This window comes from Salvia splendens, chromosome 20, assembly GCF_004379255.2.
Source record: "Salvia splendens isolate huo1 chromosome 20, SspV2, whole genome shotgun sequence".
NCBI lineage: Eukaryota > Viridiplantae > Streptophyta > Magnoliopsida > Lamiales > Lamiaceae > Salvia > Salvia splendens.
Genome location: NC_056051.1, coordinates 8,852,819 through 8,996,997, shown reverse-complemented (window position 1 = coordinate 8,996,997; position 144,179 = coordinate 8,852,819).

Genomic DNA, 144,179 nt, shown 5'->3' with positions numbered 1-144,179 from the left:
TGGCAGGGTCCACTCGGATTCCCTCTGCTGACACAACGTGACCAAGGAAGTTCACTTCCTTAAGCCAAAACTCGCACTTGCTGATTTTGACAAACAGTTTCTCACTCCTCAACGTCTCCAATGTTATTCGCAGGTGTTCCTCATGTTCCTTCTCGTCCTTCGAGTAGACAAGTACATCATCTATGAACACCAAAACGAATTTATCGAAATATGGATGGAACACTTGATTCATCAAATCCATGAATACGGCAGGTGCATTTGTCAATCCAAACGGCATTACCACAAACTCATAGTGACCATATCTCGTGCGAAAAGCAGTCTTTGGTATGTCTTCTCGTCGGACTCTCAACTGATGGTATCTGGACCTTAAGTCCATCTTTGAGAACACACCAGCTCCCCGAAGTTGATCGAATAAGTCATCTATTCTCGGCAGTGGATATTTGTTCTTGAGAGTCATCTTGTTCAATTCTCTATAATCGATGCACATTCTCATCGATCCATCTTTCTTCTTCACAAAAAGCACAGGCGCGCCCCACGATGACACACTGGGTCTAATGAAACCTAAATCCATTAGCTCTTGAAGTTGTATCTTGAGTTCCTCTAACTCTTTAGGTGCCATTCGGTATGGAGCCTTAGACACTGGTGCCGACCCTGGCTCTAGGTCGATTGTAAACTCCAATTGTCGATCTGGCGGTGGACCAGACAACGCTTCAGGAAAGACATCTGGAAATTCTCGTACCACAGCAACATCCTCCACTTTCCTTTCTTTCTTCTCATCTCCTTGTAGATAGACTAGATAGGCAGGACGCCCTTTTCTCAGCATCGTTGTGGCTTGGAGTGCGGAGATGATGGATGTTTTTCTGTTCATCGAGATTCCATGGTACACGATTGGTTCCTTTCCAGGGGCTTGTAATGTTATTTGCCTCTCCTTACATCGGATTGTAGCAAAATTCGCAGCCAACCAATCCATTCCTAAGATTACGTCGACATCCTTCATGGCCATAACTCGTAAGTTGTGAGCGACTAGCCTAAGTTCTCCCATGGAAATTTCTACATTCGAGCATGTCCGTGAAATCTCTATTACCCCTCCCACTGGTGAGGTCACCATCATCTTATGTTCAGATTTATAAGCAGGAAAACTTAATGTGTCCACACATAGTTCTGATATGAAAGAATGCGATGCACCCGTATCAAACAACACAACAATAGGTGTATCGAGGAGTTCACCCATACCTGCCAAATTTCCACTCTCGTGATTCCCTTGTTCAGTCTTGGGTTGTCTATAACTCAGCGCATATGCTCTAGCCTGGGAGGGTAGTCTCGGACGGTGAGGTTGTTGTTGTCGCGGAGGTTGATCATGATTCGTCCTTGGTGGTGCTGGTGGTGCCCTCGTTAGCGGACGAAATCCTTGGTTGTTCGGCCTTGAGCCCATCCCCACGTTCTTGCTCGGGCACTCTCTAGAGAAGTGACCATTTCCACCACAGTTGAAGCACTTGGTGGTGTTCTGCATCCTACACTCTCTGAAATGGTACTTGGAGCACACATTGCATTGGGGTGGTCTGGGTCGGAAGTCACCCCTTTGGCTAGCGAAATTCTGTCTGCCTCCATACTGTGGTCGGTTTTGAGTAGGTTGGTACCTCTTGTTGTCATAGTGGGTCCTGTTCCCATCCCACTTCCTCTTCTCCTGGGAATGATGTGATGGAGTTAAAGCCAACGTAGTGTTCTCCGTCACCCTCTCCTTAGGCATAGCTGCCTCAACATCTAGCGCGAGGGCCAACGCCTCCGCGTATGTAAGTCTTCCACGGCTAGCCAAAGCCATCTTTATCTCATGCCTTAAACCCTCACGGAATTTTTCTGCCAGTTTCTCATCCGTGTCAACTTGTTCGGGTGCATACTGGGTCATATCACAGAGTGCGCGATCATATTCAGTCACTGACATGCGCCCTTGAGTTAAGTTGTAAAACTCAGCCGCCTTCGCCTTTCGATAGCTCTTTGGCACGTACTTGTTATATATCGCCTCCTTGAAATTCTCCCAGGTCATTCCATTCACTTGATCTCGTGGCGTGGTCTTCATCTTGGTATCCCACCAGAAGTCAGCTGACCCAGTCAACTGATAGGTCACACAAGCCATTCGCTCGGCATCATTGCACATTAGAATTGTAAAAATGCGCTTCAATGCGCGTATCCAACTCTCAGCCTTTTCCGGCTCTCCCATTCCATCGAAGACGGGTGGTTTCTGTTTCAAAAACAACTTCACAATTTCTCGGTCCACTTGAGGTGGAGGTGGTGGTGGTGGAGGTTGTGGGGTTGGTTGTGCCACACTCTCGACTTCCGTCGCCTGAGGTGTAGGCACCCGGTTCGCATTCCTTTCATTACGTCTTGGCGGCATTCTGATTTATTACCAATCAAACGGGGTTATTATCGCACTTATTCAAATCGATCAATAGTCATGTTGTAAAGTTGAAAAGGTCATGCAATATGTCACAAGTGGGGATCAAGGGACAATTGTATAACAAGACAAAATATACTTGTATCATGGATAGAGTAAGACCATTGTACCATGGAGAAGCAAAAGATGTTCGCGCAACAGAATAGCAAAAGAAATTTGCACGATAGTATAAGGAGGAGCAATTGTATCATGAATTAGCAAAAGAGGTTCGCACAATAGGATAACAAAAGACGTTTGCACGATAGAAAAGAGCGAAACAATTGTACCATGGATTAACAAAATACATTTGCATAATAAGTTGGCACAAGGTAGTCGCACAATGGGATAGAGAAAGACGATTGTTCCATGGTTAGTAATAGGTGTTTGCACAACAGAATAATAAAGGACGATTTCAAAATCGAATAGCAAGATCAATTGCACAATAGCATGTCAAAAGACAATGGCCCAACAAGGTAGCAAAAATATAATTTCCATAGCCGTCAAAATGTTGCCTCCAAGAGGTCTTAGCATCAATCACAACAAACGAAGTAGGAAAATAGAATGTGGAGATAAAATAATAAATAGTCTTAGCAAAAAAAATGGTATTAAAACAAAAGGGAAACTAAAATGAAACAAACTAAACCATGACTATCAATCCCGAATTTCTCCTTCCTCCCACTCCTCCTCCTCGGCCTCACCATCAGTCTCCATATGCGAGTTCTCTTCCACCTCGAGGGGTTCCTCCTCTTTCTCCTCGTCTTCTCCTTCAATGCGAACTGGGGAAGGAACTGTCGTGATCATGTTCTCGACCTCCCTCTCTATTCTTAAAGGGGCCGAAGTGCGCATCCCGAGCCTTGTTTTTCGGGGCACACGTGAGACATGTGGCTCACTATTAGATCGAAACTTCCTTGCATGTGCTTGCTCCAGCGGATAAATCTGTGGTGGTGGAGAACGTGGTGGTCCGTCAGCTGCCCTTATTAAGGCCGGAAGTAGTACTTCCAGAAGACCGGGCAAGTCCCCACGCGGTGTGTATTCGGGCAGGCTATACCACGTAAACGATTCTGTCGCTTGAGCTACCCACTGACTCCAGAGGAGCGGTAGAGTGTGAATAAGCTTTGTGATTCCAGCATGGTGGGTGGCTCCCCCAAACGCATAGGCGTCCATCCAAAGATTCCAAAATTCAGTGACGTAACTCATGAGGTCAGTCCTTCCATCCCATTCATAATCCCTATATCTCTCCACGGGGAAATTTCTATTTTTGGCGTATCTATTACGCATCTGGGCAAAATATGATCCAGCCATCTACATAGAAGGAAAATCTCAACATCAGCTCAAGATAGGAGAGAACAAAGAAGATATATGGCTTTGAATGATGTTGAGAGTATGGAATGGGTACATATAGATGTGTATACAAGATGAGGGTATGATGATCGCATCATGCCAAAAATAAACTTGGGTGCTCAAGATGGATGGTTCACTCATTCTGTTTGATTTCGCATTTCGTCATGTCACAGGTACGTATGGTTACACGCAAGAAGTTAATCGTCATATGCATTATATTTCGTATTTCTATCTTAGTATCTATCAAAATCAATATTTCGTACTCGACGTTTAATGACTCTCAAAACCACATAGAAGTCCACCACACTTAGGTAAGATACGAGTTAAATTCTTCCAACACTCGTGAAAGTTCAACATTTAATCACATATTTTCCTCATTTAAATATATATTATTTCTCATGCTTAAGGGTATTCATGGTACTTAGCAAAATCACGCTTCACAATCAAATAGTAACATCCTTATATATATATCATACTACATTTTTGAAGTATATGCAATTTTTCCAAAACTAACGTATTGACTTCCATCACCAAAATCAAAATTTTCCATTGCACCTCTCAATATTCAATAATCCAATCCCATAGTCACCAAAATACTTTTACCTCTTTTTCCGCGGTTGGGCGTGACGAGTCGTGGTGTTGAGCCTTCAATGTTCATACCTTAGTCAATTAATACAAGAATAGATTTTTGACTCAAAAAGACTCTTGGGTCCAGAGCGGAAAGAAACTGAGGCTCTGATACCAAACTGTCACGACCGCCCTTTAGGGTTAATAAATACGGCCGATCGTGATTAAAAGAATTTAATAAACAGACAAAAAAGATTAGGGTTTCAACACAAGTTGGACCAACTATTAATATCCAATTAAATAACCAAGAGTAATATTATCCAACAAGAAGTTCGGAATATCCATTATCCTAACAATTAAAGTTGTCGGCCCAAATAAAACATGAATAAACGAAAAGTCACAGCGGAAACGACCAAGAGAAAGAGTGACGCCATGTGTGAGGACACAACGACACTTAAGGTTCAGAGACAATAATAATATCTTAAATTCACTTGCTCAACACCACCACATCCTCGTCGCCGCTCAACCTGCACATAGGGAAAACACATGCAGGGCTGAGTACTATAAGAATACTCAGTGGCTCATGCCGAAAACATTTTCAATAAAGTGTAATTTATCATGCCATTCACAAGTAACCATCGGGGTTTAGCTTTAGAAATGCCCGAGGCACTCAAAATCATTTCCATTTCAAACATCGACTGATCAGTCATTTTCCCATAGACGTTAGCCATATCTGCTCATACATGACTTGGAATGTGGCCACAAACCAAGCAACTAGACCGGCCAGCCCATACGCTAGCACAAGATCTACCATAGGTGTACACTAGCCCAAGTAGGGTTTGCGGCCCTACGAGGACCCGAATTCGATTTATATAACAATGGCGCATAGCCACATCAGATAGGCACGTTAAAAAATCAAATCACGGCATGATAAATACAGTTTCATTTCCATCGATAATAATATTTAGGACGTTGTCCTTATTTAAAAGAGAGCCCACCTCAATTGCTAAATTCTCTACACCTCCTTCTCTTTGGTATCTCAATTCCCTTGCGAAGTCTCACCTTTAGATTTTAAATAATACATATATCAACACACATTCCAATTAGATAAGTAAAAATCCATGCATCCTAAGCGAAGTTATTTATCTCGGTTTTCGATTATTCGGCGGCCGCTTATACCCCGAATTCCTCCGTTAGCTCCTCGTATATTTCTCAACGATATCGAATTAGATCCCAAGATTTTATTAAGCACATGAATTAATCTTCGAAAGTATCTTCCCTTGCAATTTATTTATTTTGAAACTTAGGGAAAATTATTTGTACATCGAATTATTCCGAGAATTAACTAAATAATTCCCTACAAGAAATTAAATTTTTACTCAAAGATTTAATTAGTTATTAGCCCAAAGATTTAATTAAAAGCCCAAGATTTATTAATTTCCTCCACCTTATATCTTCAACTACAAATTAAAGCCCAACAATTAGATGGAGCCCATCTTTAATAATTTACCCATGTCAACTACTGAAGCCCAACTACCCAAAAAATCTCATTTAATTTATTAGGCCCATTTTTATTGTTTGGAGCCCAACCTATACTCCATCTCTCACGTCTTTCTCTTTCTCTCTCCCTATCTCCCTTTCCAATTCACTCTCTCGTCGACAAATTTAGACACTTCTCCATCCGTCGCCTTCCACCGATTCACCATTGCCTTCCACCGTCGCCGGCCGCTGCTCACCGAAATTGCGTCGCTGCTGCTCCGTCGTCGCCGCTGCTGCGCAGTCACCGCCGCTGCTGTCGTCGTTCGATCCAGCCGGGAGATGCCGCCGCCGGTGGTCGTGCATCCGAGCTGCTCGCACAGGCCGACGTGTTCGGCAGCCACCGTTTCTCATCGCTTCAACCCCAAACAACTCCGAACAGCCTCGGAACAACCCCGATTCAGCCGAAAAGATAAGTTCTCATTCAAAAAGTGTTTCTTTTCATTCTTAGTTTTCGATTCGCAGCAAGGGGGGTTCCAATTTGTAAAGCTCGATTGGTTTTGAATGCTTGATTGCTATTGATTAGTTCTTTGTTTGGGAGATTGATGCTGAGTATGTGGTAAATGGTGCAGAATGCGATAATTTATGTTCAAAATTGGGTAGGAATTTTACCTCTGTGAATTGAATTTGATTGTGGAGTTCACAAAGCTGAAAAGGGAGATTCTTTGAACGCGAGAGTTCCGATTTCTGTTGATAGCAATCTGAAGTTAGATTCTGAAATATGAGTAATTTAGGTACAATCGATGGAAGATTTTTTTACCTTGAATTGAAATTGATTAGAATGGTCTTGGTTTTTTCTTGCATGCAGAGAACGTGTAGAATAGAAAAAAAATAAACTAAATTGGAGTTTTAAAATAGAGGGATGGGTGGTTTGGATGTGAGAGAGATTTGGGGAGAGAGGGGAACGGTTTTTTATATATATATGTTGGATAAATTTGAATTTATTTAATATTTATTTGCAGATCACGGAGGATGAATATCTCATCACGGAGGAGGATAATCTCCGTAGAATATTTAATTAAAGATATTTTATTTTAATTAGTTTAGTATAATTCACAGCCCATTGTATTTTATATTAAATTGTGCAGTCCGCAATTTATTTATCACGGACTGGATTTTTATAGTATTTATTTAATTTATCGGATCCAACATGGAATTGAGTCCAATAGATATTCCTCACGGAAAGGAAATTATTTATATTCGCGGTGTAATTTATTTCATTATTTCTAGCTCTCATAACAATTAATCGATTATCCAAAAACCTTTAATTTATCCCCGTATTCAATTATTCGAGCAGCCACGTCGCATATTCAACGCTGTTGACCCAGTCAAAATTCCAACTCAAAATTAGGTCACGAAAGGTATTCAACAATTTTACTCGATAATTAATTACTCAAAATTAGGTCACGAAACTATTAAATACATGTACTTTAGGGTTCGAAAATTAGGGTTCAAAAAGTGGGGCGTTACAGTTAGGGCCACTCAGCAACTTGGCATAGTCTTCAACCAAAGCAAATTGCACAAGAACATGTTTTAGCATTTATATACTTCCAAGAGAACTCCCCCCTAAACCGCATACCCATAAAAGCTTTCTGAATGTGTAAGGAGGAAGGTATAGAGTGGGAGAATTTACCCACTATCGCATAACCTAACTTCCCAGCCAGGTACGATGTCTCTGCACTGGAAAATTGGATTGAAGGAAGCCCCCAACTTTTCCCCGTCACACCCATCTTTCTAACCTTTCCAGATTCAAAACTCTCCGGTTTGTTCCCCTCCGAGGATCCCCCATAAGCCAAGGAAGCCTTGTAATTCCTCCCTCCAGCCCAATTTTGTACCTACTTATTCATCCCCACTTTAACCTTATCTTTCCCCTGCTGCTCCGCCCCCCTTGGTACCTCCCTTTCCCCCCACTCCCCTGTTCATCTCCTTCTCCCTCGCCGCTTTCAGATTGTTTACACTCAGCGGGGGAAATTCATCCAAATCACTCATTTGTTCCGGGTTGTTAGCACCACTTCCACTTTCCTTATCCTCCATTCCATGGGACTCCAGCATTAGAATATTCTGCTCAGGCGATTTTCCAAGGTCTCCAACGAAAGCCATGTTAAGCAGAGGCTACCCAGAAATAAGATACATGGCCAAATCAGCCGAGTTCCCCACCGGTATCAACTTCGATTGGGCCTCAAAATCCAACTCCGAGTTCCCCTTAGCCTCCGCACCCACATTCACCACCATTTCCTTATCACCTCCCCCAGAGCCCCCGTCCCAGGAAAAACCTCCCCTACCTCCGCTTCTACAGCCAAGTCCTCCTTGTTTTCCACCCCTTCTGCAATCGATTCCATCACCTGAATCCGCTTCCCCCCTGACCTCTTAGATCCTTTCACCAAAGTTAGATCGGTACCCTCCAAACCCTTCCTCCCTGAATGACGCAGTTCCCTACCCCGCAAACCCCCTTTCCTCATCTCCGCCATTCTCAACAACGGAGACTTCGGTCTCGCCTTACCTTGGCGACCTCGAGTCAGAATTGTGCTAGGCCCTTTGGATCTCTCTGATCGTCTAACTTCCGACACCGGAGCATCACCAAATTCAATCAAAAACTCTTGACCCTTGCCATACTAAACAGGATCTCCCACCTCCACGCCCTCCGAACCCCCACCGTCACCCATCCCAGACGAACCCCAACAAACACTCCAAAACCCGAAAGAAATCCACCAAGCTACCTCAACAAACAAACAAACAACAGAAATTAAAAGGAGCACGAACGATTCAATGGAACAGTCGCCAACAATCAAAATCACAATAGATTCCCAACTATCGCATTACTCAGCGTGAGGACACTGTGTGAAAATCGCACACACTAAGTGTGAAAGTCATGACCAGTGATTCGATTCGGTTTGAAATGGTGTGGTTGTTGTCCAAGTAAACACAAATTTAAATAGTTATGCTTTAAATGAACTTCCACGATACTCTATTGACCAAAATGATCTTGTATTCGATGCCATTGTATTACAGACGTCTCACATTGTATGTGTGTAGGCAATTTCGATTTAACACGTTTGCTTATTGGTCAAGAAAATGCATATATAAGAGTTTTACTTCAAATAAGCTTTTGAAATATGACAATTACTGTGATGTTTTATAGTGTAAATTGATCATATCTTGATGCTATGTTTTTAACGAATATCCACAAGATAACAATGATTATGATGCTCTATTGACCAAAATGATCTTTTCTTCGATGCCATTACATTACAGACATCACACATTGTATGTGTGTGGGCAATTTCAATTCAAAACGTTTGCTTGTTGACCAAGTAAACACATATATAATAGTTATGCTTCGAATATGCTTTTAAAATTTGACAATAAACCTAAACGATCCTGTATTGATGCTTAGCAAAATGAAAGTTTGTGTTTGGATTGAAATGGTTTGCTTATTGGCCAAGTAAACCCAAATTTAAATAGTTATGCTTTAAATGAACTTCCACGATTCTCTATTGACCAAAATGATCTTGTATTCGATACCATTTCATTACAGACGTCTCACACTGTATGTTTGTAGGCAATTTCGATTTAACACGTTTGCTTATTGGTCACGAAAATGCATATATAAGAGTTTTACTTCGAATAAGCTTTTAAAATATGACAATTACCGTGATGTTGTATAGAGTAAATTGATCAAATCTTCATGCTATCATGTAATAGATATCATAAATGAGTGTTTGTGGGTTATTTGGTTCAATAAGGCTTTCTTGTTCGCAAAGTAAACCCAAATATTAAGAGTTAAGTTTTAAATGAATTTCCACAAAAAAACAATGCTTATGATGATCTACTAACAAAAATGATCTTTTCTTCGATGCCATTACATTACAGACATCACACACTATATGTGTGTGGGCAATTTCAATTCAAAACGTTGGCTTGTTGACCAAGTAAACACATATATAAGAGTTATACTTCGAATATGCTTTTAAAATTTGACAATAAACCTAAACGATCCTGTATTGATGCTTACCAAAATGAAAGTTTGTGTTTGGATTGAAATGGTTTGCTCATTGGTCAAGTAAACCCAAATTTAAATAGTTAAGCTTTAAATGAATTTCCACGAGATAAGAATGGTTATAGTACTTTATTGACCAAAATGATCTTATCTTCGATGTCAATACATTAAAGACATCTCACATTGTATGTGTGTGGGCAATTTCGATTCAAAACGTTTGCTTATTGGTTAAGAAAATGCATATATAGGAGTTTTACTTCGAATAAGCTATTGAAATATGACAATTACTGTGATGTTTTATAGTGTAAATTGATCATATCTTGATGTTATGTTTTAAACGAATATCCACATGATAACAATGATTATGATGCTCTATTGACCAAAATGATCTTTTATTCGATGCCATTACATTACAGACATCACACATTGTATGTGTGTGGGCAATTTCAATTCAAAACGTTTGCTTGTTGACCAAGTAAACACATATATAATAGTTATGCTTCGAATATGCTTTTAAAATTTGACAATAAACCTAAACGATCCTGTATTGATGCTTAGCAAAATGAAAGTTTGTGTTTGGATTGAAATGGTTTGCTTATTGGCCAAGTAAACCCAAATTTAAATAGTTATGCTTTAAATGAACTTCCACGATTCTCTATTGACCAAAATGATCTTGTATTCGATACCATTTCATTACAGACGTCTCACACTGTATGTTTGAAGGCAATTTCGATTTAACACGTTTGCTTATTGGTCACGAAAATGCATATATAAGAGTTTTACTTCGAATAAGCTTTTAAAATATGACAATTACCGTGATGTTGTATAGAGTAAATTGATCAAATCTTCCTGCTATCACGTAATAGATATCATAAATGAGTGTTTGTGGGTTATTTGGTTCAATAAGGCTTGCTTGTTCCCAAAGTAAACCCAAATATTAAGAGTTAAGTTTTAAATGAATTTCCACAAAAAAACAATGCTTATGATGATCTACTAACAAAAATGATCTTTTCTTCGATGCCATTACATTACAGACATCACACACTATATGTGTGTGGGCAATTTCAATTCAAAACGTTGGCTTGTTGACCAAGTAAACACATATATAAGAGTTATACTTCGAATATGCTTTTAAAATTTGACAATAAACCTAAACGATCCTGTATTGATGCTTACCAAAATGAAAGTTTGTGTTTGGATTGAAATGGTTTGCTCATTGGTCAAGTAAACCCAAATTTAAATAGTTAAGCTTTAAATGAATTTCCACGAGACAAGAATGGTTATAGTACTTTATTGACCAAAATGATCTTATCTTCGATGTCAATACATTAAAGACATCTCACATTGTATGTGTGTGGGCAATTTCGATTCAAAACGTTTGCTTGTTGACCAAGTAAACACACATGTGTACGAGTTATAATTCGAATATGCTTTTAAAATTTGACAATAACTTTTATGTTACATCGACCTAAACTATCCTAACTTGATGTTTATCAAAAGGAAAGTTTGTGTTTGGATTGAAATGATTTGCTTATTGGCCAAGTAAACCCAAATTTAAATAGTTAAGCTTTAAATGAATTTCCACGAGACAAGAGTGGTTATAATACTCTATTGACCAAAATTATCTTGTCTTCGATGGCATTACATTAATGACATCTGACATTGTACGTGTGTGGGCAATTTCGATTCAAAATGTTTGCTTGTTGACCAAATAAACACATATATATATATATATATATAAGAGTTATAATTCGAATATGCTTTTAAAATTTGACAATAACTTTTGGATTGAAATTTTGTGGTTGTTGGCCAAGTAAACACAAATTTAAATAGTTACGCTTTAAATAAACTTCCACGATACTCTATTGACCAAAATAATCTTGTATTCGATGCCATTGTATTACAAACGTCTCACATTGTATGTGTGTGGCAATTTCGATTTAACACGTTTGCTTATTGGTTAAGAAAATGCATATATAGGAGTTTTACTTCGAATAAGCTTTTGAAATATGACAATTACTGTGATGTTATATAGAGTAAATTGATCATATCTTGATGCTATCACCTAATAGATATCGTAAATGAGAGTTTGTGGGTTATTTGGTTTAAAAAGGCTTGTTTGTTCGCCATATAAACCCAAATATAAAGAGTTATGTTTTAAACGAATATGCACAAGACAACAATGATTATGATGCTCTATTGACCAAAATGATCTTTTCTTTGATGCCATTACATTACAGACATCACACATTGTATGTGTGTGGGCAATTTCAATTCAAAACGTTTGCTTGTTGACCAAGTAAACACATATATAAGAGTTATACTTCGAATATGCTTTTAAAATTTGACAATAAACCTAAACGATCCTGTATTGATGCTTACCAAAATGAAAGTTTGTGTTTGGATTGAAATGGTTTGCTCATTCGTCAAGTCAACCCAAATTTAAATAGTTAAGCTTTAAATGAATTTCCACGAGACAAGATTGGTTATAGTACTTTATTGACCAAAATGATCTTATCTTCGATGCCTATACATTAGAGACATCTCACATTGTATGTGTGTCACGACCGCCCATACTAGGGGTACCACAAACGCGGCGATCGTGACCGACATGCATGGATAACGTTTTTAAAAGAAAATCATAATTAACTTAAAGGAAGAAAGACATTTTAGTTTAAAGAAGTTTAAGGTTAAAATTTTACTATCACTTAGAAAAGGCTTATAATAAATACTTTTAAAAGAAAAAAAACGGAGAAAATAACTTAAAGAAAACCAATTAACTTCTAAAGTAGACCATTTAATTTAATTCACGAGAACACCATTTTCAAAAGATAACGTAGTTACTTGGTGAAAACCTAACACAACCTTACATGTTCAACCACAGTACGAAAAGATTAAAGTCTTGAGACATAGTTTAAAATATAGCAGCGGAAAATAAGGTTTAAAGAGAGTCAAGGATCACGCCTATGTATGAAGACACAACGCATCCTAAGGCTAGCTCAACATCCTTCGCAACATCCTGCTCAACCTGCAAAATTTTAAAAGAAATTGCAGGGCTGAGTACTTGTTGTACTCAATGGGCTCATGCCGAAAACATTTTATATAGTTATGTCATCCATACCAGTGATCTCGAGTTTTTATATGAGATTAAGAAATTACCACGAGAACACAAAAACATTTCATAGACTGGCCAGTCAAATAATCTCCCCACTTTCTCAACAATCCATCAATCACAATCATCATTCCATGTGCGACGAAAGTGTGGCCACACTATTCGCCCACGAGACCGGCCGACTAGCAAGGACAGCTCACGATGCCACCAGTGTACACAGCCTGATAGGGTTTGCGGCCCTACTTAGACCCGAATTCGTTTCACAACACAGCCATATAGCCTAACGGAGTAAACTCAGACGAACTAGGCATCAGGCACACAATCTCAATCAAAACAAACCATGGTATGACATAACAAGTTAAACCACCCTTATAACGCCACATAGTATTTTCGGAAAAATAAAGAGATTTGAAAAGAAAGCCCACCTCGTTCGCTTAACAATTCACAATCCAACTTATGGCAACTCTCGTTCCTCGAGTTCACGAATACACAATCACCCTTGTCAACGACAACACAAGTCACCCTTCCACAAAAATCATACTACTATGCATGTCCTATCGTTTCTCTCTCATCGTTTTTCTCAATTAACCCAACCCAAAGTTCGTCACAAAGACGGAAAAACACACCGTAGTATATTTCAACTTATCACCCGTGATCACATCATTAGGCACGTTCCTTGGACATACATACATCATATAATACTTTTAAACTTGAAAATAAGTGTCATTTTATCAAGGCAGAAAACTGGCAGAACTGCGCGACCGTTTTGTAAAAATCACCATAAATTCACCCGACCTCAAAAGATGATAAATTTTGGTCACAAAACAGAGGACACATTCAAGTTCATCCATGAAAATTTTCACACTGAAATCACGTCATTTATTCAGTCATATCATATATTGAACTATCTGGTCGGAACATACAATTTCTGACAGTATTGCGCAGTTCATTTGAAAAATTCACCATAAATTCATACAATGCCCAAAAAGGCTGAAAATTTAACACAACACAGAAGACACTTCAAGTTTTCATATAGTTCAAGAATCACATCGATCGGAGGTCATTTTGTCAGTCAAACAGAAAACGAAACATTCATGGCGAGAACTCACGTTTCTGGCAGATTTGCGCAGTCAACTTCAAAAATTTATTAAAAATTCATTTTTCGATAAAACGGCCTGAAATTCACACGAGACACAGAAAACACCTTGCAGTTTACTCAGTAAAAGTTTCGTAGCAAAATTCGTTCGTTTGATGGGTTGAATACAGATCATAAGTCACTGGTCGTGCATCACAGATTTCTGGTTCAAATTCGAAAATAGGGTTTTTAAAACTTCCACAACACAACCACCGATTTTCCATGCTCGAAAACACCAAATCATGCTTACACGTTCCTCATACACAATTTGCATACAACTCATATTATTCACCAATTAATTCAAATTCAACTTCACATGAATTCAATAAAAAAAAACACATAACTATCAAAGTTCTTATGAAATCACACTTTCCCACCGATTAAATTTTCGATCTATCAATGCTACACCCTCTATATGCATGTAGGATTCAAGAATGAAGTTTCAATGAAGAAGATGAGAAGAAAGACTTAGTTATACTTTCTTGAATCAAGAAAACAAACGGTAGAAACAAACGTTGACACGATTCACCGGAAATTTTTGAAAAATCCACTCCAATTGAAGCAAGAACAATGGTGGAGGAAGTTTTTGGAGAGGATGTGGAGAGGGGGAGGAGAGGCACGAAATTTTATGAGGGAGGTGGGGGCTAGGGTTTAGTTTAGGTGATTATATAGTCCTAGGTTTAATCCCATTAATTAATTAATTGTGGAGGAATAAAATAGAGGCCAATAAAATAAAATCCCACAATTAAAAGGAAGACAAGTATTTCGAAAATTATGGATAGAAATTCAATAAGGAAATTATTTAGTATTTACTTGGAGATAAATAGATTCACAATTTAGGAAATAAAACGATGTATATTCCATAAACAAGGGAACAAAATAAATTAAATCTCCAAGTAGGAAATAAAAGGAGGGGGCGAAAATTAGAAGGGTGCACAAGGAAATTATTTAAATCCTCAATTAAATAATAATAGGGTTTCAATTTGGTAATTTCTTTATAGGAAAATACTCCCATAAAATAGGTAACAATTAAATAAATTTCCACAAGGAAATTATTCAACTCTTAATTTAATTGGGGTGAGGGAATAAAATGTGGCAAGATTTAATTGGATTTAATTTGGATAAATATCCCAAAATAATTAATAAAATCCAAGAAAGAGAATATAGTTTCCAATAATTGGAGGGGGCCGAAAATAGCCACTTTATTTGGCTAGAACAAAATGCATGATTTACTTAATTAATCACCCACATTGAATAATATATATAACACTTTATTCCAAATCACTCATGACAATTTATTCCACATAGTCAACTCAATCAAGTAGGAACAATTAAATTTCATAAATGAAATTTCCAATCGACATATTAAAATAAAAGTAATTTTTTTTTTTTGGGATGTTACAATGTGTGTGGGCAGTTTCGATTCAAAACGTTTGCTTGTTGACCAAGTAAACACACATGTATAAGAGTTATAATTCGAATATGCTTTTAAAATTTGACAATAACTTTGATGTTACATCGACCTAAACTATCCTAACTTGATGTTTATCAAAAGGAAAGTTTATGTTTGGATTGAAATGATTTGCTTATTGGCCAAGTAAACTCAAATTTAAATAGTTAAGCTTTAAATGAATTTCCACGAGACAAGAGTGGTTATAATACTCTATTGACCAAAATTATCGTGTCTTCGATGCCATTACATTAAAGACATCTCACATTGTACGTGTGTGGGCAATTTCGATTCAAAAAGTTTGCTTGTTGACCAAGTAAACACATATATATAAGAGTTATAATTCGAATATGCTTTTAAAATTCGACAATAACTTTGATGTTAAATATACCTAAACGATCCTGTATTGATGCTTACCAAAATGAAAGTTTGTGTTTGGATTGAAATGGTTTGCTCATTGGTCAAGTAAACCCAAATTTAAATAGTTAAGCTTTAAATGAATTTCCACGAGACAAGAATGGTTATAGTACTTTATTGACCAAAATGATCTTATCTTCGATTTCAATACATTAAAGACATCTCACATTGTATGTGTGTGGGCAATTTCGATTCAAAACGTTTGCTTGTTGACCAAGTAAACACACATGTATACGAGTTATAATTCGAATATGCTTTTAAAATTTGACAATAACTTTTATGTTACATCGACCTAAACTATCCTAACTTGATGTTTATCAAAAGGAAAGTTTGTGTTTGGATTGAAATGATTTGCTTATTGGCCAAGTAAACCCAAATTTAAATAGTTAAGCTTTAAATGAATTTCCACGAGACAAGAGTGGTTATAATACTCTATTGACCAAAATTATCTTGTCTTCGATGCCATTACATTAATGACATCTGACATTGTACGTGTGTGGGCAATTTCGATTCAAAATGTTTGCTTGTTGACCAAATAAACACATATATATATATAAGAGTTATAATTCAAATATGCTTTTAAAATTTGACAATAACTTTTGGATTGAAATTTTGTGGTTGTTGGCCAAGTAAACACAAATTTAAATAGTTATGCTTTAAATAAACTTCCACGATACTCTATTGACCAAAATAATCTTGTATTCGATGCCATTGTATTACAAACGTCTCACATTGTATGTGTGTGGCAATTTCGATTTAACACGTTTGCTTATTGGTTAAGAAAATGCATATATAGGAGTTTTACTTCGAATAAGCTTTTGAAATATGACAATTACTGTGATGTTATATAGAGTAAATTGATCATATCTTGATGCTATCACCTAATAGATATCGTAAATGAGAGTTTGTGGGTTATTTGGTTTAAAAAGGCTTGTTTGTTCGCCATATAAACCCAAATATAAAGAGTTATGTTTTAAACGAATATGCACAAGACAACAATGATTATGATGCTCTATTGACCAAAATGATCTTTTCTTTGATGCCATTACATTACAGACATCACACATTGTATGTGTGTGGGCAATTTCAATTCAAAACGTTTGCTTGTTGACCAAGTAAATACATATATAAGAGTTATACTTCGAATATGCTTTTAAAATTTGACAATAAACCTAAACGATCCTGTATTGATGCTTACCAAAATGAAAGTTTGTGTTTGGATTGAAATGGTTTGCTCATTCGTCAAGTCAACCCAAATTTAAATAGTTAAGCTTTAAATGAATTTCCACGAGACAAGATTGGTTATAGTACTTTATTGACCAAAATGATCTTATCTTCGATGCCTATACATTAGAGACATCTCACATTGTATGTGTGTCACGACCGCCCATACTAGGGGTACCACAAACGCGGCGATCGTGACCGACATGCATGGATAACGTTTTTAAAAGAAAATCATAATTAACTTAAAGGAAGAAAGACATTTTAGTTTAAAGAAGTTTAAGGTTAAAATTTTACTATCACTTAGAAAAGGCTTATAATAAATACTTTTAAAAGAAAAAAAACGGAGAAAATAACTTAAAGAAAACCAATTAACTTCTAAAGTAGACCATTTAATTTAATTCACGAGAACACCATTTTCAAAAGATAACGTAGTTACTTGGTGAAAACCTAACACAACCTTACATGTTCAACCACAGTACGAAAAGATTAAAGTCTTGAGACATAGTTTAAAATATAGCAGCGGAAAATAAGGTTTAAAGAGAGTCAAGGATCACGCCTATGTATGAAGACACAACGCATCCTAAGGCTAGCTCAACATCCTTCGCAACATCCTGCTCAACCTGCAAAATTTTAAAAGAAATTGCAGGGCTGAGTACTTGTTGTACTCAATGGGCTCATGCCGAAAACATTTTATATAGTTATGTCATCCATACCAGTGATCTCGAGTTTTTATATGAGATTAAGAAATTACCACGAGAACACAAAAACATTTCATAGACTGGCCAGTCAAATAATCTCCCCACTTTCTCAACAATCCATCAATCACAATCATCATTCCATGTGCGACGAAAGTGTGGCCACACTATTCGCCCACGAGACCGGCCGACTAGCAAGGACGGCTCACGATGCCACCAGTGTACACAGCCTGATAGGGTTTGCGGCCCTACTCAGACCCGAATTCGTTTCACAACACAGCCATATAGCCTAACGGAGTAAACTCAGACGAACTAGGCATCAGGCACACAATCTCAATCAAAACAAACCATGGTATGACATAACAAGTTAAACCACCCTTATAACGCCACATAGTATTTTCGGAAAAATAAAGAGATTTGAAAAGAAAGCCCACCTCGTTCGCTTAACAATTCACAATCCAACTTATGGCAACTCTCGTTCCTCGAGTTCACGAATACACAATCACCCTTGTCAACGACAACACAAGTCACCCTTCCACAAAAATCATACTACTATGCATGTCCTATCGTTTCTCTCTCATCGTTTTTCTCAATTAACCCAACCCAAAGTTCGTCACAAAGACGGAAAAACACACCGTAGTATATTTCAACTTATCACCCGTGATCACATCATTAGGCACGTTCCTTGGACATACATACATCATATAATACTTTTAAACTTGAAAATAAGTGTCATTTTATCAAGGCAGAAAACTGGCAGAACTGCGCGACCGTTTTGTAAAAATCACCATAAATTCACCCGACCTCAAAAGATGATAAATTTTGGTCACAAAACAGAGGACACATTCAAGTTCATCCATGAAAATTTTCACACTGAAATCACGTCATTTATTCAGTCATATCATATATTGAACTATCTGGTCGGAACATACAATTTCTGACAGTATTGCGCAGTTCATTTGAAAAATTCACCATAAATTCATACAATGCCCAAAAAGGCTGATAATTTAACACAACACAGAAGACACTTCAAGTTTTCATATAGTTCAAGAATCACATCGATCGGAGGTCATTTTGTCAGTCAAACAGAAAACGAAACATTCATGGCGAGAACTCACGTTTCTGGCAGATTTGCGCAGTCAACTTCAAAAATTTATTAAAAATTCATTTTTCGATAAAACGGCCTGAAATTCACACGAGACACAGAAAACACCTTGCAGTTTACTCAGTAAAAGTTTCGTAGCAAAATTCGTTCGTTTGATGGGTTGAATACAGATCATAAGTCACTGGTCGTGCATCACAGATTTCTGGTTCAAATTCGAAAATAGGGTTTTTAAAACTTCCACAACACAACCACCGATTTTCCATGCTCGAAAACACCAAATCATGCTTACACGTTCCTCATACACAATTTGCATACAACTCATATTATTCACCAATTAATTCAAATTCAACTTCACATGAATTCAATAAAAAAAAACACATAACTATCAAAGTTCTTATGAAATCACACTTTCCCACCGATTAAATTTTCGATCTATCAATGCTACACCCTCTATATGCATGTAGGATTCAAGAATGAAGTTTCAATGAAGAAGATGAGAAGAAAGACTTAGTTATACCTTCTTGAATCAAGAAAACAAACGGTAGAAACAAACGTTGACACGATTCACCGGAAATTTTTGAAAAATCCACTCCAATTGAAGCAAGAACAATGGTGGAGGAAGTTTTTGGAGAGGATGTGGAGAGGGGGAGGAGAGGCACGAAATTTTATGAGGGAGGTGGGGGCTAGGGTTTAGTTTAGGTGATTATATAGTCCTAGGTTTAATCCCATTAATTAATTAATTGTGGAGGAATAAAATAGAGGCCAATAAAATAAAATCCCACAATTAAAAGGAAGACAAGTATTTCGAAAATTATGGATAGAAATTCAATAAGGAAATTATTTAGTATTTACTTGGAGATAAATAGATTCACAATTTAGGAAATAAAACGATGTATATTCCATAAACAAGGGAACAAAATAAATTAAATCTCCAAGTAGGAAATAAAAGGAGGGGGCGAAAATTAGAAGGGTGCACAAGGAAATTATTTAAATCCTCAATTAAATAATAATAGGGTTTCAATTTGGTAATTTCTTTATAGGAAAATACTCCCATAAAATAGGTAACAATTAAATAAATTTCCACAAGGAAATTATTCAACTCTTAATTTAATTGGGGTGAGGGAATAAAATGTGGCAAGATTTAATTGGATTTAATTTGGATAAATATCCCAAAATAATTAATAAAATCCAAGAAAGAGAATATAGTTTCCAATAATTGGAGGGGGCCGAAAATAGCCACTTTATTTGGCTAGAACAAAATGCATGATTTACTTAATTAATCACCCACATTGAATAATATAAATAACACTTTATTCCAAATCACTCATGACAATTTATTCCACATAGTCAACTCAATCAAGTAGGAACAATTAAATTTCATAAATGAAATTTCCAATCGACATATTAAAATAAAAGTAAATTTTTTTTTTTTGGGATGTTACAATGTGTGTGGGCAGTTTCGATTCAAAACGTTTGCTTGTTGACCAAGTAAACACACATGTATAAGAGTTATAATTCGAATATGCTTTTAAAATTTGACAATAACTTTGATGTTACATCGACCTAAACTATCCTAACTTGATGTTTATCAAAAGGAAAGTTTATGTTTGGATTGAAATGATTTGCTTATTGGCCAAGTAAACTCAAATTTAAATAGTTAAGCTTTAAATGAATTTCCACGAGACAAGAGTGGTTATAATACTCTATTGACCAAAATTATCGTGTCTTCGATGCCATTACATTAAAGACATCTCACATTGTACGTGTGTGGGCAATTTCGATTCAAAAAGTTTGCTTGTTGACCAAGTAAACACATATATATAAGAGTTATAATTCGAATATGCTTTTAAAATTCGACAATAACTTTGATGTTAAATATACCTAAACGATCCTGTATTGATGCTTACCAAAATGAAAGTTTGTGTTTGGATTGAAATGGTTTGCTTATTGGCCAAGTAAACCCAAATTTAAATAGTTATGCTTTAAATGAACTTCCACGATTCTCTATTGACCAAAATGATCTTGTATTAGATACCATTTCATTACAGACGTCTCACACTGTATGTTTGTAGGCAATTTCGATTTAACACGTTTGCTTATTGGTCACGAAAATGCATATATAAGAGTTTTACTTCGAATAAGCTTTTGAAATATGACAATTACCGTGATGTTGTATAGAGTAAATTGATCAAATCTTCATGCTATCACGTAATAGATATCATAAATGAGTGTTTGTGGGTTATTTGGTTCAATAAGGCTTGCTTGTTCGCAAAGTAAACCCAAATATTAAGAGTTAAGTTTTAAATGAATTTCCACAAAAAAACAATGCTTATGATGATCTACTAACAAAAATGATATTTTCTTCGATGCCATTACATTACAGATATCACACACTATATGTGTGTGGGCAATTTCAATTCAAAACGTTGGCTTGTTGACCAAGTAAACACATATATAAGAGTTATACTTCGAATATACTTTTAAAATTTGACAATAAACCTAAACGATCCTGTATTGATGCTTACCAAAATGAAAGTTTGTGTTTGGATTGAAATGGTTTGCTCATTGGTCAAGTAAACCCAAATTTAAATAGTTAAGCTTTAAATGAATTTCCACGAGACAAGAATGGTTATAGTACTTTATTGACCAAAATGATCTTATCTTCGATGTCAATACATTAAAGACATCTCACATTGTATGTGTGTGGGCAATTTCGATTCAAAACGTTTGCTTGTTGACCAAGTAAACACACATGTATACGAGTTATAATTCGAATATGCTTTTAAAATTTGACAATAACTTTGATGTTACATCGACCTAAACTATCCTAACTTGATGTTTATCAAAAGGAAAGTTTGTGTTTGGATTGAAATGATTTGCTTATTGGCCAAGTAAACCCAAATTTAAATAGTTAAGCTTTAAATGAATTTCCACGAGACAAGAGTGGTTATAATACTCTATTGACCAAAATTATCTTGTCTTCGATGCCATTACATTAATGACATCTGACATTGTACGTGTGTGGGCAATTTCGATTCAAAATGTTTGCTTGTTGACCAAATAAACACACATATATATATATATATATATATAAGAGTTATAATTCGAATATGCTTTTAAAATTTGACAATAACTTTTGGATTGAAATTTTGTGGTTGTTGGCCAAGTAAACACAAATTTAAATAGTTATGCTTTAAATAAACTTCCACGATACTCTATTGACCAAAATGATCATGTATTCGATGCCATTGTATTACAAACGTCTCACATTGTATGTGTGTGGCAATTTCGATTTAACACGTTTGCTTATTGGTTAAGAAAATGCATATATAGGAGTTTTACTTCGAATAAGCTTTTGAAATATGACAATTACTGTGATGTTTTATAATGTAAATTGATCATATCTTGATGTTATGTTTTAAACGAATATCCACAAGATAACAATGATTATGATGCTCTATTGACCAAAATGATCTTTTCTTTGATGCCATTACATTACAGACATCACACATTGTATGTGTGTGGGCAATTTCAATTCAAAACGTTTGCTTGTTGACCAAGTAAACACATATATAATAGTTATGCTTCGAATATGCTTTTAAAATTTGACAATAAACCTAAACGATCCTGTATTGATGCTTAGCAAAATGAAAGTTTGTGTTTGGATTGAAATGGTTTGCTTATTGGCCAAGTAAACCCAAATTTAAATAGTTATGCTTTAAATGAACTTCCACGATTCTCTATTGACCAAAATGATCTTGTATTCGATACCATTTCATTACAGACGTCTCACACTGTATGTTTGTAGGCAATTTCGATTTAACACGTTTGCTTATTGGTCACGAAAATGCATATATAAGAGTTTTACTTCGAATAAGCTTTTAAAATATGACAATTACCGTGATGTTGTATAGAGTAAATTGATCAAATCTTCCTGCTATCACGTAATAGATATCATAAATGAGTGTTTGTGGGTTATTTGGTTCAATAAGGCTTGCTTGTTCGCAAAGTAAACCCAAATATTAAGAGTTAAGTTTTAAATGAATTTCCACAAAAAAACAATGCTTATGATGATCTACTAACAAAAATGATCTTTTCTTCGATGCCATTACATTACAGACATCACACACTATATGTGTGTGGGCAATTTCAATTCAAAACGTTGGCTTGTTGACCAAGTAAACACATATATAAGAGTTATACTTCGAATATGCTTTTAAAATTTGACAATAAACCTAAACGATCCTGTATTGATGCTTACCAAAATGAAAGTTTGTGTTTGGATTGAAATGGTTTGCTCATTGGTCAAGTAAACCCAAATTTAAATAGTTAAGCTTTAAATGAATTTCCACGAGACAAGAATGGTTATAGTACTTTATTGACCAAAATGATCTTATCTTCGATGTCAATACATTAAAGACATCTCACATTGTATGTGTGTGGGCAATTTCGATTCAAAACGGTTGCTTGTTGACCAAGTAAACACACATGTATACGAGTTATAATTCGAATATGCTTTTAAAATTTGACAATAACTTTGATGTTACATCGACCTAAACTATCCTAACTTGATGTTTATCAAAAGGAAAGTTTGTGTTTGGATTGAAATGATTTGCTTATTGGCCAAGTAAACCCAAATTTAAATAGTTAAGCTTTAAATGAATTTCCACGAGACAAGAGTGGTTATAATACTCTATTGACCAAAATTATCTTGTCTTCGATGCCATTACATTAATGACATCTGACATTGTACGTGTGTGGGCAATTTCGATTCAAAATGTTTGCTTGTTGACCAAATAAACACATATATATATATAAGAGTTATAATTCGAATATGCTTTTAAAATTTGACAATAACTTTTGGATTGAAATTTTGTGGTTGTTGGCCAAGTAAACACAAATTTAAATAGTTATGCTTTAAATAAACTTCCACGATACTCTATTGACCAAAATAATCTTGTATTCGATGCCATTGTATTACAAACGTCTCACATTGTATGTGTGTGGCAATTTCGATTTAACATGTTTGCTTATTGTTAAGAAAATGCATATATAGGAGTTTTACTTCGAATAAGCTTTTGAAATATGACAATTACTGTGATGTTATATAGAGTAAATTGATCATATCTTGATGCTATCACCTAATAGATATCGTAAATGAGAGTTTGTGGGTTATTTGGTTTAAAAAGGCTTGTTTGTTCGCCATATAAACCCAAATATAAAGAGTTATGTTTTAAACGAATATGCACAAGACAACAATGATTATGATGCTCTATTGACCAAAATGATCTTTTCTTCGATGCCATTACATTACAGACATCACACATTGTATGTGTGTGGGCAATTTCAATTCAAAACGTTTGCTTGTTGACCAAGTAAACACATATATAAGAGTTATACTTCGAATATGCTTTTAAAATTTGACAATAAACCTAAACGATCCTGTATTGATGCTTACCAAAATGAAAGTTTGTGTTTGGATTGAAATGGTTTGCTCATTCGTCAAGTCAACCCAAATTTAAATAGTTAAGCTTTAAATGAATTTCCACGAGACAAGATTGGTTATAGTACTTTATTGACCAAAATGATCTTATCTTCGATGCCAATACATTAGAGACATCTCACATTGTATGTGTGTCGGCAGTTTCGATTCAAAACGTGTTGACCAAGTAAACACACATGTATAAGAGTTATAATTCGAATATGCTTTTAAAATTTGACAATAACTTTGATGTTACATCGACCTAAACTATCCTAACTTGATGTTTATCAAAAGGAAAGTTTATGTTTGGATTGAAATGATTTGCTTATTGGCCAAGTAAACCCAAATTTAAATAGTTAAGCTTCAAATGAATTTCCACGAGGCAAAAGTGGTTATAATACTCTATTGACCAAAATTATCTTGTCTTCGATGCCATTACATTAAAGACATCTCACATTGTACGTGTGTGGGCAATTTCGATTCAAAAAGTTTGCTTGTTGACCAAGTAAACACATATATATATAAGAGTTATAATCCGAATATGCTTTTAAAATTTGACAATAACTTTGATGTTAAATATACCTAAACGATCCTGTATTGATGCTTACCAAAATGAAAGTTTGTGTTTTGATTGAAATAGTTTGCTTATTGGCCAAGTAAACCCAAATTTAAATAGTTATGCTTTAAATGAACTTCCACGATACTCTATTGACCAAAATGATCTTGTATTCGATGCCATTTCATTACAGACGTCTCACATTGTATGTTTGTAGGCAATTTCGATTTAACACGTTTGCTTATTGGTCACGAAAATGCATATATAAGAGTTTTACTTCGAATAAGCTTTTAAAATATGACAATTACTGTGATGTTGTATAGAGTAAATTGATCATATCTTCATGCTATCGTCTAATAGATATCATAAATGAGAGTTTGTGGGTTATTTGGTTTAAAAAGGCTTGCTTGTTCGCAAAGTAAACCCAAATATAAAGAGTTAAGTTTTAAATGAATTTCCACAAAAAAACATTGCTTATGAAGCTCTACTAACAAAAATGATATTTTCTTCGATGCCATTACATTACAGACATCACACACTGTATGTGTGTGGGCAATTTCAATTCAAAACGTTGGCTTGTTGACCAAGTAAACACATATATAAGAGTTATACTTCGAATATGCTTTTAAAATTTTACAATAAACCTAAACGATCCTGTATTGAAGCTTACCAAAATGAAAGTTTGTGTTTGGATTGAAATAGTTTGCTCATTGGTCAAGTAAACCCAAATTAAAATAGTTAAGCTTTAAATGAATTTCCACGAGACAAGATTGGTTATAGTACTTTATTGACCAAAAAGATCTTATCTTCGATGTCAATACATTCAAGACATCTTACATTGTATGTGTGTGGGCAATTTCGATTCAAAACGTTTGCTTGTTGACCAAGTAAACACACATGTATACGAGTTATAATTCGAATATGCTTTTAAAATTTGACAATAACTTTGATGTTACGTCGACCTAAACTATCCTAACTTGATGTTTATCAAAAGGAAAGTTTGTGTTTGGATTGAAATGATTTGCTTATTGGCCAAGTAAACCCAAATTTAAATAGTTAAGCTTTAAATGAATTTCCACGAGACAAGAGTGGTTATAATACTCTATTGACCAAAATTATCTTGTCTTCGATGCCATTACATTAATGACATCTGACATTGTACGTGTGTGGGCAATTTCGATTCAAAATGTTTGCTTGTTGACCAAATAAACACACACATATATATATATATATATATATATATATATATATATATATATATATATATATATATATATAAGAGTTATAATTCGAATATGCTTTTAAAATTTGACAATAACTTTTGGATTGAAATTTTGTGGTTGTTGGCCAAGTAAACACAAATTTAAATAGTTATGCTTTAAATAAACTTCCACGATACTCTATTGACCAAAATAATCTTGTATTCGATGCCATTGTATTACAAACGTCTCACATTGTATGTGTGTGGCAATTTCGATTTAACACGTTTGCTTATTGGTTAAGAAAATGCATATATAGGAGTTTTACTTCGAATAAGCTTTTGAAATATGACAATTACTGTGATGTTATATAGAGTAAATTGATCATATCTTGATGCTATCACGTAATAGATATCGTAAATGAGAGTTTGTGGGTTATTTGGTTTAAAAAGGCTTGTTTGTTCGCCATATAAACCCAAATATAAAGAGTTATGTTTTAAACGAATATGCACAAGACAACAATGATTATGATGCTCTATTGACCAAAATGATCTTTTCTTCGATGCCATTACATTACAGACATCACACATTGTATGTGTGTGGGCAATTTCAATTCAAAACGTTTGCTTGTTGACCAAGTAAACACATATATAAGAGTTATACTTCGAATATGCTTTTAAAATTTGACAATAAACCTAAACCATCCTGTATTGATGCTTACCAAAATGAAAGTTTGTGTTTGGATTGAAATGGTTTGCTCATTCGTCAAGTCAACCCAAATTTAAATAGTTAAGCTTTAAATGAATTTCCACGAGACTAGATTGGTTATAGTACTTTATTGACCAAAATGATCTTATCTTCGATGCCAATACATTAGAGACATCTCACATTGTATGTGTGTGGGCAGTTTCGATTCAAAACGTTTGCTTGTTGACCAAGTAAACACACATGTATAAGAGTTATAATTCGAATATGCTTTTAAAATTTGACAATAACTTTGATGTTACATCGACCTAAACTATCCTAACTTGATGTTTATCAAAAGGAAAGTTTATGTTTGGATTGAAATGATTTGCTTATTGGCCAAGAATTTAAATAGTTAAGCTTTAAATGAATTTCCACGAGACAAGAGTGGTTATAATACTCTATTGACCAAAATTATCTTGTCTTCGATGCCATTACATTAAAGACATCTCACATTGTACGTGTGTGGGCAATTTCGATTCAAAAAGTTTGCTTGTTGACCAAGTAAACACATATATATAAGAGTTATAATTCGAATATGCTTTTAAAATTTGACAATAACTTTGATGTTAAATATACCTAAACGATCCTGTATTGATGCTTACCAAAATGAAAGTTTGTGTTTTGATTGAAATAGTTTGCTTATTGGCCAAGTAAACCCAAATTTAAATAGTTATGCTTTAAATGAACTTCCACGATACTCTATTGACCAAAATGATCTTGTATTCGATGCCATTTCATTACAGACGTCTCACATTGTATGTTTGTAGGCAATTTCGATTTAACACGTTTGCTTATTGGTCACGAAAAATGCATATATAAGAGTTTTACTTCGAATAAGCTTTTAAAATATGACAATTACTGTGATGTTGTATAGAGTAAATTGATCATATCTTCATGCTATCATCTAATAGATATCATAAATGAGAGTTTGTGGGTTATTTGGTTTAAAAAGGCTTGCTTGTGCGCAAAGTAAACCCAAATATAAAGAGTTAAGTTTTAAATGAATTTCCACAAAAAAACAATGCTTATGATGCTCTACTAACAAAAATGATATTTTCTTCGATGCCATTACATTACAGACATCACACACTGTATGTGTGTGGGCAATTTCAATTCAAAACGTTGGCTTGTTGACCAAGTAAACACATATGTAAGAGTTATACTTCGAATATGCTTTTAAAATTTGACAATAAACCTAAACGATCCTGTATTGATGCTTACCAAAATGAAAGTTTGTGTTTGGATTGAAATGGTTTGCTCATTGGTCAAGTAAACCCAAATTTAAATAGTTAAGCTTTAAATGAATTTCCACGAGACAAGAATGGTTATAGTACTTTATTGACCAAAATGATCTTATCTTCGATGTCAATACATTAGAGACATATCTCATTGTATGTGTGTGGGCAATTTCAATTCAAAACGTTTGCTTGTTGACCAAGTAAACACACATGTATAAGAGTTATAATTCGAATATGCTTTTAAAATTTAACTATAACTTTGATGTTACATCGACCTAAACTATCCTAACTTGATGTTTATTAAAAGGAAAGTTTGTGTTTGGATTGAAATGATTTGCTTTTTTTTTATCGAACACCTTCACGGTGGAGGGTTGAGTAGGACCCTCATCCCCTATATATCATCAAAACGAAGAGTTTAAACAACAACCATCCCAAAAGTGGACGATCATGCAAAAGCCACAACCAACAAAACTATTACAAAAGGAAATTCAACTAAAAGACCATCAAAACTAAACTAACAAAAAACCATCTGCTCCATTGCATCGTTCCAATCACCGAGCCAGCACCAGCTTTCCAGCACCTCAGTCCCCAGCGCCACCCCCGGACCAGCACCGCGCCTCCTTCACCAACCTCCCTGCAAGATATTAGAACGCCTGCAACATCAACGAACCTCAGAACCGGAAATTCGTCCATCCCATCAGATCGAGCCTGCATAACACTTTTACCCGAGAAGGCACCGAATCCCTTGTATACATTAGTCTCGAGCCTGCCTGCAAACTCATACCTGCAAGGAAATCTGCAGCCTTGTTTCCTTCTCTAAAAATATGGGAGATTTTCCAGTTACTTCCCTCCAGCTCTCTCCTAACTTTGGCCAACTCAACACATACCTCCGACGGCCCCAGCTGACCCGTGTCAAGCCATCGAACCACTGATTCCGCATCAGATTCAATCCAAATGTTCCTGCCATATTGCTTTGCCAGGGCCACGCCAACCAAAACAGCTGCCACCTCAGCTCCCAAACCTGATCTTACTTCAAAACCTGCAGCAAATGCAGAAAGTATCTCTCCCTCACAATCTCTTACCACACCCCCTCCATCGGCCTATGTGTATTAGGCGAAAAAGCACCATCCACATTGATTTTCACCCAACCCATATCTGGCGGCCGCCACTGCACCCTCTCAACTCTCCCCCTCCGTCCCACACTCGTCACACCAACCATCACATCCAATTGTGGGCAGCAGCCCCTCCACTGATCTGGGCCTATCAACTTTGCCAAGACCAAGTATCTCAACTCAGTATTTACTTTCTTTATCACATTCCCAACCTCAAACACCTTCTCCCTATGCACACTTTCATTTCTTTCTGTCCAGATAAACCACAAAATGAGGCAAGGAATAATGGTACTAATATGCTGACCTGAACGTACATTCAGCTGTCTTTGCCACCACCTAAATCGTAGTTCCAGATTCTCACCGACCTCCCCAAACTCCGAAGCTTGGGGAACCATCTCGAGAAATGCTGCTAAATTCTCCTAGTTGCCTCCCCATTTACAAATAAATGCAGCCTCGATTCCACCTGGGGTTTTTGACAACATCTACACATGGATGCCAAGGAAACTCCCCTCCATTGCAACTTAGTGTCCTCAGGAATTCTGTTGGCAAGAAGGCGCCATAGGAATATGGAGGTAGAAAGTCTAATACCTTTACCCCAAATCATTTCAAAGATGAGCCTCTTCCCAGCTTTACTTCTCACCAATTCCCAAGCTGAGGCAACACAAAACTCCCCATTTCCAGTTAATTTCCATCTACCCCTATCCCTAACCCTCCTATCAAAAGGAATTTACAAAATCTGCACAACAACATCCTCCAGAGTTCCATTTCATTCCACTGTTCCCCCGTCCACAAATCACTGACTTTCAAAGAAGGAAGCAACGGACTGGAGTTGTACCTGCTTGCTAGCGGGTATTCTTTCACCCAGGAATCATACCAAAAGTTAATGTTTCCATCCCCCACCACCCACCTGACCTGCTCCCTGCATAATTCCCCAACCTTGAACAATCTCCTCCACATCGGGCTAAATCGGTTAGATCTATAAATCACCAAAGGAAAAGAAATTGAACAATACTTCTGCATCATATAACGAGCCAACGGAGATTCCTGCCCTCTAAACCGCCACCACATCTTTATGCTAAAAGCCTCCACAGTATCAGCCAAGCTTCGAATGCCCAAACCTCCTTCATCTGAGGGCAAACACACTCCCTGCCACTTAATCCAATGTGTCTTTTTTTGAAGTATTACAAGAACCCCACAAGAACCGAGCCATCACTTGCTCAATCTGTCTCATCGCCCCCTTTGTAGGCTCAAGCACCTGAATAATATGTATTGGAAGAGCTCCCAGGACGCTCTTTATCAGAGTTAGCCGACCCCCAAATAACAAATGCCTGTGACTCCAACTATGTACTCTGGCTGGGATTTTTTCTCGGATAAAGAGGAAAAGACTTGTTTTTTTCCGACCCTTAAAGACTGGAGCTCCGAGGTAAAAGAAAGGAAGACTCCCCTGTTGGAACCCGCTAACCTCCCTCACTTCTCTTGCCCAAGCAATATGCTTTTTATCCAAGTAGAAACAGCTCTTACTCACATTCACTTTCTGGCCCGATACCTCCATGTAGTGTTTTAAACACTCCGTTATCTGCAAAATAGAAGAACTTTTGGCCTGCAAGAAGATCATTATATCATCTGCATATGCTAAATGCGAGATCCCCATAGTGTATCTTGCCGTGCGATATAACATTTCCTTTCGATCCAAAATAAGACGGTCAAGCAACCTCGACAGGTAATCAGCTGCAAGTATAAATAGCGAGGGAAGATCCCATCTTTCCTAGAACTTTGAGTAAAAATGACCATTGGACACGATCATAAGCTTTCTCCATATCAAGCTTTAACACCATATTTGGAGACGGCACACCTTTCCAGATTTCATGAAACAACTCCTTAGCCAAAAGTACATTGTCACTAAGTAGCCGTCCTTTAACAAAGCCGCTTTGATTTGGAATTGTGAGAAAAGGTAGCAGCGGGGCCATCCTTGAGGCAAGAAGCTTGGAAATAGTTTTATTCATTACATTACACAAGCTGATCAGCCTGAACTCTGCCCATCTTGTCGGATTCTTCTTCTTTGGTACAAGAACAATTAGAGTCGCTGCAATACCTCTTGGAATCTGGGAGCCACCAAAGAAGTCCAAAACAGCCTCGGTCACATCTCCACCAATAATGTCCCAGCAACTTTGAAAGAACAATGCAGAGTACCCATCTGGCCCTACAGCACTATCCGCATTCATGCTGAAAATAATCTGCCTAACTTCCTCTGCCACAGGAGTCTTCTCCAGCAAATCCATGTCCACATGCGGGGGTAGAGAAGAAAGAATATCCAGATCTGGATCTACTAGCGGTCCTACATCCTCCGTCAGCAACCCCTTAAAGAAATTCTCTGCTGATTTACGGATGTCCTCCTCTTCAGTAAGCACCTGCTCTCCCTCCTCAATCATAAGGATTCTCGAATTAACCCTTTTCTGCTTCACCCATCCTTGAAAAAATCTTGTGTTCCTTTCCTCCTCGGCCACCCATTTAAGAGCCGCCTTCTGTCGCCAAAAATCTTCCTCCATTTTAAGTTTTAAAAGAAAAACCGTCGCGGTTCTGTTCATTTCTGACCGAAGATCAGGGCAAGGGTTCTGTTCATACTTCTCTGCAGCCTCCTTAGCCCCATCTCAGCTTCTTTTAGCCTTTCAAAAATATTGCCAAAGACCACTCGATTCCAGATCCTCAAGCTACGTTTAAGCCGGCTCAATTTGATTTGCACATTAATCATGCCCTTAGTTCCCGTTTCCTCCCTCCAACACCTTTCCACTTCCTTTAGAAACAAATGATGACGAACCCACATATTTTGAAACCGAAAGGTTGGTTTAACCCGAGGCCACGGAACTCGGCAGACAACCAAAAGAGGACTATGATCAGAGAGCACCCTAGATAAATTGGTTACCCTAGTCGTCTCAAAGACATTTGCCCACCCCTCACCAAGGAGCACTCTATCTAACTTTCAAACGTCTCCCCTCTTGCCCATGTGAATTTGAGTTCGTCCGCACCCACATCTAGCAATTGACAGTCACTAATTGTCTCCGCAAAATCCATCATCTCCCTGATTTTCCTACCTTGCCTCCTCATACTTCCCTGTCTCTCCTCCTGTGAAACAAATATGTTGAAATTACCTCCTACCAACCAAGGACATCCATCTAACCTTGCTGCCAACTCTCTCAGCTTAGTCCACATTTCCACTATTCCCTCCCTCGAGCACTTCCCATAGGCCACTGAAATAAAGATCGGGGCAGATAATGTTGGGAGGCTTTATCTACCATGAAAAATTTGTTCCGAGTCATCCCACCCATCCACCTCAATTCCTTCCGCAACGAACACCCAAATCTGTCCATTAATGTTCGATCCCTTAAATCTCAGACCAAAAACCCTACTGAAGAAGATAGGCTTAGGCCTGATAAGCGGCTCAATGATTGCCAAAATTGAGATCTTATTATCCTTCACCAATCTCTTGATGACGTTCTGAGTGTTTACATTAGCCACACCCCGGGCATTCCAAATCAGAATATTAAGCGACATGGGAAACTATCGCCGAGGCAACCCCTCACTCAATCTTCCCTTTTTTACAAAGTTTTACTCCACCGTCCTTTCCAATTCTAAGTCAGCCCCCCTCTTATCCACCGATTGCTCCAACATGGTCTCATTCTCCCTATCCTCCTCATCCTCCCACTAGGACTCATCTTTAAATATTGCATCTTCGTCTTAGCCTCCCTTGCTCGCTGTCCAAAGGAGATGTCCTCTGACTCCAAGGATAAAGTACTCAAAACCGAAAATCTGTTCCCAGATGCATGGCCAGATCCTCCTCTTTCTGCCCGAACCAACTCTCCCCCTACCTGCTCCCTTACACCGCCTTGTCTCCCATCCTGACCACCAGGCCAAGCAGAAAAGGCCGAGGCTCCAGGAACCCCTATCCTACTCCCTCTCCCTCTATCCTCGAGACCACCCCGATGAACCCCTTCCCCAGGAATCTCCCCCTTCAGGCCCGAGGCTCCCCCACCTCCCTTCCCCTTCCTTCTCCCACGCCTCTTTCCTTGTTGCAGAAACTCCCCACCCCCCTGCTCCTCCCCCCCCCTCTAACCTAGCCCCTCACTCCACTCTTCTCCATACATTCCCGAGCCATTCCCTTCCTCCCTTCCCTCCTGATGCTCTTCGTTCTCATCCGACCTCTTGAACTCCCTTCGCATGGGCTTCTCCCTATTACCATTTGCGTAGCACACCTCACTAGAAAGTTCATTCCCGAGCCAAATGAACTTTCACGATACTCTATTGACCAAACAGATCTTGTATTCAATGCCATTGTATTACAGACGTCTCACATTGTATGTGTGTAGGCAATTTCGATTTAACACGTTTGCTTATTGGTTAAGAAAATGCATATGTAAGAGTTTTACTTCGAATAAGCTTTTGAAATATGACAATTACTGTAATGTTTTATAGAGTAAATTGATCTTATCTTCATGCTATCACCAAATAGATATCGTAAATGAGAGTTTGTGGGTTATTTGGTTTAAAAAGGCTTGTTTGTTCGCCAAATAAACTCAAATATAAAGAGTTATGTTTTAAACGAATATCCACAAGATAACAATGATTATGATGCTCTATTGACCAAAATGATCTTTTCTTCGATGCCATTACATTACAGACATCACACATTGTATGTGTGTGGGCAATTTCAATTCAAAACGTTTGCTTGTTGACCAAGTAAACACATATATAATAGTTATGCTTCGAATATGCTTTTAAAATTTGACAATAAACCTAAACGATCCTGTATTAATGCTTACCAAAATGAAAGTTTGTGTTTGGATTGAAATAGTTTGCTTATTGGCCAAGTAAAACCAAATTTAAATAGTTATGCTTTAAATGAACTTGCACGATACTCTATTGACCAAAATGATCTTGTATCCGATGCCATTTCATTACAGACGTCTCACATTGTATGTTTGTAGGCAATTTCAATTTAACACGTTTGCTTATTGGTCACGAAAATGCATATATAAGAGTTTTACTTCGAATAAGCTTTTAAAATATGACAATTACTGTGATGTTGTATAGAGTAAATTGATCATATCTTCATGCTATCATCTAATAGATATCATAAATGAGAGTTTGTGGGTTATTTGGTTTAAAAAGGCTTGCTTGTTTGCAAAGTAAACCCAAATATAAAGAGTTAAGTTTTAAATGAATTTCCACAAAAAAACAATGCTTATGATGCTCTACTAACAAAAATGATATTTTCTTCGATGCCATTACATTACAGACATTACACACTATATGTGTGTGGGCAATTTCAATTCAAAACGTTGGCTTGTTGACCAAGTAAACACATATATAAGAGTTATACTTCGAATATGCTTTTAAAATTTGACAATAAACCTAAACGATCCTGTATTGATGCTTACCAAAATGAAAGTTTGTGTTTGGATTGAAATGGTTTGCTCATTGGTCAAGTAAACCCAAATTTAAATAGTTAAGCTTAAATGAATTTCCACGAGACAAGAATGGTTGTAGTACTTTATTAACCAAAATGATCTTATCTTCGATGTCAATACATTAGAGACATCTCACATTGTATGTGTGTGGGCAATTTCGATTCAAAACGTTTGCTTGTTGACCAAGTAAACACACATGCATAAGTGTTATAATTCGAATATGCTTTTAAAATTTGACAATAACTTTGATGTTACATCGACCTAAACTATCCTAACTTGATGTTTATTAAACGGAAAGTTTGTGTTTGGATTGAAATGATTTGCTTTTTTTTTTATCGAACACCTTCACGGTGGAGGGTTGAGTAGGACCCTCATCCCCTATATATCATCAAAACGAATAGTTTAAACAACAACCATCCCAAAAGTGGACGATCATGCAAAAGACACAACCAACAAAACTATTACAAAAGGAAATTCAACTAAAAGACCATCAACACTAAACTAACAAAAAACCATCTGCTCCATCGCATCGTTCCAATCACCGAGCCAGCACCAGCTTTCCAGCACCTCAGTCCCCAGCGCCACCCCCGGACCAGCACGACGCCTCCTTCACCAACCTCCCTGCAAGATATTAGAACCCCTGCAACATCAACGAACCTCAGAACCGGAAATTCGGCCATCCCATCTGATCGAGCCTGCATAACACTTTTACCCGAGAAGGCACCGAATCCCTTGTATACAATGAAGCTAAATTTTGGTCACAATACAGAATACACATTCAAGTTCATCCTGACAAATTTTCACACTGAAATCACGTCGTTTAGTCAGTCAAATCAATAATTAAACTCTCTGGTCGGAACATAAAATTTCTAACAGCACTGCGCAGTTTATTTGAAAACTTTACCATAAATTCATCCAATGCCTAAAAAGGCTGAAAACTTTACACGACTTAGAAGACACTTCAAAGTTTCATATAGTTCAAGAATCTCATCAATCGGAGGTCATTTGGTTAGTCAAAAAGAAAACGAAACATTCTTGGCGAGAACACAGGTTTCTGGCTGATTTGCGCAGTCAACTTAAAAAATTTATTAAATATTCATTTTTCGATAAAAAGGGCTGAAATTCACACGAGACACGGAAAACACCCAGAAGTTTATACAGTAAAAATTGCATGTCAAAATTCGTTCGTTTGATAGGTCAATTACACATCAGAAACCGTTGTTCGAACGTCACAGATTTCAGGCTTACAAATTCGAATTTAGGGTTTCTTCTTCATTCATCCAAATACAAATTTTTCATGCTAATATTACACAGTCATCCTTAAAAAGGTTCTCATAACCATGTTTGCACATAAACTCACATCATTCACCAAAGATTCAAATCAAACTTCACATGAACTCATTCAAAATCGCATATTCATCAGAGTTCTCATGCAAACCCAAATTCCCACCGATTAATTTTGCGATCTATGATTCCTACACTCACTATATGCATGTAGGGAGTCGAAAGAATGTTTCGATGGAGAGGAATGAAGAATAGAGGTTTGATTGTACCTTTCTTGAACGAAACAATCGGTAGAAACGAATATAACTCTTGATTCTTCAACAAACTCTTGGTGAATCGAAAGGATCTTGAGTAGAGTAGAAAAACAAGTGTGGGAGAAGATGGAGCAAGGGGAGGGGCGTGTGATTTGAGAGGGAGGCGTGTGAGATGGGTTTAGGGTTAGGTTTTTGGTTATATTTATAGAGTTAGGAAATAATATATCCCACAATTAATTGAAGATTTGGGAGAATAAATCAAATAAAGATTTGAGAGATTTTTTTTTTGGGGGGGGGAGGCGTGAATTATGGGGAGAAATAAGGGGAGGATTTTTAAAAATCATAGCTATTTAATTAGCTTATGATTTAATTTGGTATTTCACGGATAGATACGGAGTAGAAAAATTTGTAAAATCCTCCAAAAATAATGAGAAGTAGGCGTGTGGTTTAAGGTTCCTCCCACAAGAAAAATTTCCAAATCTTTAATAGAATAAAGTAAGGCAAGATTGGCTAGAATATTCCAATTCATTCATGGAAAGAAATACGTAAGAAATCAATTATAGAATACTTAATTTATCCTCTCCCAAAAATAGGAGATTTCGAAAATCATGGAAAAATAAATAAGAATATTTTGGTTTTGGATTTAATTTGGATAAATATCCTAAAATAATTAAATAAATCCAAGAAAGAAGATATTACTTCCAATAAATAGAAATGCCGAAAAGAATTTGAATAAGGTAACTGGCACAAATATGCATGATCCTATTTAATTAAATCCCGCCCATTGGAAAACATATCATATTATTCCACATAACTCTCAACCATTAATTTCACATCGTTAACACAACCTCATAGAAATCAATTTCAAAAAATGCATTTCCAAATCAACATCCACATTAATAAAACGAAAATAAGCCATCAAATAAAAAAAGTGAAAAATTTTCCGGGGTGCTATATCCTTCCCCTCTTAACAGAAATTTCGTCTCGAAATTTTAGTCGTCTTCCATAAACTATTCGGGGTACTTCTCTTTCATCCCATCAATCCATGTCGGTTTGCTGTTCCTGCCCTTCATTTCCTTTCAGCGCGTACGCTCTTGCTTGCTGTGGGGCCACCTGTCGAATGGGTTGTGGTTGTTGCTGTTGTTCCCCATGTCCCTGCCTATTCCACATTCCTCCTTTGTTGTTATTCGGGCACTCTCGAGACATATGTCCATTTCCACCACAAGTGAAGCACCGGATGCCTCCAGCTCTACACTCGCCAAAGTGGTACTTGGAACACCGGTTGCAGTGGGGTGCCTTCTGTTGATTCCCTCTCGGCTATGGCATGGCTTGCCGGTCATAGTCTTGCGTCTGGCGGAAAGTAGAACGGTGTCGCTTGTTGTCATAAGGAGCTCGGATGTCTTCCCACTTCCTCTTGTCTCGATAGTTCGGTTGAGGTGTTGGTGGTGTAGGATTCACCGTCGTCTCGTCCTTTGGTAGTGCTTCTTCCACATCTAAAGCGCAACTCAAAATTTCGGAGTACGAGATTCCTCTGCGGCTGGCCACGGCTACCCTTATCTCGTGTCTAAGGCCAGAACAGAATTTTGCGGCCATCTTCTCATCGGTGTCCACTAACTCGGGCGCATATCAGGTCATTTCACAAAGAGCACGGTCGTACTCCGTCACCGTCATGTTTCCCTGTTTCAGGGTGTGGAACTCCACTATCTTCGCCCGTCTATATCTCATGGGAATGTACTTGTCGTACACCTCTTCCTTGAATTCTTCCCATGTGAGCGCCTCGTGGCGGGCAGGGTTCATAGTTCGTCGTTTAGTTTCCCACAAAAAATCGGCAGGTCCAGTCAGTTGATACGTCACGCAAGCTAGACGTTCCCTATCGGTGCATCCCATGAAGTCAAAAATACCCTCGAGGTCGCGTATCCAAGCCTCTGCCTTCGGGGGCTCTCCCAGTCCGTCAAACTTTGGAGGGTTTTCCTTTCGGAAGGCCTTAATGTATTCTCTCTCTTGAGGTTGAGGTGGGGGTGGTGGTGGAGGAGGGGGTTGATTCCCGACACTTCCCTCTGATTGTTCCTCCATGTCGTTCTCCACTTGTGGGCCACGTCTGCATCTTGGTGGCATTCTGGTCCAAAAGACAAGTTAGCATCGTTGTTATCAAAATTGTAACTTCCTTGCATTCGTCGCACTCTGACGTTATATTGGGCGCCCTTATATGCGGGTTGTTTTATCCGTGCCATTTACGCGAAGACGAAGGTTTTCCAACATATATTCTATCTCGTTATTTGTGATAAATCTAGGGTTCGTCACGCATCACCAAATTTGAGGCCGCCCTAAGGCTTCCTATGTTCACATGCTTACGTCGTAGTACTTTCACACATAACACATACTTAAGTCATCATACCAATCTTGCTCATGTCTCACATAATCATACCATAACAATATTATATTCGCACACACAACACGTGCTTAGATCATCTTGCCAATCATGTTCATATTCCACATAATCACACTATCACAATATCATTTTCACACATATAACACGGGTTTAGATTATCATGCCAATCATGCTCATGTCCCCCATAATCATATCACTACATTATCATCTTCGCACATAACGTTTATTCACATGCGTACACTTGCCAAAACATCCTCATCATAACATCATCAATTTCATACATCAATCTCGCATTCTTTCAACAACTTAAACATACCTCACTTTCTTTGGTTGAGCGTGATGCTTCGGATGTTCAGCCTTCGTGACACTTCTAGTCTAGGGGTACTGATCTAGACTTAGACTGAAAGAAGACTCTCGGACCAGAGCGAAAGAACGAAGCTCTGATACCACTTTGTCACGACCGCCCTCACTAAGGATAGTAAAGACGGGGAAATCGTGACTAGGGAAGGGATGAAGGAGCAGGGGAGAAAAAGGGGAAAGCAATGAAAGACAACATCTTAAACAAAGCTTCAAAAGAAGAGTTTTAATCGATTAAACAATTAAGGAGCGGGTTAATATCTAAAGGTAAATAATGTTAAAAAGTAGTGTAGGGCAAAACGAAAGACTTTAACAAGAACGATACGAAACACGGTAGCGGAAAAACAAGTATCAGAGGAGAGTCATAGGATGACGCCCATGTTTGAAGACACGACGCATCCGGGAATTCCTAAAGCTCACTCAACATCCGCCGCAACATCACCCCTCAACCTGCACATAAAGAAAAAGGATATGCAGGGCTGAGTACTTGTTGTACTCAATGGGCTCATGCCGAAAACATTTTATAACAGTTATGTCATCCATACCATAGTGAACTCGAGTTTTAATATTTTAGAAAAGAATATCATCGAGTATCACAAAACATTTTCGTAGACTGGTCAGTCAAAACAATCTCACCACTTTCTCCACAATCAATCAATCACATCCTCTTACCATAGTGCGACGAAAGTGTGGCCACACTATTCGCCCACGAGACCGACCGACTAGCAAGGACAGCTCCCGATCCTACCTGTGTACACAGCCTGATAGGGTTTGCGGCCCTACTTAGACCTGAATTCGTTTCACACATAGCTCTATAGCCTAACGGAGCAAGCTCAAACGAACTAGACATCAGGCAACACTCTCAACATCAAAACAATCATGGCATAACATAACACTTTAAACCACCCTTATAACACCACATCATATTTTCGGAAAAATAAAGAGGTTTGAAAAGAAAGACCACCTCGTCCGCTTAACAATTCACAATCCAACTTATGGCAACTCTCGTTCCTTGAGTTAACGAATACACAATCACCCTTGTCAACGACAACACAAGTCAGCCTTCCACAAAAACATATTACCATGCATGTCCTATCGTTTCTTTCACCGTTCTCTCAAAATTACCCAACCCAACGTTCGTCACAAAGATGGAAAAACACACCATAGTATATTTCAACGTATCTCACGCGATCACATCATCAAACACGTTCCTTGGATATACATGCATCATATAATACTTTTAAACTTGAAAATAAATATCCTTTTATCAAAGCAGAAAACTGGCAGAACTGCGTGACCGTTTTATAAAAATCACTAAATATTCACCCGACCTCATATGAAGCTAAATTTTGGTCACAATACAGAATACACATTCAAGTTCATCCTGACAAATTTTCACACTGAAATCACGTCGTTTAGTCAGTCAAATCAATAATTAAACTCTCTGGTCGGAACATAAAATTTCTAACAGCACTGCGCAGTTTATTTGAAAACTTTACCATAAATTCATCCAATGCCTAAAAAGGCTGAAAACTTTACACGACTTAGAAGACACTTCAAAGTTTCATATAGTTCAAGAATCACATCAATCGGAGGTCATTTGGTTAGTCAAAAAGAAAACGAAACATTCTTGGCGAGAACACAGGTTTCTGGCTGATTTGCGCAGTCAACTTAAAAAATTTATTAAAAATTTATTTTTCGATAAAAAGGGCTGAAATTCACACGAGACACGGAAAACACCTAGAAGTTTATTCAGTAAAAATTGCATGTCAAAATTCGTTCGTTTGATAGGTCAATTACACATCAGAAACCGTTGTTCGAACGTCACAGATTTCAGGCTTACAAATTCGAATTTAGGGTTTATTCTTCATTCATCCAAATACAAATTTTTCATGCTTATAATACACAATCATGCTTAAAAAGGTTCTCATAACCATGTTTGCATATAAACTCACATCGTTCACCAAAGATTCAAATCAAACTTCACATGAACTCATTCAAAATCGCATATTCATCAAAGTTCTCATGCAAACACAAATTCCCACCGATTAATTTTGCGATCTATGATTCCTACACTCACTATATGCATGTAGGGAGTCGAAAGAATGTTTGGATGAAGAGGAATGAAGAATAGAGGTTTGATTGTACCTTTCTTGAACGAAACAATCGGTAGAAACGAATATAACTCTTGATTCTTCAACAAACTCTTGGCGAATCGAAAGGATCTTGAGTAGAGTAGAAAAACAAGTGTGGGAGAAGATGGAGCAAGGGGAGGGGCGTGTGATTTGAGAAGGAGGCGTGTGAGATGGGTTTAGGGTTAGGTTTTTGGTTTTATTTATAGAGTTAGGAAATAATATATCCCACAATTAATTGAAGATTTGGGAGAATAAATCAAATAAAGATTTGAGAGATTTTTTTTGGGGGGGGGGAGGCGTGAATTATGGGGAGAAATAAGGGGAGGATTTTTTAAAATCATAGCTATTTAATTAGCTTATGATTTAATTTGGTATTTCACGGAGTAGATACGGAGTAGAGAAATTTGTAAAATCCTCCAAAAATAATGAGAAGTAGGCGTGTGGTTTAAGGTTCCTCCCACCAGAAAAATTTCCAAATCTATAATAGAATAAAGTAAGGCAAGATTGGCTAGAATATTCCAATTCATTCATGGAAAGAAATAAGTAAGAAATCAATTATAGAATACTTAATTTCTCCTCTCCAAAAAATAGGAGATTTCAAAAATCATGGAAAAATAAATAAGAATATTTTGGTTTTGGATTTAATTTGGATAAATATCCCAAAATAATTAAATAAATCCAAGAAAGAAGATATTACTTCCAATAAATAGAAATGCCGAAAAGAATTTGAATAAGGTAACTGGCACAAATATGCATGATCCTATTTAATTAAATCCCGCCCATTGGAAAACATATCATATTATTCCACATAACTCTCAACCATTAATTTCACATCGTTAACACAACCTCATAGAAATCAATTTCCAAAAATGCATTTCCAAATCAACATCCACATTAATAAAACGAAAATAAGCCATCAAATAAAAAAAGTCAAAAATTTTCCGGGGTGCTACATCAACTTTCGAACTCTCTCTCTCTAGAGGGGGACGAAAATTTTGATAGAAAAAGTGTATTTTCTGTCTCCTTTATTCTCCTATTTATATAAGTCACATATTGGGCCCAGTCAGGGATCTAAGGATGAATTTGGATCATGCCTTTCCCAATTAGCTTTTTACTAATTAAATTGAACCCACAATTTAATATAAGCTTATATTGGAATATTACAAGCAGCCACTACAGAAGTAATATTGCACTGCCTTCCAAATTCGAAATTACAAGTATTCCGGGTTTCCTTTAATTGCATTTAATTAATTTCCCGCGCTTAAGATAGAAACATCCATTAATTAATTATTGTCTGCTATTGACTTAATTAATTAACATATTTTAATCTCCTAGAGTGGACTTAGCAAGAAACTTTTATTTATTATTCATAGAGTAATTAAACTCTAACTAGCTAGGTTCTGAATAATAAAACCTTGTTTCGAGCTCCTCTTGTGGATGTTATCAAACGAGACTCTCCTCGCGCACGATTCAATGTAATAGCAATCCTAGCACCGCTAGATAATGATCACCACTACCCAATATACCTGGATCGTTGTGTGACGAAAAACCCGCACCTTTGGTAAGTCAAAGTAGTAGATACTCAATATCGTATGCTCAATGATAACGTACATTGATTAAGAAATTAATTATCAAGACCTCGTCTTTCAGTAGATAGCATAAAGACTCGTCTTGCTGTTAGATCAATTCAGTGCTATACCACTCCAACGTTATATTATTTCAATAAGGCTTAGAAATAATCAGACTGACATTGCAACCTTTCGCGATAGGTAGTCTAGGGCTATCTAGGTTGTGAAATTCTTATTTTTCTTTGTTTAGAACTGACCGTGTTACCTTAAATTGGACGACGCCCACAACCGGTCTACTAAAACAAAGACTTAGACTTTGTTACGTTTGCTTATACATTTAAATATGTAATAAACAACCATTAAATGTAAAATATAACAATTAGTTATGCTTCGAATATGCTTTTAAAATTTGACAATAAACCTAAACGATCCTGTATTGATATTTACCAAAATGAAAGTTTGTGTTTGGATTGAAATGGTTTGCTTATTGGCCAAGTAAACCCAAATTTAAATAGTTATGCTTTAAATGAACTTCCATGATACTCTATTGACCAAAATGATCTTGTATTCGATGCCATTTCATTACCGAAGTCTCACACTGTACGTTTGTAGGCAATTTCGATTTAACACGTTTGCTTATTGGTCAAGAAAACGCATATATAAGAGTTTTACTTTGAATAAGCTTTTAAAATATGACAATTACTGTGATGTTGTATAGAGTAAATTGATCATATCTTCATGCTATCACATAATAGATATCATAAATTAGGGTTTGTGGGTTATTTGGTTTAAAAAGCCTTGCTTGTTCGCCAAGTAAACCCAAATATAAAGAGTTAAGTTTTAAATGAATTTCCACAAGAAAACAATGCTTATGATGCTCTACTGACAAAAATGATCTTTTCTTCGATGCCATTACATTACAGACATCACACATTGTATGTGTGTGGGTAATTTCAATTCAAAACGTTGGCTTGTTGACCAAGTAAACACATATATAAGACTGGTACGTGCGGTTCTCACTTGTGTGTGCTTTTATGCTAGGTCAAGCTTCTCAAACCAGAGAATCCGCTAGATCACAAGGTCTAGGAACTCGGAGGATCTCAGAAGTCTCAGTCATTGGACACACAAATTCCGCATTAAAAAAACCCTCAACCCGCTATACTATGAATTAGTACAGGGAAGCCGGGGTCGATCCCACGAAGATGGACGCGTAAGAAAGTATTTAGAAGACTCTAGAAGGGTGAATGGCTGCTGCCACGCAAATTTTGGGTTGAGGTATAACTACTACTAGACCTAAGAACGAGTTAAACACTGGACCTAGGAAACTGAAAACATCATGCTAACACCGAACATCCTCATACATACGAGATATTAAACTAACTTCCTAGACCGGGCGAACAACTTCCTAATATAGCTAGACAGAAAGCGAGTAAACAGTGGGGACCATGTTCTAGAAATAGCAAGTATGGAATAAAAGCTGCAAATAACAAACTAAGAATTTAACTAACAACGGCGAGCATCTCATTACCTGAATCAAACGCGAACATGAAGAAAACAGAGCACATATTCAGATTCAAACAGAATGTAAAAGTTCGGACGTCGGAAACTTGCAAATAGCCGGAAATAAAATAGATCTACATATACTAGACGGAATGTAATGAAAACACGAAAATTAGGCATCAATCATGATCAACTCTGTTTCAGATCCAGACGTCGGATGCTTAATCCACTCCGGATCCAAGCAATCCGAACCCAACAACAACCAAAATCAACTCCCTGAACTCCGATTCTTTTCAGATCCACCACAATCCTTAACGATTTTACTTCAAATCAACAACCAAATGCGAAAAGCATCCAATCGGGTAAACAACCACAAACGCAGAAATAAAAACATCATTCATGCTCGAAATCAACATTGCCATATCTGAAAATAGAAATTGCATAAAGTCACGAGAAATCAACAAGAAACAAAGCCGAGCTTCAAACGACCTTCTCTTTTTCCTGGACCTGGCAAACTTTCTATACACCTGGCTTAAACAGGTGTGTTAGACCCCGTAAATGTATGAATTCAACCCCTTAATCAATGCATGAAATTAGCCTTATCAAACTGCTCACACTTAAACTATACTTGTCCTCAAGTATGAAAGACAATAAAAAAAAGAAATAAAGCGAATTTCAATGCATGATTATCCTATGACCGACTCTACAAACAAAACACAAACTCCTAGACCTAAACATACTACAGACTCACAAAAAGAAAATAAACACTTAAAGAAAAATACAAAGGCATGAACTAGCTTCAACTTTTGGGCAGTCGTCCCCACAAGCTAAAGGTCTATCCGATTTGTCTACAGTCTCCAAATCTTCCCCTTTCCTTCTTCCACCTAATCGGTCTGTCGGTTCGTCAAGATAGTCTATTGACTTCCCAATTGTTGGATTCACTCGATCACTCATTCCTCACCAGGGATGTTAGGATCGAATTACTCGTAAGTCAATGTTACACCACCGATGCGTCGGGTTATGAGAGTTTCTCCTTCCTATATTCCTCATTTTCACTTCCTGGGTCAGGTTACTCCTGCTTCCTGCCCTTAGGAATTTCTCTTTTGCCACCATATTTTCCTGGACTTCGTCCAGCTTATACCTCCGAAAATTTTATTTTATTCATTTCCTGGACTTCGTCCAGCTTATACCTCATTTCCTGGACTTCGTACAGCATATACCTCCTTAACCCATTTTTTTTTATATATTTTCTCTCCTTCTGACTCTACTCCCTAAGCATCAAGTGGCGGCCCCTTTTTATACAAGTTAGCTCACAAAGTTTCGGCTTATAACTCACTCTTATAGAAGGGCTTCACAACTAGGTTATCTAAGGCATCCTCTATCATCCTTACTTCATTCAAATCGACTTCAGCTTATTAAGGAAACAGGCCTCAAAGTTGACATGCATCCTATCTTCAATTGTTCTTACTAAGGGAATCTTGCCTTATTGTATTCACTAGCTCATGCGACACACAAAAATAAAAACCTAGACCTAAAGACGCCTATTCACATTAAAACACAAACGTACGACTCTCTCCCCCTCCCACTTCACTCAAGCTTGTCCCCAAGCTATCCTAGTGAAGGGGGGAAACAGGGGAGTACAAGACAGACAACCACGAAACACATAACAATAGACACTCATAAACAAAACAAACTTCTCACACTTAGACCGAGCAACGGGCTAAGTGGTAGAAAGCACAACAGCTATAAAATAAAACATGCCCAAAAGAAACTCAAACTTCTCACACTTAGACCAAAATTGAGCTCAGTGGGAGAAGACACATAAAAACGCAGACAAATATATACATCACAAAGCATGCTGGAATAACAAACACAAACAGCAAACATATAAACATCTAAAAACAGAAAGAAAATAAAGAAAAAAATTGAGAGTAAAGTTATTTGGTCAAGGGGGGTTTCAATTCGGGGTTTGGCCCCCTCAGGAGCCAAACTGGGGTGGTACGTAGGGTCGGGTCACTTTTGCTTTTTTCCTGGCCTGCTACTCCGGCTTATCCTCCTCTTTCTCACTCGGTTGTGATAGTGACACGGGCTTCTTTACTGACACGGGCTTGGACGCAGATGGGGTGGTCAGGGGCTTGGACGCTGGTGGGGGCAGCTGGAGAGAAGAACTTCCCTGCCCCGGTGGCTTGGACACACTACTGGATCCAGCAGGCAATTTCTTCTTGGTCTCGGGAAATTTCTCCTTTAGCCATTTTGTCATCATCATCATCAAGTTCACGGCCTCCGCCATACGATCATTTTGTGTAGATGACTTTCCCACCAAGACAGTGATGCGTCCTTTGAGGGCCTACATCTCCTCCCTGACTCCGCCGAGAACTGTTCTCATCTCGCCCATCTCCTTCCAGACGTCACTAAGCTCCTTCTGCATCATTCTCATTTCCTCTCTAACTTCACCCAGTTCCTTGTGCATCACACCCACTTCCGTTTTCATCCCCTCGTACTCAACACTGGTAACCGCTTCGACAACATCCTGTTCTGGCTTAACTAGGGGTTCCAATAGAGTTACTTAATTCTGAATTATCAATCTGCTCCTGCATCAACTCAATCTCAAGATATTCCTGGACCAGGGGGTTAATAACATCGATAGCATGCATATTCTCAACATCTAATGGTTTCTTCATTGCTTCATCTATGCTAAATGTATATTTTTCCCCGTTATAATCCAGACATATGGTTCCATGAAAAATATCAATTATGGTCTTAGCAGTACGGAGAAAAGGTCTCCCAAAAGTACGCCACTAGACTCAGCAGACTCATCGTTATTCATTTTGATAACATGGAAATCGGCAGGATACAAAAAATCATGCACTTTGACGATAACATTTTCTAAGACTCCCTCTGGACAAATGCACGATCTATCCGCCAATTGGATCACCACTTTTGTATTCACCATCCCTACTCCTACCATCTTCTTGTAAATGGAAAGCGGTAAAACATTTATCGATGCTCCTAAATCACACATGGCATGCTCAATTCTGACATCACCTATTGAAATAGGTAAAGTGAACATACCTGGGTCAGTGCATTTCGAGGGCATCCTTCGCATCTGAATCACCGCAGAGACATTTTCTCCAATCAGAATCTTCCCACTAGGCCATGTCTTCCCAGCTATAAACTCTTTGATGAACTTACTGAATACCAGCAATTTCAAAGCTTGCAAGAATGGCAGGTTTATCTCCAACTTCCCAAAGATATCCATGAAATCCACTGGCTCACCCTTCTTCCTCTTTGCCTCTCCTCGGTGCGGGAACGGTTTCAATTGTTTCTCCGCACTTGTAGATCCTCCAGCTGAAAACTCACCCGTATCTTTCCTTACTACCTCATTTTCCACTTCTGGCTCTAGGTCTAGGAAAAATGGTTCAACCACACTCGGTAATGGTTCCCTCAAATCACCTTCCCGAAGGTCATCTCTTCTCTCGGAACTTCCTGCTTCAAAATTTTCAGACTCAGGAACTAGATCCTTCCATTTCTTGCCTTGCACTAGAGTTGTTTCTTCATCCTTCCTCATCGCTAGACCTTCATATCCTCGCCCAGATCTCAACGTGATTTGACTGATATTTGCTCTGTCCAGTGGCCTTACTGAGGCATGAATCCTTCTTTCGTTCCCTCGTATCTCGCTCAAGGAAGTTGTGATCTGGGACAATTGTTTAGCCAACATATCCATTGCTGCCTTCTGTTCTAACTGAGCTTCTTGAAGCTTATGCACCACGTCATTGTTAGATTGCAAGTTGTTCTGCATGTGTTGTTGCGAACTGACTAGATCATGCACCATATCATCAATGTTCTTTGGTGGCTTAGAAGTGGGTTGGTTGGGACTCGGTCCCGAGCCTTGGTTCGGTCCACTTTCTTGGTTCTAGCGAAAATTCCCCTGGCCTCCTGAACTGTTGTTATACTGATTTCCCGACCCTTGATTCCCCTGGTAAGTAGGTTGAGAATTCAGATAATTTCCGGTGTAGTTCTTTTGGTGTGGCGGTACATAAGAGCTCCCCTAGTGGTTTTAAAAGTTCGGACGTCGAAAACTTGGAAATAGCTAGAAATAAAACAGATCTACATATACTAGATGGAATGAAACGAAAACACAAAAATTAGGCATCAATCACGATCAACTCTGTTTCAGATTCAGACGTCGGATGCTTAATCCACTCCGGATCCAAGCAATCCGAACCCAACAACAACCAAAATCAACTCCCTGAACTCCGATTCTATTCAGATCTACCACAATCATCAACGATTTTACTTCAAATCAACAAGCAAATGCGAAAAGCATCCAATCGGGTAAACAACCACAAACGCAGAAATAAAAACATCATTCATGCTCGAAATCAACATAACCATATCATTCGAATATGCTTTTGAAATTTGAATATGCTTTTTAAATTTGACAATAACTTGGATGTTACATCGACCTAAACTATCCTAACTTGATGTTTATCAAAAGGAAAGTTTGTGTTTGGATTGAAATGATTTGCTTATTGGCCAAGTAAACCCAAATTTAAATAGTTAAGCTTTAAATGAATTTCCACGAGACAAGAATGGTTATAATACTCTATTGACCAAAATGATCTTGTCTTCGATGCCATTACATTAAAGACGTCTCACATTGTACGTGTATGGGCAATTTCGAATCAAAACGTTTGCTTGTTGACCAAGTAAACACACATATATAAGAGTTATAATTCGAATATGCTTTTAAAATTTGACAATAACTTTGATGTTACATATACCTAAACGATCCTAACTTGATGCTTACCAAAATGAAAGTTTATTTTTGGATTGAAATGGTGTGGTTGTTGGCCAAGTAAACACAAATTTAAATAGTTATGCTTTAAATGAACTTCCACGATACTCTATTGATCTCGATCGGAAAACAAAAAGGTACTACTTCCATAGTCTTAACAACTTAAGGAGAAAAAAGAAACAACATCACTCATCTATCTAGTGTTTAGATCCTCTTCCGGGTCTTCTTCCTCTTCCCGGTCCTCTTCCTCTTCTATATGATACTCGTCGACCATTCGGAGGGCTTCTTCGATATCCATGCTATCTTCCACATAATCATCCTCAAAACCCGGAACCATGCCTTCTTGTGGTACGGCTTCTCTTTCTGCCGTGGGTTTAACCTCGATCACGTCTTTGTCTTCCCATACCGTTTCATCTTTTCCTTCTTGTGTCGACGGTGGTCGCTCAGAACGTGAGTCAATCAAAGCACACGTTAAGGCCATTAGAAAACCCTTCATGTCGCCAGCCATCATCTGGTTTCTTGGTTCGTACCACGTGAACCGACTGGCTGTTGTTTCCATCCAAGGCTCCCAATTGTCGGGCATCAACTCAATTAGTCTCCTTATGCCACCATAGGCCGTTACATGGTACCCGCAGACATCTCGCCATAGGGTCTCAAAACGGGCAACAACCTCTCTCAAGGCTTTGCCTTCCTCTCTCTCATAGTGGTCGTAATCGTATATCGCTTGTCGCATCCTGGCACTATACTGACTGCTCTTGAGCGCGGTTCGTTTTGTTCGCACCATCTATGTGAAGACGAAAGTTTCTTTTAAAACACCAAAAGTATTATTGTTTGTTCGAAAAAGTTCTTAAGTTTGTCGCGTAGTTTGAAAATTTGTCGTTGTCTTAACGTTTCATATCTTTGCATGCTATCGTGGTAATATGTTCGCGCATTATACACATTTAGCAACATCACTAAGTTCATGCTCACACGTATTCATACCATATCGATATCACCTTTGTATATACAATACATGTCTTAATTATCATGTCAATCATACTTGTATTCCATGCAATCATGCTATTACAACATCATATTTACGCACATAATGCATGCTTAAATTATCATACCGATCATGCTCATATAATCATTCCATTACAACTCATCCTTATGCATATCATTCATTCACATGCGTAACTTGTCAATGTCATATCATATCATCATACATTTACATGCATCAATCTTCCATACTTTCAACAATTTAAACATACCTCACTTTCATCGGTTGAGTGTGATGCTTTGGATGTTGAGCCTTCGTGACACTTCTAGTCAAATAAGGGTTCACTAACTTAAACTTAAAGTGAAAGAAGACTCTCGGACCAGAGCGAAAGAACGAAGCTCTGATACCACTCTGTCACGACCGTCCATACAAAGGGGTACCACAATGCGGCGATCGTGACCGACATGCATGGACAACAATTTAAAAAGAACATCTTAATTAACTTAAAGAAAAGAAAACAACTTAGTTTAAAGATTTTAAGGTTAAATTTTTTTTTCGAAAAGGCATAAGATAAAATACTTTTAAAAGGACAACGGGAAAAATTTGACTTAAGGAATACATCAACTAACTAAAGTTGAACAAATACTTAACTTAAATCGCGAAGAATAAATTTTAAAAAGACAACGTAAACACTTGTTTAAAACTCATCACCACCATAAATGTTCACACACAAAACGTAAAGGAAAGATTAAGTCTTGAGTCATGGTTCAAATTATAGCAGCGGAAAAAAAATACGGTTTAAGGAGAGTCAAGGACGACGCCTATGTATGACGACACAACGCATCCTAAGTACTTAAGCCAGCTCAACATCCACCGCAACATCCCGCTCAACCTGCACATAAGAAAACTAATATGCAGGGCTGAGTACTTGTTGTACTCAATGGGCTCATGCCGAAAATATTTTAATAATAGTTATGTCATCCATACCAGTGATCTCGAGTTTTATGTAGTAGAAAACATCACGAGAAACACAAAAATATTCAAGTCTGGCCAGACAATTTATCTCCCCACCTTTCACATCAATCCAACAATCACAATCGCAGTGCGAAGAAAGTGTGGCCACACTATTCGTCCACGAGACCGGCCGACTTGCAAGGACGGCTCACGATCCCACCAGTGTACACAGCCCGATAGGGTTTACGGCCCTACTCGGACCCGAATTCATTTCACAACACAGCCATATAGCCTAACGGAGTACACTCATACGAACTAGGCATCAGGCACACAATCTCATACAAAAACAACATGGCATGACATAACAGTTAAACCACCCTTATATCTCCACATAATATTTTTCGGAAAAGTAAAGAGGTTTGAAAAGAAAGCCCACCTCGTTCTCTTAGCAATTCACAACCCACTTAGCAACTCTCGATCCTCGAGTTCACGACTACACAACACCCTCGTCAAAGACAACACAATTAGTTTCCCCCAACAACATATTACTATGCATGTCCTATCGATTCTCTCGTCGTTTTTCTCAAATCCCCGACCCAACATACGTCACAAACATGGGAGAACACATCGTAACACATTTCGATTTATCACACATGATCACATCATTTAGACACGTTCCTTGGACATACATGCATCATACAATACTTTTAGACTTGAAAATAAGAGATATTTTAACAAGGCAGAACTGCGCGACCGTTTTGTAAAAATCACCATAAATTCACCCGACCTCAAAAGAAGCTAAATTTTGGTCACAATACAGAATACACATTCAAGTTCATACATGAAAATTTTCACACCGAAATCACGTCATTTAGTCAGTCATATCACATATTGAACTCTCTGGTCGTAGCATACAATTTCCGACAGTATTGCGCAGTTCATTTGAAAAATTCACCATAAATTCATCCGATGCCCAAAATGGCTGAAAGTTTAACACGACTCAGAAGACACTTCAAATTTTCATATAGTTCAAGAATCACTTCAATCGGAGGTCATTTGGTCAGTAAAACAGAAAACGAAACATTCATGGCGAGAACTCACGTTTCTAGCAGATTTGCGCAATCAACTTAAAAAATTTATTAAAATTTCATTTTTCGATAAAACAGGCTGAAATTTACACGAGACACAGAAAACACTTTGAAGTTTACTCAGTAAACATTTCGTAGCAAAATTCGTTCGTTTGTTGGGTCGAATACTGATCATAAGTCACTGGTCGTGCATCACAGATTTCTGGTTCAAATTCGGGATTAGGGTTTTTAAACTTCCACAACACAACCACCGATTTTTCATGCTCGGAAACACGTAATCATGCTTACACGTTCTTCATACACATATTTTCATACAACCTCATATTATTCACAAATATTTCGATCCAATACACATGATTCCAATCAACAACGTAAAAAATCAAACAAGTTCTTACGAACACACAATTTCCCTCCCGTTAAAACTTGCGATCTATTAAACCTACACTCTCTACATGCATGTAGGACTCAAAACATGGTTCAAAAGAGAAGGAGAAGAAAAAGTGTGCAATTATACCTTCCTATACAAAAACCAATCGGTAGAAGAGAAGAACGAAGCGATCCGTCGGAAACTCTCGAAGGTACTTCCAATGGATGCAAGAATAAGCTTGAATGGAAGATTTTTGGAGATGGGAGAGTGGAGAGGAGAGGGAAAACGTGTGAGGAGAGAATGAGGGAGAGGGAGGCGTGTGAAAATAGTGGCTAGGGTTAGGATTTATTCTATTTTATGTACTAGGTTTAATTCACACCCAAGTAATAATTAAATTGTGGGAGGAATAAATTAAATACAAATCCCACAATTAGATCAAAAAGTAGGCGTGTATTTTGAGGGGATTAATTCCAAAATTTGCTGATTTAATTACAAGGAAATATAGCAATATTTACTTGGAGAGAATATATTCATAATTTAGGAAATAAAAATAATGAATACAAGGGAACAATTAAATTAAATCTCCAAGTAGGAAATAATAGGAGGGGGCCGAAAATTTAAGGAGAAATTGTACAAGGAAATTATTTAAATCCCCAATTAAACCAAAATAGGATTTAAATTAAGTAATTTCTTTATAGGAAAAAGGCTCCCATAAAATAGACAACAATTAATTAAATTCCCACAAGGAAAAATAATGCAAAGGGGCGCTTGATATGGAGGAAAAATAGAAGGAAAATATTCACATCCTCAATTAATTAGACATGGGAATTTATTTGAATAAAAGGGGGTTCCACAAAATAGGAACAAATAAAATATCCTCCATATTTTATTAGAGGAGCCGAAATATATTAGGCTAAAATAGCCAAGGAAATGTTCCAACTCTATATTTATTTTGGGTGAAGAAATAATATGTGGCATGATTTAATTGGATTTAATTTAAAAGAAGAGAGTCAATAAAGCACCAATTAAATCAAATGAAAAATAATCCAGTCTCCTATTGGAGATTTTCGAAACTCCCAAGGATAAAAGGATGGAGTTCGAATTTCATGTAGTATAATTTAAGGTCCATTGGTTTGGATTTAATTTGGAATAATGTCCCAAAACAATTAATTAAATCCACAAAAAGAAGTACTATTTCAATAATTTGGGAGGACCGAATTTTTCAATGAATTGACTTGAGAAAGAATAAATGCATGATCCTATTAATTATTTCCCCACATTGGAATAACATAGATCCCAAGCTCGTCATTCCACAATAACCACGTCAATTTTTTTCACACAAAGCACTTAATCACATAGAATCAAACGTTTCAGAATTCCCCAAAATTCCAATTACATGAAAAGAAGTCACAAAAGTTTGGGATGTTACATGGATTGAAATGGTTTGCTTTTTTTTTTATAAAAAAAATTAACTTCTATACAAAGGAGGAAATTACAAATAAACTCCTATACTATAGAAAGGAGGAAATTACAACTGATGTAACTGATGTGAAGAGGGCTCGAACTCGACACCTCATACAATAGTGTCTAAGCTCCTTGCCGCTAGGACAAATGCTCTGGACGATTGAAATGGTTTGCTTATTGGCCAAGTAAACCCAAATTTAAATAGTTATGTTTTAAATGAACTTCCACGATACTCTATTGACCAAAATAATCTTGTATTCAATGTCATTTCATTATAAACGTCTCACACTGTATGTTTGTAGGCAATTTCGATTTAACACGTTTGCTTATTGGTCAAGAAAACGCATATATAAGAGTTTTACTTCGAATAAGCTTTTAAAATACGACAATTACAGTGATGTTTTACAGAGTAAATTTATCATATCTTCATGCTATCACCTAATAGATATCATAAATGAGAGTTTGTGGGTTATTTGGTTAAAAAAGGCTTGCTTGTTCGCCAAGTAAACCCAAATATAAAGAGTTAAGTTTTAAATGAATTTCCACAAGAAAACAATGCTTATGATGCTCTACTGACAAAAATGATCTTCTATTCAATGCCATTACATTACAGACATCACACACTGTATGTGTGTGGACAATTTCAATTCAAAATGTTTGCTTGTTGACTAAGTAAACACATATATAAGAGTTATACTTCGAATATGCTTTTAAAATTTTACAATAAACCTAAACGATCCTGTATTAATGCTTACCAAAATGAAAGTTTCTGTTTGAATTGAAATGGTTTACTCATTTGCCAAGTAAACCCAAATTTAAATAGTTAAGCTTTAAATGAATTTCCACGAGACAAGAATGGTTATAATACTCTATTGACCAAAATGATCTTGTCTTCGATGCCATTACATTAAAGACATCTCACATTGTACGTGTGTGGGAAATTTCGATTCAAAACGTTTGCTTGTTGACCAAGTAAACACACATATATAAGAGTTATAATTCGAATATGCTTTTAAAATTTGACAATAACTTTGATGTTACATATACCTTAACGATCCTAACTTGATGCTTACCAAAATGAAAGTTTGTTTTTGGATTGAAATGGTGTGATTGTTGGCCAAGTAAACACAAATTTAAATAGTTATGCTTTAAATGAACTTCCACGATACTCTATTGACCAAAATGATCTTGTATTCGATGCCATTGCATTACAGACGTCTCACCTAATAGATATCGTAAATGAGAGTTTGTGGGTTATTTGGTTTAAAAAGGCTTGTTTGTTCGCCAAGTAAACCCAAATATAAAGAGTTATGTTTTAAACGAATTTCCACAAGACAACAATGATTATGATGCTCTATTGACAAAAATGATCTTTTCTTCGATGCCATTACATTACAGACATCACACATTGTATGTGTGTGGGCAACATCAATTCAAAACGTTTGCTTGTTGACCAAGTAAACACATATATAATAGTTATGCTTCGAATATGCTTTTAAAATTTGACAATAAACGTAAACAAACCTGTATTGATGCTTACCAAAATGAAAGTTTGTATTTGGATTGAAATGGTTTGCTTTTTTTTTTATAAAAAAAATTAACTCCTACACAAAGGAGGAAATTACAAATAAACTCCTATACTATAGAAAGGAGGAAATTACAAATGATGTCACTGATGTGAAGAGGGCTCGAACTCGACACCTCATACAATAGTGTCTAAGCTCCTTGCCGCTAGGACAAATGCACTGGACGATTGAAATGGTTTGCTTATTGGCCAAGTAAACCCAAATTTAAATTGTTATGTTTTAAATGAACTTCCACGATACTCTATTGACCAAAATGATCTTGTATTCAATGCCATTTCATTACAGACGTCTCACACTGTATGTTTGTAGGCAATTTCGATTTAACACGTTTGCTTATTGGTCAAGAAAACGCATATATAAGAGTTTTACTTCGAATAAGCTTTTAAAATACGACAATTACAGTGATGTTGTATAGAGTAAATTCATCATATCTTCATGCTATCACCTAATCGATATCATAAATGAGAGTTTGTGGGTTATTTGGTTTAAAAAGGCTTGCTTGTTAGCCAAGTAAACCCAAATATGAAGAGTTAAGTTTTAAATGAATTTCCACAAGAAAACAATGCTTATGATGCTCTACTGACAAAAATGATCTTTTCTTCGATGCCATTACATTACAGACATCACACATTGTATGTGTGTGGACAATTTCAATTCAAAACGTTTGCTTGTTGACAGAGTAAACACATATATAAGAATTATACTTTGAATATGCTTTTAAAATTTGACAATAAACCTAAACGATCCTGTATTAATGCTTACCAAAATGAAAGTTTCTGTTTGAATTGAAATGGTTTACTCATTTGCCAAGTAAACCCAAATTTAAATAGTTAAGCTTTAAATGAATTTCCACGAGACAAGAATTGTTATAATACTCTATTGACCAAATTAATCTTGTTTTCGATGCCATTACATTAAAGACATCTCACATTGTAAGTGTGTGGGCAATTTCGATTCAAAACGTTTGCTTGTTGACCATGTAAACACATATATATAAGAGTTATAATTCGAATATGCTTTTAAAATTTAACAATAACTTTGATGTTACATATACCTAAACGATCCTAACTTGATGCTTACCAAATTGAAAGTTTGTTTTTGGATTGAAATGGTGTGGTTGTTGGCCAAGTAAACACAAATTTAAATAGTTATGATTTAAATGAAATTCCACGATACTCTATTGACCAAAATGATTTTGTATTCGATGCCATTGCATTACAGACGTCTCACATTGTATGTGTGTAGGCAATTTCGATTTAACACGTTTGCTTATTGGTCAAGAAAATGCATATATAAGAGTTTTACTTCGTATAAGCTTTTGAAATATAACAATTACTGTGATGTTTTAGAGAGTAACTTGATCATATCTTGATGCTATCACCTAATAGATATCGTAAATGAGAGTTTGTGGGTTATTAGGTTTAAAAAGGCTTGTTTGTTTGCCAAGTAAACCCAAATATAAAGAGTTATGTTTTAAACGAATTTCCACAAGAAAACAATGATTATGATGCTCTATTGACAAAAATGATCTTTTCTTCGATGCCATTACATTACAGACATCACACATTGTATGTGTGTGGGCAATTTCAATTCAAAATGTTTGCTTGTTGACCAAGTAAACACATATATAATAGTTATGCTTCGAATATACTTTTAAAATTTGACAATAAACGTAAACGAACCTGTATTGATGCTTACCAAAATGAAAGTTTGTATTTGGATAGAAATGATTTGCTTTTTTTTTATACAAAAAATTAACTCCTATACGAAGGATAAAATTACAAATAAACTCCTATACTATAGAAAGAAGGAAATTACAATTGATGTCACTGATGTGAAGGGGGCTCGAACTCGACACCTCATACAATAGTGTCTAAGCTCCTTACCGCTAGAACAAATGCTCTGGACGATTGGTTTGCTTATTGGCCAAGAAAACCAAAATTTAAATAGTTATGTTTTAAATGAACTTCCACGATACTCTATTGACCAAAATGATCTTGTATTCGATGCCATTTCATTACAGACGTCTCACACTGTATATTTGTAGGTAATTTCGATTTAACACGTTTGCTTATTGGTCAAGAAAACGCATATATAAGAGTTTTACTTCGAATAAGCTTTTAAAATATGACAATTACAGTGATGTTGTATAAAATAAATTGAGCATATCTTCATGCTATCACCTAATAGTTATCATAAATGAGAGTTTGTGGGTTATTTGGTTTAAAAAGGCTTGCTTGTTCGCCATGTAAACCCAAATATAAAGAGTTAAGTTTTAAATGAATTTCCACAAGAAAACAATGCTTATGATGCTCTACTGACAAAAATGATTTTTTTCTTCGATGCCATTACATTACAGACATCACACACTGTATGTGTGTGGACAATTTCAATTCAAAACGTTTGCTTGTTTACCAAGTAAACACATATATAAGAGTTATACTTCGAATATGCTTTTAAAATTTGACAATAAACCTAAACGATCCTGTATTAATACTTACCAAAATGAAAGTTTCTGTTTGAATTGAAATGGTTTACTCATTTGCCAAGTAAACCCAAATTTAAATAGTTAAGCTTTAAATGAATTTCCACGAGACAAGAATTGTTATAATACTCTATTGACCAAATTGGTCTTGTATTCGATGCCATTGCATTACAGACGTCTCACATTGTATGTGTATAGGCAATTTCGATTTAACACGTTTGCTTGTTGACCATGTAAACATATATATATATATATATATATATATATATATATATATATATATATATATATATATATATATATATATAAGAGTTATAATTCGAATATGCATTTAAAATTTGACAATAACTTTGATGTTACATATACCTAAACGATCCTAACTTGATGCTTACCAAATTGAAAGTTTGTTTTTGGATTAAAATGGTGTGGTTGTTGGCCAAGTAAACACAAATTTAAATAGTTATGATTTAAATGAAACTCCACGATACTCTATTGACCAAAATGATCTTGTATTCGATGTCATTGCATTACAGACGTCTCACATTGTATGTGTGTAGGCAATTTTGATTTAACACGTTTGCTTATTGGTCAAGAAAATGCATATGTATGAGTTTTACTCCGAATAAGCTTTTGAAATATGACAATTACCGTGATGTTTTATAGAGTAACTTGATCATATCTTGATGCTATCACCTAATAGATATCGTAAATGAGAGTTTGTGGGTTATTTGGTTTAAAAAGGCTTGTTTGTTCGCCAAGTAAACCCAAATATAAAGAGTTATGTTTTAAACAAATTTCCACAAGACAACAATGATTATGATGCTCTATTGACAAAAATGATCTTTTCTTCGATGCCATTACATTACAGACATCACACATTGTATGTGTGTGGGCAATATCAATTCAAAACGTTTGCTTGTTGACCAAGTAAACACATATATAATAGTTATGCTTCGAATATGCTTTTGAAATTTGACAATAAACGTAAACGATCCTGTATTGATGCTTACCAAAATGAAAGTTTGTGTTTGGATTGATATGGTAAGCTTAAAATGAATTTCCACGAGACAAGAATGGTTATAGTACTCTATTGACCAAAATGGTCTTGTCTTCGATGCCATTATATTAGAGATATCTCACATTGTATGTGTGTGGGCAATTTCGATTCAAAACGTTTGCTTGTTGACCAATTAAACACACATATGTAAGAGTTATAATTCGAATATGCTTTTAAAATTTGACAATAACTTTTATGTTACATCGACCTAAACTATCCTAACTTCATGTTTACCCAAAGGAAAGTTTGTGTTTGGATTGAAATGGTTTGCTTTTTTTTTTAAGAACACCTTCACGGTGGAGGATTGAGTAGGACCCTCATCCCGTATATATCATGAAGTTCATACAGAGACCGTTTCCAAAAGTGAATGGCCCCAAGGGAGAGAACAAAAGCACATACATCAAATCGAACTATCAAAACAAAACAAAGGAGACCAAATCTAAATCTGAAACTAGGCATCCCAATCTGGTCCAGCCTTGGCAAGGCTCTTGCTCTTGCTGGGGCCGAATCCTCCTCAAATCTCACCAAGGTCTGGCAGTCCTTTCCCATCGAAGCCAGGAAGTCAGCAACTTTATTTCCCTCTCGCCGAATGCACGTTACCTTCCACTGAATCTCTTTATGTTCCTTGTAGATATTTGCAAAGTTGTGCCTCAAGTCTGCCCCCTCTTCTCCCATACTCCGGCGCATCCGGGAACCATCTCAAGAAATGGCGCCATATACCATCAGCTGATTCACCATACACAAACAAATGAAGCCTTGATTCCTCTCCCAGTCGATTACAACATCTGCACTTAGAAGCAAGAGATTTGACTCCTCTCCATTGAAGTTTCAACTCCACCGATATTCTGTTGGCAATGAGACGTCATAGGAATACTGATATTGTGGGGTTAATACCCTTTCCCAGAGGAAATCATACACCTCAAGCTTATCCCCTTTGTCTCTTATCTGCTCCCAGGCTGAAGCTACTGTAAAATTGCCATTGGGGGGGTTAGTACCCATCTAGCTCGGTTTACCATCGAGCTATCGATAGGCGTGGACATAATCTCTTCTCCCAAACCCCTCGGAATCCCCCACTCTCCCAACAAATCAAAAACTTCCTCTGTATTCCAGCCAGCAGCAGTCCAGAGTTCATCTACTCTTACAAATGCAAGGATCCCTCCTCTCATACATAGCTCACTGATTGGCTGGTCTTTCAACCATATATCATCCCAGAAACTAACTTTTCCATTCCCTAGCATCCATCTTATCAGTCCATGACATTTTACCCCAGCCTTGAACATTCTTCTCCAGATGGGGCTAAACCGGCTAGAGCGATAGATGATCAATCTTGAAGAGATAGACCAATACATCTTGTGCATGTATTTTGCCCAAAGGGAGTTTCTCTCACAAAATCTACACCAAAGTTTGTAACTATAAGCCTCTACCGTGTCTGCCATGCTTCGTAGTCCAAGTCCTCCTTCCAAGGCTGGTCTACAAACATCTATCCACTTAATCCAATGAGTTTTCTTACTTGTATTACAAGATCCCCAGAAATATCTTGCAAGCACCTGTTCCAACATCCTGAGTGCCCCTTTTGTTGGTTCAAGAACCTAAAAAAAGTGTATCGGTATTGCCTCCAAAATGCTCTTGATTAGAGTGAGACGGCCCCCAAAAGATAGATGTTTGTGGCACCAACAGTGGATTTTTTGTGATATCTTATCCTGTAAGAACATGAACAAGTTTGCTTTCTTCTTCCCCGGAAGATGGGAACCCCTAGATAAGTGCATGGGAAACATAGGCAAGGTGAAAGATACCCATCGTGTACCTGGCTGTGTTGAATCTCATCTGCTTTTGGCCAAGGATCAGTCGGTCCAGAGCACTAGAAAGGTAATCAGCCTCCAAAATGAATAAAGATGAGGAGAGGGGGTCTCCCTGTCTAAGACCCCGAGTTGACTTGAAAAAAACAGCCGGGGATCCATTGAAAAGAACCGAGAATCAGCAGGAATTTATACACCTCTCAATCATCCCTAGCCACTTCTCCGAGAAACCCATCTTTCTCAAAACTTTTAGTAAAAAAGGCCATTGCACACGATCATATGCTTTTTCCATATCAAGCTTGAGTGCCATATTTGGAGAAGGGTTGCACTTTCGAAGTTCATGAAACATTTTCGTAGCTAGCAACACGTTGTCACTCAAAAGTCTGCCTTTGATAAAGCCACTCTTGTTCGGGGCAGTGAGCATCAGAAGTAGAGGGGCCATTCTCATAGTCAGCAACTTATATATAATTTTATTCGAGACATTACACAGGCTTATTGGTCTGAATTGAGACCACAAAGTTGGATTCTTCTTCTTAGGTATCAGGATGATCATTGTTGCTGCAATTCCTATTGGCATTGGAGCCCCTTGAAAGAAATCAATGAAAACATTAGTAACATCAGAACTTACAATGTCCCAGCAAGTTTGGTAGAATAGAGATGAAAACCCATCAGGCCCCCTGAAGCACTGTCAGCATTTATATCAAAGACCACTCTCTTCACCTCTTGTTCAGTTGGGATCCTTTCCAAAGCCTCCATGTTAAAGTCGGGGGGGGAGCTTAGGATATCCAAATCTGGCTCTTGGAGATGCTCAAAATCCGAGGACAATAGGGATTGAAAAAACTTAACAGCTGAAGCTCTTAAATTCCCATCTTCAGTTATGATTTAGCCTTCCCCTTCAATGGAGAATATCCTTGACTTCGCCCTCTTTTGCTTGACCCACCCTTGGAAGAATTTAGTATTTCTTTCTCCATCCACAGACCATCTAATGGCTGCTTTTTGCTTCCAGAAGTCTTCCTCCATTTTCAACCTTAAGACCAGTTCAACAGCTGTTCTGTTCATCTCAGCTCTATTACTAGGAGATTGGTCAAGCTCAAATCTCTTGAGAGCCTCTTGAGCCTCCAAATCAGCTTTTTTCACCCTTTCAAAGATTTCCCAAACACATTCTTGTTCCGCCATTTTAAGCACTTCTTCACCCTCCCTAACTTCATCTGCAGGTTCACCATACCCTGAGCACCAGTGGCCTCAAGCCAGCTTTTCTTCTCTTCCTTTAATAAAGAATGATGTCTTGTCCACATGCTCTGAAATCTGAAAGGTGGCCAGATAGGAGGGCCTGAAAGTTGACATTGGATAAGCAAAGGTCCATGGTTTGACATCACCCTTGGCAAGTTAGAGACTCTGGTTGAGGCAAACAAGTCCAACCATCCCTCACCAATCAATGCCCTATAAAGTCTCTCCAAGGTATCTCCTCTAGCCCAAGTGAATTTTTCCCAATCTGCCCCAAGATCCATAAGCTGGCAGGCACTTATGGCCTTTGCAAAATCAGTCATCTCTCTTGTCCTGCTCTTTCTGAGGCTGGCACCTTGTCTCTCATCCTCTGAGATGAAGATATTGAAATCCCCTCCCACAATCCACGGGAAACTCTCAAACTTAGCTGCAAGATCCCTTAGCTTCTCCCATAGTGGCAGTCTTGCCTCTCTAGTACACTTCCCATACACCACTGATAAGTAAAAAGGTGCAGGAAGTCCATCTGTCAAACAGCGAGCATGAAGGACTTGATCTGAGATGTCCCACTCATCCACTTCCGTCCCACTTTCAGCAAATAACCAAATCTGACCGTTTTCATTAGCTCCTTTATATTGAAGACCAAAAATCCTACTAAAGACATCTGGTTTTGGCTTTATCAATGGCACAATGATAGCCAAAATTGAGATTCTGTGAGTCTTTATCAGATATTTGATGGTGCTCTGATTGCTCTTATTAGCCACACCCCGAGCATTCCAGAGGAGAATATTGTAAGATTTATCAACACATAAGAGTGTCACTGGAGGGCTCAAACCTCCCTTTCTTTGATGGGCATTCAATTTCCAGGAGCTTGGGTTCTTCACCTTCAGCCACTCTTTTTTCTAGCAACTCTCCGTCCTCAGGATCCTCCAACTCATCCTGATCATCTTCCTGCTCCCAATCCCTCTTATCTTCATAGATTTCTGTATCGAAGTCCCCCTGTGGTAGAGCTTTAAAATATTTCGGATTGGAAAAAGAGCCCCTTGTGAAATCTCTATTCTCATACACACTCTCATCCTGATCCTGGGGCTCTAAATGACCAAAGGTCCTTGCCAAATATCCCTCCACACTCTCACCATTCTCCCTTGACTCCAACCAGCTCTTCTACCTCTGTCAAAAGAAAGAGATCTTCCCTGCCCCCTGCCTCTAAACCCCCCTGCCCTTCCCCTTCTGCCCCAAAGGGTTTGAAAACCTTCCCTGACAACTTCCACAGGTTTTCCAGCCCCTTTAACTGGCTGAGCATAACGCTGGAAAGCTCCCCCCCCTCCCAACCTTATTTCATGTCCTTTGTCACTCTCTCCCACAAGGGAATCCACCTTCTCTACCCTCCTCTTAACATGCTTCTCTTTCTCCTTATCTCCACTATGTTGTGTGCCACTTTCTTCTTTTCCTGCTGTCTCTGGTTGTTGCCATTTAGGATAAGGGGTGCTATAGTCCTTCTTTGCCGGTTTTGTTTTTTTGCCATTAGCATAGCAAGTCTCCATTGTATGTCCAACATGCCTGCAATCCTGGCAGTATTGAGGAATTCTGTCCCATTTGACCCTTTGGTGGGTCTCTCTACCCTGGATATCTATTACTATTTCGTTTGGAGGAGTTTTAGATATATCAATTTCAACACAGATTCTTGCAAAGGACAACCGTTTCTGGGAGATTGTAGCATGATCAACCTGTATCGGCGTTCCCATTAAACCCCCAATAGCATATAGAGCTGATTTTTCAAAAAGGTGTATTGGTAGTCCCACCAGGTTGCACCAAATCACAGCAATGTGAGATTCAAAGAACGGATCAAAGTCCGATGTCCATTTAAAAACTCTCATAGGGTGTCTCTCTATAAACCAAACTGGTCTTCCATTCGGACCATTCAGCAGCTTAGCATAATCCGCAATCAGTTTGAATTGGATGAGTATATGCTTAGCATTAATATAACTCCATGAATATTCCCCTACCAACTTCATCCCCTGTAGAGCCTTTTGAATGTGTTGAGCCGATGGTATCGAATGTGAGAATTTACCAACCACCACATGCCCAAGTTTCTCTGCCAAAAAAGTTGTGTCTGATTCAGAGAAATGAATAGCTGGTAGACCCGCCCTTTCACCTGTTATCCTAATCTTTTTTATTTTATCTAGCTCAAAGAAAATTGGATCCCTCTCCTCAGCTTTGATGACATCTGCCATCGAAGGCCTTGCCTCCCCCCATGTTTTCCTCTGCTCTCTTCTACAAAGGTATTATGCTTAAATCCAGAATTTGGTCTATTCTTTTTCCTCCTGTAGCTCCCTCTCCTAAACCTCCCAGCCTAGCTCCATTTTTCCCCCTTTGTTCCACTAAGCCAGAGTCCAAATTCTTTCCAAACTTCAGTAAGTTCTTTGATAACGGTGGGAACTCTTCCCCCAGCTCTCCCCCTGACTTTTCTCGCAAATTCACTTCTGCAATCTCTGCCCATTTTGAGCTTCCAACTCCACTTTTAGGCATTAGGAACTTCATATTCTGCAGTGGCTATGCTTCGCAAAGGTCAAGAGTCGTATCTATTTCTGCCATAGCCATTGTGGATTCAATTGCATCCAATTTAGAAACCTCCACATTGTCAGTTACTGCCCCATCCTGTGTGCCCTCAATTTCTGTCTCTTTCACCACATGATCTATTCCATCCACCATCATCATTAGCTCATTGTCTCTCCCATTCTGTTCTATCTCTTCCATCTCATCCTCACACTATCTTTCTTCTCCCCATCCTCGCAGCTCCAGGGTCATATCTCCATACACATTACCCATCTCAGACAAAACATCAAACACCTTGTCTACAGAATTTAAATCCCCCAACACCTCGCTCACGCTCCTGACCTCAACCGCCTTTACCACCCCCACAACAGTACCACCGAGGTCCCCATCTCCAGCATCTCTCCCCTCTTCCCCACCTTCCACCAACCCCACATCAGCTTCGCTACCTTCACTTATGGCCGTCAGCACCAGTTTCCTCCCTGAACTCCCTCTTTTCCCCTTACCAGATTTCAGACCCAACTCCTCCATCCCCTTCACCCCCGAATGTCGCAAATCTTTGCCCCAGATACCACTTCTCCTCAAGTCAGCCATTCTCTTCATCGGCGACTTTGGGCCTGATTTTCTCAGTCGACCTCGAGCAAAAGGAGCTCTCGAAGAATTTCTCCTCTCCGATCGTCTGATGTTGGGTGTGACTTGCTTCCCATCCTCAAAATCAACCAGCCTCCCTCGATCCTCCTCTCCCAATTTCTCAACCCCATGCACTGGACTCCCATCCATTTCACCAGAGACCACCATCCCCCTGTTAGGGTTTTGTATACTAGAAAGCACCTTTCGAGTGATTGGATACTGTAAAACTCTAATTGTTATTTTCCAATAAATGCAACAGATTATTTTTTGTCATAATGTTGTTATTTTTTCATTTAATGGTTGTTTATTGCATATTTAAATGTATAAGCAAACGTAACAAAGTCTAAGTCTTTGTTTTAGTAGACCGGTTGTGGGCGTCGTCCAATTTAAGGTAACACGGTCAGTTCTAAACAAAGAAAAATAAGAATTTCACAACCTAGATAGCCCTAGACTACCTATCGCGAAAGGTTGCAATGTCAGTCCGATTATTTCTAAGCCTTATTGAAATAAGATGACGTTGGTGTGGTATAGCACTGAATGGATCTAACAGCAAGACGAGTATTTATGCTATCTACTGAAAGACGAGGTCTTGATAATTAATTTCTTAATCAATGTACGTTAGCATTGTTGAGCATACGATATTGAGTATCTACTACTTTGACTTACCAAAGGCGTCACCCAACGATCCAGGTATATTGGGTAGTGGTGATCATTATCTAGCGGTGCTAGGATTGCTATTACGTTGAATCGTGCGCGAGGAGAGTCTCGTTTGATAACATCCACAAGAGGAACTCGAAACAAGGTTTTATTATTCGGAACCTAGCTAGTTAGAGTTTAATTACTCTATGAATAATAAATAAGAGTTTCTTGCTAAGTCCACTCTTGGAGATTAAAATATGTTAATTAATTAAGTCCATAGTAGACAATAATTAATTAATGGATGTTTCTATCTTAAGCGCGGGAAATAAATTAAATGCAATTAAAGGAATCCTGGAATACTTATAATTTCGGATTTGGAAGGCAGTGCAATATTACTTCTGTAGTGGCTGCTTGTAATATTCCAATATAAGCTTATATTAAATTGTGGGTTCAATTTAATTAGTAAAAAGCTAATTGGGTGAGGCATGATCCAAATTCTTCCTTAGATCCCTGACTGGGCCCAATATGTGACTTATATAAATAGGAGAATAAAGGAGACAGAAAATATACTTTTTCTATCAAAATTTTCATCCCCCTCTAGAGAGAGAGAGAGTTCGAAATTTGTGCTTCCTCCGTGAGCAGTTTCTGTCTTCGTTATTCAAGTCCTAGTATATTGGTGAGATTTGTCCACACAAATATCAGCGTATAGTTCGGGACACCAGTCAAAAGGTCCGAGGTCGAGTACTGAAGATCTTCACGTGGAGAAGACGCAAGCTATCTTCGATTCTTGATCGAATCAACGAAGTAATTTGGCTAACTCCGTAGTATGCATGTTTTAGGGATTTTATATTCTAAAGCATGATTTTAATTCAAGTTATGAGCATGATACATGTGAAAATTACGCAAATAGAATTTGTCTAAATAATCTGCTAAATAGATCAAATTTATGTGATCGATATTTTATGCACGCTTCCGCTGCCAACCCCTTCAATTGGTATCAGAGTCAGTCTTTGGCTCTGATTATTTGGATTTAAATTTCGCGAAATTAATGTATGCATGTGTTATTTGATTATGAAGCATGTTCTTGTTGTTTTTGTTTATTTATTATGCATGTTAAACTCAAGAACTATCGAATCAAAGAACTTGAATTACTCGATCGTACGGGACGTGCGATCCGTCGGCGCTCGCGCCGAGGCGGATCGCGCCACGCACGATCAGGAGAGGGTTGTCGATTGAGTGGGAGCCGAGGGATCACGGTCACGAGGCGACGCGAAGACGAGCGTGGGCTCGTGCACACCGCCGGCCGAGACCGCAAACCAAGCCGGAACCCGTGTCGAGTTCGAAACGACGGAAGGTGTGGCACGGCAGTTCAACCGAGAACATGCCGAGGTGCCGTGCCACCAAGCCGAGAACCCTAGGCGGAAAGGCCGAGACGGGGTCCGAGCTGGCCGAGAGCAGGCGCGCCACCATGCGCTCTGCTGGCCGAGACGCGTCGTGTAACATCCCAAAAATTTGTGATGTTTATTTAATAAGTTGATTTGAAATTTCAATTATGAAACTTTTGTTTCTATGCGATTAAGTGAATTATGTGAAATAATTATCGTGGGTGATGTGGAATGAAGTGGTTGATATTTTTATATTTTCCAATGTGGGGAAATAATTTAATAGGATCATGCATATATTTTTTCGAGCCAATTCATTGGAATTTTCGGCCCTTCCGAATTTTTGGAAATAGTATTACATTTCTTGGATTTAATTAATTGTTTTGGGATATTTATCCAAATTAAATCCAAACCAAATTATCCCTAATTTGTACAACTTGGAATCCGAATTCTAACCTATTGTTTTGGAGTTTTCGAAAAATCCCCTATTTAATAGGAGGATAAATTATTTTTCCTTGATTTAATTGGAGTTTTCGAAAAATCCCCTAACATGCATATATTTCCTTGAACGCTGCGGTAGGACTCAGAGATGCACATAGAAAGTGGAATAAGGCGAATGAGATGGCTAAGTGCTACATGTTGGCATCTATGTCTTCAGTACTCAAGCATCAGCATTCTGCCATGGAAACTGCCACTAAGATTATGCAGAATTTCAAGAATCTTTTTGGTACGTAGAATCGAATGGCTAAGTCTCAAGCTTTTCGGAGTATCATGTCGAAGACAATGAAGGAGGGCTCGTCTGTGAGGGACCATGTCCTCGAGATGATGGGCCACCTAAACCAGATTGAGGTCTTGGGAGGGACGATCGATCCCGAGTTCCAAGTTGCAATCATCCTTCAATGTCTTCCCCCTAGCTTCCAGCAGTTCAAGCTCAACTTTGAGATGAACAAAAGGAATTACAACTTGGCAGAGCTGTTGACTGAACTTCAGTCGGCAGAGGACCTCATGGTTCAGGCTAAGGCTGCCATGATGACTTCGGTGCCTCGTTCCTCAGGCTTCAAGCCTAGCAATGGAAAAAGGCAGGCACCGAACTCAAAATCGGGCAAAGTGGCTAAGAGAAAGAAGAAGAAAAGGGCAAATAAGAAGCCCTCGGGGAAGTGTTTCAAGTGTGGTGAGAAGGGGCATTGGAAGCCAGACTGTCCTAAAAGGGGCAAGGCTACAGGTATGCACCAAGCTCTAGTAGTCGAGTCATGTTTGGCTTCGACATCTACTTGCACTTGGGTTATTGACACAGGAGCTACTGATCATATTTGTTTTGATCCTGACTTAATGCAGGTGACAAGACGGCTACATGATCGTGAGATCGAAGTCCAGCTGGGCGACGCTACCAAAGTGGCGGCCGTTGCAGTGGGAGACATTTATTTGCGTTTTAGTAGTGATAGATTTTTTATTTTGAAGAATGTTTTGTTGATACCTTCTTTTAGAAGAAATTTAATTTCAGTTTCTAAATTAGTTTTTGATGGATTTCGATTTCTTTTAATCACGACTGCGTTATTAAGAAAGATGGTTCTTATATCTGTCGTGGTATCATGGAAAACAATCTGTACACAATCACTTCTACACAATTTAATAATCGCAAATCAGAACTCAATACAACATCGAAAATTTCAAAGAAACGAAAGGAACCTTCAAGTTCAATGAACGAAACGTACTTATGGCACCTTAGACTTGGTCATGCAAATGAAAGGAGGATCCATTCTCTTGTTCAACAAGATCTTATCAAAGGTCTAGAGGAGGAACCTTTTCATGAGTGTGAGTCATGCTTAGAAGGCAAGATGACCAAGAGGCCTTTTAAGGCTAAGGGCAATAGGGCCAAGGAAGTACTTGAGCTCATTCATTCCGATGTATGTGGACCAATGTCTACGGAGGCAAGAGGTGGTTTTCGATACTTCATCACATTTATTGATGACTTCTTGAAAATTAGATATGTCTACTTGATGCGTCACAAGTCAGAGTCTTTTGACAAGTTTAAAGACTTTAAGACTCATGTGGAGAAGTATCATGGAAAGAATATCAAAAGTCTACGATCTGATCATGGAGGCGAATACCTCAGTGCCGAATTTTTGGACTACTTATCGGAGTCGGGTATTGAATCCCAACTGACTATGCCGGGCACGCCCCAGCAGAACGGCGTGGCTGAAAGAAGGAACATGACCTTGTTAAATATGGTTCGATCGATGATGAGTTATGCACGTCTGCCTATTTCGTTTTGGGGGCATGCCTTGCTTTCTACAAGCCATATTTTAGACAAGTTACCATCAAAATCCGTACCTACTACTCCTTATGAGTTGTGGACTGGGCGCAAACCCAATCTAGCACATCTCAAGATTTGGGGTTGCCCGGCTCATGTATTGGAAAATGATCCAACTAAGCTAGGATCAAGGACGGAGGTATGTTTGTTTATAGGATACCCCAAAGGGATGAAAGGTTATGAATTCTTTAGTCTCCGAGACAAGAAAGTCATTGTGAGTACTCACGCGACATTCTTAGATGAAGACTATGTAATGAATCATAAACCCAGCAGTGAAGTGGCTCTTGATGAGCTAACTTCTGTCACAAGTTCCATTAACCAAGAACAAGTACCAAGTGTACAAACGATTCCCGACACTTCAACTTCTACTCAAAATATTGTAGTGTCGCGCCGCAGTGGGAGGGTCTCGCATGAGCCCGACAGATATATTGGTTTGGGAGAATCTATGGATCACTCCTCGGACAGCAATGTATTAGATCCCTGGAACTTTGCGGAGGCGCTGGCAGATGTCGATCATTGGGAATGGGTGAAAGCAATGGATTCAGAACTACAATATGTGATAGACAAAGACGTCTACGATTTGTCCATCCTACCCGAAGGCTGTACTGCCATTGGGAGCAAATGGATATATAAACGTAAACATGGACCCGATGGACGAGTTAAAGTCTTTAAGGCAAGACTAGTGGCCAAGGGGTATACCCAAAAGGAAGGCATCGATTATGACGAGACCTTCTCCCCAGTGGCCATGCTCAAATCGATCCGGATACTATTGTATATTGCAGCTTATATGGATTGGGATGTATGGCAGATGGACGTTAAGACTGCGTTTCTAAACGGCGGTCTTGAGGAGAACATCTACATGGAACAACCCGAAGGATATGCAATAAAGGGTAAATAACACATGGTTTGAAAGATTAAGAAGGCCATTTATGGCCTCAAGCAAGCATCTAGATCGTGGAACCAATGTTTCGATCAAACTATTCGCAAGTTTGGAATGTAGTGTTCTTATATGTAGATGACATTCTTCTAATTGGAAACAATAAAAAGATGTTGTCATCAGTACGAACATAGTTGTCCAACCAGTTCGAGATGAAGGATATGGGAGACGCGGGACACATCCTCGGGATCAAGATTCTTTGGAATGGAGAAAGGAAGATGTTGTGCTTATCTCAAGAACCTTACATCAACACAGTACTTAGTCGTTTTAGCATGTAGGATTCCAAGAAAGGTTTCTTACCTTTTAGACATGGCATCCATTTATCTCAAGAGATGTGCGCCCTAAAACGCCGTCTAAGATACAAGCAATGAGAAGGATTCCATATGCTTCGGCAGTTGGAAGTCTCATGTATGTTATGCTTTGTACTAGACCTGATATTTGCTTTGCTGTTGGCATGGTGGCAAGATATCAGTCGAATCCGGGCCAAGGACATTGGACTGCCGTAAAGAACATACTCAAGTACCTTAAACGGACTAAGGACTATGCTCTAGTTTATAATGCACCCGAGCTCTGTCCTTTGGGATATATTGACTCAGACTTTCAAGCTGATCAGGATTCGAGAAAATCTACTTCAGGATATGTGTTCACCTTAGAGGTGGAGCCGTAATTTGGAAGAGTGTGAAGCAGAAATGCATCGCGGACTCGACCATGGAAGCCGAGTATGTGGCCGCTTCGGAGGCTGCAAAAGAGGTTGTATGGTTCAAGAACTTTCTTATGGATTTAGGTGTGGTTTCGAATCTGCCCAAGAGCATCACCATTTAATGTGACAATTCTGGTGTTGTGGCAAACACATAGAGGAGACATAGAGCGGAAGTAACATATCATCAGGGATATAGTGCAGAGAGGAGACATACAAGTAGTCAAGATTGCGTCAGAGAACAACCTGGCAGATCCTTTTACAAAGGCTTTGGCGGTGAAACCGTTCGAGTGCCACGTTGAAGGGATGGGAGTTCGACTCATTCAATACCTTAACTCGCTTTCAGTATAAGTGGGAGAAATTTAAACGTTTGCACTACCATTTTATATACTCGAAAGCTGTTTTGAGTATAAGTGGGAGATTGTTAGGGTTTTGTATACTAGAAATCACCTTTCGAGTGATTGGATACTGTAAAACTCTAATTGTTATTTTTCAATAAATGCAACAGATTATTTTTTGTCATAATGTTGTTATGTTTTACATTTAATGATTGTTTATTGCATATTTAAATGTATAAGCAAACGTAACAAAGTCTATGTCTTTGTTTTAGTAGACCGGTTGTGGGCGTCGTCCAATTTAAGGTAACACGGTCAGTTCTAAATAAAGAAAAATAAGAATTTCACAACCTAGATAGCCCTAGACTACCTATCGCGAAAGGTTGCAATGTCAGTCCGATTATTTCTAAGCCTTATTGAAATAAGACGACGTTGGTGTGGTATAGCACTGAATGGATCTAACAGCAAGACGAGTCTTTATGCTATCTACGGAAAGACGAGGTCTTAATAATTAATTTCTTTATCAATGTACGTTAGCATTGAGCATGCGATATTGAGTATCTACTACTTTGACTTACCAAAGGTGCGGGTTTTTCGTCACCCAACGATCCAGGTATATTGGGTAGTGGTGATCATTATCTAGCGGTGCTAGGATTGCTATTACGTTGAATCATGCGCGAGGAGAGTCTTGTTTGATAACATCCACAAGAGGAGCTCGAAACAAGGTTTTATTATTCGGAACCTAGCTAGTTAGAGTTTAATTACTCTATGAATAATAAATAAGAGTTTCTTGCTAAGTCCACTCTTGGAGATTAAAATATGTTAATTAATTAAGTCCATAGCAGACAATAATTAATTAATGGATGTTTCTATCTTAAGCGCGGGAAATAAATTAAATGCAATTAAAGGAAACCTGGAATACTTGTAATTTCGGATTTGGAAGGCAGTGCAATATTACTTCTGTAGTGGCTGCTTGTAATAATCCAATATAAGCTTATATTAAATTGTGGGTTCAATTTAATTAGTAAAAAGCTAATTGGGTGAGGTCTGATCCAAATTCTTCCTTAGATCCCTGACTGGGCCCAATATGTGACTTATATAAATAGGAGTATAAAGGAAACATAAAATATACTTTTTCTATCAAAATTTTCGTCCCCCTCTAGAGAGAGAAAGTTCGAAATTTGTGCTTCCTCCGTGAGCAGTTTCTGTCCTAGTACGTTGTTCAAGTCCTAGTACGTTGGTGAGATTTGTCCACACAAATATCAGCGTATAGTCCGGGACACCAGTCAGAAGGTCCGAGGTCGAGTACTGAAGATCTTCACATGGAGAAGACGCAAGCTATCTTCGATTCTTGATCGAATCAACGAGGTAATTTGGCTAACTCCATAGTATGCATGTTTTAGGAATTTTATATTCTAAAGCATGATTTTAATTCAAGTTGTGAGCATAATACATGTGATAATTACGTGAATAGAATTTGTCTAAATAATCTGCTAAATAGATCAAATTAATGTGATCGGTATTTTATGCACGCTTCCGCTGCCAACCCCTTCACCCCCACAGCCTTCAAACAACCCGAGCAACAGCCTCCTCCTCCCCTCTACAGCTAAGGGGAGCAGCAGGAAAAGATCGAACTGAAACTTGAAAATCAAAGCCAAACAGAGAAAACAGAGCGTTGAAATAGTGAAATCGGAGCACAAAAACGAAGGAACATTGAAATCGGAATGCTACCCACCTACCGAACTCAATGAAATAGTGAAATCGGAAATCTCAGAATCACTGTGTGTAAATCGCACGCACTGGAGGTGAAATCGCCCATTGGTAGTGTGATACGGGATTGAAATGGTTTGCTTATTGGCCAAGTAAACCCAAATTTAAATAGTTAAGCTTTAAATGAATTTCCACGAGACAAGAATTGTTATAATACTCTATTAACCAAAATGATCTTGTCTTCGATGCCATTACATTAAAGACATCTCACACTGTAACATCCCAAAAATTTTTGATGTTTATTTAATAAGTTTATTTGAAATTTCAATTATGAAACTTTTGTTTCTATGCAATTAAGTGAATTATGTGAAATAATTGTCGTGGGTGATGTGGAATGAAGTGATTGATATTTTTATACTTTCCAAAGTGGGGAAATAATTTAATAGGATCATGCATATATTTTTCCGAGCCAATTCATTAGAATTTTCGGCCCTTCCTAATTTCTGGAAATAGTATTACATATCTTGGATTTAATTAATTGTTTTGGGATATTTATCCAAATTAAATCCAAACCAAAGTATCCCTAATTTGTACAGCATGGAATCCGAACTGTAACCTATTCTTTTGGAGTTTTCGAAAAATCCACTATTTAATAGGAGGATGAATGATTTTTCCTTGATTTAATTGGTGCCTTATTGATTCCCTTCTTTTTAATTAAATCCAATTAAATCATGTCACATTTTATTTCTTCACCGAAATTAAATTAAGAGTTGAATTATTCCTTGTGGCTAATTAAGCCAATTTTCGGCCCTCTGTATTTTGTAGAGGAGATTATAATTGTTACCTGATTTATGGGAGTATTTTCCTTGAATTTTCGGCCCCTCATTATTTTTACTACTTGGAAATTTAATTTATTTTGTTCCATTGTTTATGGAATATTCATTGTTTTATTTCCTAAATTGTGGATCTATTTCTCTCCAAGTAAATACCAAATAATTCCTTGTTAATTCCCAGCCATAAATTTCGAAAGTTATGCCTTCTATTTAATTGTGGGATTTTAATTATTGGCCTCTATTTTATTCCTCTACAATTAATTAATTTTGTGGGATTAAACCTAGGACTATATAATCACCTAAACTAAACCCTAGCCCCTATTCCCTCAAAATTTTCGCCACTCTCCTCTCTCCCTCTCTCTCTCACACGCCTCTCCTCTCCCACACACATTCCCTCCAAAAATCATCCATTCAATCCTTGTTCTTGCATCCATTGAAGTTAATTTTCAAGAGTCTCCGACGAATCGCATCAATTCTTGTTTCTACCGATTCGTTTTCATCACGAAATGTATATTTGATTCACTTTCCCTCAATATTTTCATATAATCCTTGTTCTTGAACCCTACATGCATATAGTGAGTGTAGGAATGATATATCGCAAAATTAATCGGTGGGAAAGTGTGTTTGCATGAGAACTTTGATAATTATGCGATTTTGATTGAGTTTATGTAAAGTTTGATTTGAATCTTCGGTGAATGATGTGAGTTTATGTGCAAACATGATTATGAGAACCTTTTTGAGCATGATTTTGTGTTATAAGCATGAAAAATTGTATTTGGATGATTGAGGAAGAAACCCTAATTTCGAATTTGTGAGCCTGAAATCTGTGACGTTCGAACAACAATTTCTGATGTGTAATTAATCTATCAAACAATTGAATTTTAATGTGAATATTTTACTGAGTAAATTTCAAGGTGTTTTCTGTGTCTCGTGTGAATTTCAGCCCTTTTTGTCGAAAAATGGAATTTTAATAAATGTTTGAAGTTGTGTTCTCGCCCAGAACGTTTCGTATTTTGTTTAACCAAACAAATGACCTTTGTTTGATGTAATTCTTGAACTAAATAAACAATTGAAGTGTCTTCTGAGTCGTGTAAATAGTTCAGCCTCATTGGACATCGGATGAATTTATGGTGAATTTTTCAAATGAACTGCGCAATGCTGCCAGAATTTTTATGTTCCGACCAGAGAGTTGTATAAATGTTTTGACTGACCAAATGCCATGATTTGAGTGTGAAACTCTAACTGAATGAACTTTAACGTGTCTACTGTGTTTTGACCAAATTTTAGCTTCATATGAGGTCGGATGAATTTTTGGTGATTTTTACAAACCAACCGCGCAGTTCTGTCAGTTTTGTTGTTACGTGAAAATATCACTTGTTGCTAAGTTTGATGAACTATATGATGCATGTATGATTTGGGAAAGTATCCTATAACGTGATTATGTGTGACACGTTGAAAAATATTATTGCATGTTTTTCCTTATGTCGATGAATGATGGGATGGGTAATTAAGGGAAACGATAAAAAGGAACAATAGGACATGCATGATAACATAAGTTTATGGAAAGTTGATTGTGTTGTCGTTTGCAAGGGTGATTGAGTATACGTGAGCTCGAGGAACGAGAGTTGCATAAATTGGAATTGTGTTGTTAAGCAATCGAGGTGGGCTTTCTTTTCAAACCTTTTTATTTTCCGAAAATACGATGTGGTGTTATAAGGGTGGTTTAACTTGTTATGTAATGCCATGTTATTTTGTTTGTGAGATTGTTGCCTGATGCCTAGTTCGTCTGAGCATGCTCCGTTAGGCTATATGGTTGTGTTGTGAAATGAATTCGGGTCTGAGTAGGGCCGTAAACCCTATCAGGTGTGTACACTAGTGGGATCGTGAGCCGTCCTTGCTAGTCGGACGGTCTCGTGGGCGAATAGTGTGGCCACACTTTCGTCGCACTGTGATATGATGATTGTGATTGATGGAATGATGTGAAAAGTGGGGAGATAAATTGTCTGGCCAGACTTGAAATGTTTTTGTGTTCTCGTGATATTTCTTACTACATATAAAACTCGAGATCACTGGTATGGATGACATAACTAATATAAAATGTTTTCGGCATGAGCACATTGAGTACAACAAGTACTCGGCCCTGCATATTATTTTTCTTATGTGCAGGTTGAGCGGGATGTTGCGGAGGATGTTGAGTTGGCCTTAGGATGCGTTGTGTCTTCATACATAGGCATTATCCTTGACTCTCTTTAAACCTTATTTCCGCTACTATGTTTTTTTTAACTATGTTTCACTACTTTAATCTTTTTCGTACTATGTTTGAGTATGTTTTGGTTGTGTCAAGCTTGAAACGAGTAATTACAATGTTACATGAAAATGATGTCTCCCGCTCTTTAAACTAAATGTTTTCTTAGGAGTTGATTGAGTTTTAATATTTATTGTTTCTCCGCTGCTTCTTTTAAAAGTGTTTATCATAAGTCGTTTTTATTTAATAGTAAAATTATAACTTTAAGCTTCTATAAAACAAAAAAAAAGTTTTTCATCCTTTAAGTTAATTAAGTTTTCATAAAAGGCTATCCTTGCATGTTGTATCACGATCGCCGCGTTTGTAGTACCCCTAGTATGGGCGGTCGTGACAGAGTGGTATCAGAGCTTAGTGTTTCGCTCTGGTCCGAGAGTCTTCTTTTGTCTTAAGTCTAGATTAGTGAATCCTTATTGACTAGAAGTGTAACGAAGGCTCAACATCCAAAGCATCACGCTCAACCAAAGAAAGTGAGGTATGTTTTAAGTTGTTGAAAGCATGTGAGATCGATGCATGTAATTGATGATGATATGATGATGGTGTTTGGCAAGTGTATGCATGTGAATGAACGTTATGCATGAAGATGAATTGTAATGACATGATTATGTGGAATATGAGCATTATTGCCATGATAATCTAAGCGCGTGATATATATATATATGAGTACGATGTTCTGATAGTATGATTTTGTTGAGTATGAGCATGATTGTCAAGATGATCTAAACACGTGTTGTATATAAGAATGTGATATTGTTCCGGTATGCTTATGTGAAACATGAGCATGAGTGACTTAATGTCGTAAATATATGTTATGTGTAAAAGTTCTACGATGTAAGCATGCGAACATAGGAAGATGGAGTGTTTTACATCAAAAATGGAAATTGATGAGTTGTTTTGAGAATGTTGAAATTTATGAGAAAAGATGAGTAACTAAAAATGTTGTTTCAAACATAAATGCGAAGTGCATGAGTGTTTTGTCTGGAATACTGATGCGTTATGAGTTTTGAAAGATTTGCATGGTGTTTGACATGTAGAAAAAAAAATGGGAAAATGATTTTGAGGTTGATTGTTTTGCAATATTAATGACTAGTTGTTCTAGTGGAGTATGATTGAGGAAAAATATTTATGTTGTGGAAAGTTGTTGAAATTTTTGAAAAAAAAATATCTTTGAACTTTAAATGAAAACATGTTAGTTCTTTCTTTCAGGAAAATTAATTGATCAATGGAAAATGTTGTGAGTATGAATTGTCCAAAAGAAAAAAATTTTGAGTTTCGACAAAAAAAAAGTTAAAAAAAAGAGAAATGACTTTTTCGTTTGGAAAATTGAGCTATGGAAGTGTGATGTTATGTATGTTATGAGGTGCGAAGTATGATACGTTATTCTATGGAGTGTTTTATATGAATGATGAAAGTTGATGCGAAAGTACGTTTTAGTTGAGTCAAAACTTTTATTTTAAAAGTGAGATGTGGAATTTTTTTTAGAAAGTGTGAAAGTGTAAAGAAATTTTGTTTCAAAAGTTTTGAATATAGTTGTAAAGTTTGAAAGTGTTTTGCTATGAGATGTGAAAATGTGGTGTGTTTATCTTGAGGTATGAATTACGTAAATTGTGGTAGATGATGATCTATGAGATGATGAATTGTGTTGTGAACTTAGAGTACCTAATATATAAGCCTAGTTGACCGCGTGAATCGTAGTTCTAAGTTGAAAACTTAACAATTGCTTCTCTGAGCAATGAAACGTACGAGAAGCTAAGTGATATTTTCATGCAACGGCGAGCGATCATACTCGCGATTAAATTAGTATAGTGTAATCTTGCGTAAGTGACAACACGATGGAGATGATCTTCATACCCTGCTAAGGAGCAAGAGGATGATAACAATGTCTTACGAGGATAGTCATTATGACAAGCAAAGAATTTTATGAAGATGTGGATTCCGACTATCATTATTAGTGGCGATGACACGAAGAATCCCAGCGTGGAATCCACGGTTCTTAGAGCAATGTTACCAGTCTTGGCTTGCGAAAGATGAATGAGGGAGTGCGACTTTAATAGCTAGAACAAACTATTTTAATCAACAACTCTTACTTGGATTCTAAGAAGTTATTTTTCAGGACCTTTCAAATAACCGTGGACCCTTGTCTACTTGACAGCTTGTTTCGTTCACCCCTTGCAAGTGATGCATATTATTTCTTTTCCTCCATTGAGTCTTAACTCACTTTCAGTTCTTGGAAAGTGGTGTTGCCTTCATAACTTTAGACACTTGGATTGATTGTAGTCTTCTATGACTTATTATTTATACGCACAATATTTTGACTTTGTGAGCCTTTGCTATTGAACTTCATTCCTAAAGTTGCTTGCAGTTATGTCCTTCAATATAATCACGTTTCGCAGACATTTTTTTTCTATGGGATATTCTTCCTTGAACTTTTGTTCAGCTTTTCATTTTGTAACCATGTCTGTGTCAAGTTCTTTCTTACAGAGTGAAAATCTTTTTGGTTCAGTTCCACTATATGTATCATTTTCATAATAGAACCTTCCTTTCTACAAAACGAAGTTAAGGCCTACATTTTATACCTTGCCTTAACAAACTTAATCCACTTGATTTTTTTTCAAAAAGCCCCTTTGACTTTGGTTGCCTTCACAAACTTATGAACCCATTGATGTTATTCTATCAATCCATATTATGATTTTCGTTGAACCATGATAAGTACCGCCTTGTGACAAATGCCTACATTTTTCAATCCTCATGCAACTGATCATTTCTTTCCCCTCAACCCTTTAAGTCATTATCCATTGATGTGTGGACTTTTCAAATTTGGTCGGACAACTGAGTTATCTTTTTGGTAGCCAACTATGAGAATTGACATTTATTTGATTTCATCCCATATTCATGACCTATCTTATGTTCTTTCCTGCTCTGTGGGGATAATCATAACCAATTGTTATATTTCAAAATTGGTTCATATCCAAGTTAAGACCGTTTGATTAAAGTTCGCGTTCTTGATACATATTCTGAGTTTTTTATGCAACATTGCAAGAAGAGGCAAATTTCTTTTCGAGCCTCTAGCAAAGAGTTGACTATCTGGTATGGAATTTCCATGAACCGATGAAACCCCCATAATCTCTGCTTTACAAGCAACCACGATGATAAGAAAAGGGCGTCCGACGTATCTTGTGTACTTGAACGGAGAGGAAAAGAAGGATTTGAGAGTGGAAGACGTGGCAGTAGTATGAGATTTTCCCGATGTGTTTCCCGAAGCTTTATCTGGACCGCCACCCGACAGACAATTAGAGTTCACTATTGTTTTAGAACCAGGGTCTGCGCCAGTATCGAAGGAGCCATACCGAATGGCCCCTAAGGAATTGGCCGAGTTGAAGATACAGTTGCAAGAACTGTTAGACTTGGGTTTTATTCGACCCAGTGTGTCACCGTGGGGAGCATCAGTGTTGTTCGTTAAGAAGAAGGATGGAACGATGAGGATGTACATCGACTATCGTGAGCTCAACAAGATGACGTTGAAGAACAAGTATTCACTGCCGAGGAATGATGATTTGTTTGACCAACTTCGAGGAGCGGGCGTATTTTCAAAAATGGACTTGAGGTCGGGATATCATCAACTAAAGGTCCGACGAGAGGATGTGCCTAAGATTGCTTTTCGCACTCGTTATGGCCATTATGAATTCGTCGTGATGCCATTTGGGCTGACCAACGCCCCGGCTGTCTTCATAGACTTGATGAACCGGGTTTTCCATGAGTATCTCGACAAGTTAATGTTAGTCTTCATCGACGTTGTTTTAGTGTACTCGAAGAATGAGGAGGAACATGGATGGCATCTACAAACAGTGTTAGAAACGTTGCGAAAGGATAAGCTTTATGCCAAGTTTAGTAAGTGCGAGTTTTGATTGCCTCGAGTGAACTTTCTTAGTCCTCGCACTCACGGCAAATGGAATCCAAGTAGACCCAGCAAAGGTCGAGGCAGTGCAGAATTGGAAATCGCCGAAAACGCCTAGTGAAATCCGCAGTTTCTTGGGATTGGTGGGATACTATCGACGTTTTATTCAAGGATTCTCTAAAATCGCGAGACCCATGACACAACTGTTCAAGAAAGGAATCAAAGTGGTTTAGACGCCGGAGTGTGAGGCGAGTTTCTAACTGTTGAAAGAGAAATTGACTACAGCACCAGTCCTAGCGGTACCCGAAGCCGACAAGGACTTCGCCGTCTATACAAATGCGTCGAAAGTAGGACTAGGATGTGTGTTAATGCAAGATGGAAAAGTGATAGCATACGCTTCCCGACAGTTGAGACCGAATGAATTGAATTTTTCGACTCATGATTTGGAGTTAGCAGCAGTGGTGCATGCACTGAAAATTTGGAGACACCATCTCTATGGAGTGAGATGCGAGATCTATACGGATCACAAGAGTCTCAAGTACTTCTTCGTGCAGAAGGAGCTGAACATGCGACAGCGACGTTGGTTGGAGTGTTAGGATTGGTATACTGAAAAGCATATTTCGAGCATGTTGCACGGATAGAATTGCTTGTATACAATAAACTCTACAATCCACTTTTAACCCAAGGCGAGAAGAAGTAATTTTATCGCATTGGTGTTTGCTTAAGCATTTATAAGATGTTTCTCAAACATTTAAATGTATAAGAAGCAAACAAGTCTAATTCTTCAACATAGTAGACTGATCGTGAATGACGTTCATAGAAGGTGACGCAGTCGGTCCTTTGTAGAAGAGAAATAGAATTTCACAACCTAGATAGACTTTGGCTACCTATCGTTAAAGGTTGCAGTGTCAGTCCGCATGTTTACTTACCTTAGGAAATAAACGACACTGGTGTGGTATAGCACTGAAGGATCTAACAGTTGAGATAAGTCTTTCTTGCTATTTACTGAAAGACGAGGTCTCGGTGATTGTTATTTCTTAATCATTGTTGATATAACATTAAGCATACGATATTGATTATGCACTACTTTGATTTATCAAATGGTGCGGATTTTTCGCAATCCAAGAATCCTGATATATTGGGTAGTGGTATTTAATGTCTAGAGGTGCTAGTATTGTTATTGTAATGAATCGTGTGCTGGGTGAGTCCAGTTTGATAATATCCTCAAGAGGTGTTCGAAAAAGGTTTTATTATTCAGAAACCCGACCGGTTGGAATTTATTCCACAATAATAAATAAAGATTTTGAACTAGACAACTCTTGAAAAAAGATATTAATTAATTAAAGTCAAATAGCAGGCTTAAATTAATTAATGGATATTTATATCATAAACACGAGAAATAATAAATTAAAGAGGTAAAGCCTGGATTACTCGTAATTTGGGATTGGACGGGCAGTCAATATTATTTTACTGTAGTGGCTGATAATAATATTCTGTTGGACTTGTATTAAATTGGGGCTCAATTTATTTAGTAAAAGTCCAACCGGTTTGGCCCAAGTCCAACCTCCATGGATCCCTAATCTGGCCCATTATAACTCAATATAAAAGGAGATTATAAAGGAGATTATAAATGAATTAAGTGTTAATTTTCGTGCTCCCCTGCGGGAGTGGACGAAAAATCGGTTTTTAAGAAAACTGATACTCTGTCTTCTTTTTAATCAAGCCCTTTTCGATTCTGATAAGCTTTGCCCACCCAAAGGTCAGATTCTGAGTTCGGGATACAAATTAGAAGATTCGTGGTTGAGTACGAAGAACATCACATGGAGAAGGCGCAAGCAATCGATGATTCTTTGGAGAATCAGAGCGGTAATTCTAAAGTATAGGAATTCATGTTATAGGTTTTAATTCCTTTTATATGAATAATGTGCGTTCTTGGATGCAATTCTGTGTTTAACATGTAGTTAATTGATCCCATAATCGGTCAAATAGATCTATAGATCTGGTTTATTTGTGTATGCATAACTTCCCCTGTGCAAGGGGCACCAAACCCCAGCAATTGGTATCAGAGCCAATTTTTGTGAATTGCTTGATCGCATATTACTCGCATGTTCGTTGTTGATGTGTTTTTTAACGTGTAAACAAAGTTCGAACTTTAAGATCATGATATTCACGTTTTAGCGACGACTACGCTTGACCAATTCAATCTCGTGAATTGGTTTGTATAATTCATTATAATTTTATAATGAGTATACTTAATATTCAATTTGTAATCATTATGTACGTGTAATGATTACATGGATTTGAATTATTTTATGTTGTTGCCATAATTTTCAAATTGTGAATTGATATTCGTGAATAGCCGTCTGTTAATTGCATATAGCGGTGCGTAATAATGAGATCGCCCTTATAACTTATTTGATGGGTTTTCAATCATGTATTGGGATCATTACATAGACGTAATGATTAGATCCATACACATTAATTGATGAATTCAGTTATGTATCACCGCATGAATCCACCGCGAAATTTTGTTTGTTGTTTGCAATTATTTCGCGTGAATATGGAATAATTCGCGAAGTGGAGAATTGCACCGCGATGTTCGTAGAGACGGTTTTGACTGCTGAACAGATGGGGAGCTGAACAGGTTGATACAGTAGCAACGTTCCGATCAGCGAAGTCGAGCACTACAGCAGTGACTGTTCGAGTGGGAGCCCAGCAGCGGCATTTCCCGGGCTCATGTGGCTGCACCAATTTCCAAATTTAGTTAGGGTTTCCTAAATCCTATGAACTAATTTGGAGAAAAATTCTAAATTAGTTAGGTATCCTAACCCTTGGAACTAATTTAAGATTTAATTTCAATATATAATTTGGAATAAGTTTTGAATATATCTATTAAATTGGATTATCTAAAATTTAATTTTTTAATTAAATTTTGGATTAGTTGAAATTTATCCTTATTTTATGGATTTGAATAGATATCGTGATAAATCCTAGTAAACTTGGATAATAACAATTAATTTATTTTCTTTTGTCTTATGGATTTATATAAATTAATTTTATGGAAATGAATCCTAGATAGACTAGATAAATAATTAATTAAATTTGGATTTTATCCTTATTTTATGGATTTAGATATATTTAATTATATCTACAGAAATCCTAGATAAATTTGGATGAATAATTAAATTTATTTCTGTCATATGGATTTAGATAGATTTTATTATATCTTGTTGAATCCTTGATTGACTAAGATAAATATTAATTAAATGTATCCATATCTTGTAGATATTGATAGATCTATATCTATCTAGAATATATCTTAGTAGATTTGGATAATTAAAATCCATGTTTATCTTTATCTTGTGGATATTTATAGAATTAATTATATTTAGAAAATATCCTAGTAGATTTAGATAATTAAATGTATCTCTATCTTATAGATATTGATAGATTTATATCTATCTAGAATATATCTTAGAAGATTTAGATAATTGTTAATCCAGTATTGTAATTATCTATTGGATTTAAGATAGATTTAGTTCTATCTAGTTAAATCCTAGTAGAATTAATTAATATTAATTCTAGTTTATCCTAATTTTATGGATATAAATAGATTTATTTCTATTTAGAAAATATCCTAGATAAATTTGGATAAAGATAATACAAGATAATCCTTATCTAATTGGATTTTGATAAAGTTAATTTTATCTAGAATAAATCCTAATAGATATGATATATTCTAGTTTCTTATTCTAAATAATCTAAAATTGTCTTAAATCTTGGAGTGATTGGATTTTATCTTTAACTTATGGATTTGGATAGATTTGTTTCTATCTTAAAAATATCCTAATATGATTTAGATAATGATAATCCAAGGTCAGTCTTATCTTGAATTTTAGGATTTGATTTTATCCCTGTAAAATCTAGAATAATCCTAAGAGGATTTAGATAGATTCCACTCTATTAGATAAATCCTAAATTAATTTGGATAGTCATTATCCAGATAAATTTTATAAAATCCGAGATTCCTATTTTGGATAAGATAAACAATTAATTATTTAATTAAATCTTCCTAGATTTATTAAATAATTTAAATAATTATCCAATGATTAATCACCATGAATTAAATGGATTTATCTGTTTATTTGGTGTTGATCTATTTTAAGTGGGTTATCTGCCTTATCTACTTATGTGATAATTATGCAAAAACCATGTTTAAAATGACTAAGCGATAATTACAACAGTGCGTTGTATATGGTCTCCATAAATTGGTCTATATATGAAGCAGTTTCTAATATTATCGCGACCCATCTTAGTGGGAACAACAATCCTACGAAATAGCAAGTTCATAAGATTAGACTTCTTAATGGTAAATTGTTTAAATTCGAAGCATGTTTCTAATATTATCGCGACCCACCCTAGTGGGAGCCATAATCCTACGAAATTGCAAGTTCGTATGTTTAAGCATATTTATAAGATAGCTATGAAATTTTATTAGTGGCGTACGACCTTCCCTAGAAGGAGTATCAATACAGAAACGAAATTCCTAGATGCAAATATTTATGGTAAATGCTTAGGCAATATTTGGCGGCCATGCCACCTTAGTGGTCTCTGGACTATCCGTCGGTATTGTGACCAGGAAATTGTTGGAATCCGAATTTGTATGACCTCCCTAGTGGCGTACTTATTTTGGTTTTCACGGTTGCGAGATACATAAATTATTTTGTGGTTGTTTGTGATTATGTATTAAGCATAGTGTGTGATAAATAGTTTTATTTCTTCTCAGCCAAATTCTTAATAATGTCTGCGAACCTTAAAGAAATCAAACTCGAAGGCCAAAATTATGTAGACTGGAAATATTAAATGGATAAGATTCTCATTGCTGAAAACTTAAAGTTTGTACTCACTAATTCATGTCCTCCATTTCCTCGACAAAATTCTACAAAGAAAGTTTGAGAATGCATTTTATGCATGTACTCGATAAGTTCTTTGAGGAAGAAGGTCAAACTACTTTCTTTTTAGTAGTGAGACAAGTCTTGGTTTATACCGATGATAAAGGAATATTCAATGAGGACGTTGTCCAGATTCTATTGGAACATCCAAAAGAGATAGAAAGTTTTAATGAATCTTCTGATTCAGTTACTCAAATAGTTTCTACACTCAGTTCATCGCCAAATGTAATAGGAAGTGATTATATGAAGGTTGTTACTGAAAAGTTGGAAACCTTTGGCATTATATTCACTTTATTACTATTGGAGGAAGATAACATGATACTTGACGAATTCATTAAGCTTATATCTTTCCTATGTCTTAGTTCAATCGAACAGAAGACTAGCAATGGAAAGAGGGAAGAGCTGAATTGTCATCAGTGTCTGCTGAAAGCAAGAAAGGCAAGAAAAATTTGGTGAAAAGGCAAAGAGAAGATGCATTGTAAGTCGGATTGACCTCTTATATAGAAGGACAATGGCTTAGATAACAATGCAACTTCTAAAGGTGAGATCTACGTCCAGTTGGGCAGTTGTTGCAGTGGGAGCTATTTTTTATGCTCACTTTATTGTTTTGTTTTGATGTATAAGACTTTGTTTTATAGGTACAGTTTAGTTTGGAATCAGTTTCAGTTTCTAAACTTGTTAATGATTAAATGATGTTCGATGTCATTTGATAATGCGTGCATTATTGAGAAATGTGGGTCGAATATCTATCATAGTACCATAGAAAAACAAATTATACATCATAGTATCTAAACAATATAATTGCAAAAGGATTGAGTTTAACACAACAGTTCAACTTCTTAAACAATGAATGATAAAGTATTTATGCTACTTAATCATAAGGCTAAGAAAGTACTTAGTAATTGTTCAAACTGATTTTGTCTAACTCAAATGACTATCGAGATTTTAACAGCTTACTTGTTAAATAGCTTGAAAGTCAGGTAAGTCTGGTTGATGCACAATAAGTTAGAATCTTTTGGTGGTTCAAGGGATTCAGAATACTTATAGAGGTGCGACATAGAAAGACTAGCAAGTCTTAATGGTTTATACCATAGGAGACGAGCAATGAGTTAAGATCAGTAGTGGGAGTTAAATCCTAGTTGACTACTCCAAGCATTCTTCTAAAGAATGGGATAGTTATATAAGAAGATATCGAAGTCTCTCGAAGACAAGTTTGATAAGTGAACAGTTTTACTCAATAACACCTTATAATTGATGGGATATACGTTGAAAACAACGAGTTATACCTTAAAGAAACTACCATAACATCAGTACCTTCTACAACACACGAGTTGTGGACTAGAGGTAAGTTTAGTCCAGCACATCACAAGGTGTGGAGTATTTATTCCAACACATGTTTTGGAAAAGGTATCCAAGTAATTGGAGTTGTGTACTGAGGTATGTTTTAAGGTTGTCCCAAATGATAGAAAAGGTACAGGTTCTATAATCTTCACGGCAAGATATGTGTTTGTTTACACGAATACTAGATTCTTTGATGAAGATTATGAGGAGAACTACAAGCCTAACAAACATGATAATTCTCAAGATAATGAGAATATCTATTTTCCATCTTAACCAATAAGTCATACCATTAGAAACTTATGCACTAAGAAAATCAACGTTTGTATCTAAGATTGTAAGAGTCGTGTCGTAGTGGGAGCGTTCTTTGCGAACATAATAAGTTCATGGGTCTAAAAGAGTCTTAAGACTCAGTCTTATATCAACTTGAACATAATCCCTGTAACTACAAGGACGCAATGACTTATTCAGATAATCATTCTTGATAAGATGATAGATTCTGAATAACAATCTTAAATAGACAAGAATGTTTGCAAGACTTGCGATACTACCCATAGACTATTTCAGTCAGTGGGAGCTAGTCGACATGCAAGTGTAAGCATGGATCTCAAAAGGCTAGAATAATGGCAAAGGGTTATACCCAGAGAGAATTATATTCTCGCCTGCCATTTTTGCCTAAGTCGATCTGTATATTGTCTATTGTAGCCTATATAAATTACGATGTATGTACTATGATTGTCAAGACAGATTTCTTTAAGTAGAAGTCTTGAGGAGATCATCTGCATGGAACATCTTAATGGTTATGTAATACATGGCAAGAAAGTTGAAAGTGCACTATATTTTGTATTCTTGGTACTCTACGATGATGACATCTATAAAAGTTGATAAACAACTAAGAGGGTTATCTAGCGTAGGAAACTGGTCGTCTACCTAGTTTAAGGATGATGGATTTAAGACAATCTAGTTACATTCTAAGCATCTGTGTCATTAGATTGCTAGAAAAAGAATGTATGTTTTCTTAAAGAATCCTACATCTACACAATACTTAGACACTTTAGCATTGAAAATTCCAAGAAAAGGTTTTTCTTTTTCTAGACGAAATTATTTTGTCTCTAGTCAAGTGTTTTTTTGACATTGAATGAGATCAAGAAGAATGAGACAAGTTCCATAATTGGAAGTCTCATATATGCTATGATGTGTATTAAGTTAGATATTAGCTTTGTCGTTGGCATAGAAGCATGATATTATTTTAACCATGGCCAAGGACATTGGATTGGGTAAAGAATATACTATAGTACTTGAAGAAGACTAAACGGTATGCTCTAGTTTACCAGACATCCATGTTATGTCCTTTAGGTTATATCGACTCGATTTTATAATTGATTGATGATCGAGTTATCCTCTGACTATGTGTTAACGTTAGGAGTTGAAAACTGAGTCATGAAGGAGTGTGATTACATCACAGACTCTATCATGAAAATTACATGTGTAGTTTCTTCAGAAACTGCTAAGGTAGTTGTTCATCTCAGTAATTTCCTGATAGCTTTGACCGTGAATCCGAGTATGCCTATGAGTATTATATTTTATTATGATTACTTTAGCCAGGTGTCTAACTCGAGGGAAACACGATCTGATAAAGCTAAGCAATCACATAAAGAGGAAGTATGAAATTAATTAAGGATTAAGTGCGCAGCAAGACGTTATGGTTTCCAAGATATCATCAGAGAACAACCTAGCAGAATTGTTCACAAAATGCCTATATGACAACATGTTTTACACATGAGGTGAAAAGTATGGTAGTTCGATGTATCATGGCCCGAGACCTGCTTAGAGTATAAGTGGGAGAGTTTTGGCAGTGGGTATACTCGAAAGCATGATTTTGAGTATAAGTGGAAGATTGTTAGGATTGGTATACTAAAAAGCATATTTCGAGCATGTTGCACGGATATAATTGCTTGTATACAATAAACTCTACAATCCACTTTTAACCCAAGGCGAGAAGAAGTAATTTTATCGTATTGGTGTTTGCTTAAGCATTTATAAGATGTTTCTCAAACATTTAAATGTATAAGAAGCAAACAAGTCTAATTCTTCAACATAGTAGACTGGTCGTGAACGACGTTCACAGAAGGTGACGCAGTCGGTCCTTTGTAGAAGAGAAATAGAATTTCACAACCTAGATAGACTTTGGCTACCTATCGTGAAAGGTTGCAGTGTCAGTCCGCATGTTTCCTTACCTTAGGAAATAAACGACACTGGTGTGGTATAGCACTGAAGGATCTAACAGTTGAGATAAGTCTTTCTTGCTATTTACTGAAAGATGAGGTCTCGGTGATTGTTATTTCTTAATCATTGTTGATATAACATTGAACATACGATATTGATTATGCACTACTTTGATTTATCAAATGGTGTGGATTTTTCGCAATCCAAGAATCCTGATATATTGGGTAGTGGTAATTAATGTCTAGAGGTGCTAGTATTGTTATTGCAATGAATCGTGTGCTGGGTGAGTCCAGTTTGATAATATCCTCAAGAGGTGTTCGAAAAAGGTTTTATTATTCAGAAACCCGACCGGTTGGAATTTATTCCACAATAATAAATAAAGATTTTGAACTAGACAACTCTTGGAAAAAGATATTAATTAATTAAAGTCAAATAGCAGGCTTAAATTAATTAATGGATATTTATATCTTAAACACGAGAAATAATAAATTAAAGAGGTAAAGCCCGGATTACTCGTAATTTGGGATTGGACGGGCAGTCAATATTATTTTACTGTAGTGGCTGATAATAATATTCTGTTGGACTTGTATTAAATTGGAGCTCAATTTAATTAGTAAAAGTCCAACCGGTTTGGCCCAAGTCCGACCTCCATGGATCCCTAATCTGGCCCATTATAACTCAATATAAAAGGAGATTAGAAAGGAGATTATAAATGAATTAAGTGTTAATTTTCGTGCTCCCCTGCGGGAGTGGACGAAAAATCGGTTTTTAAGAAAACTGATATTCTGTCTTCTTTTTAATCAAGCCCTTTTCGATTCTGATAAGCTTTGCCCACCCAAAGGTCAGATTCTGAGTTAGGGATACAGATTAGACGATTCGTGGTTGAGTACGAAGAACATCACATGGAGAAGGAGCAAGCAATCGATGATTCTTTGGAGAATCAGAGCGGTAATTCTACTAGGTCGTTTCGGTTGAGGCGCGCCATAAGTAGTTCCTGACCTCAACGTAACCTTACTCACATTTTCCTTTTCGGGCATTTGGACCGTAGATGGGAGTTTCCCCGCATTTCCCTTCAAATCACCCACCGAACTGGCCAGTTGAGCTAACTGCCTATTCATCATATCCATGTTCGCCTTATGTTCTTTCTGGGCATTTTGCATCCCCTGCACGACCTCATTATGGGATTGCAATTCTCCTTTGATGCTCTATTGTGACGCTAGCATTTCACCTATCATGTCCTCAACGGATCTCCTTGGCCTGTTCGAATTTTGGAAATGACTCGGCCCTTGGTGTTGATAGTTCTGGGAGTTTTGCTGGCCTTGATTAGGCGGGTATTGGTTATACTGGGCAGGAGGGGTGTACTGATCTTGAGGATATTGATTCTGGTGCTGGCCTTGGAATTGATTTTGGTTCTGATGGTGTTGGGGTCCTGGGTTCGGCTGATTTTGGAAATTTTGGAAGTTTCTCTGGTGGGGCGGCACATAGACAGGGTTCGGGTTCTGGTTTTGTGGGTTTTGGTTTTGGGATTGTTGGTTTCTTTCTGACCAGTTGGGCTGGTAGTCTGGGTTTGCTGGTCCACGGTTAGGGTTTTGGTTCGGATGGGCGTTATACTTGTTCTGACCTTGGTTCTGATTTTGGCTTCCGTCACCCCATCGGAAGTTTGGATGATCCCTCCATGGTGCATCCCGTTGTCTACCTTGAATCCAATGCCCACTAGAATTGAAGTACCCCGCAGCATTAACTTGCTCCATATTCCCGAAGTCATTAGGCTGATCATAGTTCGGTTCTTGATTTCCCTGCTCTGCACCCTTGTAATTCCCAGCTGGGGGAGGTGGTGGAGTGCTCTTCTCGATCGCACTCAGAAGTGACTTCTTCAGCTCATCCATTTTCAAATCCATTTTCTGCTCCAGCTTATTTTCCTGATCAGTAGACGAGGCAACAGTAGCCCGCTCTCGGTTGTATCCTTCCATTGAATGGTCATACTCTTTCTTTGCATTCAGTAGCTTCCTTAGGACTCTCTTTGCTTCGCTGACCCGTAATTGCGTGAAGCTTCCTCCTGACGATGAATTTGCCAGGTCCTTGGTTACCGCGTTCATACCTTCGTAGAAAGTATGATGTACTTCAATGTCCGCCATGCGATGGTTGGGACATGATTCCAAAAGACCCATGTATCTTGCCCAATAATCACTCAAGGGTTCATCATACCCTTACTTCACATTAGTTATTTCCCTCTTCAGCGCGCTTGTCTTGGATGACGGAAAAAACTCGCCTAGGAATACTGACTTGAAATCGGCTCAAGTCTCAATAGAGTTGGGGGGCAGGCGCATGAACCAGGTGTTAGCTTCCCCCTTGAGCACAAATGGCAAAGCCTTCAGCCTATAATCATCCTCAGTCGCTCCTGCTGGTCTCCTCTGCGCCCTACAAATTTTACAAAACTCATGAAGAAACTCATACGGCCCTTCATAGCTCTTCCCACAGTATGTAGGCAGGATCGCGATCACATGAGGCTTCACATCGCAGGCGGTTTGCCCTGAATTAACGACTATGGCTTGCGGGGGCTCTCCTTCAGTATGTGCGTTCAGCGTCCCGATCTCCGGGTCTTCATCTCCCTGGTTGGCCATTTCCCTTGGGTTGCCTTCCAACATTGGTTTCTCTTCTGGTATTGGTCCCTCTATGGTGCCCTTCTCTTCGTCACTACTCGTGCCTTGGTCAGACAAGGTGGTCGACAGGCCAGAACGAGTGGTTACGAGTATAGTTCCTCGCTTGAGTATTTTCGGCCTCCACTGATCAGGAGACGAGCTACTGCTCATAAACTGAAATGAAAAGAAAAAGAAAAATTATACACAATATATACACCAAAGTATCACACACAATAGCAACTTAAAAACGCCATCCATCCCCGGCAACGACGCCATTTGAAAGGACCAGGGGTGCGTAGGTGTCGTTCAAGCAAGGATATATCCTACTGGTCAGGATAGAGATCCTAACTAAGCCTAGACCCTGGTTTCAAAGATTCCTCAACCCACTCCTACTGATCAGTATAGTGGTGATAAGGGTCGAATCCCACAGAGATGGTGCGTTTAAACTACCGCGGTGATATTTGGAAAGGTTGGTTAGCTACCACGCTTGGGTTGAGTCTCTACCTAGGCAAGAACTTAAAGGTGGTGTTTTACTGGTCAGACGGTATGAAAGACATCTGGAATGTAACTGTGTACGTGAAATGGGGAGACATTTTTGTAACAGAAAATATTTAGAAGGTACGGGTTTCTATTTTGGGCTAAACGGAATATTCAGAGGGTAGTGGAAGTTTGGTGACTAGGCTGACAGGGCTTAACTAAAATTGAAGGACAAAAGCAAAAAGCATCTAAAAAGTAAGTGGTCCCCTCCAATTGAAATAGACACCATCTTCTTCAACAAACACATCCAAAATTCAGATAACAATTCCAGATTCAACACGGAAAACACAGATTATCAACTCGCGAACACAGATTTAAAACTACGAAATCAAATCTGAAATCAAACACTGGAACTGGACTTCTGCATACTGGTCAACATGGAAGAACGATTCGGAAATTAAAACAAAGCTTTGCATGCAACGATCCACTTCCCAATCAAACAGTACCAGCTTATACTATCCTAGAGAAACTTGCTACATAAAACAGAAATGAGAGATTCAGCACTTAAAACACCAAGAAACTTTAGATCTAAGCTAACTAGGCAAGGAAGGAAAAGAAAACAACACAATAAACGAAACGGAAATCAACTTCATAGCATAAACACGTTCAGATCTTCAACAAGTACTTCAAAAGCAGAAAATATCCAAAAGCAACAAAGATCCAACGTAAGGAAAGCAAGGTAAATTAAACTGCGAAGGCAAATAAAAGTGTTTTTGCCACTACGGGCGATGGAATCTCTAAACTACGGTCTTGCTGGCTGGAACGGACGATGACTGGAACTCTGGGAACATCTGGGCGTCAGGTGATCATGGCTGCGGCGAGGCAAGAAGCGGGACACGGCTGAAAGACTGGTATTACCGAGAGAACTTTCTACCTAAAGATGGTGGTGAATGAGTGAATGTGGATTTTTTTTTTCTCTCCTTCTTGGCTTCCTTTTATAGGGAGGCTTACCCTTGATTTTAGGGCAAATCCTCATTGCAAGTTGACTTCTTTGCCCTTAATTGTGGGTAATCCGTCCCAGCTATCCGTCTTCTCCATCTCAAGCCGTTTCAGCACGAATACTGATCAGTATGAGATCATGCTGGCGCCCTTTTTCACCTGAACATTCCGAAACTTCCCTACTGGCTAGAACACTTAACCTGCACACTTTGAGCAACTGTTTTGCAGATATAATCAATTTTGCACATCATACTGACCCCGTAACAAAGGCCTAGAATACGACTTATCAAATATGCTTTTAAAATTTGACAATAACTTTGATGTTACATATACCTAAACGATCCTAACTTGATGCTTACCAAAATGAAAGTTTGTTTTTGGATTGAATTGGTGTGGTTGTTGGCCAAGTAAACACAAATTCAAATAGTTATGCTTTAAATGAACTTCCTCGATACTCTGTTGACCAAAATGAACTTGTATTCGATGCCATTGCATTACAGACGTCTCACATTGTATGTGTGTAGGTAATTTCGATTTAACACGTTTGCTTATTGGTCAAGAAAATGCATATATAAGAGTTTTACTTCGAATAAGCTTTTGAAATATGACAATTACTATGATGTTTTATAGAGTAAATTGATCATATCTTGATGCTATCACCTAATAGATATCGTAAATGAGAGTTTGTGGGTTATTTGGTTTAAAAGGGCTTGTTTGTTCGCCAAGTAAACCCAAATATAAAGAGTTATGTTTTAAACGAATTTCCACAAGACAACAATGATTATGATGCTCTATTGACAAAATTGATTTTTTCTTCGATGCCATTACATTACAGACATCACACATTGTATGTGTGTGGTGAATTTCAATTCAAAACGTTTGCTTGTTGACCAAGTAAACACATATATAATAGTTATGCTTCGAATATGCTTTTAAATTTGACAATAAACCTAAACGATCATGTATTGATGCTTACCAATGTAATAGCCGCGATCTTTTACCTGAGCTTTATGAAATAGTTAAAGAGACGTGAAGCGAATGCCTCCTCGTAAATACATTAGGACGATGATTATACAATTCCTATGTTGGAATATCACGATTTATAACTAACATAAATTTGGGAATTTAAAGAAAATGAGCATGAATCGAATGAAATGGAAACGTGCTCGTTTATTCCTTAAGTAAATAAGGTACAACGTATTACAGTCCGAACAACGCCTTAGCTTACAAAATGTATGATAATGAAAATGAAGGAAAATAACAAGGAATATCAAAGTGAGAACGCTTGAGTCTTCTCGAGCCAAAGCGCACCGTGCCGTAGCCTTGTCTCCGATTGGTCGTCGGGCCTAGGGCAACGAGCCACATCGCGGTCGGCCATTTTCTTTACTGCTAACTACATCTCCTCCATCCCCACAAAATCAAGAGGGTAAACAAAACCAAACAGGGCCATTAGGCCATCCGCAATGGGACGGACAATGGCACGCCCGATGGCGCGCATCATCCGCGTCCGCCATCGTCCGTCCCATTGCGGGTGCGTGACATAGGCCGCGGACGATCGTCGTGCCCTATACTAAGGGCGCGGAGTATAGCGCGGACGATGTCCATCGTCCGAGCCATGGTCCGCCCCATTGCGGCCTACGCAGACGATGGCCACGGACGATAAGCCATCGGCATGGCCATCGTCCGCGTGGCACACGTTTTTTATTTTCATAGGCCTATTCGACATAGGACGTATGTCTGACGCGACCACCTGGAAGCTCACAGACGTCTGGTTGAAGACTATTTTGCCGATCAACCACGATGGGGCCGGCCTATTTTCCGCCGCCGGTTTAGAATGTCGCGGTACCTTTTTTCTCAGCATTGTTCAGACATTGTCTTCACGTGATGAATACTTCACGTTTCGGGAGGACGGCATCGACAAACCCGGCCTTACACCATTGCAAAAGTGCACGACTTCTATTCGTCAGTTGGCATACGGCACCACGGCGGACCTTTTTGACGAGTACCTCCACTGCGGGGATTCTACAGGCCGCGAGTGTCTGAAGCGCTTTTGTCAGGGGATAGTAGAGGCATATGGCGACACATATTTGCGCAAGCCGACTGCCACTGATTACTAGGGTCTGATGCAGATGCACGGGACGGCGCACGTGTTTCCTGGGATGCTCGGGAGCATCGACTGTATGCACTGGCAGTGGAAGAATTGTCCGACGGCGTGGAGAGGCCAATTCACAAGTGGATACAAGGGCAGCCACCCGACGATGATCCTCGAAGCCGTCGCTGACCATCGACTCTAGATCTGGCATGCTTACTTCGGCGTAGCCGGGTCGAACAACGACATTAACTTCCTCAACTCGTCCACCCTCTTCACCGAGCAATGTAACGGCAACGGCCCAGCCATCGAGTTCACTGCCAACAGACGCCAATACCATATGGGGTACTACTTGGCCGATGACATCTACCCACGGTGGCCAGTTTTCCTAAAGACGATCAGCTGCCCAATTGGTGAGAAGAGGGTTTTATTTGCGCAAAAGCAGGAGTCGGCGCGGAAGGATGTCGAGCGGGCATTTGGTGTGCTCCAATCACGGTGGGCAATTGTGAAAGGGCCGGCTCGTTCCTGGTACAACGAAGTCATCGCCGATATCATATATGCGTGCATAATCATGCACAACATGATAGTCGAGAATGAAGGCGGAAGCATCACCGATTGGAATGAAGATGACCGTGCATCTAGCTAGTTTGGCACGTCGACCGAGACACCCGATAGAGGGTTACCGTTAGGCTTCAATGAGGTTCTATCTAGACAGGCCTCAATGCGCAACCAACAGGATCATGCGCAGCTCATGAGCGACATGATTGAAGAAGTGCGGGCTCATAACCGCCGTCGCTGAGTTTGCGTTTTTTTTAATTCACATTGTAATATATTAATTTTTATTAAATGAAATGAAGTTTTTGAAATTCGTATTTTAATTTATTAGTTTTTTTAAATTCATATAGATTTTGTAAATATTAAAAAAATGATGATGTGGCGCGCCATAGGGCGCGCGTTAGGGCGCCCACTGCAGGTGGGGAGGTAGGAGGATAAAACTGATGATGTGTCGCGCCATAGGGCGCGCCTTAGGGCGCTCCACTGCTGATGCCCTTAGAGTACCAATAACTAGCAAACAAAGTATGTAAGGGTATGAGGCAACACTACTTTTGAAGAAGACCAAAAATATACCTAAATAAGGAAATGGAGGGGTGCAGCAGCCTGCGCTCCTCAGCCACCACCGCAGGCTGCCACGAATCAGAACACAGGGGGGAGTTGCGGTATAGCTGCAGGAACCTGCATCCCAGTCCCATAGCCTCTGCTTCGCTTTTACAGCTGCAAATCCTCACCAAAATTAGTTAAAGTTGCTGCAAGGGACAGAGGGAAAAGGACTCCCACAGTATGAGGATGGAATTGCATTTAATACACGATACAAACCCTGCAATCTGCATTATTGCAGGAGATAACCAATATAAGATCAGCCTAAGGACCCCATTTTCTGCACACATGAGCAGCCTTGCAGGCTTTCAGTTACATAGACTCTATATATATTACACCACCCTCGGTTACACTCTTCCACCACAACATTTTCAGTCTGCAAGATAATGAGAGTTGAGAGTAAAAAATCAGTAAACGGTCCAGCAAAAGGATCCCATCCTTCCTACTTATAACCAAGTCAAGGTAATTCTCATCCATGGCTGTCGTCACTAGTTTCCAAAGTTGTATGACCAAACATGAACAAATTTTGTTCACAGAGACTAAATTTTTAGAGGAATCCTCCACCCTCCTTACCACTTTCATCGAAAGGTATAATTCCTATTTCTTCAATTCTTTAAGAATATGAGCACTTTTGCATAGGGTTCATGAAATCACAACCCGCAAACTGCCTTTTATCCGAACGACATTTGTCAACTTCTTCCGACTCGATTTTAAAACCAATTGACTGTTAACTCAATTGATGAATGGAACATAAGAAAAAGATAGAAACTTGAACAAGGGACTTATCGTCGGATGTGATTCGGGGCTGTTCGAGCACCGTGCGGCGAAGGCGGCTGGAGTCCAGCGGAGAAGACCGCGAGGTCGCCGTGACAGCAGCGGCTCTGTCCATTTCACGCCGCGAGCAGCCGGGACCTAGAGGAGCTGATGGCAGTAGCAACGCGAGCTCAGTTTCGGGGCTGACCTCAGCGCATATTACCCGACGGAGGAGTCCGAGTAGTGGTTGAGAGATGGAAGACGGCGACGGTGCAAGGCGGCTGCCCGGAGTGATGCGCCGAACGGTCGGGAGAGGAAGGGTTGTCGGTTGTGGAGAAGAGGGAGAATAGGGATTTTAGAAAATGGAATTGGGGAAAGAGAGAGGAGGAGCCGATAAGAGGGAGTATGAGACCATTTATCACTTTCAGACAATGTTTCCGTTGATTTAAGTATTATCCATGATAAATTTGAGACCATTTAGTAAGTTTAGTCGCGAAATAGCTACGCTTTCTTTGACTAGGGAGTTGTGGTCGTGACAGAGTGGTATCAGAGCACCGTTCTTTCACTCTGACCCAAAATAATAGTACTAGGCTAGGAAGTGATCAAGATGATAAGTGCAATGATCCCAACACCTCGGCTCGACACGATCAACTGCAGCAGAAAAAAGGGATTGACGCCCACTCTTCCAGAAGAAAGTTTTAAAGAAACAAATATTTTCCATTTTGAGAAGGAAAATGGATTTTATGAGATTTAAGAAAAAGAAAAAATGTATTTTCACAGTCCTATATGGGAATGAAAATGTTTGTTGAAATGTTTGCGTGATGCAACGTGATAGTTGATACTTTGCATAAGATATACTTAATTTATCTGTGATTTTTCCAAAGAGCTTGGCAGAAATGTATAGATGTCATGTGGGACTATGTATGTGAACCTAGACTACTTTAGAAAAGTACCTTGGGTGAGAAATATGCGACAAGTACTAGTAGAACGAGAATTTGTTACCGCCTTCAAGGGCGATGAGACCAACTAACACCCATCAGTTAGGGTGAACCCCTAATTCCCAGGAATTATGAGATAGTAACGATGAACCAAGAAGTTCCCAGTGTCTTTTAAAGACCAAGTCATAACGAAATTAGGGTACCTTCAATCCTGTTAGGGAGATGTATCCCTACACGAAAAGAGATTGTACCCGCGATCTAGTAAAGTGATCTAATTTAGCGTAACGGGTCCAAAGTGGATACGAGACCCAGAAACAATCCTTTTAGCACGCAGTGACGCACGATGAGAATGCGATATTTGACAAGAATGACTGTCCTCGAGAACAATATGAAAATATGACCTGCAGCTGCAGTTATCAGTTTAACAGCACGAGAAACCCCATCTTGTTATGTGTGGTTTCCTAGAACGAGTTTATCATGTACGAGCTCCACAAGAACAAACAAAGAAGTGTCACATAACTAGAACCGATGATTATAATCAATAGTACTTACTTAGATTCCCAATGAAAATTCCTTCTAAGAGTCCTCTCAAAGGACAGTACCTCGTCTATTCAGACTTTAGTTTGACTCGCAAGTAACATGTCAGTATTCCTTTTTCTATGCAAGATTTGACTCGCTTCTAGTTTATGGACTGCAGTCCTTTGACTCATCGTTCATAAAGAGTAACAATTTGACTTTGTAAGCTCCGGTCATAAACCCTCAATTCTAAAGTTGTTTACATTTATGACCTTAAGGATAATCCCATCATTCGCAAGTTTATTGAACCTCCTTAACAATGGTGCCCTGTCATCTATTGAGACTTTTGATTGACTCACGTTTTGCAAGTAGTACGCCACTTTCATTCTTTTCACGAAAGCGGTGACCCAGTTTCAGTTCCCAAATTTGGGATACTCTTATGTTTCAAGCATCGTTATTCGTTGTTGTCTCCTTTGAACCACAATATAGGGGATCTATATCTTGATTTCTTGGACTCATGCAATGAAATTTCATTCTTATGATGCCATTTAAATATTTCCTCAGAGAATTTCATATTGTGTTGGGACTTTTGTTCACCTCCCTATTTTGAAACCGTGTTGTATCAATATCTTTCCTACAGAGGTGAAATTATTCTATCTCGGTTCCAGTACATGTATTATTCTTAGTCTCAGAAATTTCTTCATTTCTGCAGCTTGAAGTTAAGGCAAGCATATTGCACCTTTCTCTAACGAGCTTGGTCTAGCTGATTTTTTCTAAATAGTTCATTTCTGCAGCTTGAAATGAAATTTCTTCATTTCTGCAGCTTGAAGTTAAGGCAAAAGCTTGATCTAGTTGATTCATTTTTTTCTAAATAGTTCATTTTTTCTAACGAGCTTGATCTAGTTGATTCATATTCTGAGTTATTGATGCAACACTTTAAGGAAAGGCAAAAGCTTGATCTTTTAACATACAAATGGAGTTTACCATTGACTTGGAACCTGGATCTGCGCCAGTATCAAAAGCATCATACCGAATTGCCTCTAAGGAGTTGGCAGAATTGAAGATTCAGTTGCAAGAACTCCTAGATTTGGGATTCATTCGACCTTGTGTGTTACCGTGGGGAGCGCCTGTTTTATTCGTGAAGAAGAATGATGGGACGATGAGGATGTGCATTGACTATCGTGAGCTCAACAAGTTGACCTTCAAGAATAAGTACCCTCTGCCAAGAATTTATGACTTATTAGAACAACTTCGAGGAGCCGACGTATTTTCAAAAATGGACATGAGGTCGGGATACCATCAACTAAAGGTCCGACGAGAGGATGTGCCTAAGACTGCTTTTCGCACTCGTTGTGGCCATTACGAGTTTGTCGTGATGCCGTTTGGATTGACTAACGCCCCGACAGTTTTTATGGACTTGATGAACTGAGTTTTCCACGAGTATCTCGACAAAATTGTGCTAGTCTTCATCGATGATGTGTTGGTATACTCGAAGAACGAGGAGGACATGGATGGCACCTGCGAACCGTATTGGAAACATTGCGGAAGGAGAAGCTTTATGCCAAGTTTAGTAAGTGTGCGTTTTGGTTGACTAGAGTGAACTTTCTTTGTTATATAGTGACAGCTGATGGACCTCAAGTGGACCCAGCAAAGGTTGAGGCTGTGCAAAATTGGAAATCGCCGAAAACGTCGAGTGAAATTCGCAGTTTCTTGGGATTGGCAGGATACTACTGACGTTTCATTGAGGGATTCTCTAAAATTTCGAGACCGATGTGAAGGGGTTGGCAGCGGAAGCGTGCATTAGATCCGATCACATAAAATTGATCTATTTAGCAGATTATTTAGACAAATTCTATTCTCGTAATTATCACATGTATCATGCTCATAACTTGAATTAAAACATGCTTTAGCATATAAAATCCCTAAAACATGCTCACTACGGAATTAGCCAATTTACCTCGTTGATTCAATCAAGAATCGATGATGGCTTGCTCCGTCTCCACGTGAAGATCTTCAGTACTCGACCTCTGATCTTCTGACTGGTGTCCCGGACTATATACTGATATTTGTGTGGGCAAATCTCACCAGAATACTAGGACTCGAATAACGAAGACAGAACTCAGCTCACGGAGGGAGCAATTTTCAAATTCTCTCTCTTTCTAGAGGGGGACGAAAATTTTGGCAATAATAATTATGTTTTCTGTCTCCTTTATTCTCCTATTTATATAAAGTCACATATTGGGCCCAGTCAAGGATCTAAGGAAGAATTTGGACATGGCCTCATCCAATTAGCTTTTTACTAATTAAATTGAAACCATAATTTAATATAAGCTTATATTGGAATATTACAAGCAGCCACTACAGAAGTAATATTGCACTGCCTTTCCAAATCCGAAATTATAAGTAATCCGAGTTTCGTTTTATTTGTTTAATTCATTTCCTGCGCTTAAGATAGAAATATCCATTAATTAATTAATGTCTGCTATGGACTTAATTAATTAACATATTTTATTCTCCAAGAGTGGACTTAACAAGAAACTCTTATTTATTATTCATAGAGTAATTAAACTCCAACTAGCTAGGTTCGGAATAATAAAACCTCGTTTCGAGCTCCTCTTGTGGATGTTATCAAACGAGACTCTCCTCGCGCACGATTCAACATAATAGCAATCCTAGCACCGCTAGACAATGATCACCACTACCCAATATACCTGGATCGTTGGGTGACGAAAAACCCGCACCTTTGGTAAGTCAAAGTAGTAGATACTCAATACCGTATGCTCAATGCTAATGTACATTGATTAACAAATTAATTATCAAGACCTCGTCTTTCAGTAGAGAGCATAAAGACTCGTCTTGCTGTTAGATCCATTTAGTGCCATACCGCACCAACGTCATCATATTTCAATAAGGCTTAGAAATAATCGGACTGACATTGCAACCTTTCACGATAGGTAGTCTAGGTCTATCTGGGTTGTGAAATTCTTATTTTTCTTTGTTCAGAACTGACCGCGTACCTTAAAATGAGCGCAGCCCACAACCGGTCTACTAGAACAAAGACTTAGACTTATGTTATGTTCGCTTATACATTTAAATATGCAATAAACATCCATTAAATGTAAAACATAAAAACATTATGACAAAAATTATCTGTTGCATTCATTGGAAAATAATTATTAGAGTTTTATAGTATTCAATCACTCGAAAGGTGATTTCTAGTATACAAACCCAAACAATCTCCCACTTATACTCAAAACAGCTTTCGAGTATACAAAACAGTGTGCACACGTCAAAATTTCTCCCACTTATACTGAAAGCGAGTTGAGGTCTTGAATGAGTCAAACTCCCATTCCTTCAACGTGGCCCTCGAACGGTTTTACCGCCAATGCCTTTGTAAAAGGATCTGCCAGGTTGTTCTCTGTCGCAATCTTAACTACTTGTATGTCTCCTCTTTGCACTATTTCCCTTATGATATGATACTTCCGCTCTATGTGTTTGCTCGCTTTGTGAGCTATTGGTTCCTTCGAATTTGCCACAGCACCAGAATTGTCACAATAAACCGTGATGCTCTTGGGCAGATTCGCAACCACACCTAAATCCATAAGGAAGTCCTTGAACCATACTGCCTCTTTTGCATCCTCCGAAGCGGCCACATACTCGGCTTCCATGGTCGAGTCCGCGATGTATTTCTGCTTCACACTCTTCCAAATTACGGCTCCACCTTCTAAGGTGAACACATATCCCGAAGTAGATTTTCTCGAGTCCTGATCAGCTTGAAAGTCTGAGTCAGAATATCCCAAAGGACAAAGCTCGACTGCATTGTAAACTAGAGCATAGTCCTTAGTCAGTTTAAGGTACTTGAGTATTTCTTTATGGCAGTCCAATGTCCTTGGCCCGGATTCGACTGATATCTTGCCACCATGCCAACGCAAAGCAAATATCTTTCTCATTGCTTGTATCTCAGACGGCGTTTTGGGGCACATCTCTTGAGATAGATAGATGCCATGTCTAAAAGGTAAGAAACCTTTTTTGGCATCCTGCATGCTAAAGCGACTAAGTACTGTTTCGATATAAGGTTCTTGAGATAAGCACAACATCTTCTTTTCTCGATTCCTAAGAACCTTGATCCCGAGGACGTGTCCCGCGTCTCCCATATCCTTCATCTCGAACTGTTTTGACAACCATGTTCGTACTGATGACAACATCTTTTTACTGTTTCCAATTAGAAGAATGTCATCTACATATAAAACTAAGAACACTACATTCCCCTTTTCGACCTTCTTGTACACGCAACTTTCACTTGGCCCTTAAGCAAGCATCTACATCATGGAACCAGTGTTTTGCCTTCTTAAGCTTCCAAACCATGTGTTCCTTGCCCTTTATGACATAACCTTCGGGTTGTTCCATGTAGATGGTCTCCTCAAGACCGCCATTTAGAAACACTGTCTTAACGTCCATCTGCCATACATCCCAATCCATATAAGCTGCTATAGACAATAGTATCTGGATCAATTTGAGCATGGCCACTAGGGAGAAAGTCTCGTCGTAATCGACACCTTCCTTTTGGGTATACCCCTTAGCCACTAGTCTTGCCTTGAAAACTTTAACTCGTCCATCGGGTCCATATTTACATTTATATATCCACTTGCTCCCAATGGCAGTACAGCCTTCGGGTAGGACGGAAAAATCGTAGACGTCTTTGTCTATCACAGATTGTAGTTCCGAATCCATTGCTTTCACCCATTTGCAATGATCGACATCTGCCTGCACTTCCGCAAAGTTCCAGGGATCTAATACATTGCTGTCTGAGGAGTGATACATAGATTCCCCCAAACCAATGTATCTTTCGGGCTCATGTGAGACCCTCCCACTACGGTGCGACACTACAATTCTTGGAATAGAAGTTGAAGTTTCTGGAATTGTTTATACACTTGGTACTCGTTCTTGGTTAATGGAATTTGTGACAGAAGTTAGCACATCAAGAGCCACTTCACTGCTGGGTTTATGATTCATTACATAGTCTTCCTCTAAGAATGTGGCGTGAGTGCTCACAATAACTTTCTTATCTCGGAGACTAAAGAATTCATAAGCTTTTGTTCCTCTGGGGTACCCTATAAACAAACATACCTCCGTCCTTGATCCTAGCTTAGTTGGATCCTTTTCCAATACATGAGCTGGGCAACCCCAAATCTTGAGATGTGCTAGATTGGGCTTGAGCCCAGTCCACAACTCATAAGGAGTAGTAGATACGGAGTTTGATGGTAAATTATCTAAAATATGGCTTGCAGAAAGCAAGGCATGTCCCCAAAACGAAGTAGGTAGCCGTGCATAACTCATCATCGATCGGACCATATTTAACAAGGTCCTGTTCCTTCTTTCAGCCACGCCGTTCTACTGGGGCGTGCCCGGCGCAGTCAGTTGGGATTCAATTCCCGACTCCGACAAGTAGTCCAAAAACTCAGCACTGAGGTACTCGCCTCCACGATCAGATCGTAGGCTTTTTATACTCTTACCATGATACTTCTCCACAAGAGTCTTAAAGTCCTTGAACTTATCAAAAGACTCTGACTTGTGGCGCATCAAATAGACGTATCCAATTTTCGAGAAGTCATTAATAAATGTGATGAAGTATCGAAAACCACCTCTTGCCTCAGTAGACATTGGACCACATACATCGGAATGAACTAGCTCAAGTACTTCCTTGGCCCTATTGCCCTTAGCCTGAAAAGGCCTCTTGGTCATCTTGCCTTCTAAGCACGACTCACACTTATGAAAATGTTCCTCCTCTAGATCTTTAATAAGATCTTGTTGGACAAGAGAATGGATCATCCTTTCATTGGCATGACCAAGTCTAAGGTGCCATAAGTACGTTTCGTTCATTGAACTTGAAGGTTCCTTTCGTTTCTTTGAAATTTTTGATGTTGTATTGAGTTCTGATTTGCGATTATTAAACTGTGTAGATGTGATTGTGTACAGATTGTTTTCCATGATACCACGACAGATATAAGAACCATCTTTCTTAATAACGCAATTGTCATTAAAAGAAATTGAATATCCATCAAAAACTAATTTAGAAACTGAAATTAAATTTCTTCTAAAAGAAGGTATCAACAAAACATTCTTCAAAATAAAAAATCTATCAATACTAAAACACAAATAAATGTCTCCCACTGTTACGGCCGCCACTTTTGTAGCGTCGCCCAGCTGGACCTTGATCTCACGATCACGTAGCCGTCTTGTCACCTGCATTAAGTCAGAATCAAAACAAATATGATCAGTGGCTCCAGTGTTAATAACCCAAGTGCAAGTAGACTTCGAAGCCAAACATGACTCGACTACTAAAGCTTGATGCATACCTATAGCCTTGCCCTTTTTAGGACAATCTGGCTTCCAATGCCCCTTCTCTCCGCACTTGAAACACTTCCCCATTGGATTCTTGTTTGCCCTCTTCTTCTTCTTTCCCTTAGCTATCTTGGCCGGTCCTGAGTTCGATGCCTGCCTTATTCCCGCGCTAGGCTTGAAGCCAGAGGAACGAGGCGCCGAAGTCATCATGGCGCCGAAGTCATCATGGCCGCCTTAGCCTGAACCATAAGGTCCTCTGCCGACTGAAGTTCAGTCAACAACTCTGCCAAGGTGTAATTCCTTTTGTTCATCTCGAAGTTGAGCTTGAACTGATGGAAGCTAGGGGGAAGACTTTGAAGGATAATAGTCACCTGGGACTCGGGATCGATCGCCCTCCCAAGACCTCAATTTGGTTGAGATGGCCCATCATCTCGAGGACATGGTCCCTCACAGACGAGCCTTCCTTCATAGTCTTCGACATGATACTCCGAAAGGCTTGAGACTTAGCCGTTCGATTCTGAGTACCAAAAAGATTCTTGAGATTCTGAATGATCTCGGCGGCAGTTTCCATGGCTGAATGCTGATGCTTGAGTACTGATGACATAGATGCCAACATATAGAACTTAGCCATCTCATTCGCCTTATGCCACCGTCTGTGTGCATCTCTGACTCCTGCCGCAGCGTTAGCTGGTGGCACTGGAGGTCGCGGGGTTGTGAGTACAAAGATGTACTCATCTACTGTGAGAACGATGTCCAAATTTTGTTTCCATTCTAAGTAATTTTGGCCCTCGAGTTTGTTTTCTTTAAGTATTACAGAAAGAGGATTGAACGACATATTGACGATTTGATTTGCACTGCAACACAGAATATTTACAATTTGTCATAAACTTATGTAAGAAGTTTGATTAGATTAACCATAAAACTTTTCAAAATCTTACAACAGTAAAATTAAAATTTTGTATCCTCCAGAGGAAGTTAATACGCATTAAAATCTTACAATTTTTACTGGTCACAACCCCGACGAATAGTCCAGAGACCACAGAGTGGCATGGCCGCCTAATGTTGCCTAAGCAAGACCACATCTTTAGCATTACCGAGTCTCATTTCTACAACACACTTCCATAACAATGCTTATGTGCTGCTAACAAGATCAAGCTATCCCATAAATCCTGTGTGAACTTCTGAATCTCGCAGTTTATTAGGATTATTGTCCCCACAGAGCAGGTGGCGATAATATTGGAAACCACATTCTAGTTCATAATATTTATATTTGAGAAGTCCGCCTTATGAACTCGCTATTTTCTAGGATTATTGTCCCCACATTGCAGGTGGCGATATTATTGGAAACAACTTCATAAATTACAGACCAATTGGTGGAGACCATATACAAACGTTGAGTTTGTAATTACAGCTTAGATATTTTGGGTTATGGTTTTTATTCAATTATCCTTAGCCTTGAGGCAGATTAAGGCTTAATTAAATTTTGTTGGTATTTAATACGCTGGATAATTGAATCCTTTATATTTAATTGGCGTCTTCCATTAAGAAAATAATGTTCCAGTATTTAACTCTTATTCATGTCTACTATAAGATATATCTAAAATAATTAAATTATTGTTCTAGAATATAATTCTTATTCATGTCTACTATAAGATATGTCTAAAATAAATTATTTAATTCTTAATAAGACATGAAAAATTAAATTCAAATTATTTCCGTGTTTAAGATTAGGAAGAGAAGATTTATTATTTAATGTATTCATACATATCTATGCTAATTAGGATTCTAGATATATAATTATTAGGAAACTGTTAAATTATTCTCATCCATATCATCTAGGAATAAAATAATATTATTTATTTTCATAGATATAGATAATAATAAAAATATTCCTAAAATCTAGATAAATATTAGGAAGCTATTAAATTATTCTCATCTATATCATCTAGGAATAAAATAAAATTATTTATTTCCATGGATATAGATAATGATAAAAATATTCCTAAAATCTAGGTAAATCTTCCAAAAAGATTTTATTTCTATTAAATAATAATATTTTAATGATATCTTTTAATTAAAAATTAAATAATCATTAAAATAATCTTTCATCGTTATCTCATCGTACGAGGTTCGCACGAACGATGAACGACAAAAATTTGACGAGTTCTTCGTCGGACCACGACGCACAAAGCTTCTCGGCCACCAGCGCGTAGGTGGCGCGCCAGCGTCTCGGCCAGCGGCTCGTCGGGTGTCGCATCCTATCGGTCAGGAGCGTGCACGTCGGTGCCACTCCTCTCGGCCAGGTGCGCCCCGCCCGTCTCGGCGCGCTGATTCGTCGGGTGTTGACGCTTCTCGGCTAGGCGTGCACGCGACGGCGCGCGCCTCTTGGCCAGCGTCTCGACGCCCGTCTCGGCCATCTGATCCGTCGGGGTGGCGCGAGATCTCAGCCAGCGGCGCGCACGGTGGCGCGCATGCTCTCGGCAAGCTCCGACCACCCTTCCTTCCGCCTAGGGTTCAAGCTCTCGGCGCCTGGTGTCTCGGTGGTTCTCGGACGAACCACCACTCCGTGCCAGCCTTCACGTCGGCCTTGGTGCGGGGGCCGCCCGGGGTTGCGGTCTCGGCCGGCGTCGCGCTTGAGGCTACGCTCGACTGCGCGTCTCCTCGTGATCGCGATCGCTTGGCTCCCACTCAATCGACAACCCTATTTCACGATCGCGCGTGGTGCAATCCGTCTCGGCGCGAGCGCCGACGGATCACACGTCTCGTACGATCGAGTAATTCAAGTTCTTTGATTCGATAGTTCTTGAGTTCATCATGCATAATAAATTAAACAAAACACCAAGAACATGCTTCGCAATTAAATAGTACATGCATACATGAATTTCACGAAATTTAAACCCAAATAATCAGAGCCAAAGACTGGCTCTGATACCAATTGAAGGGGTTGGCAGCGGAAGCGTGCATTAGATCCGATCATATGAAATTGATCTATTTAGCAGATTATTTAGATAAATTCTATTCGCGTAATTATCACATGTATCATGCTTATAACTTGAATTAAAACATGCTTTAGCTCACGGAGGGAGCAATTTTCGCGTAATTATCACATGTATCGATGATGGCTTGCTCCATCTCCACTTGAAGATCTTCAGTACTCGACCTCTGATCTTCTGACTGGTGTCCCGGACTGTATAATGATATTTGTGTGGGCAAATCTCACCAGAATACTAGGACTCAAATAACGAAGACAGAACTCAGCTCACGGAGGGAGCAATTTTCGAATTCTCTCTCTTTCTAGAGGGGACAAAAATTCTGGCAATAATAATTATGTTTTCTGTCTCTTTTATTCTCCTATTTATATAAAGTCACATATTGGGCCCAGCCAGGGATCTAAGGAAGAATTTGGACATGGCCTCATCCAATTAGCTTTTTACTAATTAAATTGAAACCATAATTTAATATAAGCTTATATTGGAATATTAGAAGCAGCCACTACAGAAGTAATATTGCACTGCCTTTCCAAATCTGAAATTACAAGTAATCCGAGTTTCCTTTTATTTGTTTAATTCATTTCCCGCGCTTAAGACAGAAATATCCATTAATTAATTAATGTCTGCTATGGACTTAATTAATTAACATATTTTATTCTCCAAGAGTGGACTTAACAAGAAACTCTTATTTATTATTCATAGAGTAATTAAACTCCAACTAGCTAGGTACGGAATAATAAAACCTTGTTTCGAGCTCCTCTTGTGGATGTTATCAAACGAGACTCTCCTCGCGCACGATTCAACATAATAGCAATCCTAGCACCGCTAGACAATGATCACCACTACCCAATATACCTAGATCGTTGGGTGACGAAAAACCCGCACCTTTGGTAAGTCAAAGTAGTAGATACTCAATATCATATGCTCTATGCTAATGTACATTGATTAACAAATTAATTATCAAGACCTTGTCTTTCAGTAGATAGCATAAAGACTCGTCTTGCTGTTAGATCCATTCAGTGCCATACCGCACCAACGTCATCATATTTCAATAAGGCTTAGAAATAATCGGACTGACATTGGAACCTTTCACGATAGGTAGTCTAGGTCTATCTGGGTTGTGAAATTCTTATTTTTCTTTGTTCAGAACTGACCGCGTACCTTAAATTGAGCGCAACCCACAACCGGTCTACTAGAACAAAGATAAACATCCATTAAATGTAAAACATAATAACATTATGACAAAAATAATCTGTTGCTTTCATTGAAAAATAATTATTAGAGTTTTACAGTATTCAATCACTCGAAAGGTGATTTCTAGTATACAAACCCTAACACGATGACGCAACTATTGAAGAAGGGAATCAAAGTAGTTTGGACGTCGGAATGCGAGGCGAGTTTCCAACAGTTGAAAGAGAAATTGTCTACAACACCTGTCCTAGCGGTGCCGGAAATTGACAAGGACTTCGCCGTCTACACTGACGCGTCGAAAGTATGACTTGGATGCGTGTTGATGCAAGATGGGAAGGTGATAGCGTATGCTTCCCGACAATTGAGACCAAATGAACTAAACTTTCCGACTCATGACCTGGAACTAGCAGCAGTAGTGCACGCACTAAAGATTTGGAGACATCATCTCTATGGAGTGAGATGTGAGGTTTATACGGATCACAAGAGTCTCAAGTACTTCTTCGAGCAGAAGGAGCTGAACATGCGACAACGACGTTGGCTGGAGATCGTGAAGGATTATGACTGCGGTATTTACTACCATCCGGGCAAGGCGAACGTGGTAGCCGATGCTTTGAGTAGGAAGAACTAACCGCAACTGGCTTCTCTCCTAACTCAAGAGGAAACGTTGATCCGTGAGTTCGATGGGATGCATTTGGAAATAGTGAAAGCGCCCGAGACAGTAGGAGGAAGAATATCGACGCTAGTAATTGAGCCAGACTTAAGAACCAAGATCATAGAAGCTCAATGACGTGATGAGAAGTTGGAAGAGACACATGTGAAGGTGAGAACCGAGAAACAAGACCAGTTTCGTGAGGAGGCGGACAATGCTTTGACGTTCGATGGACGTTTGTGTGTGCCAAACGATGAGGCGCTGAAAGATGAGATTTTGAATGAAGCACAGGACGCGCCTTACACTGCTCACCCTAGAAGCACAAAGATGTATCGAGACTTGAAGTAACATTTTTGGTGGAATGGAATTAAAGGTGATGTAGCATCGTTTGTGGAACGATGTCTAGCATGTCAACAAGTGAAAGCCTTACACCAACGACCGTATGGGAAATTGCAACCGCTCGAAATTCTTGAATGGAAGTGGGAGCATTTAGCCATGGACTTCGTGATGGGATTACCAAAGTCACAAAAGGGGAATACTGCGATTTAGGTGATCATCGATCGATTCACTAAAACGTGCATTTCTTACCGATTAGGATTACCTATGGTTCGGACAAGTTAGCTAAGCTCTACGTGAGTGAGATTGTACGTTTGCATGGAGTGCCAAAGACCATTGTTTCTGATCGCGATACGAAGTTCACGTTGAAATTTTGGATGAGTTTGCAATGGGAGCTAAGCACGAAATTGAACTTTAGCACTGCTTATCACCCGCAACCTGACGGACAATCGGAAAGGACGATTCAAACACTTGAAGATATGCTGCGAGTCGTTGTCCTAGACTGAGGAGAAAGTTGGGAAACTGTTTTGCCATTGGTTGAATTCGCCTACAACAATAACTATCAAACGACGATCGATATGGCACCGTATGAAGCCCTGTATGGTAGGAAATGTCGATCCCCACTCTATTGGGATGAGGTTGGTGAAAGAAGGTTGTTAGGACCCCACGCTATCAAGGAGATGACCGAAATTGTGCATCAAATTCGTGCAAGGATCAAAGAAGCTCAAGATAGGCAGAAGTCGTATGCTGACGTGCGCCGAACGGAAATCAAATTTGATGTTGGTGACATAGTCTTCTTGAAAGTATCCCCGACGAGAGGAGTTGTGAGGTTTGGAGTGAAGGGAAAATTGAAACCGCGTTTTGTAGGGCCGTATTAGATTATTGATGAAGTAGGTCCTGTAGCATATCGCCTGGCGTTACCTCCTAGTTTGGGGAATGTGTACAACGTGTTCCATGTGTTGCAGTTGCGCAAGTACGTTTTTTATCCCAAACATTTGATTCATCAAGAACAGGTTGTCCTGGCCCCCGATATGAGCTACGAGGAGAGACCCGAAGCAATCTTAGATTAAAAGGTGCAAGAGTTGCGAAACAAGTCAATAGCATCCGTGAAGGTGTTGTGGAAACACCATGGTCCCGAGGAAGCCACGTGGGAGTTAGAAGATATGATGAAAGAAAAGTACCCCAAATTGTTTTTGTGATTCGACCAAATTTCGAGATGAAATTTCTGTTAAGATGGGAAGGCTGTAGCACCTCAAAAAATTTGTGACTTTTGTTTTTATTAATGTGGATGTTGAATGAGAATTTCTTTTATGGAAATTGATTTTCTATGTGCTTGAGTTAATTATGTGGAATTAGTTGTTGTGAGTTATGTGGAATAATACGAATTATGTTCCAATGTGTGAATTAAATTAAATGGGATCATGCATATTTTTCTAGCCATTTTATTTGATATTTTTCGGCCCTCATAATTATTTGAAATAATATTTACTTTCTTGGATTTAATTAATTATTTTGGGATAATTATCCAAATTAAATCCAAACCAAATTTTCCCTATGTTATTCTACATAATTTCCGACCCCTTGCCGATTTCTTGGTTTTTTCGAAATCTCCTATTAATTAGGAAGATAAATTATTTTGTAGATTCAAATCTCTCCATATCCTATTTTAATTAGGATCTGACTCTTTCCTTCTTTAAGACCTCATAAATTTTCGCCCTTATGCCTTTCAATTTCCTCGTGGGATTAATTTAATTGTTACCTATTTTATGGGAGCCTTTTCCACAAGAAATTACCAAATTTAAATCCTATTCCTATTTAATTTGGGGATTTAAATATTTCCTTTGACTACTCCCTATTTTTACACGCCCCTCTCCTCCCTTTCGTACTTGGAGAATTCTTGAATTATTTTGTTACCTTATTTATGGGATGCTCAATATCTTTTTACCCATTTTTGTGAGTATATTTGTCTCCAAGTAATAGCATAATTTTTGAAAAATTCCCCCCACACTACACGCCTATTTCTTTTAATTGTGGAGCTTATTCATTGACCTCTATTTTATTCTTCCACAATTTTTATTGTTTAATTAAGTGTGGGAATAATTATTGAATATAAATTAAGAAAACCCTAACCTTAATCTTCACTCCACACGCCTCCCTCTCTTCCTTTCATCTCCCACACGTTTTCTCCTCCACTCCCTCTCTCTCAAGTGCTCCTAATCAATCCTTCATTGTTGCCTCGATTTGGAGTTGGAAACTCAAGATCCGCTGAGGAATCGCACCAATTGTGTAACGCCCCACTTTTGGAACCCTAATTTGCGAAGCATAAATTTTTTGCATTTAATGCTTTTAATGCCGTGAAGTATGTGAATTAAATGATGAGTGAATTAATTGCATGTTTTCTGTGTGACCTAATTGCGTTTTGGAAATTAGATTTGATTTTATTAGTCAAATCCGTTGAGCATATGATGTGGCTGTTGAATAGTCAAAGATGTGGAACATATGACACGGCCATTGAAAGGTCAAAGCGTTGAGAATATGTGGTGGAAGTGAAAATAGTTGAAATTGTGACGTGGCTGTGTGAATAATATATGCGGGGTGAAATTTATTGTGGCGAATTATTTCTTAAGGGATGAGTGAGATTAAATAGGAGAATCAGTATTCATTTGACATTTTTGACCCTTATTAATTGTCGGAGATGAACTCTATTTTTTTCATGGATTTAATTATTGTTTGGGATAATTATCCAAATTAAATCCAAGGTCCAATTATACTTAATCTCTTTATGAGAAAAATCGATCCCTATGCTTGTTCCAAGGGAGATCTCGAAAATCTCCTAATTATGGGTGGAGGAAATTATTTAATTATATTATTTAATCCCTTAATTATTTCCTCCCAATAATAGATTCAAATATCCTAACAAATCTTGCCTTATCCTATTAAAGACTTGATATTTATTCCTTGTGGAAGAAACATAATACACGCCTACTTCCTATGTTTTGGGAGGATTATTATTATTATTATTATTCTACTCCGTATTATTTGATCCTACTCCGTAAAATACCAATTTAAATCAGAGGATAATCAAATAGCCAAGATTTCAAAATATTCCTCCCCAAATTCACGCCTATTTCTCCACTCCCTCATATTCTCCCAAATCTTTATTTAATTGTGGGATATTTTATCCTTGAACTCTATAAATAAGGGAAAAACCCTAAACCTAAACCACTAAACTACACGCCTCCTCTCTCCCTCCCTCACGCCATTTTCTCTCCCTCACCCTCCCAATTATTCTTCTATATTTCTCCATAAATTCTTCATCCTTCAAGAAGAATTTAAGTTGAAGCCTCAAGAATTGTTGAAGATCAAGATTTTACTTTGTTTCTACCGATCGTTTCGATCAAGAAAGGTATAATTGAATTTCTTTTCCTCATCCTCTCCATTGAAACATTGATTTTGATTCCTTCATGCATATAATGAGTGTAGAGATCGTAGATCTAAGATTTAATCGGGTGGGATTCATGGTTGCATGAGAAAAAGATATGTATATGCGTTTATGGTTGTTTATGAATGAACATATGGATGATTTGTGGTGAATACTATGTGAATATACGAGAACATGATGGTGAGATCTTTTTGAAGCTTGATTATGTGTTGGAAGTATGAATATATATGTTGGGATGAATATTTGATAAACCCTAATTCGAATTTTGGAAGCATGACAACTGTGGTGTTCGGAGAGTGGATTCCGAGTTTGACTGACCAAACGATCTTATTTTGGTGCAAATTTTAACTGAGTAAACTTCAAGGTGTCTTCTGTGTTGTGTGTAAATATCAGCCTTTTTGGACGAAAGATGATATTTTAATGAATATTTTAAGTCGACTGCGCAGTTCTGCCAGAATTTGTATTCTCGTCCAGTGAGTTTCGTTTTTTATTTGACCGAGCTAAAAATGTGATTTTGATGTGATATTTGAACTGGATGATCTTTGATGTGTTTATTGTATTGTGGTAAAATTTCAGCCCCAACGGAGGTCGGATGAAATTTTAATGATTCTTACAAAATGACTGCCCTATTCTGCCAGATTTCTACCATACAAAAATAATCTATGTTGTTAAGTTTTGAATGATATACATGATGCATATGTGTTAATGAACCCATTCTATGATGAAGTGATGTGTTGTTCGTTGATGTAAGCTATGGTGTGTTTTCTTGTGTTGATGAACGTTTGGGATGAGTAAATTAAAGAGACGATGGAAGGAACGTTAGGGCACGCATGATAATTTTTGTGATGAAAGGCTGATTGTATTGTGGTGTTGACAAGGGTTGTCGTGCGTACGTGAGCACAAGGAACGAGGGTTGCTTTAAGTTGTGTATTGTGTTATCTAAACAAGCGAGGTTGGCTTTCTTTTAAATAAGGACAATGTCCTAAATGTTTTATCGATGGGAATGAAACTGTGTTTATCATGCCTTGTTTGATTTTAACGTGCCTATCTGATATGGCTTTATGCCATTATTATTTAAATCGAATTCGGATCCTCGTAGGGCCGCAAACCCTACTTGGACTAGTGTACCCCTATGGTAGATTGTGTGCTAGCGTAAGGGCTGGCCGATCAAGTGACTTGGTTTGTGGCCACATTCCAAGTCATGTATTGGCAGATATGGTAAACGTCTATGGGAAAATGACTGATTAGTCGACTTTTGAACGATGAAATATTTTGGTACCTCGGGCCTTTCTAAAAATCAAAACCCCGATGGATACTTGAAAAAGGCATGACAAATAATATTTTGATAAACTGTTTTCGGCATGAGTCCACTGAGTATTTTATAGTACTCAACCCTGTATACGTTTTCCCTATGTGCAGGTTGAGCGGCGACGAGAGTATGGTGGTGTTGAGCAAGTTAATTGAAGAATGAATTGTTTATCTTTGATCTGTGAGTGTCGTTGTGTCTTCATACATAACTTCACTCTTCTCTTGGATGCTTCCGCTGAAACCTGTTTTACTTATTGTTTGATCTTGACACTATTTTGAGTTCTGTTTAGAATCTAAAGACATATTATGTTTTGGAGTACGCTGAACCCTTGTTATCTTGAAGATCAATGATGATAAATATTTTCTCTTTGGTCTGTCTGTCAAAGTGTCACCCTGACCTTCTCTCTTTGATTTTTGTTCATTTATTTTCTTGGTCAACTTTTTATAAAACCCTAACCCTTTTCTTTGATTGCATTTAAGTCCTGTTAAGTTGCGATCGCCGCATTTATTATACCCTAGAAGGACGGTCATGACAAATTTTCTTTTCTACCGATTGTTTTCAAGAGAAAGGTATAATTTTTGATCCACCCTTCCCTTCCTTATCATTGAATCCATGATTCTTGAACCCCTCATGCATATAGTGAGTAGAGAATCGTAAATCTAAGAATTTATAGGTTGGGAAGGATGGTTGCACATGAATGGTTGTGTGTGTGTGTGTGTGTATGTACGTGTGTGTGAGTGTGTGGATGAATCGTTGTGAATGTTAAGTGCGAATAGGAAAGCATGGTTGTAATCTCGTTTTTGAAGCATGACTATGAGTTGGAAGCATGAATATGTATGTGTGAATGTATGATAGACAAACTAGGGTTTGTGAATGTTGAGCATGAAAAATGTTGTGTACGGACAGTAGGTTCCGACGAATATTTGACCAATCAAACGTTCTTATTTAGACATGAATTTTTAACTGGATGAAGTTTCAGACGTTTTCTGTGTTGTGTCAAAATTTCAGATTCAATTGATGACGGACGAATTTATAATGAATTTTTCAATTGAGTCCTGCCAGAAATTGTGTTTAGTTTCGTTTCTGTTTTGACCCAACAAAAATATGATTTTGGTGTGGACTTTTAACTGGACAAACCTTTATGTGTCTACTGTGTGGTGACCAAATTTAGCTTCATATGAGATCGGATGGAATTTTAATGATTTTTACAAAAATACTGCGCTGTTCTGCCAGATTCTGGTTTTGTTAAAATAAGCTTTGTTGACAAGCTTTGAATGCATTAGATGATACATGTGTGAATAAGGAACGTATCCTATGATGTGGTTATATGTTGCACGTTGATGTATGCTAGAGTGTTCGTTTCATTTATGTTGGTGAACGTTTGGGATGGGCAATATAAGAAAACGATGAAAGGAATGATAGGGCATACATGATAAATGTGTTGATGGAAAAACTGATTGTGTTATGGTGTTGACAAGGGTTGTTGTGCGTACGTGGGTACAAAGAGCAAGGGTTTCATTAAACTTGTGAATTGTGTTGTATAAGCAAGCGAGGTGGGCTTTCTTTTACTAAGGGTGGTTTAAATTGTTATGTCATGCCATGTTTAAATTGTACAAAGAGCAAGGGTTACATGATAAAGTATGATCATGGTGTAATAAGGGTGGTTTAAATTGTTATGTTATGCCATGTTTGTTTTGATGATAAGATTGTTGCCTGATGCCTAGTTCATTTGAGCTTGCTCCGTTAGGGTATAAGGCTGTGATAAACGAATTCGGGTCTGAGTAGGGCCGCAACCCCTATTAGGCTGTGTACACTGGTGGGATCGTGAGCCGTCCTTGCTAGTCGGCCGGTCTCGTGGGCGAATAGCGTGGCCACACTTTCGTCGTACTATGATATGAGGATGTGAATGATTGATTGTTGAGAAAGTGGGGAGATTGTTTTGTCTAGACAGACTATGAAACTGTTTTTGTGATACTCGATGATATTTCTCTTCTAAATATAATACTCGAGTTCACTATGGTATGGATGTGATGAGTATCGTTCTCGGCCTTGGTTACTGGTCAGTATAAGGTGCTTTATTGGATAATATCTGCAAAATAGTTGCTAAAGTGTGCAGGTTGAAGTAATAAATCAGGAGGAAAGGTTCAGAAGGAATTCGAGTGAAAAAGCTGCGAAAAGTGTGCAAACTTGTTAGTATGAGCAGAAAATACGCAAACTGGTCAGGATGGAAGCTACAGAACTTGACACGAGAAGGAAGGACTTGCTTGGAATAATCACCTATCTAAAGAAGGGCAAAATTGTCATTCCACATGAAGAGAAAGCCATATAAATTAGGGCAAGCCACCTTATAAATAGGAGTTGAACATAAAGAAAAGGGGAGAATTTTTACACCACTTCACTTAGGACTTATCATCACTACTACATCACTTTTGAGGAGAATAGCTCCACTAGCTCTTAGTTCCATCTAAATCCAGCAGCCTGACTTGAAGATTCCGGCTACCTGCCGGCGAGGAGCATCATGCCTGATTCATTCCAGCCGCCGTAGTCCCAGAAATTCCTCCAGTTTCAGTTTCTGATGAGCCAAACAATCTTTTACTTGCTTTGTTTTTAAGATTTCTTAGTTTAAGTACTTGTTTTTGCTTGCCTTAGACTTGGATTCCAGTAGCTACTTAGTTGGAACATCTTTTGGGTGATAATCTTGAATGCATGAAGTTTATTGTGGTTTTATTTTATGTTTCAGCTTGCTTATTATTTCTTTCTTCCTAGTAGCTAGATCTGGTAGTTTTACGTTGATTTCTGTTGTTTAAGTGCTTGAATCTGCTTTGCTTAGTTAGATCTAGGTTTTCTTGGAGTGTTTACAAGTTTTAATCGGGTTACGTTCCTCAAAAAAATGCATGGGAATCGTTTCTGCTTGCTTCTGTCACCTTGTCCCGCTGACCAGTTTGCGTAGATCTCAGTTTTCTTAGCTTTCATTCTCGATTTCAAGTTAAATATTGCATTTACGAATTTTCAAGCTTGATCATTCATCAATGGAGTTTGTTAGATCTTGTTTGTTTAGCTTGGTGAAGAAGATAATGTCACAATCAAAGAATGGGACCACTTGTGTTGCTTTTGTTGCTTTTTGCTTTTGTACTTGCACTTTTTCAGCTTTTCTGCACACCCAGTAGACAGTCTGCCAGCATGTCCTTTGATTCTCTTTACCTTTTGTCTAGCCATTTTTAGTAAGTTTCGTCTAGTAGCTTCTCACATGCACACTCGTACCCTAATTTACACACACACTTTAATTTCTTTTAGCATGCAACATTTAGAGCTCACCCTGACCTACTGGTCAGGAGGGGTATAGGTTCCATTTCATTTTCCGACTAGGTAAAACTCAACTCCAAAAAAGTGTGGTAGCAAACTAACCGCTCCCAGAATATCATCGCAAGTGTATCTCGCCTACATCTATCTCCGTGGTATTCGACCCTTACTCCACTATACTAGCCAATAGAAGTGGGTTGAGGTATTTTTTTGTTGATAGAGAAGATAGACACAGACCCAATGACACAACTAGGTCTAGGTACCCTCCTGGCCAGTTGACACAAACACACAGAGTCATAGTCTTATCTTTTCCCTCTATCAAATGACGCCGTTGCTGGGGATGGATGGCGTTTTTGCATACATCTGTTGCATGACACTTTGGTGTACATATAGTTAATTGTTTTTCTTTTCTTTTGTTTCTTAGTTTATGAGGAGTTTTGTTAAGAATTTTGGTGTGAATATTGTAGATAAACTTTTCTTTATTTTTTGTGTTCCGCAGTTAAATGAAACTGAGTCCAACTGGCCAAGGGAAGAAGGGGTAAATCCAGTCACCACTCATTCAGAATTAACCACTGCCTTGCCTGTTGAGTTGGATGCGAGCGGTGAGGAGGATCGCAGCACAGCCATCAAGAGTGAACCAGAATCAATATCCGGAACTGAAGAGGAGAAAGCCAACATGGCTGACCAGGAAAATGATCCCGAGATAAGCTTGTTGTACGCTCACTTAGATGGCAAACCATCACAAGCAAACGTCACGACCCTAGGACAATAAGCAATCTACGTGGAGCCCCACATTATGGCCATCTTGCATGTGTTCTTGGGAAGGAGTTGTGACAGCCCATACGAGTTCTTGCATTAATTTTGCAAAATCTGCAAGGCTCTAAAGCGGCCAGCGGGGTCGAGCGAAGACGACTACAGACTGAAGGCCCTTCCATTTGAAGGGGTTGGCAGCGGAAGCGTGCACGAAATCCGATCACATAAAATTAATTTATTTAGCAGATTATTTAGACAAATTCTATTCGCGTAATTATCACATGTATCATGCTCATAACTTGAATTAAAACATGCTTTAGCATATAAAATCCCTAAAACATGCTCACTACGGAATTAGCTAATTTACCTCGTTTATTCAATCAAGAATCGATGATGACTTGCTCCGTCTCCACGTGAAGATCATCAGTACTCGACCTCTGATCTTTTGACTGGTGTCCCAGACTGTATACTAATATTTGTGTGGGCAAATCTCACCAGAATACTATGACTCGAATAACGAAGACAGAACTCAGCTCACGGAGGGAGCAATTTTCGAATTCTCTCTCTTTCTAGAGGGGGACGAAAATTCTAGCTATTATTATTATGTTTTTTGTCTCCTTTATTCTCCTATTTATATTAAGTCACATGTTGGGCCCAGTTAGGGATCTAAGGAAGAATTTGGACATGGCTTGACCCATTTAGCTTTTTACTAATTAAATTGAACCCACAATTTAATATAAGCTTATATTGGAATATTAAAAGCAGCCACTACAAAAGTAATATTGCATTGCCTTTCCAAATCCGAAATTACAAGTATTCTGGGTTTCCTTTTATTTGTTTAATTCATTTTCCGCGCTTAAGTAGAAACATCTATTAATTAATTAATGTCTGCTATGGACTTAATTAATTAACATATTTTATTCTCCAAGAGTGGACTTAGCAAGAAACTCTTATTTATTATTCATAGAGTAATTAAACTCCAACTAGCTAGGTTCCGAATAATAAAACCTCGTTTCGAGCTCCTCTTGTGGATGTTATCAAACGAGACTCTCCTCGCGCACGATTCAACATAATAGCAATCCTAGCACCGCTAGACAATGATCACCACTACCCAATATACCTGGATCGTTGGGTGACGAAAAACCCGCACCTTTGGTAAGTCAAAGTAATAGATACTCAATATCGTATGCTCAATGCTAATGTACATTAATTAACAAATTAATTATCAAGACCTCGTCTTTCAGTAGATAGCATAAAGACTCGTCTTGCTGTTAGATCCATTCAGTGCCATACCGCACCAACGTCATCATATTTCAATAAGGCTTAGAAATAATCGGACTGACATTGCAACCTTTCACGATAGGTAGTCTAGGTCTATCTGGGTTGTGAAATTCTTATTTTTCTTTGTTCAGAACTGAACGCGTACCTTAAATTGAGCGCAGCCCACAACCGGTCTACTAGAACAAAGACTTAGACTTATGTTATGTTCGCTTATATATTTAAATATGCAATAAACATCCATTAAATGAAAAAAATAATATGTTGCATTCATTGGAAAATAATATTAGAGTTTTACAGTATTCAATCACTCGAAAGGTGATTTCTAGTATACAAACCCTAACACCCTTTGCCCTTAAAGGGGAGGCGAATACTTGGTTCAAGAGGCTGCCACCAAATTGTATCAGAACCTGGTCTGACTTCAAGATGATGTTCTTGGATCAGTTCTTCCCACCCGCCAGGACAAGTGCACTAAGTGATAAAATCCGAGGAGTTACACAAGGTTATGATGAGACCCTGAGTCAGTACTGATCAAGATACATGGGTCTGTTGGACGCATGCCCAAACCACCACATGTTGGAAGTAGAAATTTACTCGATTTTCTATGAGAGGATGAATGTGGAGAGCAAGGACTTAGTGAACTCATCAAGTGGAGGAAGTTTTTCCAAACTACGAGTTAGTGAGGCCAGGAGAATCATGGAAAGACTTCTCTACGCGAAAAGAGCCTATGACAATCCACGTACTCTCCCGTCCGGAAGAGGTATGGCGAATGCTGCACTAGTAGGAAATAATGATCAATTAGAGAGTCGGATTGACAAGCTCGAGAGGGCACTTTTGTCAGAAATTGAGAAGAGTAAACCGCAAGTTCCTCCAGTTAATGCCACCATGGTAACTGCCCAAGAGGATTACTATCCAAATACGACTGAGCTTTGGAATTCAAATAGGAACTGGAATCCTGAAAAGCAGGAGGACACGCCTTGGAGAGAACACCTGGACTTTAGATGGGGAAAGGGAAACTCTAACCAGCCCAACCCACCTCAGAATGCATACGATGGACCCCCAGCCCAAGATTCACAGCCGAACTGGTCAGGAAGAAACCGGCATAATCCACACCCACCAAATCCATATCAAAATACCACCTATGTGCCACAATATCAGATGGGAAACCAGAATTACCAATCCCACTCACTCCAACATTGCCAAAATCACCCATGCCCTAACCCTAACCAGCATCACCACCCCAACCAGTTCAGTCAGTACCCTTCACACCAAAATCAGCCAAACTACCCTTACAATCAAAACAATCCCATCTACCAGTCGCATCCCAAGGGCCAGTATAACTCCCATCACCAGCAAAATCCCTACCTACACCACCTGAATCCCAATCACAGTCAACCCCACAACTCTAACCAATTCGGCCAGTACCCCTCTCATCAAAATCAACCAAACTATACCTACCACCCATACCCTAACACCCAGTATAATCCCCAGCATCAGCAAAATCCTAACCATTTCCTACACCAAAACAAGTCAGGAAGATCTATGGAAGAGATGATGGGAGAGATGCTTGCTTACCAGTAAACCATGAGGAGTGAATTTCAGTCGAATAATGAAGTGGTGCAAGGCATGTAAAATGTCCAGAAAGAGCATAAGGAAAATATGGACATGCTGAATAAGCAACTGTCCTACTTGGTCAATTCGATGAACGAGATTTGTGGGAATGCGGAAAGGCTCCCAGTTACGGTGCACATACGTGACAAGGCTAATGTGAGCAAGGTGACATTGTGGTCATGAACATCCTACAAGGAGCCTGAATGGAAGGAGTCATTTGGGGAATTAAGCAAGACGAAGGATAATGGGGACATACTGACCAAGAAGAGTAGTCCTGATGAAACTGAGCCAGTTGTTGAACCTCAAAGCAATCAAGGTCCGGAAGAAATTTCAAGGGAAACCACTAAAGAACCCGATGAAGAGGTGAAGGAAGAAAAATCATTCCCTTACTGTTTTGTAAAAAAGAGGAAGGAGGGAGAACCCGTAGACTACATGTCTATCGTTGGGAAACTTGAAGTGACCATACCTTGCATCCAAGTTGTAAAGCTACCTCCATTCGGTACAAGTATAAAGGTATACATAGTTGGAAGTACAATGGAGGAAGAAAAGATTGTGATAGAAGGCAACACTCCAACCATGGTCTTAAAGAAGCTACCGCCCAAGATGAGTGACCCAAGATGGTGTGATCTAACCAGTACCCAAACGCTTACTGACCTGGATATTGAAGAGTCTATTTGTCAGAATTCAAGATTCGCTAGATCCACTGGGACTCACCAACTGACCGAGAAGAAGGCAGAGAGAAAACAAGGGCTGAAGCGCGCATCGAGGCGAATCATCGGACGTAGGATTGAGAAAAAGAAGGGGCCCAACAAGGTTCATGATCTTGTAGAGATCTCAAGCAAGGAGGACAAGACTCATTGCAACAAAAAGAAGAGCAAGGACACTGATACTGGCCAGGAAGATAGTGGACCTCCTACAAAACCTGGGGAGGATCCAAAACATGCTACAACCAAGTCAGAGACCCCTGCTGTTGCTGGACATCCGTCATCGACCCTTACTATCCAGGAAGGGGGTTCTCCTACAAAACCTGGGGAGAACCCGACTACAACTTTCGCCCAGCCAGTACAGGAGGCAAACATCGACAATCCACTTGCCATCCCTGCTGCCCAGAAAGAGACACCAGTACCAGAAACCGACTTACAGAAAAATCAAGACAAAGAAGGAAAATGCAACCAAGAAAGAAAGAGGAAAGGCAATGGGGCAGCAAAGCAAAAGAAGGAGACCAAGAAGCCCAGGGTGGTCCTATCGGCCATTATCATCAAGAAGCTGGGACAAGTGCCCAAACTGATCGGGAGCAAGGTCCCCAACAACCATCATCTGCGGCCCATGGAAAAGAGGAAAATCAAGGGGACTTTCAAGAATCATAAGAAAAAGAGTGACACCCCTGATGTGTACCAACAACGGAACCCGAGAAGGAAACTACACAAAGCCCCTGACCAAAGAGGATCCAGAGGAGAAGATGACCGACCCTACCAACTGACCAGTTTGCTTTCTTTTTTATTTTCAGTAAACTTGAGTTTTTTTCTAATTGTGTTGTTTCTATTTTTTTTTACATGTTTTACCATGCGTATACCCTCATTCATAACACTTAGCCTATTCCATAGTCTAAGTGTGAGAAGATGAGGGTTTACAACGTAATATGTGTTTATGATGTTAGAAGTTGTCTTTGTTTTGTGTTTTTTTATGTGAGTCCTATACCTTCTTCCACTTAGCCTATTGCATAGTCTAAGTGTGAGAAGTTTTTGTTGACATAGTATGTTTTGCATATTAGTTCTTGTTCCGCATTGTCTATGTGTTCTCTATGTTCGTTATTCTTCTCTCACTTATCCTATTGCATAGTATAAGTGTGAGAAGTTTCATATATAATATGTTTTCCATGTGTTATGTGTTTTCTGGTTTTTTGTGTTTCTATGTGTTGGATACTGGTCATCCTGTTTTCCATTTCACTAAACTTGCGTGAAGGCAAGCAAGGATGAAGTGAGAGGAGGAGATAATGGCCAGTATAATTGTATATATGTGTTGTCATGTGTCGAGTCAGTCCCTAGTAAGTCGGTTTAGATTAAGTTTTGTTTGTTTTAGGACATGTGTTAAAACACGGGCATAAAACTCAACTGATCCAATCTTAAGGCGAGATGATCAATGGAAATAAAACACACCAAGAGTAGAAACCACCTTTCTTAGATCCAGGCTAGTCTAGAGGATGCAAGTATGAAAGAAAAACCCGATTAGAAGCCAATTGTGAAAGCCCTCTTAAAATGGTGAGTTAAAAGCCTAAAGTGGAACCACTTTCCGCTAAACATTTAAAAAAAGAAAAAAGAAAAGAAAAGAGTGGCTGCCACATGATGTCTAGGGTAAGGTGACCGCGTGTAGCAAGTCCTGAAGGCATTAGGAAACCCCCCCTGCAAAACAAAATGAAAAAAAAAACACCCTTAGAACCCCTCTTTCTAGCCAAATCTATACCCAGATATAACCCACTAGCCACTGGGACTGTGTGTGCGAGGCATAAGGTAAGAAGGCGACTGGCCAGGAGGACGTACAAGAAAAATCAACTGGAGAAAGAAATCAAGAGGTAAGGAGAAAATCGACCAGGAAAAATTCCGGGTCCAAAAAAAAATGAAGGAACAAGGGGTGGCAAAGCCACATTAAAAAAATATGTTGAAGAAAATGGTCGAAAACACTTGACCACAAAAAGAAGGAAGAAGGAATAAGGGTGGCGAAGCCACAAAGAAGCTACTGACCAGTTGGATAGACTAGCCAGTGAAGGGGAGGGTGGTAGAATTTCGAAGTTGTTTACAGCCGGATCAATTAAACCCAAGGGGGAGGATTGATTGAAAATATAGCCTGTGTAATGTGTTTATGAGTTTTTTTTTCTTTTTTCCGTTTTCTTATTTTTTGTTTTTTGTGAGTCATCTATGTGTTGAAGAGTCTTTTAAGTTTTAGAGTCTTAGGTCGGTGAGGGGAGGTAACCAGGCTTGCGAACTCAACTCATTATTTTTATTTAGCTAGTTTCTTCATACTTGAGGACAAGTATGTGTTAAGTGTGAGCAGTTTGATGAGTCTCGTTCTCAGCCTTGGTTACTGGTCAGTATAAGGTGCTTTATTGGATAATATCTGCAAAATAGCTGCTAAAGTGTGCAGGTTGAAGTACTAAATCAGGAGGAAAGGTTCAGAAGGAATTCGAGTGAAAAAGCTGCGAAAAGTGTGCAAACTGGTTAGTATGAGCAGAAAATACGCAAACTGGTCAGGATGGATGCTACAGAACTAGACACGAGAAGGAAGGACTTGCTTGGAATAATCCCCTATCTAGAGAAGGGCAAAATGTCATTCCACATGAAGAGAAAGCCCTAGAAATTAGGGCAAGCCACCCTACAAATAGGAGCTGAACATAAAGAAAAGGGGGGAATTTTTACACCACTTCACTTAGGACTTATCATCACTACTACATCACTTTTGAAGAGAATAGCTCCACTAGCTCTTAGTTCCATCTAAATCCAGCAGCCTGACTTGAAGATTCCGGCCACCTTCCGACGAGGAGCATCATGCCTGATTCATTCCAGCCGCCGTAGTTCCAGAAATTCCTCCAGTTTCAGTTTCCGATGAGCCAAACAATCATTTACTTGCTTTGTTTTTAAGATTTCTTAGTTTAAGTACTTGTTTTTGCTTGCCTTTGACTTGGATTCCAGTAGCTACTTAGTTGGAACAACTTTTGGGTGATAATCTTGAATGCAATGAAGTTTATTGTGGTTTTATTTTGTGTTTCAGCTTGCTTATTATTTCTTTATGCCTAATAGCTAGATCTGGTAGTTTTACGTTGATTTCTATTGTTTAAGTGCTTGAATCTGCTTTGCTTAGTTAGATCTAGGTTTTCTTGGAATGTTTACAATTTTTAATCGGGTTAAGTTCCTCAAAAAAATGCATGGGAATCGTTTCTGCTTGCTTCTGTCACCTTGTCCCGCTGACCAGTTTGCGTAGATCTCAGTTTTCTTAGCTTTCGTTCTTGATTTCAAGTTAAATATTGCATTTACGAATTTTCAAGCTTGATCATTCATCAATGGAGTTTGTTAGATCTTGTTTGTTTAGCTTGGTGAAGAAGATAATGTCACAATCAAAGAATAGGACCACTTGTGTTGCTTTTGTTGCTTTTTGTTTTTGTACTTGCACTTTTTCAGCTTTTCTGCACACCCAGGAGACAGTCTGCCAGCATGTTTTGATTCTCTTTACCTTTTGTCTAGCCATTTTAAGTAAGTTTCGTCTAGTATCTTCTCACATGCACACTCGTACCCTAATTTACACACGCACTTTAATTTCTTTTAGCACGCAGCATTTAGAGCCCACACTGACCTACTGATCAGGAGGGGTATATGTTCCATTTCATTTTCCAACTAGGTAAAACTCAACTCCAAAAAAGTGTGGTAGCTAACCAACCGCTCCCAGAATGTCATCACAAGTGTATCTCGCCTACATCCTTCTCTGTGGGATTCGACCCTTACTCCACTATACTAGCCAGTAGAAGTGGGTTGACGTATTTTTTTGTTGATAGGGAAGATAAACACAGACCCAACGACACAGCTAGGTCTAGGTACCCTCCTGGCCAGTTGACACACACACACACAGAGTCATAGTCTCATCTTTTCCCTCTATCAGGATGACATAACTTTTGTCAAATATTTTCGGCATGAGCCCATTGAGTATATTAAGTACTCAGCCCTGCATATGTTTTCCCTATATCGAGGTTGAGTGATGATGTTGCGGCGGATGTTGAGTCGAGCCTTAAGATTTCTCGGATGTATCGTGTCTTCATACATGGGCGTCATCCTATGACTCTCTCTAGATACTTGATTTCCGCTGCCTTGTTTGAAATTGCTTTCTTTCTAAAAGTCTTCCGTTTTTTTTCCATACTATGTTATGATATTAATTACCTTGAGACATTAATCCGCTGCTTAACTATTCGATAGACTAAAATATTTCTTTTGGAAGTTAATTGAGTTTTCATATTAAATGTTTTACTTTATTGCTTCCCCCATTTCTTCCCCGCTTCTTAGTTCCTCCCCTAGTCACGAGTTTCCCGTCTTTACTATCCTTAGTAAGGGCGGTCTTGATAGAGTGTATCAGAGCTTCATTCTTTCGCTCTGGTCCGAGAGTCTTCTTTCAGATTAAGTCTAGATTAGTACCCCTAGACTAAAAGTGTCACGAAGGCTCAACATCCAAAGCATCACGCTCAACCAAAAGAAAATAAGGTATGTTTTAAGTTGTTGAAAGAATATGAAATCGATGATGAGATGATAAGGATGTGTTGGCAAGAGTATGCATGTGTATGAAGGTTATTTGTGAATATGATAATGGGATGGTATTATTATGTTGAAACATGAGCATGAGTGACATGATGTCATAAATAGGTGTTATGTGTGAAAGTACTACGACATAAGCATGTGAACATAGGAAGCCTTAAGATGATATCAAACTTGATGATACGTGACGAGCTTTAGATCTATCACAAACAACGAGATAAAATATATTTTGAGGAAGTTGGTATAGAAAAGGAAGAATTATTCTATTGTGTGGAGAAAAGAACAAGTTATGAGTTTCAAAACATTTGCATGGTGTTTGGTATGAAAAAAAAGGGAAAATGATTTTGAGGTTGATGTTTTGCAATCGTAATGACTAGTTGTGTTGGTGGAGTTTGATTGAGGAAAAATATTTATGTTGTGGAAAGTTGTTGGAAATTTTTGAAAAAAAAAAAAAAAAAAAAAAATCTTTGAACTTTAAATGAAAGCATGTTAGTTCTTTTCTTTTGGGAAATTGAGATCATGAAATGAACGAGAAGTATGATGTGGTTATGTATAGCGATATACATTTATGCATGTTTGATTATGTAGTATGTGAATAATGATTTAAGTGATGGTTTGTGAACGTTGAAGTGTGAGGCATTTTATGAAAGTACTGATAGGAGAAATTATGATGCTATGAACTTTGTATGCAAACATAGTTGTTTGTTAGATCGAACGATATCGAACTTAGTTGTTACAACTGTGATATCACTTTTCGAGTGATAAGACAAATGGAAATATGTGGTGCGAATTTGAACTTCATTGAAAAATTACAAATTCACTATTGTCTTCATGAACGATAAGAATAAGGATAATGCGAAGAGACATTACATACGATAATGAGCTCAAGAGGAGAAGGTGTGCAAATTAAAAAGAATTTCCGAATGAGAAAAAGTACGAGACAAGAAGAGATGCCAAATGATGTAATCCTACAATGGGGAGAGAGATCGTACCTGCGATCTGATAAGCTAAACCTATTCTTACGTGGCGATGCGACGCAAACGACTATTATTGCGTGTAGAGAGTGCGAGTATAATTACAATGTTTTTAAGAGGATGATTGTTATGACATGCAACGAATATTATGAAGATATGGATTCCGACTATCATTATTAGTGGCAATGACATAATGAATCTCAACGTAGAATCCACAATTTCTTAGAGCGATGTTACCAGTTTCGGCTTGCGAAAGATGAACGAGGGAGTGCGACTTTAATAGCTAGAACAAACTATTTTAATCAACAGTTCTTACTTGGATTCTAAGGAGTTATTTATCAGGACCCTTCGAATAACCGTGAGCCCTTGTCTATTTAACAGCTTGTTTCACTCACTCTTTGCAAGTAAGGCATATTATTTCTTTTCCTTCATTGAGTCATAACTCACTTTCAGTTCTTGGAAAGTGGTGTTGCCTTCATAACTTTGGACACTTGGAATGAATGTAGTCTTCTTTAACTTATTATTTATACGAATAATATTTTGACTTTGTGAGCCTTTGCTATTGAACTTCATTCCTAAGGCTGCTTGCAGTTATGTCCTTCAATATAATCATGTTTCGCAGACATGTTTTCTATGGGATATTCTTCTTCGAACTTTTGTTCAGCTTTTCATTTTGTAACCATGTCCGTGTCAAGTTCTTTCTTACAGAGTGTAATTCTTTTTGGTTCAGTCCCACTATATGAATCATTTCCATATTAGAAATTTTATTTCTACAAGACGAAGTTAAGGCCTACATTTTGTACCTTGCCTTAACAAATGTAATCCACTTGATTTTTTTTCAAAAGTTCCTTTGGCCTTGTGAAGAGGGGATTTTTGCACGTGTGTCATACGCACGTGTTCCCCCTTTCAACAAGATTTATAATTTTCCCACTATTGCAACAAATATTACGAAGTATAAGCGGCAAGAGCGGGGTCGAACCACAGAGACTAGGGACCTACTCGAGATTGTTTCTACGACACAATCGGAAAAGTGATCGGCTGCTGCCACGCAACGAGAGGGTTGAGTTTTAACTACTAGACCTGGGAAATTAAACCTAATCTATTCTATCTACTGGGTGCAGAGAATGGAAATTTCTTGAAATATAAATGCATGCATGATTCGAAACTGAATTCAACTTTGAAACATTCACCGAATTTCCTGGGTCAAGCAAATAAGTTTCCTAAAACAGCCAGACAACAGATCGTAAGAAAAGCAGCAGAACAGATTTCCCTAAATAGCTACTGACAAGAAAGCTGCAACTAACAAACTATAGCAGATTTGATTCTAACTACCAGCAAACTTCATCTTCTTCATGAATCCAACAGGAAATACAGAACAAAATGGAGCATTAAACACCATGAAAACAGAGCAATCTCAGATCTAAATTTAAACATGAAATTAACGCCTAAACTAACAGATCTAAGCTACTGGGTCTAGCAGATGCGAGATCGAATAGTAAACAACCATAATCATGCAGAATAGAAATAGAGAACTTCAGATCCACCAACACAGATTTAGATCCACCACAATCCAACATCGAAAATGAAACGTAAACACGAAATTCAAGCTAGAACTGCCAGATCTACTCTCATGGGTCAAGCAGAAAGCAGAATAAACACAGATTAACCTTGCATGCATCAACTAAACTAACAGATCTCAGAAATCGAGCACGTGAATAATTAGATCTCAACCTCTAAACTACTGGAAATCATGTAAACATCATGGATCTAAACATCTAAGCCAACAATTGCGAAAAGCATCCAAGAAACATGAGTAAATAGCATCATCAACATGAAAAGAAACACCAAAGCTTCATAAAACCAGAAATAGGTCGAGATCCAAAGGCGGAGTCGTCAATTCCTCCGATGAAACTCGAGATCTAACTACATCGTCTCAAAAGTGGTAAAGAAAGCAAGGATCCAACGTCAGAGTCATCAATTCTCCTGTCAAAACCATTGAACTAAGCTAAGAAACCAGCAATTAAACTAAACTAAGCTAAGAAGGCGGTGGCGTTAAGCGCCTATGAGAGTTTCCTACCTAAACTACGAGAATGGTAGCGTTAAGCGCTACCGAGAACTTCCTACCTAACTACAATAGCGTTAAGCGTTGCTTTCTTCATTCATGTTGGTCCCTTTATATAGGGAGGCTTCAAGCTCAAATCCCTAGGGTATGCTCTTCATGATTTGACGTTTGTACCCTTAAAATATGATCTTTTAAATCTGATCCTTTCTTCACATTTTCTGCTCCATTTGTGTGTGTTCTTGGGTCCGGCAGATTTTTCACACGCCTGCTCTCTTGATAATTTTCCTTGACCTAGCGGATTTTTGACACTTTTTACTCCTTTTCTGCTCATTTTGCATCTGCTCAGTCAATTTGCAGCATCTACTTGACCAAGCAAATATCTGCACACTTAATCTCAAATTTGCGCATTATCTCCACAAAAAAGCATGTAATATCACCCAAAATCAATGCATGAAACAAGCCTTATCACCTTGGTTGCCTTTCACAAACTTATGAACCCATTGATGTGATTTTATTGTTCCATATTATGATTTTCGTTGAACCGTGATCAGTGCTGCTTTGTGACAACTGCCTACATTTCTAAATCCTCATGCAACTGATCATTTTTGCCCGTGACATGTTTAAGTCCTTATCCATTGATGTGTGGACCTTTCAAATTTGGTTTAACAACTGAATTATCTTGTTTGGTAGCCTACCATGAGAATTGAGATTTAATTCGATTCCATCTTATGTTCATGACCTATCTTATGTTCTTTCAAGCTCCGTGTGGATGATCCTAACCAATTGTTGCAAGTTAGTGAGATTCAAAACAAAAGTCGAGCTGAAATTGTAATTCTAGTTCCCTAGAGAGATTTTGGAACCCTTCAAATCTAAAGCATTTTTTTTACAGTGTTTGTATAATTCGAAATCAGTTCATATCCAAGTTAAGACTGTTTGATTAAATTTTGAGTTCTTGATTCATATTCTGAGTTTTTGATGCAACACTTTAAGGAAAGGCAAAAGCTTGATCTTTTAACATACAAATGGATTTTACAATTGACTTGGAATCTGGATCTACGCCAGTATCGAAAGCACCATACCGAATGGCCCCTAAGGAGTTAGCAGAATTGAAGATTCAGTTGCAAGAACACCTAGATTTGGGATTCATTCGACCTAGTGTGTCACCATGGGGAGCGCCTGTTTTATTCGTGAAGAAGAATGATGGGACGATGAGGATGTGCATTGACTATCGTGTTGGGGTTTGGTGCCCCTTACACAGCGGAAGTCATGCATTCACAAATAAATCATACATATGGATCTATTTGACCGATTATGAGATTAATTGATTCACATGTTAAACATTGAATTGCACACAAGAACGCACAAAAATCATGCTTAAGGAATTAAAATCCTAATTCATGATATTCTACGGTTTAGGATTACCGATCTGATTCTCCAAAGAATCGACGATTGCTTGCGCCTTCTCCACGTGAAGATCTTTGTACTCAACCACGAATCTTCTAATCTGTATCCCGAACTCAGATAATGACCTTTGGGTGGGCAAAGCTTGTCAGAATCGAAAAGGACTTGATTAGAAAGGAGATAAAATATCAGTTTTGTCAAAAACCGATTTTTTCGTCCACTCCTAGAGGGGAGCACGAAAATTACCTCTTAATTATCATTGAATCTCCTTTCTAATCTCCTTTTATATAGAGTTATGATGGGCCAAATTAGGGATCCATGGAGGTTGGACTTGGGCCAAACCTGTTGGACTTTTACTAATTAAATTGAGCCCCAATTTAATACAAGTCCAATAGAATATTATTATCATCCACTATAGTATAATAATATTGACTGCCCGTCCAATCCCAAATTATGAGTAATCCGGGCTTTACCTCTTTAACTTATTATTTCCCGTGTTTAAGATATAAATATCCATTAATTAATTTAAGTCTGCTATTTAACTTTAATTAATTAATATCTTTTTTCAAGAGTTGTCTAGTTCAAAATCTTTATTTATTATTCTGGAATAAATTCCAACCGGCTGAGTTTCTGAATAATAAAACCTTTTTCGATCACCTCTAGAGGATATTATCAAACTGGGCTCACCCAGCACACGATTCATTGCAATAACAATACTAGTACCTCTAGACATTGATCACCACTACCCAAGATACCAGGATTCTTGGATTGCGAAAAATCCACACCATTTGATAAATCAAAGTAGTGCATAATCAATATCGTATGCTCAATATTATGTCAACAATGATTAAGAAATAACAACCACCGAGACCTCGTCTTTCAGTAAATAGCAAGAAAGACTTATCTCAACTGTTAGATACTTCAGTGCTATACCACACCAGTGTCATTTATTTCCTAAGGTAAGGAAACATGCGGACTGACACTGCAACCTTTCACGATAGGTAGCCAAAGCCTATCTGGGTTGTGAAATTCTATTTCTCTTCTACAAAGGACCGACTGCATCAAATTCTATGAACGTCGTTCACGACCAGTCTACTATGCAGAAGAATTAGACTTATTTGCTTATTATATATTTAAATGTTTGAGAAACATCTTATAAATGCATAAGCAAACACCAATGCGATAAAATTAATTATTCTCGCCTTGGGTTAAAAGTGGATTGTAGAGTTTATTGCATACAAACAATTCTATCCGTGCAACATGCTCGAAATATGCTTTTCAGTATACCAATCCTAACAATCTCCCACTTATACTCAAAATCATGCTTTGGAGTATACCCACTGCCAAAACTCTCCCACTTATACTCTAAGCAGGTATCGGGCCATGATACATCGAACTATCGCACTTTTCACCTCATGTGTAAAACATGTTGCCATATAGGCATTTTGTGAAAAGTTCTGCCAGGTTGTTCTCTGATGATATCTTGGAAACCATAACGTCTTGCTGCGCATTTAATCCTTAATTAATTTCATACTTCATCTCTATGTGATTGCTTAGCTTTATCAGATCGTGTTTCCCTCGAGTTAGACATATGACTAGAGCAATTATAACAAAATATAATACTCATACACATACTCAGAATCACGGTCAAAGCTATTAGGAAGTTACTGAGATGAACAACTACCTTAGTAGTTTCCGATGAAACCACACTTGTAATTTTCATGATGGAGTCTATGATTTGATCAACACTCATTCATGTCTCAGTATTCAACTCCTAAAGTGAACACATAGTCAGAGGATAACTCGATCACCGATCAATTATAAAATCGATTCGATGTAACCTAAAGGACATAACATGGATGTCTGGTAAACTAGAGTATACCGTTTAGTCTTCTTCAAGTACTATATTATATTCTTTACCCAATCCAATGTCCTTGGCCATGGTTAAAATGATATCATGATTCTATGCCAACGGCAAAGCTAATATCTAACTTAATACACTTCATAGCATATATGAGACTTCCAATTATGGAACTTGTCTCATTCTTCTTGATCTCATTAAATGTCGAAAAACACTTGACTAGAGACAAAATAATTCCGTCTAGAAAAAGAAAAACTTTTTCTTGGAATTTTCAATGCTAAAGTGTCTAAGTATTGTGTAGACGTAGGATTCTATAAGAAAACATACATTCTTTTTCTAGCAATCTAATGACACAGATGCTTAGAATGTAACTAGATTATCTTAAATACATCATCCTTAAACTGGGTAGACGACCAGTTTCCTACGCTAGATAACCCTATTAGTTGTTTTTCAACTTTTATAGATGTCATCATCGTGGAGTACCAAGATTATTAAATATAGTGCACTTTCAACTTTCTTGCCCTGTATTACATAACCATTAAGATGTTCCATACAGATGATCTCCTCAAGACTTCTACTTAAAGAAAACTGTCTTGACAATCATAGTACATACATCCTAATTTATGTAGGGTACAATAGACAATATACAGATCGACTTAGGAAAAAATGGCAGGCGAGAATATAATTCTCTCTGGGTATAACCCTTTGCCATTATTCTAGCCTTTTGAGATCCATGCTTACACTTGCAGGTCCACTAGCTCCCACTGACTGAAATAGTCTATGCGTAGTATCGCAAGTCTTGCAAACATTCTTGTCTATTTAAGATTGTTATTCAGAATCTATCATCTTATCAAGAATGATTATCTGAATAAGTCATTGCGTCCTTGTAGTTACAGGGATTATGTTCAAGTTGATCTAAGACTGAGTCTTAAGACTCTTTAAGACTCATGAACTTATTATGTTCGCAAAGAACGCTCCCACTACGACACAACTCTTACAATCTTAGGTACAAACGTTGATTTTCTTAGTGCATAAGTTTCTAATGATATGACTTCTTGGTTAAGATGGAAAATAGATATTCTCATTATCTTGAGAATTATCATGTTTGTTAGGCTTGTAGTTCTCCTCATAATCTTCATCAAAGAATCTAGTATTCGTGTAAACAAACACATATTGGGACAACCTTAAAACATACCTCAGTACACAACTCCAATTACTTGGATACCTTTTCCAAAACATGTGTTGGAATAACTCCACACCTTGAGATGTGCTGGACTAAACTTGCCTCTAGTCCACAACTCGTGTGTTGTAGAAGGTACTGATGTTATGAAAGTTTCTTTAAGGTATAACTCGTTGTTTCCAACGTATATCCCATCAATGATAAGATGTTATTGAGTAAAACTGTTCACTTATCGAACTTGTCTTCGAGAGACTTCGATATCTTTTTATATGACTATCCCATTCTTTAGAAAAATGCTTGGAGTAGTCAACTAGGATTTAACTCCCACTACTGATCTTAACTCATTTGCTCGTCTCCTATGGTGTAAACCATTGAGACTTACTAGTCTTTCTATGTTGCATCTCTATAAGTATTCTGAATCCCTTGAACCACTAAAGGATTCTAACTTATAGTGCATCAACCAGACTTACTTGACCTTTAAGCTATTTAACAAACAAGTTGTTAAAATCTTGATAGTCACTTGAGTTAGACAAAATTAGTTTGAACAATTACTGAGTATTTTCTTGGCCTTATGTTTAAGTACCATAAATACTTTATCATTCATTGTTTAATAAGTTGAACTGTCGTGTTAAACTCAATCTTTTTGCAATTATATTGTTTATATACTATGATGTATAATTTGTTTTTCTATGGTACTATGATGGATATTCGATCCACATTTCTCAATAATGCACGCATTATCAAATGACATCGAACATCATTTAATCATTAACAAGTTTAGAAACTGAAACTGAATTCTTTCCAAACTAAACTGTACTAATAAAAACAAAGTCTTATACATAAAAAAACAATAAAGTGAGCATAAAAAAATAGTTCCCACTGCAATAACTGCCCAACTGGATCTAGATTCTCTTTTAGAAATTGCATTGTTATCTAAGTCATTGTCCTTCTGTAGAAGAGGTCAATCCGACTCACAATGCATCTTCTCTTTTGCCTTTTCACCTAATTTTTCGTGCCTTTATAGCTTTCATTGATGACAATTCAGCTCTTCCTTCTTTCTATTGCTAGTCTTCTGTTCGATTGAACTAAGACATAGGAAAGATGCAGCCTTAATGAATTCGTCAACTATCATGTTATCTTCCTCCAAAAGTAATAAAGTGAATATCATGTAGAAGGTTTCCAAATTTTAAGTAACAACGTTCATATAATCACTTCCTACTATATTTGGCGATGAACTGAGTGTCGAAACTATTTGAGTAACTGAATCAGAAGATTCCTTAAAACATTCTATCTCTTGTGTATATTCCAATAGAATCTGGACATCGTCCTTATTGGATATTCATGTTTCATCAATATAAACCAAGACGTGTCTTACTACTTAAAAGAAAGTAATTTGACCTTCTATCTCAAAGATCTTGTCAGGCACATGCATGAAATGCATTCTTAAACTTTCTTTATAGAATTTTTTCAAGGAAATAGAGGACATGAATTGGTGAATACAAACTTTAAGTTTTCAGCAACAAGAATCTTATCCATTTTATATTTCCAGTCTACATAATTTTGGCCTTCGAGTTTGATTTCATTAAGGTTCGCAGACATTATTATGAATTTGGCTGAGAAGAAATAAATCTATTTATCACATACTATGCTTGATACATAATCGCAAATAACCACAAAACAATTTATGTATCTCACAACTGTGAAAACCAAAATAAGTACGCCTCTAGGGAGGTCATACAAATTCGGATTTCAACAATTTCCTGGTCACAATACCGACGGATAGTCCAGAGACCACTAAGGTGGCATGGCCGCCAAATATTGCCTAAGCATTTACCATAAATGTTTGCATTTAGGAAATTCATTTCTGTTTTGATACTCCTTCTAGGGAAGGTCGTACGCCACTAACAAAATTCCATAGCTATCTTATAAATACTCTTAAACATACGAACTTGCAATTTCGTAGGATTATGGCTCCCACTGGGATGGGTCGCGATAATATTAGAAACAAGCTTCTAGTTTAAGCAACCTACTATAAAGAAGTCTAATCTTATGAACTTGCTATTTCGTAGGATTATTGCTCCCACTAAGGTGGGTCGCGATAATATTAGAAACTGCTTCATATATAAACCAATTTATGGAGACCATATACAACACACTGTTGTAATTATCTCTTAGTCATTTTAAATTAGGCTTTTGCATAATTATCACATAAGTAGATAAGACAGATAATCCACTTAAAATATATTAACACCAAATAAATAGATAAATCCATTTAATTCATGGTGATTAATGACACTGGATAATTATTGAAATTATTTAATAAATCTAGGGAGATTTAAATAAATAATTAATTCCTTATCTTATCCAAAATATGAATTTCGGATTTAATAAATTTATCTTGGATAATGACTATCCTAATTAATTTTGGATTTATCTAGATATAGTTGAATCCATCTAAATCATTTTTGGGATTATTCTAGATTTTATATGAATAAAATCAAATCCAAAATTCAAGATAAAACTGACCTTGGATTATCTTTATCTATATCATACCAGGATATTTCAGGATGAAAACAAATTTCTCCAAATCCATAAGATAAAGATAAAACCCAATCATTTCAAGATTTAAAGAAATCTTAGATTATTTAGAATAAGAACCTAGAATATATCATATCTATTAGGATTTATTCTAGATAAAATTAACTTTATCAAAATCCAATTAGATTAGGATTATCTTGTATTATCTTTATCCAAATTTATCTAGGATAATTTCTAAATAGAAATAAATCTATTTATATCCATAAAATTAGGATAAACTAAAATTAATATTAATTAATTCAACTAGATTTAACTTGATAGAACTAAACCTATCTTAAATCCAAAAGATAATTACAATACTGGATTAACAGTTATCTAAATCTTTTAAGATATATTCTAGATAGATATAAATCTATCAATATCTATAAGATATAGATACATTTAATTATCTAAATCTACTAGGATATTTTCTAAATAGAATTAATTCTATAAATATCCACAAGATAAAGATAAACATGAATTTTTAATTATCCAAATCTACTAAGATATATTCTGGATAGATATAGATCTATGAATATCTACAACATGTGGATAAACTTAATTAATATTTATCTTAGTCAATCAAGGATTCAACAAGATAGAATAAAATCTATCTAAATCCATATGACAGAAATAAATTTAATTATTCATCCAAATTTATCTAGGATTTCTCTAGATATAATTAAATATATCTAAATCCATAAAATAAGGAAAAAATCCAAAATATAATTAATTTATCCAGTCTATCTAGGATTTATCTAGATAGAATTTAATCCATCCAAATCCATAAAATAAGAATAAATATTCACTTAATCCATAATTTAATTAAAATTAAATTTTAGATAATCTATGTCAAATCTTATTCTAAATTATATCTTGAAATTAACTCTAAAATTAGTTCCAAGGGTTAGGAAACCCTAACTAATTTCAAAATTTTCTCCAAATTAGTTTCTAGGATTAGGGAAACCCTAACTAATTTGAAAAGTTGTGCTACCACGAGCCCGGAAACGCCACCGACGAGCTCCCACTCGAACCACAGCTGCTGTCACAACAGCCTCCTCTGAGCCTGGGAACTGCCCACGAAGGGCTCCCACTCGAACTGCAACTGCTGCTGGAGTGCTCGACGGCGCCTAGGCTGTAGCAATCACCGTTTTGGGGCTGCTCCGACTCTCACTCGATCAGCAGCCGCTGCTGCAGGTTGCAGCCCCTGTGCTGCTCACATAGCCGATCGCGGTGTGTGCCCGACGACGCTGCAGTCAAGATTTTTCCTCCAGCGCGTTCACGATGATGACAAAATCACGTACAAGAATTACATTTAATATCAATGACTTGATTAAATTAAATCACTAAATTCATGTAATGATTACAAACGTAATCATTAGTTCTTGGTGAATTAACCAATGATTACTACTTTGAAATTTGAATCATCACCGCCACTTGATTGTATAAAAACGAAATCAATTCACGCGAAAGGGGAACTAGGGTTTCATCGCCTGTTCGAAAATTCGTTTGTATATACAAAATATATAAACTACGAACATACAACAAAAACCGCACGCGATCATACATTAAAGCAATTCACATAACATGGAATTAATCCACATAATCAGAGCCAAAAATTAGCTCTGATACCAATTGTTGGGGTTTGGTGCACCTTACACAGCGGAAGTCATGCATTCCCAAATAAATCATACATATGGATCTATTTGACCGATTATGAGATTAATTGATTCACATGTTAAACATTGAATTGCACACAAGAACGCACAAAAATCATGCTTAAGGAATTAAAATCCTAATTCATGATATTCTACGGTTTAGGATTACCGATCTGATTCTCCAAAGAATCGACGATTGCTTGCGCCTTCTCCACGTGAAGATCTTTGTACTCAACCATGGATCTTCTAATCTGTATCCCGAACTCAGATAATGACCTTTGGGTGGGCAAAGCTTGTCAGAATCGAAAAGGACTTGATTAGAAAGGAGACAGAATATCGGTTTTGTCAAAAACCGATTTTTTCGTCCACTCCTAGAGGGGAGCACGAAAATTAACTCTTAATTATCATTGAATCTCCTTTCTAATCTCCTTTTATATAGAGTTATGATGGGTCAAATTAGGGATCCATGGAGGTTGGACTTGGGCCAAACCTGTTGGACTTTTACTAATTAAATTGAGCCCCAATTTAATACAGGTCCAATAGAATATTATTATCATCCACTATAGTATAATAATATTGACTGCCCGTCCAATCCCAAATTACGAGTAATCCGGGCTTTACCTCTTTAACTTATTATTTCCCGTGTTTAAGATATAAATATCCATTAATTAATTTAAGTCTGCTATTTGACTTTAATTAATTAATATATTTTTCCAAGAGTTATCTAGTTCAAAATCTTTATTTATTATTCTGGAATAAATTCCAACCGGCCGGGTTTCTGAATAATAAAACCTTTTTCGATTACCTCTTGAGGATATTATCAAACTGGACTCACCCAACACACGATTTATTGCAATAACAATATTAGCACATCTAGACATTGATCACCACTACCCAAGATACCAGGATTCTTGGATTGCGAAAAATCTGCACCATTTGATAAATCAAAGTAGTGCATAATCAGTATCGTATGCTCAATGTTATGTCAACAATGATTAAGAAATAACAACCACCGAGACCTCGTCTTTCAGTAAATAGCAAGAAAGACTTATCTCAACTGTTAGATCCTTCAGTGCTATACCACACCAGTGCTAAGGTAAGGAAACATGCGGACTGACACTGCAACCTTTCACGATAGGTAGCCAAAGCCTATCTGGGTTGTGAAATTCTATTTCTCTTCTACAAAGGACCGACTACGTCACCTTCTGTGAACGTCGTTTACGACCAGTCTACTATGCAGAAGAATTAGACTTATTTGCTTCTTATACATTTAAATGTTTGAGAAACATCTTATAAATGCATAAGCAAACACCAATGCGATAAAATTAATTATTCTCGCTTTGGGTTAAAAGTGGATTGTAGAGTTTATTATATACAAGCAATTCTATCCATGCAACATGCTCGAAATATGCTTTTCAGTATACCAATCCTAACATATCGTGAGCTCAACAAGTTGACCTTGAAGAATAAGTACCCTCTGCCAAGAATTGATGACTTATTTGACCAACTTCGAGGAGCCGAATTATTTTCAAAAATGGACTTGAGGTCGGAATACCATCAACTAAAGGTCCGACGAGAGGATGTGCCTGAGACTGCTTTTCGCCCTCGTTATGGCCATTACGAGTTCGTCGTGATGCCTTTTGGACTGACTAACGCCCCGACAATTTTCATGGACTTGATGAACCGAGTTTTCCACGAGTATCTTGACAAATTTATGCTAGTCTTTATCGATGATGTGTTGGTATACTCGAAGAACGAGGATGAACATGGATGGCACCTGCGAACCGTGTTGGAAACATTGCGGAAGGAGAAGCTTTAAGCCAAGTTTAGTAAGTGTGAGTTTTGGTTGACTAGAGTGAACTTTCTTGGTCATATAGTGATGGCTGATGGAATTCAAGTGGACCCAGCAAAGGTCGAGGCTGTGCAAAATTGGAAATAGCCGAAAACACAGAGTGAAATTCGCAGTTTCTTGGGATAGGCGGGATACGACCGACGTTTCATCGAGGGATTCTCTAAAATTATGAGACCGATGACGCAACTGTTGAAGAAGGAAATCAAAGTAGTTAGGACGCCGGAATGCGAGGCGAGTTTCCAACAGTTGAAAGAGAAATTGACTACAGCACCTGTCCTAGCGGTGCCGGAAACCGACAAGGACTTCGCCGTCTACACTGAAGCGTCGAAAGTAGGACTTGGATGCGTGTTGATGCAAGATGGGAAGGTGATAACGTATGCTATCCGGAAATTGAGACCAAATGAACTAAACTTTCTGACTCATGACTTGGAACTAGCAGCAGTAGTGCACGCACTAAAGATTTGGAGACATCATCTCTATGGAGTGAGACGTGAGATTTATACGGATCACAAGAGTCTCAAGTACTTCTTCAAAGCGAAGGAGCTGAACATGCGAGAACGACGTTGGCTGGAGATCATGAAGGATTATGACTACGGTATTCACTAACATCTGGGCAAGGCTAACGTGGTAGCCGATGCTTTGAGTAGGAAGAACCAACCGCAACTGGCTTCTCTCCTAACTCAAGAGGAAACGTTGATCCGTGAGTTCGATAAGATGCATTTGGAAATAGTGAAAGCGCCCGAGATAGTTGGAGGAAGAATAGCTACTCTAGTAATCGAGCCAGACTTAAGAACCAAGATCATAGAAGCTCAACGACGTGATGAGAAGTTGGAAGAGACACGTGCGAAGGTGAGAACTGAGAAACAAGACCACTTTCGTGAGGAGGCGGACAATGCTTTGACGTTCGATGGACGTTTGTGTGTGCCAAACGATGAGGCGCTGAAAGATGAGATTTTGAATGAAGCACACGACACGCCTTACACTGTTCGCCCTGGAAGCACGAAGATGTATCGAGACTTGAAGCAACTTTTTTGGTGGAATGGAATGAAAGGTGATGTAGCATCATTTGTGGAACGATGTCTAGCATGTCAACAAGTGAAGGCCTTACACCAACGACCGTATGGGAAATTACAACCGCTCAAAATTCCCGAATGGAAGTGGGAGCATTTAGCCATGAACTTCATGACGGGATTACCAAAGTCACAAAAGGGGAATACTCCGATTTGGGTGATCATCGATCGACTCACTAAAAGCGCGCACTTCATACCGATTAGGATTACCTATGGTTCGGACAAGTTAGCTAAGATCTACATGAGTGAGATTGTACGTTTACATGGAGTGCCAAAGACCATTGTATCTGATCGCGATACGAAGTTCACGTCGAAATTTTGGATGAGTTTGCAACGGGAGCTAGACACGAAATTAAACTTTAGCACTGCTTATCACCCGCAATCTGACGGACAATCGGAAAGGACGATTCAAACACTTGAAGATATGATGCGAGCCATTGTCCTAGACCGAGGAGAAAGTTGGGAAACTATTCTGCCATTGGTTGAATTCGCCTACAACAATAGCTATCAAGCGACGATCGATATGGCGCCGTATGAAGCCCTGTATGGTAAGAAATGCCGATCCCCACTCTATTGGGATGAGGTTGGTGAAAGAAGGTTGTTAGGACCCGACGCTGTTAAGGAGATGACCGAAATTGTGCATCAAATCCGTGCAAGGATCAAAGAAGCTCAAGATAGGCATAACTCATATGGTGACGTGCGCCGAACGGAAATCAAATTCGATGTTGGTGAAAAAGTCTTCTTGAATGTATCCCCGACGAGAGGAGTTTTGAGGTTTGGAGTGAAGGGCAAATTAAAACCGCGTTTTGTAGGGCCGTACGAGATTATTGATGAAGTAGGCCTTGTAGCGTATCGCCTGGCGTTACCTCCTAGTTTTGGGAATGTGCACAACGTGTTCCATGTGTCGCAGTTGCGCAAGTACGTGTTTGATCCCAAGCATGTGATTCATCAAGAAGAGGTTGTCCTGACCTCTGATATGAGCTACGAGGAGAGACCCGAAGCAATCTTAGATCGAAAGGTGCAAGAGTTGCGAAACAAGTCAATAGCATCCGTGAAGGTGTTGTGGAAACACCATGGTCCCGAGGAAGCCACGTGGGAGTTAGAAGATAGGATGAAAGAAAAGTACCCCGAATTGTTTTTGTGCGACGACCATATTTCGAGACGAAATTTCTGTTAAGAGGGGAAGGATGTAGCACCCCGAATGGGAATTTCTTTTATGGAAATTGATATTCTATGTGATTGAGTTAATTATGTGGAATTAGTTGTTGTGAGTTATCTGGAATAATATGAATTATGTTCCAATGTAAGAATTAAATTAAATGGGATCATGCATATTTTTCTAGCCATTTTAATTGATATTTTTCGGCCCTCCTAATTATTTGAAATAGTATTTTCTTTCTTGGATTTAATTAATTGTTTTGGGAAAATTATCCAAATTAAATCCAAAACAAATTTTCCCTATGTTATTCTACATAATTTCCGACCCCTTGCCCATTTCTTGGTTTTTCAGAAATCTCCTATTAATTAGGAGCATAAATATCTCTCCATATCCTATGTTAATTAGGATTTGACTCTTTACTTCTTTAAGACCTCATAAATTTTCGCCCCTCATGCCTTTCAATTACCTTGTGACATTAATTTAATTGTTACCTATTTTATGGGAGCCTTTTCCATAAGAAATTACCAAATTTAAATCCTATTCCTATTTAATTTGGGGATTTAAATATTTCCTTTGACTACTCCATATTTTTACACGTTAACTTATTTATGGGATGCTCAATATCTTTTTACCCATTTTTGTGAGTATATTTCTCTCCAAGTAATACCATAATTTTTGAAAAATTTCCCCCACACTACACGCCTATTTCTTTTAATTGTGGAGCTTATTCATTGACCTCTATTTTATTCTTTCATAATTTTAATTGTTTAATTAAGTGTGGGAATAATTATTGAATATAAATAACCCTAATCTTCACTCCACACGCCTCCCTCTCTTCCTCTCCTCTCCCACACGTTTTTCTCCTCCCCTCCCCTCTCTCTCGTGTGCTCCAAATCAATCCTTCATTGTTGCTTCGATTTGGAGTTGGAAACTCAAGATCCGTTGAGGAATCGCACCAATTGTCTTTTCTACCGATTGTTTTAAAGAGAAAGGTATAATTTTTGATCCACCTTTCCGCTCATTATCATTGAATCCATGATTCTTGAACCCCTCATGCATATAGTGAGTGGAGAATCGTAAATCTAAGAATTTATTGGTTGGGAAGGATGGTTGCACATGAATGGTTGTGTGTGTGTGCGTGTATGTACGTGTGTGTGGTGTGTGGATGAATCGTTGTACATTGATTAAGAAATTAATTATCAAGACCTCATCTTTCAGTAGATAGCATAAAGACTCGTCTTGCTGTTAGATCCATTCAGTGCTATACCACGCCAACGTCATCTTATTTCAATAAGGCTTAGAAATAATCGGACTGACATTGCAACCTTTCACGATAGGTAGTCTAGGCCTATCTAGGTTGTGAAATTCTTATTTTTCTTTGTTTAGAACTGTCCGTGTTACCTTAAATTGGACGACGCCCACAAGCGGTCTACTAAAACAAAGACTTAGACTTTGTTACGTTTGCTTATACATTTAAATATGCAATAAACAACCACTAAATGTAG